Source organism: Sprattus sprattus (genome assembly GCF_963457725.1).
Source record: "Sprattus sprattus genome assembly, chromosome: 4".
Lineage (NCBI taxonomy): Eukaryota > Metazoa > Chordata > Actinopteri > Clupeiformes > Clupeidae > Sprattus > Sprattus sprattus.
The window spans coordinates 25,865,980-25,994,800 of record NC_137923.1 but is presented as its reverse complement, the minus strand read 5'-3'; the positions used below and the strand labels follow the sequence as shown (position 1 = coordinate 25,994,800).

General features: G+C 41.6%; 5 protein-coding genes across 5 annotated transcripts in view; 3 read left to right on the top strand and 2 right to left on the bottom strand.

The window, feature by feature from the left end:
* Nucleotides 1-12,277: 12,277 nt before the first annotated feature.
* Nucleotides 12,278-14,849, bottom strand: LOC308363770 (uncharacterized protein; the record flags this gene model as incomplete). Its single annotated transcript, XM_080836620.1, has 3 exons — nucleotides 12,278-13,713; nucleotides 13,885-14,018; nucleotides 14,690-14,849. The coding sequence occupies 3 exons, from the start codon at nucleotides 14,847-14,849 to the stop codon at nucleotides 12,301-12,303; spliced, it is 1,707 nt and encodes a 568-aa protein (XP_080692746.1). The 3' UTR covers nucleotides 12,278-12,300.
* Nucleotides 14,850-16,556: 1,707 nt separating this feature from the next.
* Nucleotides 16,557-23,417, top strand: LOC308363433 (uncharacterized protein). Its single transcript, XM_080836243.1, has 3 exons — nucleotides 16,557-16,865; nucleotides 19,584-19,723; nucleotides 19,931-23,417. Exons 1-3 carry the CDS (start codon nucleotides 16,634-16,636, stop codon nucleotides 22,190-22,192), a joined length of 2,634 nt encoding a protein of 877 aa, XP_080692369.1. The 5' UTR covers nucleotides 16,557-16,633; the 3' UTR covers nucleotides 22,193-23,417.
* A 12,338-nt stretch (nucleotides 23,418-35,755) lies between these two features.
* On the top strand, nucleotides 35,756-37,367 carry LOC308363432 (uncharacterized protein; the record flags this gene model as incomplete). The annotated part of the gene is made up of 2 exons (XM_080836242.1): nucleotides 35,756-35,941; nucleotides 36,053-37,367. The coding sequence occupies 2 exons, from the start codon at nucleotides 35,756-35,758 to the stop codon at nucleotides 37,292-37,294; spliced, it is 1,428 nt and encodes a 475-aa protein (XP_080692368.1). The 3' UTR covers nucleotides 37,295-37,367.
* A 3,298-nt stretch (nucleotides 37,368-40,665) lies between these two features.
* LOC308363431 (beta-1,4 N-acetylgalactosaminyltransferase 2-like) lies at nucleotides 40,666-93,488 on the bottom strand (the record flags this gene model as incomplete). The annotated part of the gene is made up of 11 exons (XM_080836241.1): nucleotides 40,666-40,877; nucleotides 49,553-49,781; nucleotides 50,229-50,372; nucleotides 50,656-50,837; nucleotides 54,863-54,949; nucleotides 55,273-55,453; nucleotides 57,375-57,412; nucleotides 57,620-57,726; nucleotides 57,919-58,047; nucleotides 67,738-67,925; nucleotides 93,330-93,488. The coding sequence occupies 11 exons, from the start codon at nucleotides 93,486-93,488 to the stop codon at nucleotides 40,666-40,668; spliced, it is 1,656 nt and encodes a 551-aa protein (XP_080692367.1).
* A 32,567-nt stretch (nucleotides 93,489-126,055) lies between these two features.
* LOC308364135 (ras-related protein Rab-18-B) overlaps nucleotides 126,056-128,821 on the top strand; it is a 7,168-nt gene continuing 4,402 nt past the window's right edge. The window contains exons 1-4 of the mRNA XM_080837150.1: nucleotides 126,056-126,235; nucleotides 127,057-127,112; nucleotides 127,326-127,387; nucleotides 127,876-127,948. Of these exons, the coding sequence (XP_080693276.1) occupies nucleotides 126,168-126,235; nucleotides 127,057-127,112; nucleotides 127,326-127,387; nucleotides 127,876-127,948 (259 nt within the window). The 5' untranslated portion in view covers nucleotides 126,056-126,167. The remainder of the gene's footprint in view (nucleotides 126,236-127,056; nucleotides 127,113-127,325; nucleotides 127,388-127,875; nucleotides 127,949-128,821) is intronic.

Genomic DNA, 128,821 nt, shown 5'->3' with positions numbered 1-128,821 from the left:
GCGCCTGCAGAAAAAAATTGGTAGGTATGCAGAGCCACCAAAAAAATATTCTCAACTTTTCAGCGCAAGGCGCGGAGGCGCATCGCTCATGGGTTATCCGAAATGTCTAAATGAGTGAGAGAAGGTTAGGGCTGAGTGGTGATACAGATGTTGGTGATGTACTGCACCCAAACATCTTTGCGTTAAAAATGTCACAGGGTCAAATGGATGTGAAGGGCTCAATAACAATTACTTCGGTTGGTCAGAAGGTTAGGCTGAACATGTCTGAATCAAACTCAAACACACTGATCCAAAAAAGGAGGACATGGACACAGCTGGCCTGGAGCCTCTTTCTGGTAAGTCTCACATGAGGGCTCTGTAAAGCATCTTGAGACAATTGAATTGCTTTGGCGCTATATAAATACAATTTGATTAAATCAGATTGGTTAAGACACTTTATTACATTATTGGGAGTTTATTAGCTTATTGGGTTGATTAGATTTTTAATAGACTTAAATGGCAAACATTATAGATAGATAGATAGATAGATAGATGGATACTTTATTGATCCCGAGGGAAATTAAGTGGGAGTTATTACAGTATCTGGAAATTATTACATTATTGGTTTCTACATAAGTCATGCCAATGAAACTACTGAAATAAATACAATTGAACTGAATTACATTAAAGCTAGTCAGATGCAGTGACTTGTGTAATGCCCTGTTTTGGTGTTGTTTTACAGATGATTTACCACGTCAGTTAGACCTGTGCTGCTTGGGACCGGGAGTGCTGGGAAAAGTTAATCAGGAAACACCATCCTGGGCCAGCAGGAATTTGACACTCGACAGAGAACTGCTGTGTGTGTGAAGAGACAGGGGACAGTGGCATGGAGGCAGGTCACTGTGGACGACAGTCCTGGATGGCCAACCAAAATCACCTTGGAGGAATCTCTAAAACAGACAAAAAGAGAGATTCAGTTCAGTCAGTGTGGACACATGTGTCCAATTTCCGATTTCAGTCCGATTTAAATTGGAGATTGGACACATGTGTCTCCCCAAATCTAGATTAATTGTGTCCGACTTGAGTCCGACTGGACTCCGATGTAAACCCCTGGAAACACGATTCGATTCCGCTGGGAATTGGACTGGGCGTGCATGTGTCTCTTGAATCTAGATTCAAATTGGACAACAACAACTTTTGCACGTGCTTGAGATCGTGCCCACAGACATATACACGCATCATATATGTCTATGATATGATAATCGCTGCTAGACGCTCAGTTCTTGTGCTCCCTCTCATTCACGTTGAAATACTGAAATCGAAACTGAAACTTTGAAACTGGAACGCAACTGTTTGGGACAGAACGTGCTAATTCAGTGAACAAATATTTTCATATTACTTTTCCACCAGTTGTTAGTCATGTAATCCATTCATATCGATGTGAATCAATCAATACTAATACAACTGTGGTGTGTTTTTGTTTCATTTCACAACGTATTTACTGTATAATCAACGGTAGCAGATGTAAACATTCCGCATTTGATTTGAACTGACGTGGCCATGATCTAGATTTGTCACTGCCATGTGCTTTGAGATAGAGCAGTTAACCCCCCATGGAGACCCCATGGAGAGAATCGGATGGGATCGGAGTGCTGCCATCATGTGCCCGCACTGAGTAGTGTATCTCTCCTCTGTCCAGGGCCCCACTGTTTCCTACTGGCTATTCCGGCACATGTGCCTTTTACAGATACACACAGAAATGCAGTTCAGCAACACCTGGAGCTTCTCAGCGCGAGTCTGTGAAGTCTAACTATAGTGCTGTTCACCTATGGGGATAGTTTATGGGGCACAGCCATCGAGCAGTACGTTGAGAGTTCCAGACCAGCCCTTCGGTGAATCATCGAGAGATGTGGGAACAGATATCATATTCTCAACAATACGAAAAAAGGATGATGGCTGTCAGGTTACAGAACTGTAAGAGAAAATCAAAGATATGGTGGCATTAAACAATGGGTGCCATTATGAATTGGACAGAGAGAGATTACAGGATATAGAGGAGGGGAAGAAGAAAATGGAGAAAAGAGCCGGGAAACGTCGGACGAGGGGGTATAAACAGCAGTTTACTCTAAAGCACATAATTGGAGAGTTTATGCTCTGCCTTCTCTCACATGTTTAAATACCATGATAAACTACTTTCGCTTTTAGTATAATTTAGTATAATTGTATAATTAGTGATACATTATGCATTTCAGTGTACTCCCATTGTAACACACATCTGTAGCTACCACTAGCCACCAAGGTAGAGAGCATTCAGGGAACAAAAGTAGGCTTTTTTTTAGGTTTTACAATTCAGGTGAAGTTCAACATCTCTTGGAGCTGAGGATTGTTCTTTTGGGGTACGAGAACAGCCCTGTGTGTGAAGAGACAGGGCACCGTAGCAGGGAGGCAGGTCACTGTGGTCGACACTCCTGGTTGGAGAAACTGGAACACCCTGGAGGTATCTCCCGAACTGACTAAACGTGAGATTTTGTATAGAGTGTCTCTGTGCTGTCTGGATGTGTCTTTCACAGAAAAATGCAGAAGATCAGTCAAGCAGCACCCGAAACATTTAAGTGAGAGTGTCTGGAAGCATACTATAGTGCTGTTCACCCATGGAGAGTATTTGGGAGACACAACCATTGAACAGCACATTGAGAGTGAAGGCAAGAGCCTCCAATAGCTGATATGTGCGGGAACAGATATTGTGTTTTTTAAATACAGTGTTAAAAACAGTGTTGTTGGTACACTACACATGTTTGTGGAGAGGATATAGAAAATGTTGGCTCAAAATGGGGGCTGCCATTATGAGATGGACAGAGAGAGAGTACGAGAGATTGAGGAGAGGAGAAGAGTGCAGGAAGAGAAGGCAAACAAGAGGATGATGAAGGTTCAGGAACAGAAAGACACACCCCGAAGGTGAGCTCAAACATATGACATGAGTGCTGATGAACATGCAGAGTTCAACCAGGACAGTATATAAACACATCATCATCACTCGGGCTAACAAGAAGCCATGGCTGACAGGAGCTGTCCATCAGCTGCTGAGGGCCAGGGACAAAGCCTTCAGAGCCAGGGATAGGATTGGCCTAAGAACAGCGAGAGCCAGCCTGTCCCGTGGCATCAGAACAGCAAAACAGGACTACACAAAAAAGATAACGAGCCACTTCAAGGACAGCAGAGACACGCGCAGCCTGTGGCAGGGCATCCAGACCATCACAGACTACAAGCCTGCATCACAGACCTGCGATGATAACATCTCTCTGCTCAACGACCTCAACAGCTTCTTTGCACGGTTCGAAGCAACCAACAACACAAGCCCACAGAAAACTCCACCGCCCCCCCATGACCAGGCTCTGTACCTGTCTGCAGAAAGTGTGAAGAGGGCACTCTCCACTATCAACCCCCGAAAAGCAACAGGCCCAGACAACATCCCAGGCCGTGTACTGAGGGACTGCGCAGAGGAGCTTAAGGATATCTTCACGGATATCTTCAACACTTCTCTGAGTCAAGCTGCTGTTCCATCACATTTCAAGACCTCCATCATCATACCTGTGCCAAAGAAACCGGCTCCATCCTGCTTCAATGACTATCGCCCTGTGGCACTGACCCCCATCATAATGAAGTGCTTTGAACGGCTAGTCATGTCACACATCAAGTCCATCCTCCCCCCCACCCTGGACCCCTTTCAGTTTGCATACCGGGCCAAACGTTCCACAGAGGACGCAATCTGCTCTGCTCTCCACCCAGCCCTCACCCACCTGGAAAAAGCAGACTCACATGTGAGAATGCTTTTCATAGACTTTAGTTCAGCTTTTAACACTATAATACCACAACATCTCATCTATAAACTGGACCAGCTGGGGCTCAACACCTCCCTTTGCAATTGGGTGTTAGACTTCCTCAGTGAGCGGCCACAAGCAGTACGGGTCGGCAACAACATCTCCAGCAGCATCACACTGAGCACAGGGGCCCCACAAGGCTGTGTGCTCAGTCCCCTGCTCTTCACCCTGTTGACACACGACTGCACATCAACCTACAGCACCAACCACATGGTGAAATTTGCGGACGACACAACTCTGGTGGGTCTCATCACCAAGAACGATGAGACCCACTACAGGAAGGAGGTCAACCTCTTGACCACGTGGTGCAAAGACAACAACCTCCTGCTGAATGTCAGCAAAACAAAGGAGATTGTGGTTGACTTCAGGAGAAGCCACACTGAACACCCACCACTGACCATCGATGGTGCTGCTGTGGAGCGAGTGAGCAGCACCAAATTCCTGGGGGTGCACATCAGTGAGGACCTCTCCTGGGCCACCAACTCTGCATCACTGGCGAAGAAATCCCAGCGGCGCCTCTACTTCCTCCGCAAGCTCAAGAGAGCGAAAGCACCGACACCAATCCTGAGAACTTTCTACCAGGGCACCATTGAGAGCCTCCTGTCCAGCTGCATCACTGTGTGGGGCAGCAGCGGCACTGTACACAGCAGAAAAGCACTGCAACGCATAATGAACACAGCTGCTAAGATCATTGGTGCCTCACTCCCTTCCCTGCAGGACACATACACCACCCGGCTCACACGAAAAGCCACCTCAATTGCGAGTGACACCAGCCACCCCGCACACAGCCTGTTTAGCCTACTACCCTCTGGAAGAAGATACAGGACCCTACGTTGCCGCACCACCAGACTCAGCAACAGCTTCATTCACCAAGCTGTCAGGACACTAAACTCTCTCCCCTCACTCCTCCCAGCCATATCCAAATTCCCCCACCCCCCCTAAAATCACTCAGGACTCTGTAACAATCTGCTTCTGCACTTTTATCACTTATGGTAACACCACTCACTGTACCAAATTGCCCTTTTTTTGCACTACATAACCTCACTTTATGTAACTTATGCTGCTATATGTTTATCTGTATGTTCTACTTGTATTATGTAATGTCTTGTCTGTATGTTTGTATGTCCTCTCTGTTGTGCCTGTGCACTTATATGTTTCACCGTAGGAGAGTGGGAAACGTTTTTTCGAATACTTTGTATGTCTTGACATTTGAAGTAATTGACAAATAAAGCTACTTTGACTTTTTGACTTTGACTTTGATATACAGTCATGGACAAAAATATTGGCACCCCTGCACTTCAGTCAGATAATCTACCAATTCTCCCAGAAAAAAATTCGCAATTACAAATATTTTGGTATTCACATGTTGATTTCTATTGTTTGCATTGGAACAACACAAAAAAGCAGAGAAGAAAAGCCAAATCTGACATTATTCCACAAAAATCTCGGACTGGACAAAATTATTGGCACCCTTTCAAAATTGTAAGAAATAATTGTATTTCAATCATGTTATGCTCCTTTAATCTTTATTTAAACCCACCTGTGGCAAGCTACAGATGCTGGTAATATAGAAATCACATTTGCAACCAGTTAAAATGGAGCAAAGTTGACTCAACCTTTGTGTTGTGTGTCTGTGTATACCGCACTGAGCATGGAGAAAAGAAAGAAGAGCAAAGAATTGACGGAGGATTTGAGAACCAAAATTGTAGGAAAGCATGAACAATCTCAAGGCTACAGGTCCATCTCCAGAGATTTGAATGCTCCCCACTGTGAGCAGTGTCATCAAGAAGTTTACAGCCCATGGCATTGTCACTAACCTCCCTGGATGTGGAAGGAAAAGAAAAATTACTGACAGAATGCAACAAAAGATTGCTTGAATGGTGGATAAAAAACCTAGAACTACTTCCAAATAAATTCAAGCTACCCTGCAGACACAGGGTACAACGGTGTCAGCTCGCACTATCCGTCGCCTTTTGAATGAAATGAGATGCTATGGTAGGAGATCCAGGAGGTCCCCACTGCTGACACAGAGACATAAAAAAGCCAGACTGGAGTTTGCCTAAACCTTCCTGGGGAAGCCAAAATCATTCTGGGAGAACGTCTTGTGGACAGATGAGACTAAGGTAGAGCTTTTTGGTAAAGCAGTTTACAAAAAATTAAACGAGGCCTTCAAAGAAAAGAACACAGTGACTGAGTGCATGGCATCAGGAAATCTGAGGACTACCAAATCATTTTTGGCCGTAATGCAGGGCCCAGTGTCAGAAAGCTGGGTCTCCGTCAGAGGACATGTGTCTTCCAGCAGGACAATGACCCATAGCACACTTCAAAAAGCGCCCAGAAATGGTTAAGACAAAGCACTGGAGAGTTCTGAAGTGTACGAGATGAGTCCAGATCTTAATCCCATGGCACAACTGTGGCATGATCTCAAATCAGTAGTTGGGAGAAGGCACCCTTCAAATGTGAGAGACCTGGAGCAGTTGGCAAAAGAAGAGTGGTCCAAAAATCCAGTAGAGAAGTGTAAGACACCTCATTCATGGTTACCGGAAGCAATTGATTTCAGATATTTGTATTTCTTTATTTTTAAGGGTGTTCTACCCATTATTAAGTTGAGGGTGCCAATAATTTTGTCCAGTCCATTTTTTTAGTTTTGTGTGAAATAAAGTCAGATTTGACATTATTTCTCAGATGTTTTGTGTTTTTCCAATGCAAGCTAAAAAAAATTGTGAATACAAAAGCATTTGAAATAGCAAGCATTTTCTGGGAGTAGTGGTTCATTATCTGACAGAAGTGCAGGGGTGCCAATATTTCTGTCCATGACTGTATGTATATCTATATTTCCACTTAAAATTATTAATTTGGTAGATGCAATTTACAAACAAGGCAGCCTTTAAACTAATCGTCAGTAGGTTACGAAGCTGTCATTGTCAATAGCTACTACTCTCAAATCCTTTCAGATCAACCTGATTGTTGCTTACTGAATGCATGTAGTGAGAGGAAAGGAGCATAAGCCTTAGTGATTACATTTGACTTCTTGAAAGTCTTTTTCCTAGATGAAAGTTAAGAAAAATAAAAATATCCCTCTCTGGTCCTCACCCCTCAGAAGAAATAGGGAAAGGTCTACGGTCTGTGTAAACACCATTATTTGGCAATGATGAGTGCGGCCATTTACAGTTCAAAGATTTGCATGATAATATCAGTGGCTACAAATGAAGAGGAAATTACTACATACAAATATGATTTTGTTCTAAAGGAGACACATTTCCCCAATCAGAGTTAAGGATTGTACTTCTGGGTGCCAAGTACGCTGGGAAAAGTTCATCAGGAAACAACATCCTCGGCAAGCAGGAGTTTGGTACTATAGGGAAAACAGGGATGTGCGCAGATGTGGAGCAGATTGATGCACTCATCTGGGAAAAAACCATAGTGCTCTTCACATGCAGGGGCTACCTTGGAGATGCCACCATTGAGCAGTACATTGAGAGTGGAAGCCTTACAGTGGTTAGTTGAGAAATGTGGGAACAGATATCATGGTCTTAACAATGACAACAGAGGTGCTCACCTGATCGAGCTTCTAAATAAGGTGGGAGAGACTTCAGAAGGTCACAGCAGTTGTCATTACAAAATAGAGAAAGACAGAATACACGATCAGAAAGAGAAAGATGGAATACATGATGAGGAAGGAGGAGAGGAACTTAAGTTGGCTTGAACTTGAAAATCAGAAGGATGAAGCAGGTATATTTCTGTGTTCTAGATAGGACCATCCCGCAAACATGTAAGTAAAGCTTTCCCAGCATGACATCGCCAACTATTTTACCAAAAGACACTAGTTAGCCTGCTAGCATGTTTTACCAGTGCCAACTGTGCTGTTGTTGGTGTTTGCAAGGTTTCTGCAGGCATTGTATAGTAAACAAAAGCTGACAATTTAACAGATTTCTTAAAATATTTTAAACAGAGGCTTAATGTGATGCCTGTGTGTTGAATAATATCCTACCACATCCTACCACACCCATACTTATGACCACAGGTCCAGGCTCACACCTCAGAGAACTGATATCAGATTTTGTCGATGGCCTCATCAGACTTGCATTAGATCCTTTTCGTGTCCCTGTACCATATCCAGAACTGTTCAATGAGTTAACATCATGTGTATCGTCCTCCATTACTGGAAAACAAACACATGCAGTTTTAAAAAAAAAAATTGTCAAAGCAGGTTAAACACTCCAACTGGGCACTGATGGAACCCTCACCCACTGATGTGGTTTGCGCTGGGTGTGTGCTGGTGAAGTCACTCTGCGGTATCACTTCAGCGACCCATATAAATTCAGAGCAGAGGTCGCCATGTTGCAGTACACACCGATTAGTTCTTTGATGGACATCAAAGTGCTCTTAGGTGAACTGCTGGAGGCCCACCTGCCCCATTTTGCCTGTCTGACTCCTCTCTCAGTGATGCTGTGAGAGTCCTGCGTTGGGTTGACAGCAATGTAATTCTGGAGCCCTACGAGCTGACCCGCTTCCATGCCAAGTTCCTCAAGCCCTCCTTCTCACTGACAGAAGTCCTGGTGAAATTCGGCATTCCGGTGAAAAGTCACCTTGACGTGTCAATCTACCGGACCAGAGTGACGCCCTTGACTCTCGTCACGTATGTCGTGCCACGAGGCAGTAGAAGAGTTTATAAGAGAGATCCAAGATGCCAAGAAGATTAAAAAACATCAACCGGACATGTCCATTTGGATGAAAACCAAGTTTCGCCTCACCTCTTCCTGTCCTGCTGGCATTTCCCCACCGGAGATCACCCTTAAATACATCAGACCTCCAGATCTATTTCAGGTGTTTATAGAAAATGCAGAACACTGTTTTGACTTGGAGCTGATCAGTGAGGGGCGATCCATATCGAAAGCGACAATACAAAGTGTCGAATATGGTGAGACTGGAGAAGTGGCACGCAGTCATAGAATGTCCGCAGCAGCATCCAGACATTCCAGAGAAGAGATCCACAGAGATGTGTCTTACACAAGCAGAGCTGCCAGGGCTGATGAGGAGGAAAGGAAAATGGCCACCAAGTCAATCAAAGGTACACAACCCATCACTGTACCATTTTTTTTACAACCTGAACGTGTACAGAATAAAAGCATTTCAAAAACGTTTTAACCAAGAAGTTTTTTGTTCTGTATTTAACACATGTTTTATATGACACATGTTGTTTTTAACAAGGTTTGTGCTTATTTGATTGATACATTAGAGGGAGCAATATCTCTAGGACAGAGCATAGCACAGGTGGGGGACAGGTATTGAAATTGGATCAAAATCCTAAACAAATTTGCTTTGATGATTTCTTCCTAGATTGACTGTTTATGATTCGGCCTGACCTCATCATCAAGAGAATATCTCTGAGATCTTATGGATGGACTCCGAGACCACCAGCCTCCTGTGTTGGGCGGTAGGGAGGCAGAAAAAAATCCTGCAGAGCAACCGTGTGCTGCGGGACCAGGTGACCTCCCTCATTGACATAGTGCACAAGAAGGGAGAAAAGGCATGTGGCATCATGCTCTCCATGCTTGAAGAAGTGGACAACTACCTTTATCGAGACCTTGTTCCGAAAACAACAGAAAGCCTTTCTGGTCAAAACAAGTGATCTGCTCTGATCTAGAGCAGTCATTGTCCCTTTGTTATACAACCACCTGCATGTTTGCTCAGTAATATGGTGGCTAATGGTACAGCTTCCCATACTGTGGGCTGTGATGACTGTGATTAAATTAGAAAAGAGCAAAATGGACATTTAAGCATCGTTATGTTCATGTGAATCAAGGAAGAGGACTAAATGAACCAGGAGGGTCACAGGATTCATATTAATAATCCAAGATCTGATCTATCGGAAGATGACGCAGTGTCGCCGTTGCCTTCTGCTCCTATGTGTGACAGTTTCTGTGAGCCATCACAAGAGTTGCCCTCCACCAGTGCCTGTCCAGACAATGTTCGTCTATCTCTTCCACCTCACCAGTCACCAGGTTACCCACACATGGAAGAGGCCTTTTCCCTGCAACTTCCGTGGCAAGCACTTTACATCCAAGTCAACCCTGGCCACTCACACATGCCTGCACAGAGGAGAAAAGCCTTCTGACTGCACTCAAGGCTGATTTATGCTCAGAGACGTAAGCGCAAGCGCAAGAGGCCGCGCAAGAGGCTGCACAAGCCCCTTTTCACGTCTTGCGTGCGTCGGCCGCTTTTTCTAGACTTGCGTAATTTTTTACGTAAGCTCTTACGCGAGCCTCGCAGCCTGCATTCTATCAACGAAAGTTACGAGATGAGGTTACTAAAATATTCTGGGAGCATGTACTGCTATGAGTAAATTTTGCGCAACAATTAACCCCAACGCAGAAGCAAGCAGCCGCCTTCAGTGTGTGTGGCAGGACGTTCACACACCGGATATCATTTAACACCCACATGCAGAGACACAGAGGAGAGAGGCATTAGGTTCGCTTGAACTGTTACAAATCATTTGTGGACCCCAACAACCTGTAAGCCCACAAGCCCATACACACCGAGGAGAGGCCATATCAGTGCAAGAGATTCAAACAGTCAGCACATCTCAAGAAACATGCCAAGACGCAACATAAGGGATTTATCATAGCACATGGAAATCAGGATCATTTTTGCATATTATTGTGATATGAATAAGGTTGAGAATAATGTTGTGTTAAACATAGAATGTTTATGAAGTTTGTGTCAATTATTGTATAAGACAAAGTGCCATTTTATTATAGGTACATTACATTTTTTTTTTCAGTGCCCTTATCATTTTTCTTTCTTTCTAAGCCCCATGAGTACATTCCAGTTTGTGTATGTATATCGTCCAACAACCTAAAGTTTAGTTATTAAAATAAAATTACAGTAAAATATATATATTCCTTATATTCCTAAATGTATGGATCTGATACTATAGCTGATTTAGCAAAACCATTCTGTAAGTATGTTTCCACTAGATGTGGTCACCATAAACTTCCAAATGGTAGTCTTATCATGGTGTGAAAGAAAAGGTCAACCTGACTTTGCACTGAAGCCTTGGCTCAAGTAACTGAGGTGGTAAGTGATAGCCACCAATTGTAGCATGGGAATAGGGTAGGCCATTGAGAACCATCTCAGGTGAAAGGTCAGATAAACTTTACCATACATAGCATCAAGTCCAACTGTTTTTCTCAGTCGCACCTTTAAAAGAGGTGCCCTTTGGTGGTGATGTCCTGCTTAAGACTGCAAGTAAGATAAATAAGAATTATATTTGGCACTATAATTTTTCTCAGGTTTGAGAGACAACTATTTGAAAACCACCACAGCCAAGGAGGTTGTCTAAGATGATCAAAACACAATGGCATCTGCCATTCAAAACATGATATACAGTACATGGACCAGAATTGTCATTAAAAACATCATAGCATGTATATTATTTTGAATCAGCTTGTGTGTGTGTTTACTATATGTGTCAATGTAGGTGTGTTGTATATCACAATCATTGTGTGTAAGTTAATGTTCCATATTTGAGCGTGTGTATATCCATGTGCATATGCACAAATGTCGGGTGAAAATCCCTTTCTAAAAGTCCTGAGAGGCAGCTTAGTGATTCTCTATTGGTCTGTTTTGTCTGTCGTCTATCGCATGTCTGATCCGAGAATGTTAGCACACTCAAGAACATGCAACCTTAACACCTGAAAGTTTGCAAGAGTTTCACATACAGCCCCCGCCCCCCATCAAAACCATTTGGAATTCTAATCCAATCATTCCATTTATCACCTGCTTTTGACTGAGCTATAGTCAGTATATTCAAATAGTGATTAGTCTGGGCGGGTGTGAATGGCTTCTTCTTTGGGTCTTTTGTCTTGCATCTCAAGACTATTGTTCTTGCAATGTGACCATCTTCTCCACTACAGTTTCTCACAATATGACAATCCCCTTAACATGCATAGCAAATGAGTTTGGGTCATTTCTTAAATCCTCATGTGGAGGGTTTAAGTCAACGTGCAAGAAAATAGATTCACACATGGGTGTAGGAACTGGTTCTGTTGCATGTGCCCCTCCACTGTTTGAACTAAACACATCCCCCAACATTGATGCATATGAAACTGGGTGTTCCCCGTGCTTTCATTCTCACCTCAACCTTTATTTTTTGATGACAAACACGATTACCCTATAACACAAGGACACAGTCAGAACTACAACAATCTGTTTTATCCACACTATAGAAAAAATTGTCTAATACAATGGGTGTAACCACACACAAATATTTATAAAAACACATTTTATACATCATAACACAGTTTATATGTAATATATGAGACTTCTCCTCTGTCATCCGTTGGATCAACGCATTGCAACGCAATCGTATGAGTGAAGCAGGAATTTGACAAAAAAGATTTATTGGATTAGAATCAAGGACCGCATCTGTGATAAATCCTCAGTGTGTCTTGGCATGTTTCTTGAGATGTGCTGACTGTTTGAATCTCTTGCCACACATCTTGCACTGATATGGCCTCTCCCCCGTGTGTGTGCGTGTGTGGGCTTTCAGGTTATTGGGGTCCACAAATCGTTTGTTACAGGTCAAGCAAACATAACGTCTCTCTCCGCTGTGTCTCTGCATGTGGGTGTTGAATGATATCCGGTGCATGAACGTCCTGCCACACTGAGTGCAGCCGAAAGGCTTTTCTCCTGTGTGCAGGCGTGTGTGAGTGGCCAGTGTTGCCTTGGAAGAAAAGTCCTTCCCACAGACGTTGCAGGGAAAAGGCCTCTGGCCTGTGTGGGTAAACTGGTGACTGGTGAGGTGGAAAAGATAGACAAACATTTTGCCACACTCCAAGCACTGATGACGCTTTCCTGCTGTGTGAATAAGAAGGTGACGTCTTAGGCCTTTCCCATCAGGAAAAGCCTTTCCACACACGTCACAGATGCACGGTCTCTCCCCTCTGTGGACTCTCTGGTGGTGCTCCAGAGAAGAGGCACTGCTCAGGATCCGCCCACACACCTCACACTGGTTCTTGTGTCTGTGGTTCTTGGCAGGTTGGTCTCTGTCAGTTTGGTCCTTGTCAAGCCGCTTGGAACTTTTCTTGCCTGTTTCCTTTTGGACATTATTCGGAACACTGGTGTGATTTGATGCCTGGATATCTTCTGCATTAGGGTGAGGTGCTTCCACACCTAACAGGCAGCGATACCTTGACTTTGACTGCCTGGTGCTTTTTCTCTTAGGCTGGTCATGGTGAGTCACTGGATGTGATCTCAAGCTTTGCGGATGTGTTAAAGTGACCACTGCTTGCCGTTTCTGGGCTGTGGAATCGTCATCATCATTTTCTGCCTGGGGGTGGGCCACCACACAACAGTATTTTGAATTTGATTTCCTGGGGCTTGTCCTTCTAGGCTGGTCGTGGTGAGTCACTGGATGTGATCTCAAGCTTTGCTGATCCATTTCACAGTCAACTTGCTCTGGTTTTGGGGTGGCAGGCTCGTTTGGCATTTCAGACATGCTTCCATCGGCTGCATCTGTTGAGATGGGTGTAGGTGGTTGCAGCAGCATGACAGGCTTTTCCTCCTGTATATCAGGCATCAGGTTGAGAGAGGCATGGAGACTGTCTAAAGCATTACATTCTTGTCTTTGTGATGTCTCAACGGATGCTGATGAAGCAGGTTCTTGTACAGATTGAGGTGGGGAGGGAGTGGGATTATGGGTGAACGAGGCTAAGGTTTTATCTGATGGACTAGGATCAGTTACTTGAGACAAAACTGGTGACTCAATCTGCTGCACCAGAAAGGGCTTTGACTCGTCCTCGGCAAGCTTCGGAAAGAGGCAGGAAGGCGTGTAGTCATACAGTTCTGCCTCCTTTAAAACAGGTGCACAACAAACAGGCAGACAGACACCCATCAGTTAATCAATGCTTTCAAATATGGGATAGTATACATGTTGTGAGAAGCACTCTAATGAATGATTGTATGAAATACAAGCTATGTATGAGAAAAGAAAAATCGTTCTGTGTGCATGAATACAACTCACCTCTTGTTTGATAAAAAGCAACGCAAACTGTTGGTTTCCATCTGGATCGGGGGGCAAAACCGAATTTCTGCCCTCGTTGTTCTCTCCAAGTTGCAAAAAAGGGCTGCAGGACCGTTCCACCGGGGCGAGTGTTACTGTCAGAGAGACAGATCGCCATTAAACACAACCACAGAGGTAGAAGTCACCAATACCTACATCGACCTGATCAGGAGTGTACATTTGATTAATTTAACTAACTAAGAATAAATACCAAACTTCAGCCTTGCGAAATCAGTTTCACTAGTCAGGATACGTGCGGACATATTTGCGTACAGTTATACAACTTTATACATGCTGACCGTTCGTAACGTTATTATTACAAAGGTATTGATCATCCTAAAACTGATTGTTCAAATCCTTGATTGTGATTGGCTAAAAGCCGTTGTAAAATCCAGCATAACCTTACAGTTTGTCCTCATAACAATAAGATCGTACGACAGTAGTAAATTAAGCAATAAGCCCCGCTTCGCGTCGTGTCTAACAACTCCCCTTACCTGTTCTAAAATCAGCGCAAACCACGGCCTCTTGGGGTTTATTGCTTAATTTAATGACAACAGAGCACTGTTGGCGAAACCATACGTTACATGGTACTAACCATACTTATCTAGTAGCCAGTCTATGGCATAACGTAAGCCCTTTTTTCTTGTTTAATATCCAGGACGGCCGCTAATATGTTTAAAATAACTTCTTCAACCACATACCACCGTACGTTTGCACGGATTTCCTTTACACGTGGGGATTGGATTCTCGTCTGAGTAAAGGTTACCTTTTAAGTTTTCGTTCTGTTTTCTTATCCGGACCACCTCTGCTTTCATTTCTTGCACTGCATTCTCAAAGAGTTTCGTCGTTTCGGAAACAGCTGAATGCAAAAGGTTTTCCATAATAGATGTGAACTGACGTTGAAAATCTTCTTGAGTTGCCATCATTGCGGTTTTTCAGGAGGGTTTCAATGACCACCTTCCTGATTTGAGATCTCGTGAATGTGGAAGTTGTGTTGATGTCCCCACACTTCCTGCTACTGTTCCATCATCAGCAGGGACATACTACTGTCGTACGATCTTATTCGCCCAGTGTGTACAACACTCCCCACAATGTTACGGGATCAGAAGTAGGACACTCCTCCTCCGCTTTCTGATTGGTTAACCACCACTTAGTTTGTTTTGGTTAATGGGAAATACAAATTATCGGTAAATGGTAAAATAACCAATATAAATATGAATGCGGAGCCCCTTAAGTCATGTATGGTGGTATTTAAGTATAATGAAGTTATTGACAGAGAACTGGAGGAAAATGAGTCAGCGACAGAGACTTGGAGAAAATCACTCAATTCACAAATAAAATCAGTTAAATCAGACAACTTTTCACTCCGTTGTTCAGTAGAAAAGAACACTAGAGATATGTTTTTGCCAGCACCATGCCTGGGTATGCTTTAGATATTGCTATTAACAAAATAGGACAGAAAGAACAGATGATAGGCATTTAGACAGTTCTGCAAGATTTGCTGGAACGAATAGGTACTTTCATATTCATTTTCCGCCACCTGTGAGTCATGGTGAAATAACTGTGTATTGCCAATTGCACTGTTCAAGGTTTCTTAATGCACATACTTGAAAAGGAATTAATTAAACTATGAAAAACACACTGACTGCCAGTTTCTCACTATTTGATGTATGCTCTTTCTCTTAATGATGGTCAATACTAGTAACTAAAGAAGCACTATTTCGATAGTTTATAGATCTTCTCAGTATTTTCAAAATGCACGAGTTTTGAAAGTAAAGTGAGCGTTTATCATAGACCCATGCACATGTATGACTGGCGATTTGACTAGCGAGATTCAAAGTAACGTAGAGGCAAATCTTTTCACGTAGAGCATAAACCTTTGAATACTCCATGAAATTGGTTGCGAAATGTAAAAGGTTATCGTGATTTTTATCCAGAAAAACTGCAGCTCCTGGCAACTTGCGCTTGTTTGACACGTCTGACAGACCTCTGACGGCAGAGAGCTCCTTTCCCAAAATGGCGGCGACGCGTTTCGCCGAGGCAACGGGCTGAAGCAGTGGAGGCGGTGTCTATCTATACATGTCTATGCTAAAAAAGACTGTATGCTATTAACCCGGAAACGTGAGACTCTTTGTGAAAGGCTGTGGTAGCCGGCCAATCACAGCCTTTGCGAGCTGTGTAGGGCCGTAGTGTTTAATAGCATTAAGGCTCAACGTCAACACATGGGGCTGGTCTTAACGCATAATACGGGTACATTTAATTTAACTTCGTTGTAAACGGTTAACAGGATAAGGCTCAACGTCAACATATGGGGCTATTTTGTATTAATGTTACTAGTAATGAATGCACTGCTTAACTTATAATTCAATAAACATGAAGCTTAACATCATAAACCTTGGTGGATTACCTGGCTCGTTGTAACAGTGTCGCAAAGTGAAGCAAGCGCGACTACGATCCGGTAACTACTACGCATGCGCGACTACGATCGGGTAACTACCATAGACATGTATAGGTAACTACTACCATAGACATGTATATGGTTCTAGGCGTGAGACTCAGAGAGACGGTAGCCTACTGTGTGTGAAGAGACGCTAGCCAGTGGCAATGGAGCAGTAACCGGGCGGAAGGGGAAGGTCTGATCCAACAGCACTATATGAATTCAGGCAGTTTGGTTTGGAAGGTGGTAATTGTAACCTGAAAAGTTGGCATAATGGGAAATATTGAAGATTTCCAACATCAGTTCACATCTGTTATGGAGAAGCTTTTGCATTTCGCTGTTGCTGAAACTACGAAACTTTTCGAGAGTGCAGTGCAGGAATTGAAAGGAGAGCACGCGTGGATACAAAAACAGAACGATAAAGATACTCTTTGTTCATACCAAAGAAGTATACCGGAATGGAGTGCAAATCCATGCACACGAGATATCGGAGTACAAGTTGGCGGTAAGTGAGAGATGAAAGTGAACTGTAGCCTGTTTTCGGCGCATCTAGTTCTGCATTAACAAGGGTAGGTAAAACACCAGATCCCCTTCCTTTCGCAATATCCGATCCACACCGCTACTTGCGTATTTGCAAGGTTACCGTGCGCATAGATATCTATAACAAAGGCTAGATATCCTGCCTGCGTTTCTGGCCGACGGAGCCGAATGTCCGCACATTTCGGCCATTTTGAGGACAGTATAGCTCACTCCCCCTTAACATTGTGTTGGTAGTGGTACTTTTTAAGTAACCAGAACTTGCTCAATTTTCAACCGATTTTCAAACGGGTTGGTTTGTTATAAACGTAAGATATTTCTTATGGCACTACATACTTATGAAGAATTACAAACATGGGTTTTCATATGAAAATAACATTGACAGGTCTCTGACAGGTCTCGTTTCAAGGGAGTGTTCAATAGAGCAGGTTGCACAAAATTCTGGCATCTTCATTGGCAATAAAGTCAGCAATTTCCTGTCGAAATCATAATGTAAGATGTTTAACAAACCAACCCGATTGGAAATCATGTGCAACTTCAGTTTTATTATGTGAAACTTAAGTTATATTGAAAAGAAAGAACAATTACTCGCCAATTGATGTAAAATGACTGATACACAATAGCCGTGATACACAATTAAGCTGCACATTTCAACATGTTCAAGCATCCAGAATTATTACCAAGGTAATGACGATTGTAAATCAAGTAATTTGTAAATCCGTCAAAAATGTTCGCGAGATACACGATTGTGAAGATCTGACGTTACCTAACGTACCACTGATCCCTACCGGAAGCATACTGTCCTCAAAATGGCATCCTGTGCGGACATTCAAGAGTCCGCCATAATCCATCTAGCCTTTATCTAAGATATCTATGACCGTGCGTATTCACGTATTATTTTGCGGCATGCCAGATATGTGTGATGCAGGGGCGTTTCTAGGATTCAAAGAAGGGGGGGGGGGGGGGGGGGCTTAGGCCCAAGGGGAGTTAGATATTTGCGAGCGTGGCGCGCGACATTTTTTGGGGGGCCCATTTGGGGCCGCAGATATCCATTGTTTCAGACAGTTCATAGATTGGTTGAATCAGAACATTTGTGATTTTGCTCTTTAGTTTTGCTTGCATTTAATATATGATAACACAAGAGACAGAATTTCAGGTTCACAGTGAAATTTGACAACACAAATATGAACTTTTCTCAAATAAAAAGAGAGAAATAATTGACCTGCTTGTAAAGGAAAGACGGATAAACTAGCTTTCATATCTGCTCCCAAATCTTAATTCTTAAAGGGAAAGTGTCAACTTTTGAGTTGAAGGGAATATGATTCGACCAACATTTACATCTTTTTAGTTGTCCGTGTAGTTTTAACATACCAGTAATATTTTTATTTATCTCATTTGGACACTATGGGTGGAGAATGGACCTGACAGTGTCAACTTTTTAGTTATTTACTTGTTTTATTTTGGGCAGAAGGGAATCAGATTTTCAGTGTCAAATCTACCATTCAATGGGGGGGGGGGGGGGGTCCAGTCAAACAAGGATTCACTAGCATTAACTGATTATAAACAACAACATTCTATAGGGACTGATATTATTGTTTAGAAATACTAGAGAGATATATTACGTAATGCAAAGAATGGAGAGGTGTCGATAGTTATTTCTTGTATTTCGAATTTGCTCGTTCACACTCACTGGGACAGTTTCTAACAAAATAGCTAGCAAGCTAGCTTAGTGTAAACATAGCCCACTCCAATTTTCTCTTTAATTTACCTCAAGGAAACCTTAATTTAAGCAGTTAACAATCGTTAACAACTACAGATAGCCACATTCTGTAACTACCTTTACTTACCATTTCACTCCATGCATCATTTAGAGCAGCCTACGCGAGATCCCCGATATCGTTAATGATCCGGATTGTAATTTTAAGGGGGAGAAAACCTACAAACCAGAACGCACACAAGCATATATGTAGCATTTGAGAGTTATAAAAAACGTGTCCATGTGAGAAGCAATCGTTTAATTTAATGTCATCACCACAAAACAGGCCTAACGACGCCCCTGGTGTGATGTTAGACTTAAGTAGGTGGCAGTTGGAAGCTAAACTATAAAGTGTTGTGGCTGATTACACCCTTTCTTACACTTAGAAGAACGGATGTAGAAATCTGGAGGTTTATTGTAATCAATAAGTCACAATTAGAGATGCCCATGGATCATCTCATTGTGTGAACGTTCTGCGCGACGTCTTAAGGCCTATATCTTGTGGGGTGTGTTCTGTCTGGTTGTTTGCTAAAACCAATCAGAATTAACTATTCCCTCTTCTCTAACTCCCCTGAGACCCCCCTATGTGTGTGTCGTGACTGGATGCCCTGAGACCCCCCTCCTCACCAGGGGTTTCTTGGAATGTGCCTGTGTCGTTACTTTAATGCTGACTTTAAACTTATTGAATCATGTCTGGCTAAGTTACTGCTTCCCGCCTAGTCTGCCTTTCCTAAAGTGAGACTTTCATACTGATGAGTTAAGGCTAAGCCATTTTCATCTAAACATAAAACATATCCCACAAAAGCTATGCTTGAGACGACATCAGCTCATTGTGTGAGGCCCCCTGAAAATGTGTATAAGGTAGCTTATATTGTTTTGCCCTGTGTGAGTAAAATGATTAAGTTAAATGGTGATTTTTCTCATTGGCAGTAACACCTATGGTGGTGGAGCGGTCCTGCAGTCCTGGTTCACAACATGAAGACACAGACAAAACCAGATTTTCGGATGTGTTCCCAGGTCTTTTACAGGACGAAAACCAACAGTTTACGTTGCTCTTTATCAAGCCAGAGGTCAGTGGTTCTGCTGAAACACACATAGCCTTTCTTTCCTTACACAGTACATAAGAATTAATGTCATCCAGTATAGACTACAATTCCATACAGTCATACATTAGAATACTTGGCTCAAAATACATTCTACCCCATATTATTCACTGAGAAGATCTCTGGATGTCTGTGTCTCTCTGTCTGACTGTTTTTTCTGTGTCCGTTTCAAAGGAGCCAGATATGTATGACTACACCCCTGCGTGCCTCTTGCCGAAGCTTTCAGAAGACTGCCCAAAACCCTTTCTGGTGCAGCACATTGAGGCATCAGTTATGTCTCAGGAAGCTGGTGTGTTACCAGTCAGACCATCTCCATACCAGGGTATGTCAGATAACGCCACAAGTCCGTTCACCCATAATCCCACTTCATCCATACATCCAGCTGTGCAAGAGTCTGCTCTCCCAGCACCTGTTGAAACAACTCAAAGTCAAGAATTAAATCCCTCAGACCATTTCCATGCCTCTTTAGAACTTATGACTGACACACAGAAGGAAAAGTATGTGAGGCTGTTGCAGCCACCCAAACCCACACCAACGAGTTCCCTGACAGATGCAGCCGATGGAGGCATATCTGCTACTAAGGATGTAGCTAAACTGAGCTTCCAAGGTCAGCCTAGAAGGTTAAGTGCTAGGAAGTCAAAGTCAGTATATCGTCACCTGGTGGATTTGGAAACACCTCCACACGATGCAGAAAATATCCAGCATGCATATGCCACCAGTGCCTCCACTTTCCATGTTCCCACAAAGGTAACAGGCAAGAAGAGTTACAATTGGCCTAGCAGGAACCAGCCTGACAAGAATGAACAGCTCAAGAGCCAACCTGGTAAGAGCCACAGAAACGAGTATAAGTGTGAGGTGTGTGAGCGTGTCCTCAGCAGTGCCTCTCATCTGAAGCGCCACTGGGAGGTCCACAGTGTGATGAGAGACAGTGTATGTTCCAAGTGTGGGAAGATTTTTCCCAGTGAGAGAAGCCTCAGGGGTCATATGCTTATTCACACATCGGGCAGCTGTGATCAGCGCTTGGAAGATGTCGCTACTGTGGAAACAGAGCAAGCTGACGATAAAATAAATCAGCAATGCTTGGGATCTCACCCAAAGATTAACCAAGATCAGCCTAGAAGGTTAAGTGCAAGGAAGTCAAAGTCAGTATATCGTCACCTGGTGGATTTGGAAACACCTCCACACGATGCAGAAAATATCCAGCATGCATATGCCACCAGTGCCTCCACTTTTCATGTTCCCACAAAGGTAACAGGCAAGAAGAGTTACAATTGGCCTAGCAGGAACCAGCCTGACAAGAATGAACAGCTCAAGAGCCAACCTGGTAAGAGCCACAGAAACGAGTACAAGTGTGAGGTGTGTGAGCGTGTCCTCAGCAGTGCCTCTCATCTGAAGCGCCACTGGGAGGTCCACAGTGTGATGAGAGACAGTGTATGTTCCAAGTGTGGGAAGATTTTTCCCAGTGAGAGAAGCCTCAGGGGTCATATGCTTATTCACACATCGGGCAGCTGTGATCAGCGCTTGGAGGATGTCGCTACTGTGGAAACAAAGCAAGCTGATGATGGAATAAATCAGCAAAGCTTGGGATCTCACCAAAAAATTCAGCAAGATCAGCCTAGAAGGTTAATGCCTAGGAAGTCAAAGTCAATATATAAGCGCCTGGTGGATCTGGACACACCTAAACCCAATGCAGAAACTATCCTGCAAGAAAATGACACCAATGCATCCACATGCTATGTTCCCACAAAGGCTTGCAAGGAAACAACCAATAAGAGTTCCAAGCAGCCTAGCATGAACCGACCTGGCAAGCATCAATGTGAGGTGTGTGGGCGGGTGCTGAGCAGTGCCTCTTCTCTGGAGCACCACCAGAGAGTCCACAGGGAGAGACCCTTCGTCTGTGACGTGTGTGGAAAGACTTTTCCTGATCGGAGAGGCCTCAGATGTCACCTTCGTATTCACACAGGAGCCCAGCATCATAAGTGCTTGGAGTGTGGAAAAACGTTCCATTTTTTCAGTTTGCTCACACGTCACAAGATCACGCACTCAGGGGAGGGGCCATTTTCCTGCAGCTTGTGTGGCAAACGTTTTGTGTCTGAAAGGTCGAAGGGCACTCACATGCGCACGCACGGTGTAGAAAAGCCTCACATCTGCACTCTGTGCGGCAAGGGATTTTCACTACCAGGGGCACTGTGGTGTCACAAGAGGACACACACTGGAGAGAAGCCTTACAGTTGCCTGACCTGTGGCAGTCGATTTAAGGACCGCAGCGGTCTAAGAGTACACAAGCGCATACACACTGGAGAGAAGCCATATCAGTGCAAGATCTGTGGCAAAAAGTTCAGACAGTCAAAAGGTCTTCGCTATCATGTCAAGAAGAGCCCATGTCAGGAAACACTAGGGTTAATCACAGGTTTGAGTCATAGCACAGGGAAATGAAGATCATTACATCATAAGTCAGTGGTATGTGTTAAGTGCCATGCTACAAGAAAATAAGGATCTATATCAGTGGTTCCTAAACTTTTCATGGCAGGCCCCCAGTGGACAATTAGGAAAAAACGTCTTATTCAATAAACATTTTATTGTAGGCTATGCAAGGAGTATAAAAAATGACCCTTTGTTCATTATGCATAAAAAGAGACTGTGTAACTGCGCCCAGCCTCCTGATTGTGATTTGGCCCCTTTGGACCAGTGCATATGTAATACAGTGGGTACGGAAAGTATTCAGACCCCTTTACATTTTTCACTCTTTGTTTCATTACAGCCATTTGCTAAAATCGAAAAGGTTCATTTTTTTCCGCATTAATGTACACTCAGCAACCCATCTTGACAGAAAAAAACAGAAATGTAGACATTTTTGCAAATTTATTAAAAAAGAAAAACTGAAATATCACATGGTCATAAGTATCAGTATTGAGTAGAAGCACCCTTTTGAGCTAGTACAGCCATGAGTCTTCTTGGAAATGATGCAACAAGTTTCTCACACCTGGATTTGGGGATCCTCTGCCATTCTTCCTTGCAGATCCTCTCCAGTTATGTCCGGTTGGATGGTGAACGTTGGTGGACAGCCATTTTCAGGTCTCCCCAGAGATGCTCAATTGGGTTTAGGTCAGGGCTCTTAATTTTCGGGCATCAGGGAGTCGTTATCAATATGCGGGAGACTCCCGGAACTTCCGGGAGAATTGGGATGTCTGGTATCAACTGTAGCCTACACATGTCTCACTCAGTCAGCCCTACAAACTAACTAGTAGCCTAACAAATGAAATAGTTAGGGTTTCCACCTCCCACGTCAAAGATATTGCTGGCTAAGTATGTTTGCTATAAAGCAAGTTAAACCTCCCTGTGGTCGTAAAGCTGTCCTCGTTTTTCAAGTTCATTAATTAATATAAAGTCATCAATTCTTGAACACTGCCAACTATCTTACTTGCTTTCTATCTACTTACACTGTCTACTTATATCTATCTTCTACACTGTCGTATCTTCAAACAGAAAAGTAACGTTAAAAATGTTAAATCTCCATAGTAGCCTAACAGCTCTGAGGGTTTGGGAAATAATCGGAGTAGGGCTTCCTTCATTATTCACAGCTAAATATATAATGATTTTCATTAGGCCTACATTTCATTTATTTATAACCATACTCTATGATAAAAGGCCCACGCAAACCTCGCGGAAAATAATAAAAATAGAAACCAGTCTATTTCTTAATTTTCCGCGCGGAAATGTCGGCGCGGTACATTCTGTTTCAGCGCCTGGTGTAGCCACTCTCATTGCTTTCAACGGTTTCGAACTCTGCTGCGTACACACCTTGAACACTACAACAATAAAGGCAGAGGACAACACTGCCACCTACCGGAGAGGGGGGGGGGGGGGGGGGGGGAGGCTTGTGCTTGTGCTTGTGAATCAGAAAGCAATGTCTCAAAACCGAAAAATTTGTCTCAAAATTACGTCATAGGAAGAAGGATTGCACGCGCGTATTGGGCGATCCACAAATGCAGATTCAACACTTCACACGCGAATTGTAGATTTACAAATGAGAGACCATGAGAAATGCACAGACGAAATGTTAAGTATTTTAAGAAATTACAAAAGATATATTTACGAATGGACATCTATGTGTACAAATCATAGCACATCTATGTAAATGCCAACTTACAAATCACAAGTAGGAATTTTGTTTGTGTGGATTGCAACTTTGTTTTTGTGGATTGCAAAACACATTCGTAAATCGTGAAACATTTGTGGATCATTGCACTTGCATTTACAAATACTTTTGAGACAAATCTAACTCCATATATGGAGGCCACTGTGCTCTTAGGAACCTTGAGTGCTGCAGAAATTCTTTTGTAACCTTGGCTAGATCTGTGCCTTGCCACAATTCTGTTTCTGAGCTCCTCGGGCAGTTCCTTCGACCTCATGATTCTCATTTGTTCTGACATGCACTGTGAGCTGTAAGACCTTATAACCTTATAACCTTATAAAGACAGGTGCGTGCCTTTCCTAAAGAAGTCCAATCAGTTTAATTATACACAGCTGGACTCAATTGAAGGAGAAGAATCATCTCAAGGAGTATCAGAAGAAATGGACAGCATGTGGGTTAAATATGAGTGTCACAGCAAAGGGTCTGAATACTTATGACCATGTGATATTTCAGTTTTTCTTTTTTTATAAATTTGCAAAAATGTTTACATTTCTGTTTTTTTCTGTCAAGATGGGTTGCTGAGTGTTCATTACAGTTTTTATCCATTGCTTTGGGCAATTTCACGAAACAGAAATTACATCTCAAAACAACACGTGCAAACCTCAAAACCACTGGGCATTTGTTCCAAACCGATTGGCATTTCTCATTCCTTTAATCAAAATGCAATTGTTTTAGAAACTTCTTGCAAATGACAAGTACAATTGCATACATCTTGCACACATTTCAAATGATTAAGCACATCTGTGCAAATGGTTAGGTACAATTGCCTTCAGTTAGCCCAATTACCAATTGAATACATCTTGCTGGTCTAAACTGACTGTTGCTTCTCAGTCAAGTGGTTGTTCGCTGCAAAACATGTTGGCATAGTTTCCTTCTGTACATCATCACCTGCAGAATAGTTCACTCCACTGTCACAATCGTTCAGGCACATAATACCATGAAAAACAACATGGTATATACTGTAATATGGATCTCTTGGATCATCGGCTTCATTTTTTCAGGTGCAACTAGAACTTTACTAATCAAGGGGGAGTTTCTCACATCCGATCACCAATCACTAAGTAATTTTAGTTAGCTGACAGGTGCTATCCAGGAGTATAAATGCTTCCATCAAACATCTAGGGCTTGACAAAGTTCAGTACAGTTGACAAGAATGAACATGGAAGCACCAAACGAGCAAGGGCAACTGTCCCAGGACAGCGCGGGGGCAACATCACAATGTGTGCTGCGATATCCGAAAACGGGGTAGTCACCCACATTCCAAGTATCGGCCCATACAACACTCAGAAGCTCCTGGTGTTCTTAGACCGCCTTTAGGTTGATCTTATCCCTCTACATGAGGGGTGTTTGGTAGGGCCTCACTTGCCGACATATGTGATTGTGTGGGACAATGTCAACTTTCACCGTGGCCCGCTCATGAGAGCGTGGTTCGCTGCCCATCAAAGGATGGTGATGGTGCTCCTAGCCCCTTACTCCCCATTTCTAAATCCTATTGAGGAGTTTTTTTCAGCTTGGAGGTGGAGGGTCCCTCCTCCAAGCAATGGATGCTGCTTGTGAGGATGTAACGGCTGATCATTGCAGGGGATGGTTGCGGCATGCACGCCGATTCTTCCCAAGTTGCATTGCAGGGGAGAACATAAGATGCAATGTAGATGAGAATCTGTGGCCAGACAGACGTGAGTGTGAGGCTGAGCAGGAGAGTGAGGACGAAGACTGAAGACTTCCTTTCCTTCTGTATGTTTACTACTGTAGGCTATACTTAATTTTAGTTTTGATGTTCTTTTTGTTTGACAGAGTTTTTTGCTGTACACATTTTCTTTGCCTGTTTTGCAATTACATACTGTAACAATTTCCATGGCATGAGTCCAATACAGTTCGTCATGTGAAACCTTGTTTGCTCCTCTTGAATTTGTTTCTGTTTGATACACATAGTATTCTGGAAAGAAAACATCTACTACAGTAACCATTCAGTGTCAAAGGACTAAGCCAAGATTGAAATGTGCACATGAGGGATATTTCTATGGTCCACTGACATACTGACAAAACATCTAAATATTTTGACCTGCAGTGCTTAAACAATGCCAAAGGGACTTTTCATTTTGGGGGCACTGACTATATGAGAAAAGGAATAAGTTTTAATTGAGGAGTTGTCTGTTTTGGGAGAGATATGACCTTTTGCAGGTGTGCCATAGTGTTTTGATAAACCATCTAGGTTATTTTGGCAAATATATTTAAAGCTTGGAGAATGTCCTTTTCTTTTCGGGAAGGAACTTTTCATTTTGGGGGCACTGACTATTTTTATGAGAAAATGATTTGGTTTTGAAGCTTGACTTAACTGTTTTGGGTGAGATATGACCTTTTGAAGGTGATCTATGTAGTTGTGCTGAACCATATAGGCTATTTTGCCAAATGCACTAAGAGCTTTGAGAATGTAATTTCGGTTTCGTGAAATTGCCCAAAGCAATGGATAAAAACTGTAATGCGGAAAAAAATGAACCTTTTCGATTTTAACAAATGGCTGTAATGAAACAAAGAGTGAAAAATGTAAAGGGGTCTGAATACTTTCCGTACCCACTGTATATAAGGCACTCAAGCGTTCAATGTCTGTTTGTTGTGTCTTAAAAAAGTGAACTATGTGGGTAATGTTTTGCTAAATGTGTTTTATAAAATTGAAAACTGAGAAAAAGGCTGAGAATTTGCTTACAGTTTTGCAGATTTAGCGGTTAAATTGTGTTCGGCAAATGGCAATTCATTTAATGTTTATGCATGTTAATTTGTCTTTCACATTCATTTGAGAATGTAACAGTCGAGCTATATATATATATTTCCAAAAATTATTTGGAAAAACGGCAAAATGTTGCTTAATATTTAAAGCCCACCTGGGAATAGAATGTATTCCTGATTTGCCATTTTGGTTGGAGTTTCTATAGCTGAGAATAATGTTTGTCATGGAAAACTCATTCTGTAAGTATTTCTATACTTTGTATTGTTGGTGTGCTTTAACACAAAACACAAACATGTAATGTGACACAACATCTTGATGTTGGCATTTGATCATTTCATGCAATGATGGAACCCTTCAGATATTCTGAGAATCTCAGGGATACTACATTCTCAGTTTGTTCTTCATGATCTCGTAGACGAACTTACCCATAGGCCTACTGGGTAGCTCTATTTAACAATTTTTTTCTTTTCTAATTGCGGACTTCACTCTGGATTCACTACAACCCGTCCACTGAAATGGTGATCATGTGATACAGGTTTAACAGTGGTCTTGCTAAGGAGCTGTTCTGCAATAGGAAAATAGGGTGCTGGAAGATTTACATTGGGAATGAAGCGTGCCCAAGTCATATCAAAGAAATTAAAAGATCAGACACTGCTGGATTCGTCTCTATGTAGCAAACACTGCATGGGTTGGGGTGCATGTCCATCATTTTAACATTAACTGACTTTTGTATTTTGAAATGAACGTAATAAACTGGTAATTTACGAGTCATTATTAAAACAGTGAAGGGGGGGCGTTTTCTATTTCAGTTGCCGTAGTCCTACTACCCATAGACGTGTCACGTACATGTGTAGACTTTTGTTTGTTTTGTTTTGTTTTGCAAGGGGAGGGGTTGGAGGGAGTGGAGAATTTGAGAACCTTTGTATTCTTTTTCAGTTGAATAAATTCAGTGAGTATATCTACGCTGCCACCTCGTGTTTCTCGAGGAGCATTATCGACTGAGCGAATGAGATCGTACGACAGAGGTTGTTATTGAGGTAAAAAGGACTGTATAATGATCTGGTAGGTTGCTAGATTGTGCTGCTCGGGCAGTGTCTGTAAGAACACCACAATCACGGCACTAGTCTTCTTGTTCTCTTTTAATAGGCTATCATCTGTTTTGTACATGACACTGCATGAGTTGTTACATGGGTGTGGTCTGCAATGAAAACAGAGACCAATCAGCACTGCACTGGGTCACATCAATGAATAATTCCTACACTACACATAACCAACTACAAAACTACTAAATATGATCGTGGACATTACTCTAATCAACATAGATCTTATCTGTATTACGTTTACATTATGAACAGTACAAATTCATCCCTATTGCATCAATTAATACAAGAAAGCATATAACAGAACATGCTAATAGCGAACTATTATGCTAACCGCGAACTGTTATGCTAAGCGCTAAACACTTGAATACAATACAATACAAGTCAATACAAACACTATAACGTCCTGAAACACACTTACTTGTAGCAGGAACGCACACAATGCCTCACATATGCAATTGAACAAAGATGATTCACTAATAATACATTTAACCCTTGACCACAACTGCCACAGGCTACGAGAGAAACTTATTGAAACTTATTCATAACTGTCAAAACTGACGCGTTGCTAGGCAACGCCATAATCAACGTAGTCTTTCGTACAGCCGCCCTCGAATTGCTGAGGCAATTTGCTCATGAGAAAGACTCATCAGCCGGATGTTCTGCTGACGGTGGCGGATCTCCGTTGTCTTCGGAGTCTGGGATGGCGGGGAGTTGAATGAGTCGGGTCACTGGCCGAGTATAAACTCGATCCCTCACTCGAACGTCTGCTGAGCGCACGTGACCATCTGCGCTCCGATGGACGTTGACGATCTTCCCAATGGGCCAACTTGCTCTTGGAAGCTGCGCGTCCACCAGCAAGACCACGGCATCCTCAGCGAGGTCTTCCGTGTCGGCGTGCCATTTCTGGCGAAGCTGTAGCGTGGGCAAGTAGTTCCGGATGAAGCTCGCCCAGAACTGGTCGGCCAGGATTTGGCAGTGCTTCCATCTCTTTCTGGTGAGTCCTTTGTCCATAGGGTACACCACTTGTGGTAGTGCGCCGTCAGGCCGCCCCATTAAAAGGACATTGGGTGTCACCGGGTCCTCATCAGCTACACTTGACGAGGTATAGCCTAAAGGTTTAGAGTTCAAGATAGCTTCCACTTCCAGCAGGACTGTGAGAAGCACTTCCTCAGCGACTGACTGAGCTCCTATCACTGTGTGCAAAGCAGTCTTTGCAGATCTAATTTCACGTTCCCAGACCCCACCGAAGTGTGGAGCTGCAGGAGGGTTGAAGTGAAAGGCAATTTTCTGCTTGGCTAGGAGTCTCTTGAGTTCCGGGTTCATGCTGGCGAACGCTTCGCGTAACTCCTTCTCACCGGCCTTGAAGTTGGTCCCTTGGTCAGAATAGACCTCCGCCGGGGCCCCCCTGCGAGCGATGAACCTTCTGAGCGCCATCAGGTAAGAGTCTACGTCTATGCTGGGTAAGAGGTCAAAGTGCACAGCCCGGGTTGTTAGGCATTTGAAGATAATGCCCCACCTCTTCTCTGTGCGCCGGCCTATCTTGATCTGGAACGGCCCGAAGCAATCGACACCAGTTGAGTAGAATGGCGGCTTGAAGAGCCGTAGCCGAGCTACAGGTAGGTCTGACATCTTCGGCACTGCAGGACGGGCCTTCCATCTACGACATTCCTTGCACTGGTGCTGTATGCGTCGGATGGCCTCTCTTCCGCGCAGGACCCAGATAGACCGCCTCATCTCTGCATACACACGCTCTGGTCCAGGATGACATAGGCGAGAGTCATAGTCCTGGATCAGGAGTTTAGTGGCTGGATGGCCGGGATCTAAGACGATCGGATGTATAGCACTGGAATCTAGTGCCTGTGCTCGCCGTAGTCTCCCACCCACCCGTAGGATCCCTGCATCAGGGTCCAGCTCTGGTGACAGGGTCAGCAGGCGGCTACTGCGCTGCACCGGCTTGCCTGCTTCGAGGAGGCGCAGCTCCTCCGGAAAACTGTCCCGTTGTGCCTGCTTGATGATCAGCATCTCTGCTTGCTGATAGTCTGAGGCAGTTGGAGCAACAGTTTCAGTGGCCGCCCCATGAAGCTCCCGTACAGTGGCCTCGACAAGATCTCTCCAGCAGGCATACTGTTCAGCTCGGGAGATTCTGGGCTGCTCAGCTGTGGAGGTCAGGCCACAGAATGTAAGCTTACGGAATTCTGCAGGATCTGGCTCGGCCATTGTGGACGGCCTCACAGGCCAATCTTCGGGTCCCTTGAGAAGGAAAGGTGGCCCATGACTCCAACGGTTTGGCTGTGCTAGCTCTTCCAGGGTCTTGCCCCGCGTAATGTCATCGGCAGGGTTCTGGGCAGAGTCTACATAGCGCCAGCAGCTGGAGTCCGTTAACTCCTGGATTTCAGACACACGTGTGCCTACAAACACCTTGAAACGGCACGATTCAGATTGGAGCCACGTCAACACAGTAGTGGAGTCTGTCCACAGTATGGTCTGGTCTATGTGCAATGTGAGCTCCTTTCCCAGCAGGCTATACAACTGCGCTCCGGTAAGGGCACCACAGAGCTCCAATCTTGGCATTGATGTTTGCCGCCGTGGGGCCACTCTTGATCTTGCCACAAGGAATGACAGGTGGACTCCACCCTGTGTGTCCTCGGTTCGAAGATACGCGGTAGAGCCATAGGCCCTCTCGGATGCGTCGCTGAATATATGCAGCTGTCTGGTGAGTACGTCAACCTGAGCTGGTACGTAAGGTCGGGGAAGTGATATACGTGGCAACACTTGAAGCTCTGTTTCCCAATCCTTCCATTCTCGCAGCACCTCTTGGGGGAGCAGTGGATCATCCCAGCTGTGATGCTTATCCCAAAGGCGCTGGACGAGGATCTTTGCACGGGTTGTGTATGGCAGAATGAACCCCAGCGGGTCGTACTGTCGAGCGAGGACCTTGTAGACATTCCGCATTGTTAATTCTCCATACTGTAGGGGTCGGTGCTTGTAGCCTAGCCTATCAGACTCCCAGTGCCAGGTAAGTCCGAGGGCAGATTCTGGATGGCTGGCATCACCCTTCGAAAGCCAGTGCTCAAGGCTGTTGGACCTGGCCTCGGTGGGTAGGTGACTGATTGCACTTGGGGCACTGCTTGCCCACTGGCGGAGTTCAAAGCCACCAGTGGCGAGAAGAACACGGAGCTTATCCACAAGCTGCTTAGCCTCCTCAACAGTTGACACGCTCTGTAGGCAATTGTCGACGTAGAAGCACTGTTCTACGGACCGCCTCACATCTTCATCGGCAGAACTATGCTCCTTGACGTGGCACTGAAGCGCGAACGTGGCGCAGCATGGGGAGCAGGTTGTGCCAAATGGTAAGACTTGCCACTCGTACACATCTGGGGGATCCTCTCGCCTCATGTCTCTCCAAACGAACCTGAGAAGTGGCCTGTCTTCTGGTTGGAGCCTGACTTGATGGAACATACTGCGTATGTCGCCGCTAATGGCCACTGCATCTTGTCTAAAGCGAAGTAGGACTCCGAGAAGAGAGGCGCTGAGAGTTGGTCCAGGCAGTAATGCCTCATTCAAGTTCAGGCCACGAAACTGGTATGAGCAGTTAAACACAATACGATTCTTTTCGTTGTGCCTAACTAAATGATGGGGGATGAACCATGATTCGCCCTCTGTTGAGACGTCAGGGCTGAGCTTCTTGGCTGATCCTGCCTTGACCAGTTTGTGGATCTCCTCACAGTACGCCTCGGCTAGCTTTGGGTCTCTTGCCAGCCTCTTCTCAGTGCTCCTCAGACTCGGCATTACCATCTCCTTGGTGGCTTTGAAGAAGGGCATTTGGCGTTTGCGTAGTAGGGGGGTAGCATACCGCAAGACACCCTCTACCTCCACACGTGTCGTCTTTGCCTCTAGCATATCCACAGCCTCTTGGTCCTCCTTGGACCGCATGACTACCTTGTCACTTTGGAATGGCAGCGTGTCCATCTGCCACAGTCTTTGCACATTTTCCATCAGTTCCGCGGTCTGCGGAGACACGGTGGTGAAAAGGCACTGCTGTTGTGTCAAAGTCTGCTGCACTAGCCTTGCAGGGCCTTGCAGGGTCCATCCCAGCCGAGTACGGAGAGCTGCGGGTCCTCCTGGTGGGCCCAATCTGACGGGCTCGACTGGGGTGAGTAAGTGAGGGTGGTCAGCGCCTATGAGGATGAGGGGCTGAACCTGGTTAAACTGCGTGAGGGGGAGACCGACAAGGTGTTTGTACTTCCTCTGAAGCGATGTGATGGGGTAAGACTGCTCTGCAAGGCTTAGACGCGGTGATGTGAAGGCTTGAGTAATTTTAAACCTGTTCTTCGGCTGGGCAGCTGGTGATAAGTGGAAGGACACACATGCTCCTCTGAGAACCTCGACGTCCTGTCTTATGGTGCGCAGGTTAAGTTCTTCGGGAGTGCCTTCTAGCCCTAGCTGCTTGGCAGCCTCTGGCAGGAGCATAGTGCGCTCCGAACCGTCGTCTAATACAGCGTATGTCTCCAGTTTGCGGTCGTGATGGATAAGCAGCACTTTAATTATCTTTAGAAGGACTCTAGATGAATCAGATGGGCGGTCCAGATAGAGGACCTCAGTCGCGGTGTTGACTAAACAGCTCTCCTCTCTGCGTGGCTCAGCCGAGTCTCTCTTATTGACCTCATGAAGGACCTTTAAATGTCTGCCTTGACACACGTCGCACAGCTTCTTCAGGTCACACTGCGCAGCTTGGTGGTTCCTTGCACAGCGCCAGCATCGTTTGTTGGCTTTGATCCACTCAATCACTTGCTCCTTGGTGAGACTTTGAATGGCTTGGCACTTATTAAGGAAATGCTCTGAGCTCTCGCAGTATGGGCAGTACGGCTTTACTTTGTCCCTCCTCTCAGACCATGCCGGGCGTTGTTGTTGTGGAACTATAGCCGTAGAGCCCTCCGCTCCATGTAGCACAGAGGCCCCATGTCTGTTGCTCGTCAGTTCGACCTCATAGCCTTGGCACCAGGACTCGTATCTTAGCCACTCTGCCAGGTCGATCAGGGTGTATGTGACCCCAGGTCGCTGAATCATCTGGCGGCGAAAGTCAGCTCTCATTTCAGGTGGGAGTTTGGTGAGGAGACGGGCGACGTGTGAGCCGCATCTCAATTCCACGTCTCCATCAGGCCCCAGGGTCTGAAGCATGCCCACCAGAGACTGTACATGCAGTGCAAACCTCTCGAAGGCCGCAGCATCTCCACGCTTCACCGCTGGTGACTCCATGACAGTGGCTAGTCTCTTCAGAGCCACGTGATGAGGCTGCCCAAACTTCTCATCTAAGGCTGACATGGTGTCACTGTAGGGAGTGGGTGAATTGAGGTAAGAATCAGCTACAAGACAGGCCTCTTCAAGTTTCAAGTGATCAGTGAGGACTTGATATTTAAAGAGCTCAGTGGTATCTGCAGGCAACAGATTCTCTAGGGCTATTTTTAGGCGGGCGAACTCCATTGGATCTCGGTGGATGAAGAGTGGGATCTTCGGCTTAGGCCCCCTGTACACCCTCTCTTCGGACCCAGATGAGTGGAATGGCTGCTGATTGCCTATATGTGAGTAACTATAGCCTCGGGGTCTAGGTAAATATCTAAAGCGGGAACCAGGGTCATACTGGGCTCTATGGCTTGGGGGGCTGAACAATGGGGAGTGTGTTGGAGTCCCTACAGCTGTAAATGGCTGGGATAGCATGGGCCTGCTAGGTTGCATGGGCCTTTGGAAATAGCCTGCCCTGGGGATGGAAGATAGGCTATTCGTTAGGTTAGATGCCGCACTCTGTTTCATAAGCTGTAGTTCAGCCATCATTCTGTCTATGGCTGAGACCATTTGCCCATCAAGATGTCCTGATGACACTGCTGGTGGCCATGGTGGGGGAGGTGGCCAGTTGCCTTCGTCTCCGTAGTCATGCTCTCTATCTGTGACGCGTGGCGTAGGAGGTGGAGGGGGAGGGGGGGGGGGAGGTAACTCTGGCCAGGCTGTTTGATGATGCTCCATATGACTTATTCTTGGGGCAGTCACCTTCTCTGTTAGCGACCTCATGTCTTTGTGGACATCTCTGAAGTCTCCAATGTTGTTTAACATATACTCGTGAGCTTGGCGTAGTTTCATGTTCTCCTTACGGAGCTCCTCTAGCTCGGCTTTATATGCAGTGGCAACATCTCTGCCGTCATCATGCTTAGAAGAGGAATGTGAGCACTCATCAGACTGCTTACTCCACTGGTCATACACTGTGCGAAGGCTGGGGGAAAGCACGTCCTCTTGTTCATCGAGGGCTGGGTCCCACTGTACTTGGCGCATGGGGTATGAGGCGCGTGGATGTGAGGAGGGTGTCATCTGGACTGCTCCCTCCATGCTGGGTCTCCATTCATTCTCTTGCATGTGCATTTGCATTCCCGCTGCTGAAGGATAGTGATGTTTGTAACTGGCTCCATCAAGCTCATAGTCGTCTAGGTAACGTGGCAGGCTTGTCTGCCGTTTTTGACGAACTGTTTCACTGCTTTCTTGCATCTTGATCCCGAATCAACACTGTATCCGGCTCGTAAGGACCAAATGTTATTGAGGTAAAAAGGACTGTATAATGATCTGGTAGGTTGCTAGATTGTGCTGCTCGGGCAGTGTCTGTAAGAACACCACAATCACGGCACTAGTCTTCTTGTTCTCTTTTAATAGGCTATCATCTGTTTTGTACATGACACTGCATGAGTTGTTACATGGGTGTGGTCTGCAATGAAAACAGAGACCAATCAGCACTGCACTGGGTCACATCAATGAATAATTCCTACACTACACATAACCAACTACAAAACTACTAAATATGATCGTGGACATTACTCTAATCAACATAGATCTTATCTGTATTACGTTTACATTATGAACAGTACAAATTCATCCCTATTGCATCAATTAATACAAGAAAGCATATAACAGAACATGCTAATAGCGAACTATTATGCTAACCGCGAACTGTTATGCTAAGCGCTAAACACTTGAATACAATACAATACAAGTCAATACAAACACTATAACGTCCTGAAACACACTTACTTGTAGCAGGAACGCACACAATGCCTCACATATGCAATTGAACAAAGATGATTCACTAATAATACATTTAACCCTTGACCACAACTGCCACAGGCTACGAGAGAAACTTATTGAAACTTATTCATAACTGTCAAAACTGACGCGTTGCTAGGCAACGCCATAATCAACGTAGTCTTTCGTACAGAGGTAGTTGGGCGGCGGGGATGACGGTGCACTAGCAGGAAGTGGGAATCAACATTTATTTAACACGCTTAAATCACGAAGGTGATCATTGAAGCCTTACTGACAAACTGCAATCATGAAAACTAATGAAGATTTTCAGCCTCAGTTCACATCTGTTATGGAAAACCTTTTGCATTCAGCTGTTTCTGAAATGACTAAACTCTTCGAGAATGCAGTGCAAGAAATGAAAGCAGAGTTGTTTCGGATGAAAAAACAGAACGTTTATTTAAAAGATGACCGTTATGTAGTCGACAATCATATCCCTCAATGTAAAGGAAATCAATTCAAACGCGATATCGGCATACAGTGTGGTGGTAAGTAATCGATGAACGTTAATTCAAGAATATAGCTTAGCCTAGCGGTGTTTCTGGATAGTAAACGGGAGGTAGACTACGTACATCATGGACTGGCTAGTCCGTACACATGGTGTTATGTAACTCTTGATACAGACTTACTTATACTTATTTTCCAGTTGCCACCTAACTTTGTAACGACGATGACATAACAAACGCAGTGTGTATAATTACAGCTTATTTTACTTTCCTTAAAACTGTCATACAGGCCAATAGGACTACACGTAATCAGACCAATTCAATTTGTTTCGCGAGGCTGAAGTTTTTTTGGATTTTTTATTTCCACAGTTTACCTAATTAAATCAGCACTAGGATGTTGTGAGTATTGGCGGTATGGTCTGCCACAGTGTTGGTTTAAAACAGTGTTCTGTATCACTGGCAGTAACACCTACACTGGCGGAGCAGTCCAGCAGTCCTTCCCAACATGGAGAATACGTTAAAGACATACTATCAAGTTTGCCTGAAGGCCTTTTGCAGGATGGAAACCAACAGATTGCATTGCTTCTTATCAAGCAAGAGGTGATTTGGATTCACAGAACGTTTCTCCTTGCTCATACATTGGACTTTATTTCATAAACCCATAACTTAACTGATGGGTGTCTTCCTGTGTGTTGTGCATATGTTTTACAGGACTACACCCCTAAGAATCTCTTCCCAAAGCTGGTGGTGGACCAGCCTAAGCCTTTTCTGGTGCAGCCGATTCAGGTACCAGTTATGTCTCAACAAGCTGATCCGAGTCAATCAGATAAAACCACAGCCCCAATCACCCATAATCCCACTCCCTCCCCACCTCAATACCTACAAGAACCTGCTCCATCAGCATCTGTTGAGACATCACAAATACAAGAATTTAATCCTTTAGACAGTCTCCATGCCTCTCTAGACCTGATGCCTGATATACAAAAGGAAAAGCCTGTCATACTGCTTCAACCACCCACACCCATCTCAACAGATGCAGCCGATGGAACGCCTAACGAGGCTGCCACCCCGAAAACAGAGCAAGTTGACTGTGAAATAGAGCAGCAAAGCTTGAGATCACATCCAGTTACTCACCATGACCAGCCTAGAAGGACAAGCCCCAGGAAGTCAAAGTCAAAATACTGTTGTGTTGAAGCTCTGGAATCAGACCAACCCAAGGCAAAAAATATCCTGCAGGAAAATGATGATGACGGTTCCACAGCCCAGAAGCTGCAAGCAGTGGTAACTTTAACCCACTGTGATACCTCTCAGAAGGCTAGCAAGACGATAGCCCACAGGAGATTACGTCACCCAGGCGATGGGTGCGTTGGTAGGAACCAGTGCGAGGTGTGCATGCGCACACTGTGCAGCGCATCATCCTTGCAGAACCACCGCATGCTGCACACAGGTGAGCGACCATACGCCTGCGACCGTTGCGACAAGTCCTTCCCCAGCGTGCGTAGCCTCAACCGGCACGCACAGGTCCACTCTGCCGGCAGGCCTCACCAGTGTGCCCAGTGCGGCAAAACCTATGTCTACCTATTCAACCTCACAGCGCACCAGCTCATCCACAGCAACAGGAAGCCGCACAGCTGTGACGTCTGCGGCAAGCGCTTCATGACCAAGCCTGAGCTGGCCTCGCACTCGCGGGTGCACACCAACGAAAAGCCGTACAGGTGCACACTGTGCGGGAAGAAGTTCAGGCACCTCATGACATACAACACGCACATGCGGGGACATAACAGAGACATGCGTTACAAATGCACAACCTGCGGCAAAGGCTTTGTGGACCCCAGTAACTTGAAGTCGCACCTGCGCATACACACTGGGGAGAAGCCATACGACTGTAGGGTGTGTGGGAAGAGGTTCACACAGTCAGGGCATCTCAAGAAACATGTTAGCACACAACACTAGGGATTTATCACAGTTTAAAGTCATGGCACAAAAGATAATTCTGGAATAAATCAGTGATATATAATTGGTAGGCCCAGGGGCGAATCTAGGTACCGACTTTTGGGGGGGCTAAGCCCCAAGAGAAATCCTATTATTTTTCCTGTAACCCAAATAGTGTCCTCTAGTGGGTTTTAGGTGAGAAATTAACAAATTTAGATTTAAAATATGGCACAACAACATATTGAAGACATCTGCTGAGAGGTGCTTATTATACTGTAGCATAATCATTTAATGAAAAGAGACAGATTAGTTGCAGTTGTAGCTCAGACTTACGATGGGGCAGCTGTAATGGGCGGGCCTTCTTGGGTGTGTGTATTTACGATGAAACGTACCTTGTGATAAAGGCAGTCCGAGTACTTTTCTCCGGCGCTTTCTCCTTCCAATCCTCAGTATAATTCAAACTATTAACATGGAGCGGCATCAACGGTTAACGTTGTAGGCTGGAATTCACTAGCTAGTTATATCTGGCTGAGCTACTGAGTAGGCTAGCATACCCACAGGATCAATGAACCGGCATGATCAAAAGAGCCACGACATCTATAATAAATCCGCAATGATTTAACCATTTCGTTTAGTTTACCATTTTAAACTTAATGCGCTATATATACCTTTGTATCGAGCAGCTGATTATGGCAACTTTCACAGCTTTTTTCCAGCTTGAGTCGGACAGTCGCTCCCAGTCTGTTTATTTGACGTTGTCTTGTCACCGTCTGTCTGCACGCTCTGTCTGTCTCACTCACTCACTCACGCAGGCACGCACGACCAAACAGAGCTGTGCGCTTGCCACACAACAGTCTCAAACAGGCAGGAGTCCTGTGCAACTCGAGACTATTTTATTTCTAACTCTAAAAATGAAACTTATTACGTTCACAACATCGGTTGATAGGTGTGAGTTTGACGATCTCAGAATAAAAAAAATTAAACCATTTTTGTTTGGGGGGGGCTAATGAAACTTTTGGGGGGGCTCCAGCCCCCCCCCCAAATGGGTCTAGATCCGCCCCTGGGTAGGCCTATGCCATGCAACAAGAAAAGGAGAATCAGTATGATTTGCCTGTGTGTTGTTCATTAGGGTTTCTCAAACCTACTCCTTGACTCAGATGTTAGGAGGTTCACACTTTATTTTTTAATGAGCCGCCTACTCACAAGGTTGTTACTCATTGAAATCACTGCTCCACACATGCAAAACCCCCAATCGTTTTCCATTCAGTATTTCATGACATGACTGACATGGTTAATAAAAGCCTAAGTGTTTGATTTCCGTTCCTCCTGACCTAGGATTCAGTAGTGCAGGTGTTCTATGCAGATTATTTATAACAAAACAGGAAAAAATATCTGACTGAAGTCATGTAGAGACATACCAAATTGTTGTCACAAGAGAGATTCAGTATCGATTGAGGATGCTGGGTGTGTGATCGAGGATCAGTGGAGGGAGGGACTCCTATTAGGCACAGCATTAACCTTACCTGGTAGCTACCACCAGGGGGAGCTGTGCATACAGAGTAAGTATCTTTGCCACAAAATTGCATTAGATAACACGTCAGTGGAACGATCACATTGATACACTGCAAAAAATGCTTTTCTAACCTAGTGTTATTACTCTTATATTGAGATGAAAAATCTAGTTGGTCTTGTTTCTAGCTAAATTGTACTTACCTAGTGCTTTCTTGGTAAGGTTATTTTTACCTATTTCAAGCAAATATTACTTATTTTAAGAAATCTTAACAAGCCAAATTTGCTTAACGCACTGGCAGCCAAATGTGCTTGTTTTAAGCAAAATCCTGCTTAAATATGTAATTATTTGTCTTAAATCTAGAGGGGCATTTTTTGCAGTGTAGAGAGCGTCTTACACATTTAAAAAAAAAAATTAATCACAGACAATTGTTACAAATGGGAGGTTTATTAACAGCTGACCCTTTCTCTATAAATTTAAACCTGGACCACATACACCCGGGGCAACATTAAGAAAAGATCTACCCAAAGAAGAGCAGGTTACGTTGAAACATCGAATCTTATCAATTAATACGAATTACTTTACAATGGGTTTTTGCCCTCATCCCACCTTTTTGCCCTCATCCCACCCACAACCCGAAGGTGACAAAGACTTTTACACCACCACAATGCACCTTTTGATCCTTACTGATAGCTGAACTGATTGGACTGCTGATTAGATCTTGATGGTAAGATCCAAAATCTGATGTCTCTTACTAAGGCTGAATTTATATGGAGCCTAGTTTCACTGAATCTGGTTCATTTTTCACACCTATCGAATCTTTTAATTTCGTAAAGACAGAGCCTTGTAACGAGAGATTTGTGTAAAAACGGAGTCACCAGATTGTGTTGAACGGGCTGTAGTACATACCCCCACGCCTGTGGGTGGCGCTTTAACGCTTTATTTACACAACTGAAAAAACGTGAAAAACCTAGAAGAAGAGACTAAACAGCACGAGGATAAACACATTACACAAGACATTCAAACTCCAATTAACAACATTACATTATGATGGTTAATAAAAATCAGTGGTCAGACTAAAGGATATGCGAAAACGAATTATTTTTTCTATTGATAATAAAGAGTTTGGAACAGTACAACATGACATGTCTGTCATCCCATTTCCCATGAGGCTTTGCTCCGTCCATTTTACATACATTTATGAATAAAAAAGCAAATTAAATCGCTGGCCAATTAATATTTGTGGTCATGAAAGTTATGTTACGTCTGAATAAGAAGAATTAGATCAAGACAAGAGGCTAATCAAAAATCAGAAGGCTGGGTTAATGTTAGTGAATTCGAGGCCCACCACCAGTGAGATTTTGAGGGAGAACAAGTTGTTTATATAGTGGTTGGAGATCGCGAAACGATCACGTGGGGCAATGACGTCATCAGGTTGCGTGAAACCGTGCAGACGAACACCAGCCCCCGTACCGATTCAAATCTACTCACTTTCTACCACAGACTTCGATCGTTGCGGATAGAGAGTGCTCGTCTAAATGATAGGGCTATCTGTATTAGCTATCTGTATCAGATTGACAATCTAGGGTCCATGTAAACGAGGCTTAAGTGAGCCATTCCATTCTTGTAATGCAAATGTACAATTCAAATTATTCCAAGCATGTGCTATGGCAGTCTAAGGCTAGTATGGTTGGACTGGTTGAGAATTGTAAAGAAATTCTAGTAGATTTAGAAAGTGAGAGCAACACTGAAGATGAACGGTCTGAAGATCCCAGTATGCTGTTATGAACAAAACAAACTAAATTGTATACAATCCACAATTAAACATGATTGAATTCCGATAACCTCAAGTCAGTCTACACATCCCTGGCTTAGATCCACTTCAGATATGACGGCCATCAAGGCTGTCCTTTGCATTTAGTTGAATGCAGCTGAAGTGGTTTTTAAAGTAGTACAGGAGACGGTTCACAGGGTTTTCAGTCTGCTTCCTGAAGGCGCGGTATTGATCGTTCCATGGCCCCCCTTTCTGATGGCCAGCGATGACGTGGTTGCATGACGCTATCAGTAGTTTCCCAACAGCATCCACAAAGAACTCTGTCAGTGAAGGAGACAGGGAAGGAACTGTTTAGTGCACTCATAGGCGGATATCCCGGGGGGGGACGTGTCTTTTTTTTTTTTATATAACGCACGACGACACCACCGGTGCTTATATAAACGTAAAACAGTGTGCTTTTTAAGTGTTGAAAAATCATGAACCCCCTATTCCTCAAAGTGGTTTGGTTCACATGCTGTTTCCAACGGGTGGGGCTACCGACGGCTCCATGTTTCAGTCAATCTGCCTAGTACACGATCAGGTTGTGAGATGGTTTCCTCCTCTCTCCCCTGTCACTCCCGCTATGATACAGGATATGTAAAGAGTTTTACCTCATTCTCGAACGAAGTAAGAACCAGCAGTCGAATACATTCCTTTAAAAACTGTTTGAACTTCCCACTATACATGTCCTTCTTATGTGGATGTGAATGACTAGTTCTGTAAGGTGCTGGTAGACAAAGTTGACTATAGTAGTGGTGCTAGTGGTCCTATATGGGCCATTCTACCGAATTGATGCAAAGTCATGTCGGATATATTTAGAATTTTTGTATGTTTTTTTCCCAAAACTTTGTCCGTATGTATATTGTACCATATCTAAAGTACACATATCTAGTAAAAGAACTGTCAAGTTTTATATTGTATTTTCAGAATGTGTTGGAATGTTTTTCGTCTTCCAAAAATTGTCACTACCGAAACATCACATTTACTATAGTAAAAAAGTATTATTATTGACCTGTTCAGATTGTGTTTCCTTCCCTTCTCTGAAGAGTATTTTTACAAATATTTCTTGAAGATTTTCACAATGAAATCCATAGAAATGAATTTTTTACCAAATTTTCAAGGTCAATTTATCTGTTTCGGTAGTGAATGCACTGTTTCGGTAGTGACTGCACTGTTGGATGGATGTTCATTTCTCTCCCAAAATCCTCCAAAAGGTGCTCTGGGCCTCCCTTTAGTCCACACAACACATTTATTTAAAAATTATGGGATTGAACTACTTGCCATTTCATTTTGTCACTACCAAAATCATCTGGTCACTACCATATGTTTCGGTAGTGACAATTCTAGCTAACTTTAAGCATAAATAAAGAATTCTAGCAAGCACACGGCTTGCAAACACATCTTTGAAGAGGTGTACACACATACAAACATAAGATTTTCCATGAAACCCCAAAAGGTTTACTTAATTGAAGAAAACATGCGTTTCGGTAGTGACAATTCTTAAGGTTACACGTCGATTTTCAGACTTTGGAACACATTTATATAAAAACTATGGGATTTAGCTACTTACCATTCAACCATGAGGGACAGAGATGCAGCCAATAGACTAAAACTCTTGTGTTTCGGTAGTGACATGAAAACTAGGGACATGATTTTTTGAGTATAGTAAATTGATTTAAAAATTAAACCCACAATAAATCTAAATATTCCAAGTTCTGTTTCAACCCAATCATAAAGATCTTTGAAATTAAATCATTGAAAAAAATCAAAAAAAAATGAAAAGTGTTATTTAAAGGCATTGAAATTTAGATGTCAGGGTTGGGGACAGCTACTTCCCAATATAAAGTACCCTATAAATGATGATTTTGTATATATTTAGCTTATCACTATCTCATGTAATGCATGGGGTTTATATAGACCATAACATTTTCTAATTTAATATCTATGCCTAAATACCTAATTGTTTTGTAAATAGATTTTATTGTTGAGGGACTGCATATTACACGAATTCTGTAGAATGGCCCATATAGATTATTTATTACAGTGCATGAAACGCTATTCCTAGGCTTCTTATTACAATGTATGAAATGCCTTGTATTGTTATTCCTACGTTTCTTATACCTCCGATTACAGTGCATGAAATGCCCTGTATTGTTATTCCTAGGTGGCTTCTTATTACAGTGCATGCAATGCCCTGTATTGTTATTCCTAGGCTTCTTTTACTTCTTCTTCTAATTATTATTACAGTGCATGAAATGCCCTGTATTGTTATTCCTACGTTTCTTATACTTCTTTTTCTTTTTACCAACTTTTGTGCTTAGTTCAGCTCGAACCGCTTAACGTAGAAACTTCATTCTAACTTTGTCGCGTAGGTGTTGTCAAATAAAATAAACTTCTGAACTTTATACCTTTTAAGATATAAAAGAAAAACAAATACAAATGTTACCATTGACTTACATTGGGCTATTGTGACATCATAATAGGGTCATTAAATTGGCTTGCACCTGTTCTTCACTGATGCCTGCGCCCATTTTACCTCTTCTCTCTCTGTCCTTTCTCAATTCAACTGTATAACTAGGAATATTAAGAGACACGCTCCATACTCTACTTTGTTTTTCACCATCTTTCTCGCTATCCCTCTCAGTCTAGTTTCTCTCACACTCCATCTCTCTGCTTCACTCAATTTTCTCTCCTTCTTTCAAATTGTTTCCTCTTCACTCTCTCTTTATCTTATTATCCATAGCCACTCCTGTTCACTCTTCTTTCCATTCTTCTTTCAATTACTATGTCCATCAATTCCTGCTATTTTTTCAACTTTTTTATCAGCCTTCTTTGTAAGTAAGTAAGTAAGTAAGACTTTATTTCGTACAAGAGTTGCAATTCAAAGTGCTTTACATAAAATCAATAAAAGCAAGCAGCAGGAGCAATAAAATAATGGTCAATATCATATCAGAACTTGATGTTCTGATAGGCTTCTTGAAATATCAAAATCATAATAAAAGTAATAAAACCCTTCTGCCTGGTATTCAGCTCAGTCGAAACCATAGTGCTGCTTCATAGATTCCGCCCTACCCTGTTAAATATTTTCCCTAGCTATGTTTTCCCGCCCAAAGGCCACCCTTCCTTCAGAGGCCTCCTCGTCTTCTTCCACCGAACACACTTCAGGGCTTCGGGAGAGACACTAGCTCTCTTTTACAGGCTTAAGGAAGGTGACTGCACCTAGGGGACTAGCACATTTGTTATGGAAATATCTCTGAGAATAATATGTGATATATTGAAGCCACAATATGGTTTCCGACAGTGCCATGGTACCCTCAAAACAGTTTTACAGAGAAATAGTAAAAGTAATAAAAGTCATAAAACCCTTAAAACAGTTTCAAAGAGAACTAGTAAAAATAGTGCAAGTTACAGAGAAATAAATAGTGCCAGATAAAATTAATAAAATGCTTTGGTAAAAAGATTTTTTAAAGGTGTCTATCGGGTAATGTGTTCCATAATTTTGGGGCGTAGTTGACAAAGGCTGCATCACCAATCTTCTTATGACTGCTTCTGGTGACCTGTAACAGACCTGTATCTGATGATCGCAGTGTTCTAGCTGGTGTGTAGTTAGTAAGAGAGTTAGCAATGTAGCTGGGTCCTTGTCCATTTAGAGCTTTGTATGTGAGGAGGAGGACCTTCAAGTAAATTCTAAAGGTAACAGGAAGCCAGTGTAAAGTAGCTAGGACAGGACTTATGTATTCTCTTCTTTTAGATTTGGTTAATAGTCTAGCTGCAGAGTTTTGAATGAGCTGGAGTCTTACAGTTGTTTTCTTGGGAAGACCAGTAAAAAGTGAATTACAGTAGTCTAGCCGGCTCGATATGAAAGCATGAATAAGCTTCTCTGCATTATTTTGGTTTATGAAAGGTCGTACCTTTGTTATGTTCCTGAGGTGAAAGAAATCTGTTTTGGTGACTGTTAATGTGTGAGTTGAAATTCAAATCTGAGTCCAGGATGACACCAAGATTTATCACCTCAGGTTTAATCCACCGGGATAAACCTTCAAGATTATTGGTGACCATCTCTCTTTTTAATTTGGGGCCGATAAGTAGGACTTCAGTTTTGTCCTCATTGAGTTTCTTTGACAGTCCTCCTTCACACTCCATCTCTCTTCTTCTCTCCATTTTCTCTCCTTCTTTCAGTATTTTACCTCTTCACTCTCTTGACTGTCTTTATCCATAGCCACTCTTCTTCACTCTTCTTTCCTTTCTTAACTTTTGCATTTCATGCACTGGTATTTCCTTCAGGAAATGCATAATCTAGTTATTATTTTTAGCGACTTATGCACTGAATTCAGCTCGAACTGCTTAATGTAGAAAAGGTTTTTTCATTTTTTCTAAATGTATACTTTTTAAGATATTAAAGAAAATCGATTACAAATGTTCCTATTGATAGCTTTCAGTCATGTGACTACAAGCTGGCGGGAAAAAAGAACAGTGAAACTGCGAAAATGGAGACAAACAGTCGAGCAGTTCGAGCAGCACCGCCTACTCAACTACGATCGCCATCAACCACGGACCAAACCGCTATAGCCAGAAAGAGATATTTTTTTTAGGAACTTGTGATACATTTACTGCACCTGCCCTGACATTTTGATTTCTTTAACCTCGACGAAGTCCCTTCCTGAGCGCCAGTGTGGAGATATTTACATCTATCTAATAGAAAATCCGTCCCCCTACACATCTCAAAAATTAAAAGCCTACAAAAGCACAGATAGCTATTTAATTTTCAGAAATGGATGGGTTCACAACGATGTCGTCTGGAAGGTGAAAACAAAAAACATCTTCATAATCAGAACAAAGATGAGTGCCATTTAATAGCTAGCTACCAGCTAGCAAGCTACCTGCTGTTAGCTAGCAGCCGTTAGCCTACACAACGCTGTTCTTTATCATTTGACACAATTTCCTGGTTGAAACAAGTACGAACACCTGGTCTGGCGAATGACAACTTAAATTATCTTCCCATATATTTTCTACTGGCATTGTAGTATTACCAGTTTGATGACAAAATACACTAGCCTTTAAAATACACTAGCCTTTAAGTTGTCATTCACCAGACCAGGGGTTCGTACTTGTTTAAACCAGGAAATTGTGTAAAATGATAAAGAACACTGCCCTATCATAGTATGCTGCCCTATCATAGTCGCGCATGCGTAGTAGTTACCGGATCGTAGTCGCACTTGCTTCACTTTGCGACACTGTTACAACGAGCCAGGTAATCCACCAAGGTTTATGATGTTAAGCTTCATGTTTATTGAATTATTAGTTAAGCAGTGCATTCATTACTAGTAACAGTAATACAAAATACCCCCAAATGTTGACGTTGAGCCTTATGCTGTTAACCGTTTACAACACAATTAAATATAACATTAAATGTACCCGTATTATGCGTTAAGACCAGCCAGATATGTTGATATTGAGCCTTCTGCCGTAAACCGTTTGTGTTTGAGCATGCGCGCGATGTGTGGGACTACGATAGGGCAGCCTACTACGATAGGGCAGCGACAGCGCTGGGTAGGCTAACGGCTGCTAGCTAACAGCAGGTAGCTCGCTATTAAAGTAGGATTCTAGATCAATTGCTAATTACTTACAATATGCTAGCGGCTAAAACTAGTGAAATGTGCTGACTTTGACATTATGACAAACCAGTTAGTCAACAACTGTCCTAACACAGTCAAACATCAAGCAAGTGCAACACAAGACGGCAAATAAGCTACTAACTAGTTCGGCAGGCAGTAAAAAGCCGGGCGGCTTCAGGCAATCCTACATTTAGCAGTAATATTCTATGGACCCTGGTATGGCAATGGCACGGTGGCGATTCTCCATATTAAAAGTCATTGTAGCGCCCCAAGGTAACACTGCTTATCCTAACCCTAATCCTGAAGTACAATTGTTGCATAATGCTTCTTTAAATAGCACTCTTCGTTGCTCTGATTATGAAGATGTGTTTTGAAAATTAAACCACTATCTGTGCTTTTGTAGGCTTTCAGTTTTTGAGATGTGTAGAGGGACAGATTTCCTATGAGATAGATGTAAATATCTCCACACTGGAGCTCAGGCAGGGACTTTGTCGAGGTTAAAGAAATAAAAATGTCAGAGGGTGCAGTAAATGGATCACAAGTTCCTAAATAAACTCCTCAAAAAAAGTTCGGAAACTTTTTTCCGGTCGATTATTCCTCCCCTTCATTAATACTAGTGCTGTCAGTTTAACGCGTTATTAACGGCGTTAACGCAAACCCATTTTAACGCCGTTCATTTTTTTATCGCGCGATTAACGCGATGTAAAGATCAACGTTATTTTGCCCTCCCAATCTTTGTAGTAGGCTAACGTCACGTTTGAGTGAATGATGAGCGCGATACAGCGAAATGGATGATAAAAAGCTTCTGAATAGAAAGTTTACCTTTAAAAGTTGTGTTGTGCAAAAGAAGCGAGCTTCACTGCAGGGTTTTTCCTGGGTCAAAATGGCTCTTCGGTGCACCCCCCAAAAAAGGCTATGCTTGAGGTTATCATTTTGCTTCCACTTTAAATCAAAATAGATAGAGGCTAATATATTGACAATAGTCCAAGCCCCATGGTGCTATCATGTATGGTTCAAAGATTATCAAGGTTTACCTCATATATATATGCAAACTACTGAAATCTATATCAATAGAATCTAGGACTAACCAGTGGTCAGTAATGGAGCGCCATGAATATTGAAACCGTCGACTGATGAAGACAGGTTGCATACGCAGGTTGAGTAATTAAGTGATTGGCACCTGGCCGCTCTGTCCATTCGCGCACCTCACAGTTGCGTTTAGATCAGACTTATCAACTCGATTACTATTTATCAAAACAGAACGAGGGCTTGGCTGTAACCTACTTGAAACCTACTATTCAGAACATATTCGCTGACATGCATTGCATACGTGATGATATGCTTACAAATCTGCTTAAAACAAAGTGAAGGTGTTTTAGAATAATATTTATGCCATATACAATAAGTGACTATGTAAACACCACTTATTAATGTTATAGTAAACAAACCTATTAACACCCAAGCTATTAAAAAGGTGACAAACAGTTATAAACCTTGATAGATAGAAAAATCTTTAATCAATCAATTTTACATATTTCAGTAGCGGTGGGTGTGTAGATTACGACAAGTAACTTGTTTGGATTTCAACTGAAACGTGTTTTCGGTTTTATCCCGGACCCGTTGTGTAGTAGACCAACACGCTAAATTAGCTGATACACGAGGTATTGTGTATCAAGATCCAATCGTGATGTACCTGTGGTACGTGTGGTGTATGGAGATTAGAAAAACATTACCGATATGACCAAGTATGATCTCTATCAGAATCCGTAATCTCTCGTAAAAATCTCCTAACTTGGAGAAGCCTCTGTTCAATGATTGGCTGAGGGGGTGGGAGGCGGGATCTGCTGCTGCTGTCTTGAATTCAACGTGAGTGCTCAAAACACCGTTAAACTGAATTGGATGACAGGTTTTTTTTTAATTGCAGACTCTTTTTTTTTTGCTTTAGGCGCTCGGGATTTTTCATAGGCGCTCGGGATTACGGTTTAGGCGCGCGCCGAAATTTTCTCTATGCAGGAAAAACCCTGCACTGTTGTCTGAAAATGTCAACAGGCAGCTGGCAGCAAAAAATATTAAGCCATGGTTTACCTGCACTATAGGCTGAGTCCATGTTTATCTTAAATGTGCACTTTATAATTGTATTTTGTACCGCCCTGTTCGGCAATGTTGTTTTTCAATAAAATAAAACATTGCTTAAAGCAAGCCAATCCACTTTTCCATGTTGATAACAGCATTAAAATAAAATAAAAATGATGGAAAAAAAATTATTGAAGGGGCATTTAGAATAGATAAAATTTGCGATTGCGATTAATTTTGATTAATTTAATCGCGATTAATTTTGAGTTAACTATGACAAAAATGCGATTAATCGCGATTAAATATTTTAATCGTTTGACAGCACTAATTAATACCAATTGGTATTGTATTGTATATATCGTTGGAAAGCCTGAGTAGCGTGTGGAAGATCAATACTCAGCCACAACAGCTTGGCACCTCCTAATGCTGCTCATCAGCCTGGTCACACACTGCTGTGGGATGGCATCCCATGACTGAACCAGAATTTGTCGCAAGTCAGCCAACATGGTTGCGTTGGTCACACCCACACGGTAAGCTGTGTTGCTCATTCCACGAATGCACAATCCTCACAAGTACCTGGTTGTAAAGGTGACTAATCAGGCTTTCCAACAATATACAATACCAATTGGTATTATTAAAGGGGAGGAATAATCGACCTAAAAAACGTTTCCAAACTTTTTGGAGGAGTTTATTCATTTTTGTCTAAATATCTCTATAGTGGTATGGTCTGTGGTTGATGGCGATCGTAGTTGAGTAGGCGGCACTGTTTGTCGCCATTTTCGCTGTTCTTTTTGCCCACCAGCTACCTATTGTAGTCACGTGACTGAAAACTATCAATTCCAAGGCACTTCTTCTCTCTGTCCCTCTCAATTCAACTGTATAACTAGGAATATTAAGACACACCTTCTATGACTCTACTTATGTTTCTCTCCATCCCTCTCAGTCTACTTTTTCTCACACTCTATCTCTCTGCTTCACTCCATTTTCTCTCATTCTTCCACAATTTTCCCTCTTCACTCTCTCTTTACTGTCTTTATCCATAGCCACTCTTGTTCACTCTTTTTCCTTTCTTCTTTCACTCTTCTTTCCTTTCTTCTTCCTTTCTTAACTTTTGGATTTCACACACTGGTATTTCCTTCAGGAAATGCATATTCAAGTTATTATTACTACTATTATTATTATTATTACGAATAATTAAAATTGAACCACACTGAATAACTGAAAGGAAGAATTTGAACTGCAACTAGTGGTCCTTCATAATCACTTACGTCCGTGGGCTGCCCTCTTGAGCCGGGGATCAAATATCACCTTCCGCACCGACTCCGTTCGTGCAAGGAAGAAGTTGATGCCCACGTTGGTGAGGAAACACTGAGGGAAACCAGGCACTGTCTCTTTGTAGGATGCTTGGAACCGGAGCAGGCAGCCCCCCTCATCATCCAGCCCTTCCGCGTATGTCATCCGGTGACCGTACCCACTGTCGCCTATTTTAGCACTCACCTAGGTACAGACACACTCTTGATTATTATTTTATCAGGTGTTGGACAATCAGAGGTACCCCCTAGCTGCAGATCCAATGTATTTATTTATTATGCATCATTGATGACGTGGATGGTTATTATTATTATTAGATGATGATTTCCTGTTGTTTACGTTTGCTATTTGCTCAGTTGCCGGAGTTGTTGCAACCCCATTTTACTGCTGTTGTAATATCATGCATGTGACAAATACATCTATTGAATCTTGTCAATGTAACTGTATATTATATGACTACAAAAGTAGTATTTTGACATTACTTTATGTGTATGTTCCCCTATGGCATTACAAAAACTTAATACCACCACCACCAGCAACAACAACAACAATTTAACCTCAAATATGAGTATGTAACGTCATAGCCATAAGAACATGTTGTCCTCTGTATCACTGATAACAGTAGGAACTTACCATGTCCAGCTCAGGCATGCTCTCCATGACCTCCACCAGCTTCTCTATCTGGGTTTGCTCTGTGAATTCAAAGTCATCGTCCACCCAGAGGAAGTACTTAGTGGTGACCTGAGACACAGCCAGTGTCCTTCCTGCAAACCATCCCTGATAAGAAAGCATACATAGAAAATATGATTATGAAGGAAAAACAGATGCTGTCCTCTAGGGGGTCCTCTAACATAAATTGTCCTCAATGGGGAATGCTTATAGAGAAATAGCATTAATGGTGCACTGCTTCTTCATAATACAAGTTACCTGAAATAAATAGCTTAGAATTTGGACAGTAACTATACAATAACTATACACATTGCATGTGAAACAGAGATATCTGACCTAAGTGTGACCATAGTACTCATGCACAATATGAATTGTTGAAATTAACTTCTACCTGTCCGGGAGGCATGAAGTACTGTTCAATGTCAGAGCCGTTGACTTTGATGGGGTCAAAGCTGTCATCAGCGATGATTATCTTCATGTTCTTATAGTACTGACGGATGCTGTCGATCAAGGTGTTCAGCTTTAAGTACCTAAGGAAGGTCTTGGTGGTGATGGTCACCTGTGAGTTTATATCTAGGATGAAGAAAGTAATTTTTTACTGTTGCTGCCTGCTACTTCTATTGTGGAATTTGTAATTATGTTAACACAGAATTAAAAAGCACAATGGGCCTCATTCTCGACAGCAGTTGGGAAGACTTTTCGAAGGATTTCAGAAGGAACTCCACTTCGGAAACATTTATGAAAACATTTGCATTCTCCATAGTTTTTTCTTCTGTGCTTTCTTCTGAACTTCAGACAACTTTCAGAACTCGAAATAGCAGTCGTAACTCTGCCGGAATCTTCTCAAATGCGATTCCACGGGCCATCTTGTGGTTATTTGAGGAATCGCGTTGAGGAATGACATTTGAAAAAACTCCGTATTACAGTAAAAGGGTTAACGGTTGAATTTGTGAGAACCCGTTGGTGATTGCGTTCACGTCAACTCTACAGACATCCTCGGATTAAAATAATTATGATAATAATAAATACGAGAATATTTGTATCATTAACAATTACGTTTCACATTTATAGTCATAATTCTACGAGATAGTATTTATTGTTACACTAGGTCTATATGGCTCGTAGCTTGACTGTTCTCTCCCTTGTAGGCTACGTCACTTTGGACAAAGGCCGCGTCTGCTAAGTGACTGAATGTGAATGACATGATCACTGCAAATGTAAGTGAATAAATAAATAAACACTAAACCCAATCTCTAAGAACTAAGGCATGAATTTATTGCATTTTATACTACTACTCGTGGCCAGTCTTCACCCCTATGGTGGCCATTTCGAACGAAAAAAAAATAAGTGACTACTTAAATGTGTTTTACGGACTTCGGACATTCAACGTAATACAATATCTCCACCTTATTAATGAACACCTGTTACGAGGTGGATTCGGGAGATTGCAACAGCACACGTTTCTAAAATTGCGTCTCCTAATAAGAAGCTGGCAGGGCGTGTACAGAGATGGGCAAAAATACATCAAAATGTATTTTGATACAAAATACCCCTCAAATAAATGTATCAAAATAAAATACTGTTGCCGGAAAATGTAACAAAATACAATACATGTATTTTGTATTTTTAAAATACAGGAAATACTTTTTCTGATTTTTCAGTTTTCTCACAATTTGGTATAGCAGAACATTCAGGTTTGGGCTAATCAGTGGCGTAACGTAGTAACCACGGGGCCAGGTGCAGGCTATTATGACGGGCCCATGTCAGTGGTTCCGTATCCTTTTTTTCATGTTTGTAACCACCGCCACAGGGCTCTCATTGAATCTCTATGGCTTCCGGGAGGGCTATCCCCACCGTGCTTTCGTCATACGTAATTGCCAGGTAAGGACTAGGACGCGATCTGGCACTCCGCGCTTGGGCGAGACTCTCCACTTTGTGAATGAGGCACGCCTCACCTAGGACGCGGGTCTGGCACTCCGTGCCTGGGCGAGACGCTCCACTTTGTGAATGAGGCGCGCCTCACCTAGGACGCGATCTGGCACTCCGCGCCTATGAGACTCTTTTTAAAGATCTTAGCCTACTATAAACGTTGTTGAGATTTTTATTAGGTTGAAAGTCTGTAACAAAACAGAGACAAATAGCTACACGTCAAGCAATGTCATTTATCTCCTAAAATACGTTTTACGATTCCAACTTACATAACCAGTGCACACTCACAACCTTACAGATAACGTATAGAAGTTGTACTAGCATTTGTATTCAAAGTTTACACTTTAATCTACCAAAGTACTCACCGTTTAACAATACAATTTCCACAAGTTACAGATTATCTTTGACAACATTGGCGCCCACATGTGATTGACAACACTGGCCCACACATGTGACATCACACAGATAAATGACCGTGTAGCTATTTGTTTTGTCTCTGTGAGAATGAGTAAGATCTTTAGTAAGAGTCTCAATAACGTTTATAGTAGGCTAAGATCTTTAATAAGAGTCTCATGTGCGCCCGCGCCCCTGCCTCTATGCAATGCGGCGCGGAGTGCCAGATCGCGTCCTAGGTGAGGCGCGCCTCATTCATAAAGTGGAGCGTCTCGCCCAGGTGTGGAGTGCCAGATCGCGTCCTAGGTGAGGTGCGCCTCATTCACAAAGTGGAGAGTCTCGCCCAGGCGCGGAGTGCCAGATCGCGTCCCGGACCTTAGCTCTAATTGCGTATAAGGACATCACACAGCTTTCATCAAGTCACATTGTGTCAAGATGGCTAAGGTTCAGTGCAAACACTTTGAAAGAACCTCCTTTAAGTCGGTGTACTAATGAAGATAAATTGACAAGGATCAAGACAGCTTTCTAAGTTTACGACCACAACCCTGTTTTGTGAAAAAAATTGATTTAACATGAGAGTCAATGAGAGAGATCTGGGGTGATTTCCTTTTCGCCCCAAAAAGGGGCGAGCCATAAGAAGCAACACTTTTGGCAAATTCACTGATTCGACAATGACATTCAGAGGCAGATCAGATGGTCTCGTGGTAGAATCTGACAGAAAAAAAATCTCCTTCTGCCTAAACACTGGAAAGTAATTTGAGTATTTTAAATACAAAATTACTCCACTCTAAAGTATTTTGATACAAATTACATTTGATTTTTTATCGGCCCTATCAAATACAAATTACAAAATACTCAAAAGCAAATTAACTAGTATTTAAAATACAAGTAATTGAAACACTGCCCATCTCTGGGCGTGTATGTATGCAAATCCACTTTCACAAGAACGCGCATCAATCTAAGAAACTAATCGGAAGGAACCCAGCTGAGAAGACTTCGGCTGCTTATGAACACATTTTCAAGCGTGCGGGAATGCAGCGGAAGCGTTTCTCTTATGTTGTAGAAAGAATTACAGAAAAAGGTCGAGAATGAGGCCCAATGTCTTTAATGTGCTGCATTTAATTACACATCATTCGGCTGTGTTGCCAACTAAACTCCTCAAAAAAAGTTCGGAAACATTTCTTCAGTCGATTATCCCTCCCCTTTAATAATACCAATTGGTATTGTATTGTATATCGTTGGAAAGCCTGATTAGTCACCTTTACAACGAGGTACAACTTGTAAGGATAGTGCATTCGTGGGATGAGCAACACAGCCAACCGTGTGGGTAGCGGCCCACATTTTTTTGCCAAAATCCCCTGCAATATTCTTCTGTTGGTATTCACTCTTGTTTTGTGTTGTTTGGTGGATTGGATGATTCTCCCACAGTATTAAGGAAAAGACAACACATATTGACCATTTTTACACTTTATTAATTTTACACAGTCAGGGACCTCAGTAGCATGTGGAAGATCCACAACAGCTTGGCACCTCCTGTGGGATGGCATCCTATTCCTGAACCAGAATTTGTAGCAAGTCAGCCAACATGGTTGCGTTGGTCACTCTGGCACGTACTGCACGCCCAAGCAGATCCCACAAGTATTCAATTTGGTTTAGGTCTGGACTCACGGCAGGCCTTTCCATCCTCTCCACTCCCAAGTTCTTGAGGTACTCTGTGATGATCCTGCCTCTGTGGGGGCGAGCGTTGTCATCCTGGAGGATGGAGTTAAGTCCCAGATTCTGGAGGTATGGGGTCGCCATTGGCTCCAGAATCTCATTCCGATATCTCACTAAATTCCAACAGAGGAATATTGCATGGTTAGCTGTGTTGCTCATTCCACGAATGCACGATCCACATGCTACTGAGGTCCCTGACAGTGTAAAATGAATAAAGTGTAAAAATGGTCAATATGTGTTGTTTTTTTCTTAATACTGTGGGAGAATCATCAAATCCACCAAGCAACTCAAAACAAGAGTGAATACCAACAGCAGAATATTGCAGGGGGTTTTGGCACATTTTTTGGGCCACTACCCACACGGTTAGCTGTGTTGCTCGTTCCACAATTGCACGATCCTTACAAGTTGTACCTCGTTGTAAAGGTTACTAATCAGGCTTTCCAACGTATACAATACAATACCAATTGGTATTATTAAAGGGGAGGGATAATCGACTGAAGAAATGTTTCCGAACTTTTTTGGAGGAGTTTATGTTATGTTGTGCGGAAGGTATGCCATACCTTCCCCTAGATCATACATGATGGGCACGGAGGGTTGCTGGATGACTACGGGAAAGGTGACATTGTGTTTCTCAAACAGGAAATGGACTGTAGAGAAGAAGAAAGGCACAGGATTAAGTATTAAGAATTCCTTATATTCTCTGAACTTCTGTTTAACACCTCATTTTAATATCTTCTCATATAAGGCAGTGCCTCATTTCTATACCTCCAATACAAAATCCCTTGTTACCAGAAACCAAGGAAATATAATTTTACTCTTAACCCTTAATACATATTTGTTCTTGTCTTGCCACAGTTGGCTGTGTTCTTTCCCTTGGTGGTTTCAACCATGCCACCTTAAGACAATGTTTATGGTTAGCGGTGCTATGTACATGAAATAAACTCGAGATTGAACTAAAAATGGCCCTTACCCAGGTCGCCCGTTCTGAGGCGGTACACCGTGCTGGTGTAGTGCACTCGGCCCAGAAGGGCATTGAGCCCAGAGGCGCTGAGGGCGGTGATGTTGAGCTGGTTGCCTCCGTCTCCCTCCACCAGCCCATCCGTGCCCGGCCCCTCCACAGACAGCAGGCCCCGGGAGGCCACTAGCGACACCTGTCAGAGATTGAGCATGATCATGACACAGCTTAGCCTGGGTCACCACTTTCTGACCTCCAGGCAGTCCTTTATGTGGTTCATGTTAGCTAGAACACCGTTCAGGCTACACAACGTCTTCAGAGGTGGACTGTGAAGTGCTGGTTGCAGGCAGATTGGATAAAATCGTGGTGTGCTCCTGTGAGAGTTTGTGTGGTTATCAGTTTTGTGAGATGGTCATTCATTCATTGACTGATTATTTTCTTAATGCAACGACCATGACGTGGTGGAACTCCAGTTTGGAATTTATAAAGGATAAGTTTGTGCTCTGACTGCCATGCCATCGAGCCTGGCTCTTTGGCGTTGCATGTTTGGCACCCTGTATACCCTGGTTGGAGTCTGGGTGGGGTGACCATGCTCTCCCTTCGCTACAAAGTGCATTGTATGAATAATGACCTCTTATGAATCATGTGCTTATGTAAGTAGGAACATGGCTTTTCTATGTTTCTGTGTTACTTAGATTACTAGGTGCTGACGCCACGTAGTCTGCATATGAGTATGAGCGATATGCCTAAGGAGAGGGAACTTCTGCATATGTTTGGTTGACCTCAGAGGTGATGAAAAGGGTTAAACTGTGCCTGTTCGACCCTGTGTAAAACTGACATCCGTGCATTTCAGAAAGCGCAGTTGGGATGACACAAAAGGACTTTAAGATTTACTGATTGACAACCCTTACAATGAGCTTATAGGGTACATTTTCAGTTGTCCTTTTGTGATGGTTAGGTGAAAATAGATGCTCCATTCAGACAAACATCCTTATAATTGTGCCATAGCTTAAAGGCACCCAGTGCAACTTTCGAGGCTTAAAAATAAACATACAATTTCTAGTCTTTTTTACACGTAGTAAGTTTCAATAACTCCATACCATTACATATCGACATTCAAGGAGCAAAGATGAGACGTCGTTGTGTGGTGAGAACTGATAGAAAATCGATAACAACAACAATCGCCGCCATTTTCTTTATTTTTTGTGACCCACAATAAATAAAGCAGGAGTCCAGTCAATGGAAAAATGGCCTCTCCCCACCGGGGATTGTTTTTGTTTACGATTTTCTATCAGTTCTCACCACACAACGACGTCTCATCTTTGCTTCTTAAATGTCGATATGTAATGGTATGGATTTATTGAAACTTACTACGTGTAAAAAAGACTAGAAATTGAATGTTTATTTTTCATTGAATGTTTATATAAAGTTGCACTGGGTGCCTTTAAAAAATGTCATGAGAAATTGTAAGTAAAGACACATACAGAACCTGTAAACAGTCAATTTCAAAGTTAAAAAAGTACCGGAAAATGAAAATGAATTTGTATTAAAAATATCATGAAAAAAGATGGTTAGTCTTCACCAGAAAGTTGAGAAAGTGCAAGTGGTGTTATGTGAAAGTGAAATGTGATCAGATATTGTGCAGTGTGTGTGTGTGTGTGTGTGTGTGTGTGTGTGTGTGTGTGTGTGTGTGAGAGAGAGTGTCTATGTTCTGTACAAATAATATGTATTACCTTGAGAAAGGCCCCTGACCTGTTTGTAAGATGGCTGACATGGCAGCTATAAATAAACAGGTAACCTAGGTAACCCGTATTGCCCATTGTGTCGTGCTGGACAGAAAGCAAGTGCAAAAACACCAGAAATGTCATATCCCAACAATTCACAGAAAGCGGCTGATGGTCATGGCATGAATCCACTCCAGAATCAGCCGCCATCTTAGAATGACACCCTCTTTGTTCCTGCCCCTCAGCCCCATAGATAATAACTGGCTGAGGATCTTGGCATCTGGCCTGGATCTGGATAATATGTGCCTAATCTGTGCCAGATCAGCTCAGTCATTTACCATCTAGGTTGCCACCCCCCAATTACAGTGCGGTACACTCATCTTGGTAACAAACCTTAAATATGTGCATGTGTGGGTCATAGACACCTAGACCTGAAACAATGCCACATAGTCAGTTATCACATGGATCGACACCATTAAGATAGTATTCCTTCATCACTACAGTCCAGATAATAGTTATGGTATAAAAGACAGGCACTCCTTCACAAAACCATATGTTATCCTTACTCTGAAGTTAGTTTGCAAATGTATACACACACACATGTAGACATACACGTTTAAACACACACACATCCCTACCAGGTATCAGAGTCCTCTGGAGAGGCACAACAGTGAATCCCTGTATGGGGTATTGAAGCGGCGAATTGGCAGGAGCCACAAGAAGCAGGTCAAGACTGGATGATGCTCTGCATGTCAGATATAAAGGAGATGGATATCAAAAGAGGGGCATCTTAATAAGAGAAAGTAACTAAATAAGCCCAAGGGTTAAAAGGGAAGACAAAGAAATAAATATGTTATCTAAATGAAAAAAATAAAATAAGTAAATACAAATACATTAAATCAATATCTGCTGTTTGTGCATTAATCCTGCATCCTACCTGGCCTTATGCTTTCTGTACTCTTCCTGTCGTCTCCTGACAGTAGCGCTGTCATCCTTGAAGAATTCCTTTAGTAAGCTCCCATTGCACGAGCAGTGTGTGGGGGGACGTCTGGAGATTTTTGTGGCACTAGGACATTGACATGAAGAAATATAAAGTCTGGTACGTTAAAAATAACACTGGATTCTGCAGAGTAGTCCTCAAATATTGACTGGCCTAAAACGCATCTTTTATGAATCTTCATTTTCTAACCATATTTATTCTGATCATGCTAACAATTTCCTGCTTCGCTGGGGAATATGTAGCTACTTGGAAACATCACCATCACCATCACATCCAACCAAACAAACCTGTGATATTATTTGTAAAGTTCTTTTTAAGTAAAGAAATCTCAGTGGCAAACGTTCTTTCACTCTGAAATGTATGGTTTTTGGTCAGAGGCCCTTGCGCATCTTTTCACGTCTTGCGTGCGTTGGCCCCTTTTTCTAGATTGCGCCATTTTACGGAAGCCTATTGTTCTGGCGGTGAATTGCTTGCGCTTACGCGTTGCGTCTGAAACTGAGCATATAGCGGCCTTAACCCTCGGAAGTCATCTGAACCGATTGGGTTCCAGGCCGCATCCTCAAGGGGTGTGGCGACCAGCTAGCGGAGGTATTCACCTCCATATCCATCTTTTCTAAGGACATAGGCTCAGGAGCGAATTTTTTGTATTCACCTTTCCACCTTTTCAACGGTGGCGGGACAAAAAGTCGGCCACGATGTTCTGCTTACCAGCCCTGTAATGCACTGTGAAGTGGTAGGGCTGCAGTGCCAAAAATTGCGTAACGTGTGTAGCTCCCTCAGTTAAGATTAACAGTTATATATCGATACATTTCATTCGTAGCCAATTCAGTGGCAGTAATAGTTAGCACATACTGAGTGCCTAGTTTTCCAATCATCATTGTTTCAATACGTATGTGAGGCATTGTGTTCGTACCTGATAAAAGTAAGTGTGTTTCATGATGTTATAGTGTTTGTAGTGGGCTTTACATTGCTATTAGCAGCGATTTGCGATTAGCATAATAAATAGCATAATAGTAGCCATTAGCATGTTCTCTTATAGGTTATCTTATATTAACTTATGTAATAAGGATGAGTTCATACTGTTCATACTGTAAATATAATACGAATGAGATCTATGTTGCTTAGTGTAATGTCCACTATGATATGTGTCTTAATAATATTGGTTATGTGTAATTGTTATAGTGTAACAATCATTCATGTTGATGTAATCCAGTGCAGTGCTGATTGGTCCCTATTCCCATTGCAGACCACACCCATATGTACCATCTCATGCAGTGTCATGTAGTGAAAGCAGAAATATACAGTCCTTTAACCTCAGTAACAAATATTCTACTCAAAACCTGTTTTCTTCTCATTGTGGAGTGCAATTTAAACCGCGCTTCCCAACTGCGCCCCCCCTAAAAAACAGCCGCCACTGCACGTCAGCATATGCTAATAGTTTTCAGGGGTGTCTTACTTGGTCGCTGTTACACGCTCCTCATGCGTTAGTTACACGCTAGTCATGCGTTAGTTACACGCTAGTCATGCGTTAAGGCGGCTGCTTGCTTCAGCGTTGGGGTTCATTGTTGCGCAAAATTTACTCAGTGCAGTTCATGCTCCCAAAGGTTGCGCGTGTTGTCATGAGCCTGCCATTTGCTTGGCAGATAGAAAGCTGTTTCCCTAACAGAAAGTCTGAAGCTTGAAGTTCTTTTCAAACCTTTGCTTGGGTAGCACTGTTAAACTGAGCAGACATGCAGACTACATTTTAGTAATCTCATCACGTAACATTCGTTTTCTAAACACAATCACATAGTATTGCATGTTTTACTGTGGTAGAAAATACGTTAGCTTAATGCTAACGTATATGGGGAATCCTATAGAGACCGCGCTAGGTATTAGCATCAATTAATTCACGTTAATGTTTTTGTATGAGCCTGAGATTTGCTCTGCAGATAGATAACAGGTTCCCTAACAGAAAGTCTGAAGCTTGAAGTTCTTTTCAAACCTTTACTTGGGAAAAAAACTGAGTAGACATGCAGAATATTTTAGTAACCTCATCTCGTAACATTCGTTGATAGAATGCAGGCTGCGAGACTCGCGTAAGACCTTACGTAAAAAATGACGCAAGTCTAGAAAAAGGGGGCGACGCACGCAAGACGTGAAAAGTCGCGCAAGGGGCTTGCGCGGCCTCTTGCGCTTACGCTTACGTCCCCGAGCATAAATCAGCCTTTAGTCACGCATCAGTTGTGTCCACCTAACCAGAACGTCATGGTGTGACCAGAACGTCATGGTGTGACGGGGCCTTAAGCTCAGGAGCCTGGGTCTTAAAACCTCCCTGTGCAACTGGATCCTGGACTTCCTGACAAGCAGACCCCAGGTGGTAAGTGGGCAACCACACCTCCTCCTCACTGACCCTGAGTATCAGGGCCCCTCAGGGCTATGTACTCAGTCCCCTCCTGTATTCCCTCTACACGCAGGACTGTGTGGCAACACACAGTTCCAACATCATCCTGAAGTTTGCGGATAACACTACCATCCTGGGTCTCATCTCTAACAACGATGAGGCCGCTTATTGAGATGAGGAAAGGGGCTTGGTAACATGGTGCCAAGATAACAACCCGTCTTTCAACGTCTTAAAGAGGGGGGGGTTTATCAAGGATTACCTTACCTGGTCCAGGCAAGCGGACTCGGCGGTCAAAACTGCCCAAAAGGGCCTATACTTCCTGAGGAGACTCAAAGTCTGCAAAAAAAAAAACTTTTACAGGTGCACCATTGAGAGCATCCTCTCAGGCTGTATAACTGCCTGGTATGGTAGCTGCTCCACTGCTGATTGCAAGGCCCTGCAGAGGGTGGTGAAGACAACGGAGCGTATCATTGGCTTCCATCTCCCTTCCGTGCAAGGCTCCTACAACACAAGATGCCTGAGAAAAGCACGGAACATCATACAGCCACCCAGGCTATGGAATACTCACACTGCTGCTGTCTGGTAGACATTACCAGAACATCCGAACGCGGACTACCAGACTTGCAAACAGCTTTTTCCCCCAGGCAGTAAGGCTTCTGAACCAAACACTGACCCACTGAACACTCGTCATCACCATGTACATTCTGCTCTCCCACTCATGCAGCTACAATTACTACTCACTTACTACATATGGATGCATATTCTTTAATGTAATATTCCTCACTCCTTCATCCTGTAAACTGCTGCTGCTGCTTGTTGTTACTTGTTATATGTTATAAGTTTTTTTTTAAATCTTGTATGCCGTCTACTGTGTAGATGTTGCCTGCCAGGTCATAAGAACTTCACTGCTCTGAAGCTATTTGGTGCATGTGACAATAAACACTTTGACTTTACTGTGACCTTTAACAGGCGCCTGGAGGACACTCAAACCATCAGAATCTCGATTTTCTGGTCTGACAAAATCAAAATGTCACTCACCCATCCAACCTGATGGACCTGAAGGATAAGAGGAATAGGAAGAAATGTCCAAGCTCGTAGCTTCTTTACCAATACGCTGTGAAGCTGTAATCGCTGCTAAAGGTGCAGCAACCAAGTATTATGCTTGGGTGTGTACAGATATATACTGAAACTGTTTTCACTTTGAAATTATTGCCTATTGTGTATAGATTTTTGAGGCAACTCAATCTATTGTATAAGTCTGCGAAAGGTGAAGGGGAAAGGGGTATGCACTAGTGCTGTCAGTTTAACGCGTTGTTGATGCATTCCTGCTCCTTATTGAAACAGTTTTTTTTTTTTTTTAGATTAACGTTCTTTTTGGCTTCGCAAACTGTGTAGTAGGCTAACGTTACGGTTTGAGTGAATGGTGAGCACGATACGGCGAAATGGATGATGAAAAGCTTCTGATTAGAAAGTTTACCTTTAAAAGTTGTGTTGTGCAAAAGAAGCGAGCGTCACTGTGGTCTGAAAATGTCAACAGGCAGCTGGCTGAAAGCACAGAAGTAGTAGGCTTACCTTTTATTGGTAAACTAGCTGTTACGGTTCATTGTCTTTGAAATAAGAGGCCTGACTTCTATGTTCACAGCAAACTTGAAAAAAAAGAAAATATTAAGCCATGGTTTTACTGCACTATAGGCTGTGTCCTTGTTTATCTGAAATGTGCACTTTATAATTTTATTTTGTACCGCCCTGTTTTGCAATGTTGTTTTTCATTAAAATAAAACATTGCATAAAGCAAGCCAATCCACTTTTCTATGATAAGAGCATTAAAATTCTTTTTAAAAAAATTGAAGGGACATTTAGAATAGATAAAAATGTGCGATTAATCGCGTTTCATTTTGAGTTAACTATGACATAAATGTGATTAGTCGTGATTAAATATTTTAATCGTTTGACAGCACTTGTTTGCACTTTACCGGCTTGACTGTATGTTCAGTTCTTAAGCCTGAATTAGACTGATCCGTACAACACGATTTTGGGCACATAGGAACGCCTTCAGGTAGCTGGAACGCTTTCTCAGGTAGCTGAAACGCCCTCTCCGTGCTCTCCAGAGCCCTCGGGCAGCTCTCCATGTCCCCGCAAAAAATTCTGTCGGTCCGTTCATGGCGACGGATACTACTTGGCCGTGATTGGCCTACTACATGCACTCGCTCACACAAATAAGCCCCATTAAAAGTACAACCGCGCACGAGAGGGAGAGAGGGAGATAAGCATATTTAAATTAAATTATTCACATTGCAAGAACGGAATGAAATAGCCTACACATTACACATGATAGGCATCTGCAATGCCCAAATAAAACTCACATTGTGTTTTCCTTTCATTTCACAACGTATGTATTGTATAGTTCACGATAGCAGTTGCCCCTTCGTAAACATTAGGCTACACATCGTATCGTCTCGTCACATGATCAAATAGAGATTTGACATTGATTTGACAACAACACAAAAATTACCCAGAAATCATCACTGAAAATCTGAATATGACGAAAATACCGGAGAAAATAAGAACGCTTTCATTTAATTGAATCGTTTTTTAATAGTTTCTATAGTGTAAGATAAGCATATCATTTTGTTGTCGATTGCTACTGTTTCTCTGACAAAAAATACCCACCATGATAGAGATAAGTTTGCCCTTTCAGGTGTATATATAACATTAGACTAAGTTCATTGAATATGTGTCTGCTGACACCTGCTGCATTTGAACAGTGACAGCATACCTAAGCGATAGTTATGGTGGAGAGGCAAGGCCAACTAATGATTTCCATCGTCATGAATTAGCATATATTCGGCAGGTAAACCGCTGTTGTGACAGTGAATTGTTTTCAGCACCCACGGCCGTCGGAGCACCATAACGGGACACAAATGCTAACTAGTACGTACTATCCGGCCGCCCACCCACCGCCCGACTATCCGACGGGACCGTTTGAGTACCCTAATGGCACCTCAAAGGAAAACCTGCAGCTATCCAGAGCACTTACATCCCCACTCAACTACATTCTCACCTGCCCCTAAACAATGCAACAACCATCCCCACTCGCCTACATTCTCACCTGCCCCTAAACAATGCAGCAACCATCCCCCAAAACATTAAGGAACATTCAGAAGCAGCTATTTGGAGAAACAAACAAGTCCCAGAAAAAAGCCCATCGCATGCATTTTTTTAAACTGCAGTTGTATATATTGTAACCAGAAATAATTTAAGTCTAACATTTTTAGAACTGAGTTATAATGAATCACCATAGACATAGTATGTCTATTAGTGTGTGGCAGTGCTGCCTAAGAGAAAGACTGCATCTCCCAGATCTCCTGCGTCGGAACCGCCCCTCTCAGCTGTGAAGCGCACCTGACGTGAACCTTTTAATATTGCACCTGCGGGGGTCACCGGCATTCGCCTTGCTGAGGGAATTGTTTGGGTGTTCATGTTGCTGCTCGCGTTCACCCTGTGATTGTTAGCTTTCGCAAGCAGCTTGTTTGTTTCCTTCAAGGAGTTTTCTTGTGCTGTCACGTCGACCTGGGCCCTGTTCAGCGTACAACTGAAGCTAAGATAATTAATTTAGCTCGCGACATGAGATAATCTAGCTCGCTAAATGAGAACAGGCCAAGCCGGTCTGGCGACTGGCGCTAATTTAGTTTAACCTCAAGTTAAATTGTCCCACGCTAAACTCTTCAGCTAAATTGTGCGTTCACATCCTGCTTCCTGCTTCCGTTTCAATAGTCTAAACTCAAAGAAAAAGACTAATTTTTTTCTTCGCTAAGGCAGGATATGACAATGAACGCGTTATGAAGAATTCAAGACCATAATCATGTCAAAATTCAACACTGCCGCGGCTGCGACAGCAATATAAGAAACTGTCTATAGGCTGTCTAAGAGGTGATATCTTTTCTGATGTTGAATATGTAACTTTGGTGCAGCGGTTAGAGCTCATGGATTGCATGCAACAGATGGCTGGTTCGACCCCCTTCGCCTCCGTACTAATTGTAGTTTGACATCTCCTTGTAAATCGCTTTGAATAAAAGGGTCTGCGAAATGACTAAACGTAAATGTATTAATAAGAAATTCAATAAATTGAAGCAATGAAAATATATTGTTTGTATTTCTCTCTTATCATGCATCCACCTTGGCTACAAAAATTGATATGCTGTGAAGTAGAAAAAGGTAGACTTTATTCAGTACTGCAGAAAAAATTGACATGTTTGCAAAACTATACGTTTGCAATGATGTAAGTTGCATTTGTTGATGACGTATGGTTAATAACATCGTGATTATAGAAGGGACATAAAATTAAGATCTTAAACAACTTTCGCCAATATCTCCGTAAGGGAGATGGGTTACTGTCAATATAACACTGTCATAATTATGAGTGCTTTGTTCTCCACATCGCCGACATTACAAAAACGTAGGCTACCACTCACAAAAAAGGGAAAATGGATCTTGGCGGATCGCAAAGAACTCAGTCCCTACGCTAATCAAACTATCTAATATGACTCCTTTTAGTCCTTGGTCAATGGGATCCCTCCTTTTGCCAGGGGTGTGGCAAGTTTAGCCAGCTAAACTTAGTATAGCCTGGCCTGGAGCAGGTTAGTACTAAGTGATATGTTACTATGGTAATTTATCAGAAGTTGCTTGCCGAACCCGATAAAGGGGCGTTTTCTTTTTTTTGCCTGGAATTTAGCTCGCTAAACCGCTAAGCGAGCGTCGCCGAACAGTACCCTGGTATGTGGTTTCATTTTCAACAATACCGCTGGTTATTTATGTTAGGGAAGCGTTTATTGCGCAATATCAACAGCAGTGCGGGGAGGGAATTGTAGATGGGTTAAGGGATGATAAAGACGTTGATTTGGTTGTTTTGCCATTTTGATCACAGCGCAACTGCAGGTGCAACTGTCCAGCCTTTATCTTCCACTGCCACACTGGACTGGGGAACCTTTTTCTGGTATGAATCTTTTAAATTCTCATGTTGGCTAAAGATGCAGCCAGCTTGTATGTACAGTGTATATTTATCAGGTGTGTGGTTATTTATATGGCGTGTGTTATACTGTATTATACTGCATTGCAATGTACTATGTATATGTACTATTGTGAAAATATATATATTGTGCTGGTTTGTTTTAGGCCTGGCTTCAGTCCGTTCTGGTGCAGCGCAGTCAATCACTGTTTTCCCCGACCATAGAAAAACAACTGAATCTGTCACAGCGTACCCTAGTTTGTTATGTGCCAACTGTGTATCCCCTGATATCGTAAGGCCAGCTTTTCCTCTCCCATTCTCTCTGTGACTCTCTTAGCGTATTGCCCTGGCCCTTCCTGAACCCCTCTCTCTTTTTATGCTCAGCTTCAGAGTGCCCAGTGTGGGGTGTATCACCAGTAGGCCTATGTGCTAAGACATCTTACTTCTTTCATTAGTGTGCCCTATAGTGGGTTGTATCACCACAGCGTGCTAAGACAATTTGCCCGTTCTTTTAGTGTGCCTTCGCGGGGTTTATCACCATCGCATGCTAAGGCATCTCACTTGTTTGTCCGTTAGGTGGCTGACCCCTCTTCCCAGCCCCTTCCCCTTTGGCCAGTCCCAGTATTACATCTCCAGCCACAGAGCCCTGATAGTGGACTTATCCTTTTTTTGTTTGTTTGTTTGGTTTATTGATTTCCTGTGCGTTTCATTGTACGGGGTGCCTGTGTGTGACTTTGTGCGTGTTTGTTTTAACCTGCTGCCTAGAGCTGAGAAAATAGTATTTATTAATGAACCTATTCTTATATTTTGGTACATCAGCCTCTGTCTAGTCTTTCAATTGACTCATTTGGGGGGGAATCCGTTTATGGAAATCCACAAGTAGTGGAAGGGTAAACCTCATACTGGTTAGTATATAAGTGTTTTTCTCCTTATGTGAACAACTGAGAAGTGTATTGTCCCCATGTAATGGACAAGGTGCACATGCTGTTTTGACTACCAACCTCATCTCTGTTGAAACACAGACATAACAAGCTCAACATCTTATTAAATGTATTCCAGAGTAACTAAGTATCTACATGTTCTAGACATTGTTACAATCACAAAAAAAATATTGAAAGCATTTTACTTGAATCTTGATATATCCAGTCCAATCAAACAAAGAGATGAGCCTCAAGGAATGTTTGCAGGTTGTGTGACTTCATGGACAGATGGCCATGACTATATACACCATTGACATTGTGGTATTTAAAAAAAACTAAAACATTTACAGATTTCCTTTTAAGATAGCTAAAAGTGATTGTTCGGCATTTCTTTGGTAAACAAATAAGCTATGACTGGAGAGTGTTGGACCTATTCCAGTTTCAGTTTGTGAAAATGTTAATGTGCGCTACGCTTGGTTCATGTGTTGAATAGATTTGGTAGGTTCATAATACTAAATGTGCCCCTCTAGTAGCCTACGATTTATGTAATGTAGGAATAGTTTAAATGAGTAAGAAGTAATGTAAGATCATTCATTTCAGAGGTGAGTCACCCGCACACACAATACGATGTCAAAAAGGGGGTTTTACCTAGAAAATGGGCGTGGTATAAGTGCCAGGGACATCTTTTGATTGTTTGAGGTCAGATTAGGAGGTCATGGTTAATTGGCTGGCTGGGTCATCTTAAAAATAAGCAATACCATGTACCAAGTACTGAACATTACACCCTTAAAAATTAACGATATTAATAGGCATCAACAGCCATGAGCATGTAATGTTTAGTACTGATAGAATCAGGACTCCTATTATGAAATTATCTGAGAACAGGAAACCAGTTGAATGTCGTGGTACCATGACAGTTAAAGAATAAAGAAAAGCAATGTTAATATAACTGACTTTCGGAAACGGGAGACGTTGGAGTGGAAGGTTCTGAGGCTCGCGCACAGCCACAGTAGTCTGTGCGTGTGTGAGAGAGATCGGAACCCTTCCTCTGTTTGAATTTGAATAGTTGATTGTTGACTGTCGCAGATTTTTTTTTTTTAATACTTGGAACGTTGGATGGCGAGCAACCCCAGATGACCTGACACAGAGGATCTGGACTGCTGGACATATGTGAACCTCACAAGGTTAAAGGCATATTATGGTAAACGGTTGTTGATATTTGAGCTCAACACCCAATCAAATCACACCCCTCTGGTGATGCGACGTGTCGATTGGCTGAAATTGTTTATGGCTTGCCCGAGTCACTGTTGCTCATTTACAGGGCCAGGCCTGTGTAAGAACACCAGAGTGTTTGAGTGCGCACACAAAAGGGACAGCTAGATGAAAGAGAAGCAATTGACTGAATTAAATAAAAATGTATTTGATAAGAATCATTTAACCAATCTCACCTAGACAGCGCAGAAGGAAGAGTCTGACAGTCCTTAATCCCAACCAGGTGTTTGTGAAGGGAAAGTGCGAACAGCACAAGGCAGAGGGACATGCCAGAGATGAGCAGAATCCTCACCCATGTATTTCTGAAATGACTCATATCCGATCTGAGAAATAACCCGTCAGGCTGCTTTCCCCCTGTCTTTTCCTAAGGCACCTGGTTAATGAGTCAGAGAAGAGATTTTGTTGACAAAAGTAGAGACCTACACACACACACATACACACAAAAACAACACATTTTAATTTGTCTTTGTATGATTTATAAAGCTTTAAAGCATTAATACAGGAAAGAAGCAAAAAACTATTTACATCAATTATTATACGGCTCTTCAGAACGTTCCAAAAAGTACCGTTGATTTGAATGGGCCATCCCAACGTTCTACCCTACATTTAATTCCTGATAACAGACCGCTGCAAAAAGATAATGGCCGCTGTCCTTGGCAACGGGTTTTGTGCTTCTCATTCACCTCTTTCATATCATTCCGCAAGAAGTCCGGTAATTTTAACGTTACAGACTCATGGTAATTTGAAGTCAGCAAGTAATGGGTTGCTACGCAACACCTGAAACTTCAAAGTTCTATTTGCTTGAAGAACTATTTATTTCTAAACGGGACTCATGAAACGGCAACTAAATCATTAAAAAGAGGCATGTTGGAGGAATGTCTTCTATCTTTTTTGGCAAGTTACCGTATAATAAGCGGGATAATTTATTGTCCGTCGGTCATTTTTCGCTGCGTGTCGGGTTGTTGTTCGCCCCGTCGGGATTTATTTTTGGATAATGATCTCCGGACAATACATTATCCCTTAACAGGGGCGCCTGCAGATAAAAATTGTGAGGTACGCGCAGATCCACCAAAATAAAGGCACGCCCGTGTAACAGAGTTAAAAATGTACTTTATGGTTTTATATGATTTTTGCCCAAATTAAACTGTGAATGGGAGCCACCTTTGGACATATGGTGTACTGCATCTGTTGCGTGTAGTCCAGTGCTGCTTCCCTTCCCGATCAGAGAAGTCTATGATTCAGGGCCTCGTTTCCCGAACGCGCACTTAGCCTAAAAAGCACTTGAAATCGCTCGTAAGAGGATTCCTACGTTGCAGACGGGTTTCCCAACGCCACACTTAGCTTAAGTGTATCTTTCACTGAGAGGAATTCTACGTGTGGTCAGGACCAGTAGTAACTTCACACTTAGCGATGTAATCCACCAGGGGCGTCGTTCGACCGTCGTTCGGAAGAAAGGGGAATTAAAAAAAAAAAACATGGCTACTTGAAGCGAGGAATATTTTACATGAATAAAGCTATCTACAGAACTTTTTATATGTTTATAATGACTCGGTTTGATCGGAAATGTGCTACGCGACCAATGCAGAGTATTTAGGTCTTGACTGAAGCTTTCAAACAGTAGTTTGATGGCACATTTAGCGCTTATGCCACCACTCCATTGGCTTATATGGTAGCTTCTAGCTAGATGGTTGTATATTATGTAGAAGAAATCCAAACGATGTTTCTGTGTATAGCACATCATGAGAATGTCATTGTTTCACCTGCCTATTCCCATCAAAATGGAAATAAAGAATATTGAGTATTTGAAAATAAAGATTAGGCTATACAAAACTAGTGCATTGCCCGTAGGAATTATGCATTCTGTAGTGTTAGCAGACGTAGGGCTGTTGGGTAGTGTAATGGCAAGACATATTTGCACTCCACATAGGTACAGGTTACACTGAAGTATTATTGTGATGCATGTTTCCTTTTCATTAAGAAATGTGTTAATGGTAGCCTTTTTGGAGAGTTACCAACAAATAAAGTTTGAGATTATGTAGTGGATGCAGTTGAATATACTGTAGATGTCACGATGCTGTCTAAACTATAAACTAAATGTCATAAAGAAAGACATTATTTAAAATGAAGTTATGGTTGAAATAGGATCACTTCTTTATTGTAAGGGTAAGTGTAGGGCAAGAATGGTCATGCAGTTGGACTCAAATGTAGGTTAATTTTATTGAATGTATGTAGCCTACTGTACTGTATGACTTTGATGATGCTAGCTTTGACAGCCCACTCTCAGACAGATCGTAATAAATGTCCTTACAATGGGAACACAGTTTAAATAGGCTTCTCTGCTGGAGATGGCGTTACTATCCCCGCCCCGAATTTAGTGCACATTGCACGTTCGATGCACGCATAGGCTAGCTAATTTCACAGCAATTAACGTAAACAGGTTAACCTGACGTAAACAGCTCCTAAGAGCTACTTAAGAACTCGTGCACGTTGCGCTCGTGCACCTGACTTTAAGTTGATGGTTGGGAAACGCACGTAAATACAAAGTGCTACTTAGTGTACGATGTCGCGAAAATCCACGTAGGCCGTTAAGATACATCGTTATCGGGAAACGAGGCCCTGATCGGGTAGGTTGACTGTACAAAGCACTGTACCGAGTATGTTCCCGACAAGCCGTAAACTCCGCTAGCCACCGTTGTACTGTTGCATTGTAATGTACTGTTCAATAGAGCATGCATGGATTTAGTTGTTTAGTTTAAAATGCATTGAAAGTTTTATTACGTATTAAGTATGAAGTAATATTATTATTATTATTATTATTATTACGACAGCGAATGTTAGCGAGTTATCCCGTCGTTCCATGTGCTCAGCCATTCTGTCTGATGCCTTGCTGGCTAGCAAGCTGATAGTGTACAATGGATTATTGACGTAGATGTTTATATGTTACGCTATGCATTCTTTTATTATGCTTGTGCAGATGATGCAGATTTACACCGTAGCCTGAAGGCAATATTTGTGTGTTATTTTCTAAAGGTATGTGGCCCCATATTGTAAATAGGTTTAATGAAGTGCTCTAACTCTGTGCACTTAGGCATAAGTTATATGTTCTGTAACTGAAGTAACGATCAGAGAAGTCTATGATTCTGATCGGATGATGCAGATTTACACCGTAGCCTGAAGGCAATATTCGTGTGTTATTTTCTAAAGGAAAATAAATGAAAGATCAACAGTTTTGCCTCCGTCTCCCCGTTATTTGACCACTGTTACACCCGTTCACACACACACGCGCAAATAATGGGTTACAGCCAAAACGCATTGCCCTTCTTATTACAGTGCATGAAATGCCCTGTATTGTTATTCCTAGGCTTCTTCTTCTTCTTCTTCTTCTTCTTCTTCTTCTTCTTCTTCTTCTTATTCTTGTTACCTTTTTCTGCGATTAATTCAGCCCAAACCACTTAACGTAGAAACTTCATTCAAACTTTGTCGCGTAGGTCTTGTAAACGACACTTATGCTATGTATTTTTCACTTTTCTAAACTTTATACTTTTTAAGATATTAAAGAAAAACGAATATAAATTTCTCCCATTGACTTACATTGGGCCATTATGACATCATAATAGGGTCTTTAAACTGGCTTGCACCTGTGCTTTACTCTGCCGTGCTAAGGCAAAAGACCGTAACTTCAAGTTTGGTCAAAAATGAGTTTTTGACGTATTTGTAAAATATCAGCAGTAATTACACAAATGTACTGATATTAAATGTACTACTAACATGCCATTATCAAATTAAAGCCAGTGACATCAGTATTTTGGTTGAATTCACGATGTATAGGCTACCGACAGTTAGCATACCAAGCTAGGTAGCATTACCATTAGAATTGCATGGCAGATATGCTAAGCTATCGGGCTATTCCCCCACCCAGTGCCTGTGGCTAGACCGAAAAAGGTGCATCTAAATCGGGTAACTTCGCTTGGCGAGCGGGGGCATGTGGAGGGGGAAAATGGGCCTCATTCTCTATCGTTCTCTCTCTCTCTCTCTCTCTCTCTCTCACACACACACACACACACACACACACACACACACACACACACACACACCCAATGGACTGACATAGATGTTTTATGTGTTTCATGTGACAATTCAAGTTCATTGTTTTATGTGCTTAATGTGATAATTCAATGGTGTGTGTGTGTGTGTGTGTGTGTGTGTGTGTGATAATCATTGTATTGGTAATTGTGATAAATGAAATAGTATTACTACTGATTAATTAATAGGGTCATTATTCCATTGTTATCATACCACTGAGCTTTAACATAGAAGTTACTGCCTTCTGCCTTAGTATGCTTCACTGACACCTGTGCCAAATCCAAAGAACCTCTTCTCTCTCTGTCCCTCTCAATTTAACTGTAACTAGGAACATTAAGACACCATCCATTCTCTATTTTTTTTCTCTCCATCTCTCCATCTTTCTCTCTGTCAACTTTCTCTCACACTCAATCTCTCTTCTTCACTCCATTTTTATCTCCTTTTTTCAATATTTTCACTCTCTCTTTATCTCTTCATCCAGAGCCACTCTTGTTCACTCTTCTTTCCTTCTTCCACTCTTCTTTCCTTTCTTATTTTCTTCTTCCATTTTTCTTTCCTTCTTCCACTCTTCTTGCCTTTCTTTTTTCCTTCATCCACTCTTCTTTCCTTCTTCCACTTTTCTTTCCTTTCTTCACTCTTCTTTCCTTCTTACACTCTTCTTTCCTTTCTTCTTTCCTTCTTTCACTCTTCTTTCTTTCCTTATTTCCTTCTTCCACTCTTCTTTCCTTCCTTCACTCTTCTTTCCTTTCTTCTTTCATTATTTCACTCTTCTTTCTTTTCTTCTTTCCTTCTTCCACTCTTCTTTCCTTTCTTCACTCTTCTTTCTTTTCTTCTTTCCTTCTTTCACTCTTCTTTCCTTTCTTCTTTCCCTCTTCCACTCTTCTCTCCTTTCTTCACTCTTCTTTCCTTTTGTCTTTCCTTCTTCCACTCTTCTTGCCTTTCTTTTTTCCTTCATCCACTCTTCTTTCCTTCTTCCACTTTTCTTTCCTTTCATCACTCTTCTTTCCTTCTTACACTCTTCTTTCCTTTCTTCTTTCCTTCTTTCACTCTTCTTTCTTTTCTTCTTCCTTTCTTAACCTTTGCATTTCATGCACTGGTATTTCCTTCAGGAAATGCATTTTCTAGTTATTATTACAGTGCATGAAATGCCCTGTATTGTTATTCCTAGGCTTCTTCTTCTTCTTCTTCTTCTTCTTCTTCTTCTTCTTCTTATTCTTGTTACCTTTTTCTGCGATTAATTCAGCCCGAACCACTTAACGTAGAAACTTCATTCAAACTTTGTCGCGTAGGTCTTGTAAACGACACTTATGCTATGTATTTTTCACTTTTCTAAACTTTATACTTTTTAAGATATTAAAGAAAAACTAATATAAATTTCTCCCACTGACTTACATTGGGCCATTATGACATCATAATAGGGTCTTTAAACTGGCTTGCACCTGTGCTTTACTCTGCCGTGCTAAGGCAAAAGACCGTAACTTCAAGTTTGGTCAAAAATGAGTTTTTGACGTATTTGTAAAATATCAGCAGTAATTAAACAAATGTACTGATATTAAATGTACTACTAACATGCCATTATCAATTAAAGCCAGTGACATCAGTATTTTGGTTGATTTCACGATGTATAGGCTACCGACAGTTAGCATACCAAGCTAGGTAGCATTACCATTAGAATTGCATGGCAGATATGCTAAGCTATCGGGCTATTCCCCCACCCAGTGCCTGTGGCTAGTCCGAAAAAGGTGCATCTAAATCGGGTAACTTCGCTTGGCGAGCGGGGGCATGTGGAGGGGGAAAATGGGCCTCATTCTCTATCGTTCTCTCTCTCTCTCTCTCTCTCTCTCTCTCTCTCTCTCTCACACACACACACACACACACACACACACACACACACACACACACACACACACCCCAATGGACTGACATAGATGTTTTATGTGTTTCATGTGACAATTCAAGTTCATTGTTTTATGTGCTTAATGTGATAATTCAATGGTGTGTGTGTGTGTGTGTGTGTGTGTGTGTGTGTGTGTGTGTGATAATCATTGTATTGGTAATTGTGATAAATGAAATAGTATTACTACTGATTAATTAATAGGGTCATTATTCCATTGTTATCATACCACTGAGCTTTAACATAGAAGTTACTGCCTTCTGCCTTAGTATGCTTCACTGACACCTGTGCCAAATCCAAAGAACCTCTTCTCTCTCTGTCCCTCTCAATTTAACTGTAACTAGGAACATTAAGACACCATCCATTCTCTATTTTTTTTCTCTCTATCTCTCCATCTTTCTCTCTGTCAACTTTCTCTCACACTCAATCTCTCTTCTTCACTCCATTTTTATCTCCTTTTTTCAATATTTTCACTCTCTCTTTATCTCTTCATCCAGAGCCACTCTTGTTCACTCTTCTTTCCTTCTTCCACTCTTCTTTCCTTTCTTATTTTCTTCTTCCATTTTTCTTTCCTTCTTCCACTCTTCTTGCCTTTCTTTTTTCCTTCATCCACTCTTCTTTCCTTCTTCCACTTTTCTTTCCTTTCTTCACTCTTCTTTCCTTCTTACACTCTTCTTTCCTTTCTTCTTTCCTTCTTCCACTCTTCTTTCTTTCCTTATTTCCTTCTTCCACTCTTCTTTCCTTCCTTCACTCTTCTTTCCTTTCTTCTTTCATTATTTCACTCTTCTTTCTTTTCTTCTTTCCTTCTTCCACTCTTCTTTCCTTTCTTCACTCTTCTTTCTTTTCTTCTTTCCTTTCTTCTTTCCCTCTTCCACTCTTCTCTCCTTTCTTCACTCTTCTTTCCTTTTGTCTTTCCTTCTTCCACTCTTCTTGCCTTTCTTTTTTCCTTCATCCACTCTTCTTTCCTTCTTCCACTTTTCTTTCCTTTCTTCACTCTTCTTTCCTTCTTACACTCTTCTTTCCTTTCTTCTTTCCTTCTTTCACTCTTCTTTCTTTTCTTCTTCCTTTCTTAACCTTTGCATTTCATGCACTGGTATTTCCTTCAGGAAATGCATTTTCTAGTTATTATTACAGTGCATGAAATGCCCTGTATTGTTATTCCTAGGCTTCTTCTTCTTCTTCTTCTTCTTATTCTTGTTACCTTTTTCTGCGATTAATTCAGCCCGAACCGCTTAACGTAGAAACTTCATTCAAACTTTGTCGCGTAGGTCTTGTAAAGGACACTTATGCTATGTATTTTTCACTTTTCTAAACTTTATACTTTTTAAGTTATTAAAGAAAAACGAATCTAAATTTTCCCATTGACTTACATTGGGCCATTATGACATCATAATAGGGTAATTAAACTGGCTTGCACCTGTGCTTCACTGACACCTGCGGCAAGCCTCCAAGGGTCCTCTTCTCTCTGTACCTCTCCATGCAACTGTATAACTAGGAATATTAATAGACACCTTCCATACTGTACTTTGTTTCTCTCTCTCCTTCTTTCTCTCTATCACTCTCACTCTACTTTCTCTCACACTCCATCTCTCTGTTTCACTCTTTTTTTCTCCTTCTTTCAATATTTTCACTCTCTCTTTACTGTCTTTATCCAGAGCCACTCTTGTTCACTCTTCTTTCCTTACTTTGTTTCTTCCTCTCTTCTTTCCTTTCTTCTTTCCTTCTTTCTACTCTTCTTTACTTTCTTCTTTCCTTCTTCCACTCTTCTTTCCTTTCTTCTTCCCTTCTTCCACTCTTCTTACCTTTTTCTTTTCTTCTTTCCTTCTTCCACTCTTCTTTCCTTTCTTCTTCCCTTCTTCCACTCTTCTTACCTTTTTCTTTTCTTCTTTCCTTCTTTCACTCTTCTTTCTTTTCTTCTTATCTTCTTTGGCTCTTCTTCCCTTCTTCCACTCTTCTTCTCTTTCTTCACTCTTCTTTCCTTTCTTCTTTCCTTCTTCCACTCTAATTTCCTTTCTTCACTCTTCTTTCCTTTCTTCTTCCATTCTTCTTTCTTTCTTCCACTCTTCTTTCCTTTCTTCACTCTTCTTTCCTTTCTTCTTTCCTTCTTCCACTCTTCTTTCCTTCTTTTACTGTTCTTTCCTTTCTTCCTTCCTTCTTTCACTTTTCTTTTCTTTTATTCGTTCTTTCTTAACTTTTGCATTTCATGCACTGGTATTTCCTTCAGGAAATGCATTTTCTAGTTTAAGTTGATTCTCCTTCTGCCAGTGGCATCAAATTGTTTTAGTACTTCTTCGCTGTCTATTTCTAAATCTGTGTGAATATTCATGAGAGCAAGTGTAACAGGTTAGAAAGGCAGTTAGAATAATTGCACAAGATACCCGTGTTTTAGTTTCTTTATTATTACTTTCATTTTGATATCAAGTGCACACTATTGGGGTCTCTGGTAGCCCCCCCCCCCTGTTTTGTTGTTCTCTCCCCCCTTCCTCTTTCCTGTTTTACATATGCTGGAATGAGGTAGGTGGTGGAGTCAGAATGGGATAGTGAAATCTGATAAATATTATCTTTAAAATTAGCCATCTATGTCATTATATATCATTTTAGCACTGGTTATCATTATTTGTATTGTATATCTTAACAATTTGTTGGCAGTGACCTTTTAACGTATTGTTTTTATGGTTTTCCTTTTTGCAACATGTGGGGGCTAGCTTGCAGAATAAGAAGATAGCAAGCTGACCAAGTTATGCTCTACTGGTGTGCTTTACAGGTGTGATACCGTTTTGATTTGTCTTTCTTTATGTATATATTACATGTCTGACTGTATTTTCCCTGTTTTATATATGCTGGAATGAGCTTGCAGTATAAGAAGATAGCAAGCTGACCAAGTTATGCTCTATTGGTGTGCTTTACAGGAGAATAAATACCCATCTAACAACAGTTGTCCCTCAATTAAATAAACTGCACAACGCAGAGGTTTAAACCGGTTACACAAGTCCGGTCAGTCTTTTGTCATCCATTGTACTTCGTAAATGTGTTAAGATGCCTCAGGGCTGAGTCTGCGCCTTTAAACCGCCGCCCGTCGCATCTTTCCAGCATTTCTTAGGTGCGCTTAAAAGAAATGAAAAGAAGAAATATTCTCAACGTTTCAGTGCACCGCTCAGTGTGAGAGGGATAGAGAGAAAAAAAGTAGAGTATGGAAGGTGTCTTTTACTATTTCTCTGTAAAACTGTTTTGAGGGTACCATAGCACTGTCGGAAACCATATTGTGGCTTCAATATATCACATATTATTCTCAGAGATATTACCATAACAAATGTTCTAGTCCCCTAGGTGCAGTCACCTTCCTTAAGCCTGTAAAAGAGAGCTAGTATCTCTCCCGAAGCCCTGAAGTGCGTTCGGTGGAAGAAGACGAAGAGGCCTCTGAAGGAAGGGTGGCCTTTGGGCGGGGAAACATAGCTAGGGAAAATATTTAACAGGGTAGGGCGGAATCTATGAGGCAACACTATGGTTTCGACCGAGCTAAATACCAGGCAGAAGGGTTTTATTACTTTTAATATGATCTTAATATTTTAAGCCTATCAGAACATCAGGTTCTGATTCGATGTTGACCATTATTTTATTGCTCCTGCTGCTTGCTTTTATTGATTTTATGTAAAGCACTTTGAATTGCAAATCTTGTACGAAATGTGCTATATAAATAAAGTCTTACTTACTTACTTTACTTACTTAATATTCCTAGTTGTACAGTTGAATGGAGAGGGACAGAGAGAAGAGGAGCCTTGGAACCTTGGTGCAGGTGTCAGTGAAGCACAGGTGCAAGCCAGTTTAAAGACCCTATTATGATGTCATAATGGCCCAATGTAAGTCAATGGGAGAAATGTATGTTCGTTTTTCTTTAATATCTTAAAAAGTATAAAGTTTAGAAAAGTGAAATATATAGCATAAGTGTCGTTTTCAAGACCTACGCGATAAAGTTTGAATGAAGTTTCTACGTTAAGCGGTTCGGGCTGAATTAATCACAGAAAAAGGTAACAAGAATAACTAGAAAATGCATTTCCTGAAGGAAATACCAGTGCATGAAATGCAAAGTTTAAGAAAGGAAGAAGAAAAGAAAGAAGATTGAAAGAAGGAAAGAAGAAAGGAAAGAAGAGTGGAAGAAGGAAAGACAAAAGGAAAGAAGAGTGAAGAAAGGAGAGAAGAGTGGAAGAAGGAAAGAAGAAAGGAAAGAAGAGTGAAAGAAGGAAAGAAGAAAAGAAAGAAGAGTGAAGAAAGGAAAGAAGAGTGGAAGAAGGAAAGAAGAAAAGAAAGAAGAGTGAAATAATGAAAGAAGAAAGGAAAGAAGAGTGAAGGAAGGAAAGAATAGTGGAAGAAGGAAATAAGAAAAGAAAGAAGAGTGAAAGAAGGAAAGAATAAAGGAAAGAAGAGTGTAAGAAGGAAAGAAGAGTGAAGAAAGGAAAGAAAAGTGGAAGAAGGAAAGAAGAGTGGATGAAGGAAAAAAGAAAGGCAAGAAGAGTGGAAGAAGGAAAGAAAAATGGAAGAAGAAAATAAGAAAGGAAAGAAGAGTGGAAGAAGGAAAGAAGAGTGAACAAGAGTGGCTCTGGATGAAGAGATAAAGAGAGAGTGAAAATATTGAAAAAAGGAGATAAAAATGGAGTGAAGAAGAGAGATTGAGTGTGAGAGAAAGTTGACTGAGAGAGAAAGATGGAGAGATGGAGAAAAAAAAAATAGAGAATGGATGGTGTCTTAATGTTCCTAGTTACAGTTAAATTGAGAGGGACAGAGAGAGAAGAGGGTCCTTTGATTTGGCACAGGTGTCAGTAAAGCACAGGTGCAAGCCAGTTTAAAGACCCTATTATGATGTCATAATGGCCCAATGTAAGTCAATGGGAGAAATTTATATTCGTTTTTCTTTAATATCTTAAAAAGTATAAAGTTTAGAAAAGTGAAAAATACATAGCATAAGTGTCCTTTACAAGACCTACGCGACAAAGTTTGAATGAAGTTTCTACATTAAGCGGTTCGGGCTGAATTAATCGCAGAAAAAGGTAACAAGAATAAGAAGAAGAAGAAGCCTAGGAATAACAATACAGGGCATTTCATGCACTGTAACTAGAAAATGCATTTCCTGAAGGAAATACCAGTGCATGAAATGCAAAAGTTAAGAAAGAACGAATAAAAGAGAAGAAAAGTAAAAGAAGGAAGGAAGAAAGGAAAGAAGAGTGGAAGAAGGAAAGAAGAGTGGAAGAAGGAAAGAAGAAAGAAAAGAAGAGTGAAGAAAGGAAAGAAGAGTGGAAGAAAGAAAGAAGAGTGGAAGAAGAAAGGAAAGAAGAGTGAAGAAAGGAAATTAGAGTGGAAGAAGGAAAGAAGAGTGGAAGAAGGAAAGAAAAGTGGAAGAAGGAAAGAAGAGTGAAGAAAGAAGAAGAGTGGAAGAAGAGCTGAAGAAGGAAAGAAGAGTGAAAGAAGGAAAGAAGAAAAGAAAAAGGTAAGAAGAGTGGAAGAAGGGAAGAAGAAAGGAAAGAAGAGTGGAAGGTGGGAAAGAAGAAAGTAAAGAAGAGTACACGCAACCGTTTGCATCAATCTTTTTTGAGTTATGACAACTTCTAATGAAATTAAGTTCAACCAAAGATCTAAATTGAGTTGGAGGAATTAGCTTTTCCTCTACAACCAAGGGAATTTTTAAGTACCACTAACTTAATAATTGTTAGCATAAACAAAAGTTTTTAAGTTGATAACTCAAAAAAATTAAGTTGTTCCAACAAGTTTTTCCACATTATTTAAAAGGAGTTTTTAAGCGTTATGTACTTAATTACCATAATCAGGAACACAAGTTTTTAAGTTGGCAACTGTTTAAAAAATTAAGCTGCTCCAATTAGATTTTTTTTCAGTATTTTGTTTTTCGCTTTTTCATGTTTTTGTTCATGTAGCTTTTAAGAAATTATTTAATTCAAGAACAAAATTGTTAGGCAATTAACTTTTTCTATATTAAATTGCAGTTGAGTACTTGAACACTCAATATATAAATCTTGAAAAAACAACAACACAAATGTAAATTGCCCAACAAATTATAAATACATACATTTGCAATATTGCCTTAAGTAAAGTAGTAAGCATACTCAGTTATGCCATCACAGCAAAGTTATAGGCCTTTATGTATTTAAAACCACAGTGCCAAACGTGTAAAATGTGTGTTGTTAACTCCAGTTTAAAAATTATTTTGTAAAACATTTGTTAACATTTAGCAAACTTTTACAACTCTCATTAGTGAAGGACCCACTTGCAGACATTACAGCTCAAGTTTCAAAGATTTTAATCAAACTCATAGGCAACGATGCAAAGGGAAAAGGCAGTCTCGTGGTCAACAGGCAGGCATAGGTCAAAAATCCAAGAATCAAAACAGAGTTCATGGCAGAAGTATCCAAAAAAGGAATCCAACAGGCTCAGGTCAAGGAACAGGCAAACGTCAAAAACATATACAGCCAGGATGAACATGAACACATAACATGAATACAAAAACAAGACTCAAACAGCACAGTTACTAACAGAAAAAGGTGCAATTTTCAAATAATGCTAAAATACATAGTCAACGATGCAAATGGAAAAGACATGGCAGAGGTTGCCCATGACCATGGCGTAACCTGTAATGTTTTAGCAACCCTGTTTTTGTAGAGGTTTCATACACATTTTGCAGCCCCAGACCATTTTGCCCAAGATATGGGCCAACGTATGCTAAACTAATGTGTGTAGCCTTTTAGACCATGAAAAATGCAAACTTTAGGTTGTATCACAATAGTAACCAAAATCGAAAATCATTTACAATGCAAAAAAAAGAAACCCTCTTCCTCTACTACTTTAATCTCTATCACAGAAATATCAACAATCCAAAGGCTAGGCTACACTTGCTAACAGTTGATGGAATGTTGTAGCTAAACAAAGCTAATGCTAGTCATATTTAGCAGTGAATTTCGGCCATCAAACCCTTTAGTTTAGCATAGCAGTGGATAAGAATGATTAAGTAGAGTTTAATTGTAAATTAAATGAAACTTGCCTTGAAAATGTCCTTTATATTATACCACTTTGTAATAGAACTTTGTTCTGCCTACAGGTCTTCTAACACAGTCTTAACTGTCTGAAGTTGTCCAGGAATTTAAACTGGGTAGAGGAGGAGCCTAGAACTCCTGAACTCAAGGTGGAGAAAAATTAAGTTGTCAAGCCAATTACATTAAGTTACTACAACTTCAATTTAGTTTTAATTCAATGAATGCAGATATTTGAGTTTGAATTACAAATATATTAAGTTGATGTAATTACCAACATTATTAAGTCAACACAACTCATTTAAATAATGTTTGCAACTTAAAAGGTTGAGCTAAATCGATAAATTAGAATTTTTACCTTGAAACCATGCATTTAATTAAGTAGTGGTAAAAGGTCCCCTGAATTACTTTTTAGAGTGTAGAAAGGACAGAAGAAAGGAAAGAAGAGAGGAAGAAACAAAGTAAGGAAAGAAGAGTGAACAAGAGTGGCTCTGGATAAAGACAGTAAAGAGAGAGTGAAAATATTGAAAGAAGGAGAAAAAAAGAGTGAAACAGAGAGATGGAGTGTGAGAGAAAGCAGAGTGAGAGTGATAGAGAGAAAGAAGGAGAGAGAGAAAAAAAGTAGAGTATGGAAGGTGTCTATTAATATTCCTAGTTATACAGTTGAATGGAGAGGTACAGAGAGAAGAGGACCTTTGGAGGCTTGCCGCAGGTGTCAGTGAAGCACAGGTGCAAGCCAGTTTAATGATGTCATTAATCAGGAAATCAGGAAAGAATAAAAGAAAGAAGAGTGAAAGAAGGAAAGAAGAGTGGAAGAAGGAAAGAAGGGTGAAAGAAGGAAAGAAGAGTGGAAGAAGGAAAGAAGAGGGAAGAAGAGTGGAAGAAAAGAAAGAAGAAAGGAAAGAAGAGTAAAAGAAGGAAAGAGTGGAAGAAGGAAAGAAGAGTGGAAGAAGGGAAAAAGAAAGGAAAGGAGAGTGGAAGAAGAGTGAAAGAAAGGAAGGAAGAGTGGAATTAAGAAAGAAGAGAGGAGAGAAGAGAGAACAAGCGTGGCTCTTGATAAAGACAGTAAAGAGAGAGTGAAGAGGGAAAATATTGAGAGAAAGAGATTGAGTGTGAGAGAAAAAAAAGTAGAGTATGGAAGGTGTCTCTTAATATTCCTAGTTATACAGTTGAATGGAGAGGGACAGAGAGAAGAGGAGCCTTGGAACCTTGGCGCAGGTGTAAGTGAAGCACAGGTGCAAGCCAGTTTAATGACCCTATTATGATGTCATAATGGCCCAATGTAAGTCAATGGGAAAATTTGTATTCGTTTTTCTTTAATATCTTAAAAAGTATAAAGTTTTAAAAAAGTACAAAATATATAAGTGTCCTTTACAAGACCTACGCGACAAAGTTTGAACGAAGTTTCTAAGTTAAGCGGTTCGAGCTGAATTAATCGCAGAAAAAGGTGAGAAGAATAATAATAAGAAGAAAAAGAAGCCTAGGAATAACAATACAGGGCATTTCATGCACTGTAATAATAATAATAAGAAGCCCAGGAATAACAATACAGGGCATTTCATGCACTGTAAAAAGAAACGAATGAATAACAATACAGGGCATTTCATGCACTGTAATTACCTCCAGCAAGGAGGTTATGCGATCGGCTCCGTTAATTTATTTTTACCTCCAGCAAGGAGGTTATGTGATCGGCTCCGTTAATTTATTTATTTGTCCGTTTGTCTGTCTGTGGACAAGATTTCTCAGAAACTACTGGGCGGATCTTTCTGAAATTTTCACAAGAGGTGGATCTTGCTCCTGGGACATCCCCATTACAATTTCAGATTTCAGGATGATCCGTATCTGGAGCAATCCGAGATTTCTGACCTCCAGCCAGGGTTGACGTTGATAGTAAAGCAAGATCTATCTATCGGGGCGAATGATTCACATTGTAGTAGGCTATGGGTGAGGATTTTGGTTTGTGGAAAATCCCAATGAGGTTATTTGTCAAAACAAGGAATGATGTTTAGACTAATAGCCTACACGATCTTTCTCTCAATGTCCCAATACGATATTGAAAGGAATGATGTTTAGACTAGTAATACACGATCTTTCTCTCAATGTCCCAATACGATATGCCTATTGATCCTAACATTGCTTCGCGTGACTAACTAAACGTATGTGATACGTTGTCACTGTAATCGAAAACTGTGCATTGGGATCGGGCAAGTGCTTGATACAAGATTTACATGATGATCCGGATCTGGAGCATTCCGAGATTTCTGACCTCCAGCCAGGGTTGACGTTGATAGTAAAGCAAGATCTATCTATCGGGGCGAATGATTCACATGGGTGAGGATTTTGGTTTGTGAAAAATCCCAATGAGGTTATTTGTCAAAACAAGGAATGATGTTTAGACTAATACACGATATTTCTCTCAATGTCCCAATACGATATTGAAAGGAATGATGTTTAGACTAGTAGCCTAATACACGATCTTTCTCTCAATGTCCCAATACGTTATTGATCCTAACATTGCTTCGCGTGACTAACTAAACGTATGTGATACGTTGTCACTGTAATCGAAAATTGTGCATTGGGATCGAGCAAGTGCTTGATACAAGATTTACACTGAGTTTTGGGTGTGTACAACGTCACTTTGTGAATACAACGTCGTTGAAACGCAGTACTGCAATCAACGGACCCTTGCTGGAGGTCAGAAATCTCGGATTGCTCTTGTTATGTATTAAATTGACACTTACCTGCAAGGTGTCAAGGCGCAGGTAAACTATAATTCTGATCCAGGGACCGACGTGACAAATGCAATGAAGCAATATTCAATGACGATCCTTCATCGGGCATGTGATAGGCTATGTCGGGATACCACTGCCAAAAGGGAGGACTAGATCTACTATGTCTTTCTGAACGAATTTGCATTTTTGCTCAGCATTCGTTTGAACTAGGCCGTTGTCAAATGTCGATGCTGCTGATTGGCTGCTTGATATATTAGGCTACATGCCCGATGGACAAGCTCATGGCAATGAATTGTGGTGTTTATGAGCTTTAACTTCTTCACTCTTTTTTCCTTTCTTCCACACTTGTTTCCTTCTTTTACTCTTCTTTCCTTTTACACTCTTCTTTCTTTTATTCTTCCTTTCTTAACTTTTGCATTTCATGCACTGGTATTTCCTTCAGGAAATGCATTTTCTAGTTTTACTTGTAGCCTACCTAAGTACAATTTTATCAAAGTAATTGTACTTTTACTTGGGAACAACATTTCAGGTCCGTGTATGATTCGTTCATTTTCATTTCAATTAAGAACTAAAAAAACAAACATGAAAAAACGACTTGTTATCTCTTCATTTGTTTTTTTAACGGTGAACAAAAAACGAATAACGACTTGTTTTTTCATTTTTCATTTCATACTCGTTTTAAAAATATATATATAGCCTATTTGAAAAACGGTCTTGGCGCATTTTGTTTTGCTTGCTTTTCTTTTTGTTTTTTAAATAACGTGCCATTCACGACCCGGAAGCAGGTTGCAAAGAGATTCCATGTGACGCAATACGTATGTCTTGAGGCGTGGGAGTAAAAAAAATCATCGTGAAAGAGGAAAACATGTGGGTCAATAAAGTAGCCAGAATCTTTCAGGTGATGTGATCATATAGGCCTACGATGTGTGTACATTCGTGATGTGAAATGTCTAAGTCTGTAGATGTGGTCTGGAGGTATGGTGGCCTGCTACGATTGTGCTTGTGTCCTGACAGCTTCTCCTGCATGTAAAGGGTTAGGTAGAATTCCCTGCCATGGTCAACCCTGACTTGATCCCACATTCCATTGTTTGCCACGGCAGATCTGGATGTAAACAGTAAACACATGGAAGGTTAATAGGCTATACAATGTGGGCGTATGCTAGGCCTAATACCCTGTGTGGGTGTGTGTGTTCAGATGGTCTTACTTGTAAACTTCCTCGTATATAACAAGGTTGTTTTTGATTGGCATGCTGCAGTGAGCGACAACTTTACTGCTGAAGCCATCCACGGCCGGAACGTGCGTCACGCCAAACATAACCAACTTTTCGTTCTGGTCCATATGCAATTTATGGCCCATGTATGCGGCGTGGTATGGGACTGGATTTATATTTCGAGCACCCTACAAAAATATAAACTTTTGTCAACATGCAAGCTTACAAACATTAATACTAAAACGGGTGACAACCCCATCTGATCAGGCCTAATTGGCCTACCTGTTGCCGTAATTCATGGTACGGCCGGTGAGCTTCCCTCAACACATTTCCGACTCGACACTCAGCTGCACGCACTCCCTGTGTAGCCAGGTACCCGGTCATAAATGTACGACCATACGATGGGCCCGTCTGATAATAATAATAATAAAAAAATACATTAGGTCTATCATTTCTGAAAGACAGGCAGATGACATGTAACATGGTAAAGGTAGTATACGTAACGTATAAATAAACATAAGGCCTATACCTCCAATATAGAGCCCGTTACAGCTCTCTCCAACTCCATGTCAGTAACGTGCCTTTTACGCTTGAGGTTGTGATTGGTGCAAAACCGTCGGACACTCATTTCAGAGCATCTTTCAGCACCTATTTGTTGCAGCGCGTTTGAAATCTCAGCGTGAGTCTTGCCTGATTCAAACAATTCTTTTATCAAGTCTGCGTGGGTCTCTACAGCAGCCATGGTGCATACCCGACTGTCTTGCCGCGTACGTGTGCAGAAATAACATCCGGTGCATATAAAACAGACATATTAAATAATAGAAATCAAAACCAGTGTTGATCGTTTTGAACAGGTTTAATTTTTTGACCTCAGCATGACATTGAATGTTCAAAAAATAAGTCGTTAGCCTATTCATTTTTTGTTTGCTTTTGAGAAACAAACAATCAAATAACAAGACGTTTTTCGTTTTTTTGTCATTTGGTTCTGAATCGAAATACAAATGAACGAATCATACACGGACCATTTCAGTACTTTTAACACCTCTTAGGCTATTAAAATGCAGTGGAAAAAAAAGAGAAAACACAGCGTGTTCCTCAATGAGATCTTTATTACAAGATTGACAACTCTTGTGGCAGTTAAACCGGATCCGTTTAATGGTTACACTACACAAATATGCGCTGCAGTGCAACTTTATATAAACATTCAATGAAAAATAAACATTGAATTTCTAGTCTTTTTTACACGTAGTAAGTTTCAATAACTCCATACCATTATGGTCCGTGTAACGCTTTGCAGTGCATTGCTCCGCTTGCTCCACCCTCTGACACAAATCGATAATTGAGTTGACATTTCTATTTTTCATTTTTCCTGGTGTACTCTGCAAGTGATTAGTTGAATTTTTTTAATGTTTGTAAATTTATAGTCGTACTTCTTCTGAAGGAAAATGCCTTCATAAGACATTGGTAAATTGTATTTTTTGAATTTTAAATGTGTGCCTGGACTAGTCCATTGCCAATGAAGGGTAGGCTTGTATTAAGCCGCCCGCCGCAGACAGGCCGAGACCCGCCGCGACGGAGTTGGTACTCGGTCTGCTCACACAGAACGGAGTCTGTGAAGCTTTGAGTGTTTCCCGGAGGTGTTGATTTGCTCCCCCGGAGAGGAGAAAAAAACAAAGCACAGAGAGGGACGGGTCCGGCAGGTCTGGCAGGAATGTCCCACCCAGTGCCTATAGGCCTACACAATGTATGATATAAATAACAATAAATAGATTGTAACAAATAAACTGTGCAAAGTGCAGTGCAATAAATAACAAGAGCAATCCGAGATTTCTGACCTCTAGCAAGGGTCGACGTTGATAGTAAAGCAAGATCTATCTCTCGGGACGAATGATTCACATTGTAGTATGGGTGAGGATTTTGGTTTTCGAGAAATGTCACTTTAGGTGTGAAAACAAAGATCCGGATCCAGATCCGGATCATCCTGAAATTTAAGAGGTCGTTTACATGGAGCCTAGTTTGTCAATCTGATACGGATAGCTAATACAGATAGCCCTATCATATATACGAACACTCTCTATCCGCACCTTGTTTCCGCAACGATCGCAGTCCGGGGTAGAAAGTGAGTAGATTTGAATCGGTACGGGGGCTGGTGTTCGTCTGCACGGTTTCACGCAACCTGATGACGTCACTGCCCCACGTGATCTTTTCGCCATCTCCAACCAATATTTATATAACTTGTTCTCCCTCAAAATCTCACTCGTGGTGGGCCTCGAATTCACTAACATTAACCCAGTCTTCTGATTTTTGATTAGCCCCCTATCTTGATCTAATTCTTCTTATTCAGACGTAACATAACTTTCATGACCACAAATATAAATTGGCCAGCGATTTAATTTGCTTTTTTATTCATAAATGTATGTAAAATGCTCGGAGCAATGCATCATGGGAAATGGGATGACAGACATGTCATGTTACTGTTCCAAACTCTTTATTATCAATAGAAAAAAGAATTCATTTTCGCATATCCTTTAGTCTGACCACTGATATTAACTATCATACTGTAATGTTGATAATTGGAGCTTGAATGTCTTGTGTAATGTGTTTATCCTCGTGCTGTGAAGTACCTTCTTCTAGGTTTTTCACGTTTTTTCAGTTGTGTAAATAAAGCGCTAAAGTGCCACCCACAGGCGTGAGGTATGTACTACAGTCGGTTCACCACAATCTGCTGCCTCCGTGTTTACGCAAATCTCTCGTTGCCAGCCTCCGTATTTACGAAATTAAAAGATTCGATTGGTGTGAAAAGTAAATCCGATTCGGAGGCCCTAGACTTCGTGTGCATAGCACCTTAATGGGGATGTCCCAGGACCAAGATCCACCTCTTGTGAAAATTTCAGAAAGATCCGCCCAGTAGTTTCTGAGAAATCTTGTCCACAGACAGACGGACAAATAAATAAATGAACGGACCCGATCGCATAACCTCCTTGCTGGAGGTAACAATATTAGATAACAAATCCGACCTCTTATTTGGGTGTACCCTTATATAACTAAATTTAACATGTTATACCATAACACCATTCATTCATAAAAAATCTATTTCGAATTCGATTAAAACCCTTCAGCATTAACAGTAAATTCAAAGTGACATTTCTCGAAAACCAAAATCCTCACCCATAGGCTACTGAATCATTCGTGAGTGTGAATCATTCGTCCCGAGAGATAGATCTTGCTTTACTATCAACGTCGACCCTTGCTAGAGGTCAGAAATCTCGGATTGCTCTTGTTATTTATTGCACTGCACTTTGCGCAGTTTATTTGTTACAATCTATTTATTTTATTTATTGTTATTTATATCATACATTGTGTAGGCCTATATACACAGGCACTGGGTGGGACATTCCTGCCAGACCTGCCGGACCCGTCCCTCTCTGTGCTTTGTTTTTTCTCCTCTCCGGGGGAGAAAATCAACATCTCCGGGAAACACTCAGAGCTTCACAGACTCCGTTCTGTGTGAGCAGACCGAGTAGGCTACCAACCAATCATAAAGGAATAAAAACGAATTCTTAAAGCGAACTTTACTCACCATAAAACCACGTTGGCTGAGCCTACAACATTTCCATCCAAGCACAAAATGTCGAACTTCTGTTCTTGTTCTTCTTATTTTTTGTGGCTGTTGGCGGCGGTTGGCTCAGCATAAAGAAAATCAAAGGAATTCACGCGGGGTATATCTGCGCATGCGTGCGAAAGGTGACGCAGAGCCAGAGGCAAGTGAACTATTGACGGTTGTTGAACCAACATTTGTATCAACTCATTGCAATTGTGTCATTAGTTTACACGACAAAAACACAGATTATTAAGTTATCTGAACACCACTGGTGAATACAGGTCAATTTGACGAAAAAGTTTAAGTTAAGATAACAAAAAGGCCAAATCATTTTTTACAGTGCTGTTAAATAAAAGTAACCTTTAAATATCCTAACTTTTTATTGTGATCGTCTTTATGTGGCTCATCTGAGACTAAAAAGAAATAGCCTACATTTGGTAAATGGCTCAAAACAAAAAAGTCTTGCGGTCCCTTTTGGCAGTTATTTTCCTGACTCGCGCTGCCAGGCTGACTGCTTTTCAAACGGTATTTTGACTGCTTTTCAAACGGTATATTTTAGCCTACTACATACTAGTATTTATAATGGAGAACCGAATGGCCAGCCTACAATGTTTACTGGTAATATGTCAGCTGATCACAGCTATCATAGTGTTGCGGCGAAGGATGAGGGCAAGAAGGGTGGAACTGCTGAGCCTGGTCGAGGCCTGCCTGGCGTTACCTCTGCGCCCATCGCCGCAGGTGTGGCAGCGACATCGCTCAAGTGTCTGGTGGGAGGTAGATGTTTTGGGGCATTTTACTGAGCACCAGTGGATAACATACTTCAGAATGTCCAGGGAGACTTTTATGTTTTGCCCTGGAGCCACATCTTCGGCCGAATACACCAAGCCGAAGGCCAGCTGTACCAACCCGCAAGCGAGTAGCAATCACGTTATACAAGTTAGCAAGTTGCTGCGAGTACAGAGTAGTTGCCGGCAAGTTCGGTGTGAGCATCACCACAGTCCACCGATGTGTGTACTCTGTGTGCCGTACAATCCGCTGCCATCTGCTCCGGCATTACATCAACATGCCGTCAGCTGAAGAGGCCCAGCAGATCGCCTACAAGAATGCAATGAAGCATCACATCCCCCAGGTATGGAATCAGATCAATGCCATAAATATTTTGTAATCTGTAATATAGATTTTGTATCTGTAATATAGATTTAGTATCTGTGAAACCATCTACACTTTCAAAACCTATCTACAGATACGGATTTCAAATACGAAATGTATCTACACTTTCAAAAACTATCTTCATTTCAAAATCTATCTAAAGATACGGATTTCAAATGCGAAATGTATCTACACTGTCAAAAACTATCTTCACTTTCAAAATCTATTTACAGATACGAATTTCAAATACGAAATGTATCTACACTTTCAAAATCTATCTGCAGGATTTCAGTTACGCATTACGGATTTCTGTTACGAATTACAAAATCTTTTTGGCACTGTCTTTACTTCCTTTCTAAAGAGCCAATCAGCGCTTTTGGCAGATTTTCTAAATCGCCAATCAACACATTGTATCCTGTACTGACTAGCCAATCAGCGCTAGCTTGCTGGTAACTGGGAAAGTTGAGTGAAACGGTGTATGCAGGCAGCAGTCATGGATCAGAGACCGAGAAATGGCACAAGTAAGAAGTCCTATATTTGGAGTTGTTAATAAAGCTATTGTAAAACGCACAATCAAAGTCAGTGGTTTTCACTCCACACTTCGTTCCACCTGTTTCAAAGATCCTTGTCGTTGTATGGAAGATATTAGGATCTGCTTTGGTAGCTAACGAAAGCTAACGTTAGCATTTTCGTGACAGATCTCCTATTCACAGCATTCATATGACCCATTATCACGATGAGAACATTTAGCAGACAGACTGCTATTGTCTTGTTCTCCAGACACATGCTAAGTTATGGTGGGGTATACCGTTAAGTGCATATGCATCCTCAACAACTGGATAATGACCAGCCTGATTTCAAAACCACCTTGCAATGTCATTTTCGTTTCTTTTCATGGCACTTTGGGGTAGCCTAGTTGTAACCATTTTCTGAAGTCCTTGAAAACGCTTTATTGTGTATTTTTTGTGGAAGCGAGTTTTCTAGCGTCTCAGTGGAAGAGATATATGAGGCAGCAAGCTGGAGTTCTCGTCACACTTTCATTAGATTATATTTGTTATGTGTTGAGACCAATTTCTTAGTTACAATGCGTTCTGCAGCCAAGCGATCTCTGAATCGCCAGAGCCTAAGATTAACTTAATAGTACAGGTGTTCATCAGCCCTTTGGGCCAGACATAAGGCATGCTTGTTTAACTTCCCCCACGGCGTTCGTACACCGAATTGTATTCAAACCATGCGGGGGAAACCCCAGATCTCTCCCTAGGCAGAGCGGTGGCAGATTTAGCTTATAATTATTGAATAATGAGCGGGCCAGCAGTTGCCAGCAAGCTAGCGCTGATTGGCTAGTCAGTAAAGGATACAATGTGTTGATTGGCGCTTAAGAAAATCTGCCAAAAGCGCTGATTGGCTCTTTAGAAAGGCTGTAAAAACAGTGCCAAAAAGATTTTGTAATTCGTAACAGAAATCCGTAATGCGTAACTGAAATCCGTATCTGCAGATAGATTTTGAAAGTGTAGATAGTTTTTGAAAGTGTACATTTCGTATTTGAAATCTGTATCTTTAGATAGATTTTGAAAGTGAAGATAGTTTTTGAAAGTGTAGATACATTTCGTATTTGAAATCCGTATCTGTAGATAGGTTTTGAAAGTGTAGATGGTTTCACAGATACTAAATCTATATTACAGATACAAAATCTATATTACAGATTACAAAATATTTATGGCATTGATCTGATTCCATACCAGGTGAGTGTAGGCTATGAGAGGACTTCCTCACCTGCTGTCATGTTGTCCGTATAAACATTCGGTTCTGTGCTTGCTCTTTTTAAACTGGCAAGCGATAACGTATAGGATCAGTGGCGGTGCGTCAATACAAGGCGCTGGGGCGCCGCCCACCCTACAATTTTGAGATGGAAAAAAAAAAAAAAATGAAATGTCAAAAAACATTATACATCAAATAATTGAATAAGAAATGTACGGTTTTAAAGCGTTAAATGTGACCAAATATAATATATTGCCATTCGTTATCACTGAGAGAGAAGCCACTCCTCCCTGTGGGCGCCGGCCAAGTGGGAGTCTATGGAAGCCAAAAAAAGGGGCAGGAACATTTGAGCAAGGACAGCTTCTCATTGGCGGATGACAGTTCGAGCCCGGGGCGCACATTACTTGCGCCCCCAGCCAATGACAGGGCTTCTTTTATATCATCCTGACAGGACTCTCCAATCAGAGACCTTTTGTTATTCCCTCACATCTCATTTAAATATCACATATCTACCGGAGTACCATAGCTAGCAGAGAATTGGAATCTGAGAGTATGGCGACTGAAAACTCCTTAGTATCTATTCGTGGAACACCTTTTAATCGACGATCAGATGTCGATAAGAAGAGACTAAAGGACATGGGACCAGAATGTATGGACTTAAGCACTGACCGCGGGAGGACGTACCTCGACCGGAGCTGGTTAGCGGGCTGTTCAGTGAGTAATGCTTGTAGCGACACTACTAGCTTACATTTGACAGTAGCTTGGCAGTAGCGTTGCTATTTACAAAACCAAGTAACTTTTCAGTAGCTAAGCTCTTTTATTGATCAAGTAGCGCAGTAGTGTCCTCGAAAGAATGTATCCTGGACCTTTCTAATGTTCATACATTCCCTGTATCCATCAAACAGACAAATTAAGCAGTACGTCACTTTAGTGGAGACTAGTTAAAAGCTAGGTATTGTAATTTCAAGTACAACAGACGCTGCTCATAAATTTAGAATTAATTAATTTTAAATGGGTAGTTTGCATGCACATTCTAGACAACCGGATAACTAGAATGCTGTGGATATTCAGATACAGCTAGAGATGATGAAAGTTAAAATAAAATAAAGTACAAATAAAGGAAGTCCGTGCTGTCTGCTCAGGGAGTCGAATTGCGAAAATGCCAAAGAAAAAGTTCCTGTCAACATAATGACATCCAACACAAACATACGAACACATGTACAGGTGAATTTCATTTACCATTTTGATCTGACTGACAGTTGTGTTGATCACTACAATTGCATTGACTTGGCATGCAGTTTGTTTAACTGAAAGTAGCTACTAAGTTATCAAACTACTTTTGACAGGTTTTTGTAACTTAGCTTGCTACTTCTTTATGAGGTGTAGCTTCTGTGTAGTGAAGCTGAATGTATTGTAGAGTAGCTGATACTACACTACAAATATCAAGAAGCTTGCCCATCACTGCAAATATTCTACTCAAAACCTGTTTTCTTCTCACTGTGGAGAGCTATTTAAACCGCGCCGCCAAACTGCGCCACCCCTCAAAAAAATGTCACCAGCCGCCACTGCGTAGGATAGTCCTGCCACGCCTTCACAGCAGACTGACAAACGTGTAGCCCATATTCATATCTACGGTGTAGTAGCCTTTGCGTTGTCTGGGAAGTCCCGCCCCTCTACTTCCGGCCAATTGGATTTTGCCTGCTGATAGCCAGAATAGCCTTTGCCCCCACTTCCCAATGAAAATCAACTGTTCAATCAATTGAATGTTAACATTGAACATTTTTGGATGCACTACCTGCTGTTTCAGCTCAAGTAATGTCTATCATTGGAAATGTGCTTCGAAGCCATTTCATTATATTGAAATATATTAGCCTACAAAACTATGCACAGATCATGGAATGGAGGAAGTTGGGATGTCTCAATGCATAAATCACACCTCAAATAACGCGATGATATGCTAGAGCATATTTCTTTATTTTTGATTAAATAGCCTAAATAACAATTGTGTCCATGTGTTCTTTTTATAGCCTATTATGTATTAGTTATGAAGGTGAATGCCACTTACGAGAGTTAGCAAATATTTAATATTAATATGTAATTTTTCTCTGTAGGTCTATGGCGCAATTGATGGGTCGCATATCCCAATTCTTCCACCCCAGGAAGGATACAGAGATTATATTAATCGAAAGTGCTGGGCCTCTGTCGTCCTACAAGCTGTGGTGGATGACAGAGGCTTGTTCCGAAACATTTTTGTCGGAATCCCAGGGAGCACACACGACGCAGCTGTATTTAGACAGTCCAGCCTGTACTGCAATCCGGCGCTGCATCCCCAAGCCAGTTTGAATGTAGAGGGTGTAGACATCCCATTGGTAATTGCAGGTGACCCCGCGTACCCCCTCCTTCCCTGGCTGATGAAAGCCTGCCCTGGCCCACACCTTACACCAGCACAGGAAGCGTTTAACCAACATCTTAATTCAATTCGTGTTGCTGTGGAGCACAGCTTTGGCCGCCTGAAAGGTAGATGGAGAGTCTTGGCAAAAAGAAGTGACATACACCACAGTTTCATCCCTACCGTTGTTTCAGCATGTTGTGTACTTCACAATATATGTGAAATACACGCTCGAGATGTAGGCCTACCTCCAGTCCCAGATATACAACCAACAGCACAGCCGTGTCAGGAAATGCCCACAGCAGAGGCATCCGTGGTGCGGAGTATGCTGTTACAGCATATACAAAATAAATTAAATCTTTGATTGTACTTGTAATGTACTGCGTACCTACTTTTTTCCCTACATTTGTTGAAGGTGTGGATAATGCAATATATTATATCATATAAATCAACACATTATGACATATATTATATCACCTTACCTATTATATACTTCTTTTTTTTTTCAGAAAAAAAGAACAGCTATTTTAGAAGGATAAAAAAAGCAGTTAATTTATTGTATACAAAAGTAATGGAAAGAACAAAGTTGAATTAATAAATAGATACGGTACATGTAATAAATAAATAGATGTATAAATATGAAAAGAACACATTAGATAAGTAAATATTGCAATATGTTAAATAACTGTGAAATCAAACATTTTAAAACATTTTTTTTTAAACTACAGCTGTGTGTAGTGTGGCTCATCAGGTGAGAGGGAGTTGGAGGGATAGCTGCTGCTGCTGCTGCTGCTGCATGTAGAGAACTGACTGGTGCTAGGTGCTGGGACCTGGATGGGAATAAGGAAATGGTGCTGGCATCCTTGAGGCTGCTCTCTGATCGGTTTCCATGCAGTCAACCAGTCGGTAGACTGAGGACACGAGCGACTGGAGCATCTCTCCATCACTCGTGTCCTGTCTTTGGTGCCTCTTCAGCAACTCAGACAGCTTGTTGTGGATCTGCTGTGAGGGAGTCACCTTCCGCTTTAGTGGTCTCCTAAAAAGACCACTCCCTCCCACTGCAGCTGGGGTGACTGGGGTCTCTTGTGTGTCCATTTGGGTGTCCATTTGAGGGACATCCTCCTCAACAGTTGTAGAATCTTTAAAATGCAAAAAAAGGGATATAAACAGTCCAAGAAAGATAAGATCAAACATTTCAACAATGTAGAATTGCAGTGGAATTCATTTAACTCCCTCAAATGAGTTCAAAATAATTAGTATTATTTCAGAACAAAAAATCAAAACCAGTACAATTTGTCCTTGAGCCAGACCCCCACATTTGGTTCTAAGGTACCAAGGACGCAAACAAGTTTATTTGTCACATGCATATAGTTACTGGGTTGTAATAAATTAAATGAAATTGTGTCAGTTGTCAGGCTTTTCCTGTGCATAAATGAGAGAGAAGGGGGGTAGATAAAGTGCAGATATTACAGTAGGAGATCACTTTATGCCTTAATCGCTGTCCTCGGATGGTACCGACCAACCCCCTGGCCAATGTAATTTACCAGGCCTTTTTCTAGGCCTACTGTAAATGTGTTAAATAAGACTGTGTAGAAATCTTAGATGCATGGCAGATTTAATCGACTTACCATCATCATTGTCCTCCACTCCGTCAGAGAGTTCGAGGTCGAGGTCTTCATCTGGGGAGACTGAAAGATATTAAGATTCAGTTAATCTTAACATTTTCCCGTTCATTTTCATACTTATTTGAACACCATATTCACATATTCACTCAACACTACCACAGCAACACGAGACACATTTCACTGAAATTGAATATAAAAGCCTACATCAGGGGTGCCATCAAAGGGAACCTTTTTTGAGACAAAATCTACTTTTTAAGTTGATAGTGTATCATCAAGATCTACCAAGCCTTATTGAAAGCCGTTGTGTATAGTGTCGTGTCTTATTCTAAGAGTTCTCAAGAAACTTCTCAAGGCAAATAGGTATGAATATACTGAACAGTTTAATTCAGAGGAGATAACTACTGCTGAGCTGGTCCATGGAGCATCTCAAAGACTCTAAGCATATTGCAAGAGCAATCCAGTAGAAAACCTAACCAACAAGTCCCCGTGCCCACTTTTATATTGATCAAATCACCCTTTGCTCTGGTTTCATTTGCGTCTTATTTGCGTCATTGGACTCGACCGCACCTAGAGATGGAAAACAACAGGTACCTTACTTGCGTCATTGGACCTGACCGCACCGAGATGGAGAACAATCGGTCCAACTATCTTAACAATGTTGCCTATCAACCAGTTTGCTTTGTCTCTGTCTACAGAATTAACCACCTTGAGATACATGGTGTACAGCTTCCTGTGATACCAGGTATCTCGGGGCTTTCAGACACAGTTCTTCATATTGTCTGCCTTGTGGCTTTTGCAGAGGCGTCTGTCACCTTGCCCTGACCCCCCTTTGTCCCTGAAGCATCTAGGTAGTCTATGCAGAGGAGGCATGTTTGCCACGTGATTTATCATAAAAGGTGTCTTTGCAATTGGGGTTATAATAACAGGCCTGTCTGCCTCATGATTTCTCAGAAATGCTATCTGCTCACTTGGGTTTATAAGAAAAGGCCTGTCTGCCATAGGATGTCTCTGAAAAGGGGCCTTTTCTGCCTCTGGCAGCCTCTTCATAAGTTATAAAGAGCTATCTCTATTTGTTGAGATGTCCATGTTCCAGTACCAGCCATACACATTATTCAACAGTACAGTAATAAAGAAGATAAAAATACGACAATAGCCACAATGTATTGTGCACATACAGTAGGCATAGGACTGGCTTGTAACAACCCAACAAACAACCCAAATAATGCTAGTAAATAACGCTTCTTTCACAATCTCACCATCCTTGAAATATTTCTTCCCTTTTGCAAGAACATGACTGACACGATCAGATGCTATGGTTGCAGCCTTTCTCTTGGTGTTGGGCCTCGTAAAACTATTGACTATTGTGCCGCTAGCTGACTTTTAAATTCCTTTAATTTTTCGGGCACTGAGGTGATTTAGCAGGGAGGTTTGTGTAGCTCCTGTGGACCGTCTTGAAATGCAGCTCTAAATTACCTTTCTTTGGCCACGTTTGCATTGCAGATCAGACATAGACTTTGAATTTGAATAAACGAAAAAGTAATCCTCCTCCCACTTTGAATGAAAATGATACGTTTTAGCTTTTTAAGCTTCCACCATGATAGTAGCCTATCCACTCACCCTAGTCTAGCTTCTCCCGCCCTTTCGAGTCCTTAGTTACAACTTAGCAACCACCATACCCTGCATGGCAGATACAAAGACGCCCATAATATTTTTTTTTCATAATGCCTGATAGCTACTATTGTAACGTCAGAGATGGGCAAAAATACATCAAAATGTATTTTGATACAAAATACCCTTCAAATAAATGTATCAAAATAAAATACAAAATACTGTTGCCAGAAAATGTAACAAAATACAATACATGTATTTTGTATTTTTAAAATACAGGAAATACTTTTTCTGAATTTTCAGTTCTCTCTCAATTTGGTATAGCAGAACATTCAGGTTTGAGCTATTCAGTGGCGTAACGTAGTTATCACGGGCCCAGGTGAAGGTTATTATGACGCCCCTTGTCAGTGTTGTAAGGCAATGGTTCCCAAACATTGGATTGATTTTGTATATATATTTTTTTGCAGGCAGCAGCTGTGTGACTTTCATGTTTTCTCAAAACAGGGCTCTCATTGCAATCTCTATGACTTCCGGGAGGGCTATCCCCACCATGCTTTCGTCATACGTAATTGCGTATAAGGACATCATACGGCTTTGATCAAGTCACATTCTGTCAAGATGGCTAACGTTCAGTGCAACAACTCGATTCGCCCTTTGAAAGAACCTCCTTTTAGTCGGTGTACTAATGAAGATAAATTGACAAGGATCAAGACAGCTATCTAAGTTTTCGACCTGAGCCCTGTTTTGTGAAAAAAAATATGGATTTAACATGAGGGTCAATGAGAGAGATCTGGGGTAATTTCCTTTTCGCCCCAAAAAGGGGCGGGCCATAAGAAGCACCACTTTTGGCAAATTGACTGATGCCTGATTAGACAATAACATTCAGAGGCAGATCAGATGGTCTAGTGGTAGAATCCGACAGAAAAAAATCTCCTTCTGCCTAAACACTGGAGAAAGTATTTTGAGTATTTTAAATACAAAATTACTCCACTCTAAAGTATTTTGTTACAAATTACATTTAATTTTTTTTTATCTGCCCTATCAAATACAAATTACAAAATACTCAAAAGTAAATAAACTAGTATTTAAAATACAAGTAATTGAAATACTGCCCATCTCTGTGTAACGTACACGTCTACACACTGCTTCACCCGATCGGCAATTCATTGTGCGTATTTAAGATGTTCGAAGTTGAATGTTCTAATGTAGTTTTACTCAACGTTAGAAGTAGGCTACACACAACACATGAGTGACAAGATTTCTCGCGATCGACTACAACTCACTCAGCCCGCAAACGACCAGTTGGGCCTACATTACATTACCGCTTAACAGCTACTTAGCCATGTTGGTCAATCATTTCCTGGGGTGAACCAAGTCACTTAAACTCTGACACATGTAAATGAATTTAATAGCTTACATCACCGCTTATTTGACAGCTGACCTAGCCATGTTAGTCAATCATTTCCTTAGGTAAACCAAATCATTACTTCAGTCAATACAACACTCCAGTAGTGGCAACACACAAACACACACACGAATAGCAACAAACTTAACTTACCAGCGCTGCTGTCAATGCTGGTGGTGATGGCGGTGACCACAGGCCGACTGCCCAAAATCAAGTCCATCTCCTCCCAAAACTCAAATTTCTTTCCCCCCCCAGCTCCACTCCTCCCGCTGTCCCTCTTTTCCGCCAGGTACCTCGCCTTCATTGACTTCCACTTATTTCTAAGTGCCTCTCTAGTTTTGTGTACCCCTCTAATTGGGAGCACCTCTGACAGGCGCTGAAAGATGGTGGCATTTCTCTGCCTTTTCCCATCGAGGGTAGAAACCACGTCCATCTCCTCCAACGCCTTCAGAAACACGTCACATTGGCGATCTCAATGCACGTCTATGGGTTACAGAGTAAGTCCTGAACTAAAGCGAACGCACCATCAACCAGGCGAGCGAGCATTTCATTGGTCAACACTACATCTGGCATTCTATTGGTTGCCCACGAAAAAAAAATCACAAAAAATCTGCAAGGAGACTTTTCGCAAGCATTCGGAAAATATGAGTGCGAGCAGGAAATGTGTGCGCGCAACGGTGTATCTGAGTGCATGCACACAGTTTGAGCGTAAGCACAGCACATTTTGCTCGCAAAGACTAGGTTTTTGAGTGCGAGCGCACAGTTTGAGCGTAAGCAGAGCACATTTTGCGTGCAAAGACTGGTGCTATGTTCCGTTTCCATACGTCCATGAGTATACTTATACGCAGTACACAGTACACACTTACTAGGTACGCATATTCTCAGCAGGTGAGTGTTGTTCCAAATCTAATACTCCGTGGTGCACTTACCGGAAATTAACTACAGTCCCGGGTGGGGGGATAGCCAGCTGCTTAGCATAACTGCCATTCAGAACCAATGGTAATGCTATCAAGCTAGGCTAGCTAGGTATGCTAACTGTCGGTATACATCGTTAAAAACCACCAAAACACTCATGTCACTGGCTTTAATTTGAGAATGGCATGTTAGTAGTACATTTAATATCAGTACAGTTGTTTAATTACTGCTGATATTGACATTTACGGTCTGTAGCCTTGTGGTCTACTGACTCTGCTATCGTAGCCACCATAGCCATTATGTCCGCCATTGATTTCGAAATAAAACGCAAAGCTCTGCCTGGCTCCGTCTCTTCCGCTACGTAGACAAGATGGCGGCCGTTGAGAATGGAACGTGTACCCTGGTTCCACACTCAAAGTTTTGTCCGTTATGAGTACACATACGGGTCCTTTGGGTATACTTCTTTTCGCCGCGATCGAAAACGGAACACCCTACATACTCAAACTAAGGATGGTAGGTACGGAGGGTATGGATAACGGAACAGAGCGTGGGTTTTTGAGTGCGAGGGCAGGGTTTCATGCTTGCAAACTGAAAGAACACGCTTACGAATAAAGATAGGAATAAAGCTCCATAATATAACCCTTTTTCCATCACATATGTCGCACTAACTTTTCATGCGCATCATTTTAAAGCGCATTATCTTTTTGATGGAAAAAGGACTATAGTCAGTCAGTCACGTCCTACCACTGTGGAGTGATGGGGTAAACGGAAAAGTTGAAGGGTTCCGATCCAGGTTATCTCGGGAAGCTCGCCATCAATTTCAACCTCAGTAAAAAAAACCTGACTTGTAAATGTACGGGCCAGAAACAACATATATTTCATGAAAATCAACAAATTAATAAAACAAACAAGTACCTTTATGATTTGTTAAACTAGCTTAGCTTACTAACGGTCAAACTAACTCACCGAAGCCAGCATTCCAATTTGGTTAAATTGCCGTTGAGTTGAATGTACAGATTAGCTCTGATAAATAATTTCGATGTTCCCGTTATCTATGGTCATAATAAGATCCGCATTAGTGTTTAATTATTTATTTTTGTATCTTATTGTCTTATACAGTTTGTGCTTTTGCTAATTACCTTAAATTCATTAGATCCGATTAATTCTCCGGTCAGGTTTTTTAGGTCTTCTTTTAAGCACTATATTAAATCAATAATGAAACTTCTTATGTCTAACGTTAACGTAACTCAAACATTCAAACAAAAATGGTTCATAACAATAATTTACCTGTTTTCTTCTTATTTAAATTTCGCTAGCGTTTCCTCTGCTGGTTTCCAAATTTGAATCTGAATTATCAACTGTCTGTTTAGTTTAAACAGGTTGCTACAGCAACGGACCGAGCACAGCTCTGATTGGTGGTCACTCTAATCTAAAATATGGTGTGGTTAACCTGGGTTACATTTAGAAAAGTGAAAAATACATAGCATAAGTGTCCTTTGAAAGACCTAGTTTCTAAGTTAAGCAGTTCGAGCTGAATTAACCGCAAAAAAGGTAAAAAGAATAAGAAAAACAAGAAAATATATTCCTGAAGGAAATACCAGTGCATGAAATGCAAAAGTTAACCCTGTAAGCAAAATGACATCCCCTCGACGTCCTGTAATGGTCTCTCTGAACGTTCTAAAAACGTAAATGTGTATGGTTCCCTTGACAACTTTAGGACGTTTTGCACGACGTTCCAAGACCGTCCCGAGGACGTTGCGGTGACAATTGGGAAACGTTTTCTATAGGTCCTGGGGACGTTCTGCAGGACGTTGCAAGAACGTCCCTAGGACATTGCGGTGACGTCTGGAAAACGTGTTTCTATAGGTCCTGGGGACGTTCTGCAGGAAGTTGCAAGAACATCCTGAGGGCATTGTGGTGACTTCTGGAAACCTTGTTTTAGACGTCCTGGGGACGTTATTCAAGGACGCACCGCGGACGTAGCAGGCACGGTGTTTTTGCTGAGCTAAATGAAAAAAATAAAATAATAATAGATCGCGGAGCCGTCATTTCGCTTACATGGCTCACACACACACAAGTTCAAGTTTATTTATATAGCACATTTCATATTATATACATAGACACACACAGAGATACAAACGCGCTTTCAAACTTGATTGCGAGGCATGGGAATTGAACCGTATACCTTCCTATTACTAAACCACTTCGCTACCACTTCACTACCATTGTCTGATTCTTATTTTGTCACTTTAACACCTTTATCACAGTGTGAGACAGCCAACAAACTTAGTCATTTTTTCCGAGGGTTTGAGAAAAAGCATATTGTAGCGATCTCAGTCACTACGCATTGAGGGTTTTCCGTAATGATTCCTTTTTTAATTAACATCCATGGCACGGACGTGCGGGCAGGGAGGCAGAATAACTAGCCAAACTAAGAATGATGAAATAAAATAAATATGAATGCTTCTCTACTGATCTGTGTTATAAATGTAATGTCTGCATGATTCCAATACAATGCATAGCCTACATAGGAAGGTCTATCAAGTCTAGCGTTAACATTGAGCTTTCCACAGGCCTTCAAAGATGCTGCAACAGAAAGCTCACCGGTCAAATTGTCTGGTTGGAATTTCTTAAACATCCCGTCTCGCAAACACAATCTGGATTTGACAACAATCCAAATATTTAGGCCTATTAAGCAAACGTGCACTGCCCTTATTATGTTTTAAAGGAACAGGCTAATCTGCCGTTAGAAAGTTATTTAACAACACGCATATGTTGCATTATACTGTCTATGCCCGTACGTGAGCGCGCCGGAGCCGCCAGAGCTCGCACTCGCAACATATTGAAAATTGGAGCTGTGAACTTAGTTAAAATTTTTGAATTATGAACAATGAACTGAACTAGTTCATGTAGAAATTGAACTTTCCAAAAACTGAATACCTGAAGCCCTAGATGTTCGAACAGCTTCACCAGAGAAAAGTCCGAAATGTCGGGCGTTTATGTCGTTATGGAGTGACAAGTTCTAAGGTGCGAGGTAATTGATAGTCACAGTAAAATGTTCTGTTAGCACTGTGAAAAGGCTACGCAAAGGTTTCACAAGAGGGTCGAATAATTTTAGAATCTCTGCTCTCATTGAACAGAGCAATGACCATGTTGCGGCGCTCATTTTAACGCCACAGCAGGTTGCGATTAAAGGCCACTTATTGACGCGCATCAGACATTAATGTTTTAGTTTCCCATTGTAAACTTAGGAAAATAAACATGTTGCATTCTAAACTACCTGATTATGTTATTATTTAAGCTATGCAGGCCGTCAGTTTTCTTCAATAGGCTAATTTAGAAGCAGAAATAGATATTTGGCCGGCTTATCATTAAAATGTCTTGCAAATGAAAAAAAATTTTCTCTAGCGGAACCTCTGGTTCAGAGAGGACCATCAGAGGACGTCAAGGGGACGTTTTGGAAGGACCGAATGCGAACGTCCCGCAGAGGACCACAGGTAAAGGTTACGGGTACGTTTTTAAAGGATGTCCTGGGGACGTATGCTGAGAGACCAAATAAGAACGTTCCCTAATAGTCCGTTTTAAGGCTCATGCGAACGTCACGCAGAGGACCTGCAGGTAAAGGTAACGGGGACGTTTTTAAAGGATGTCCTGGGGACGTATGCTGAGAGACCAAATAAGAACGTTCCCTAATAGTCCGTTTTAAGGCTCATGCGAACGTCACGCAGACGACCTGCAGGATAAGGTAACAGGGACGTTTTTAAAGGATGTCCTGGGGACATATGCTGAGAGACCAAATAAGAACGTTCCCTAATAGTACGTTTTAAGGCTCATGCGAACGTCACAGAAGGACCAAACGTAGACTTGCTACGAACGTCAAAAACGTTCTGGTAACGTCCTTTAGCGAACGTTGTGCTGGGGACCAATTGGGGACCTTGCGAATGTCCTGTTAACGTCCTGGGGACGTTCCCTGTTTGCGGGGAAGAAAGAAGAAAGGAAAGAAGAGTAAAATAAGGAAATAAGAGTGGAAGAAAGGAAAGAAGAGTGGAAGAATGGAAGAAGAGTGAAAGAAGGAAAGAAGAAAAGAAAAGAGTTAAAGAAGAAAGGAAAGAAGAGTTAAGGAAGAAAGGAAAGAAGAGTAAAAGAAGGGTGGAAGAAGGGAAGAAGAAAGGAAAGAAGAGTGAAAGAAGGAAAAAATAGTGGAAGAAGAAAGGAAGAAAGAGTGAAAGAAGGAAAGAAGAGTGGAAGAAGGGAAGAAGAAAGGAAAGAAGAGTGGAAGAAGGAAAGAAGAGTAGAAGAATGAAAAAGGTAAGAAGAGTGAAAAAGAGTGCCTTTGGATAAAGAGATAGAGAGTGAAGAGGGAAAATATTAAAAGAAGGAGAGAAAAAGGGACTGAAGCAGAGAGAAGCAGTGTGAGAGAAAGTAGAGTGAGAGGGATGGAGAGAAAAAATTTGAAGTATGGAAGTTGTCCCTTAATATTCCTAGTTATACAGTTGAATGGAGAGGGACAGAGAGAAGAGGAGCCTTGGAACCTTGGCGCAGGTGTCAGTGAAGCACAGGTGTAAGCCAGTTTAATGACCCTATTATGATGTCATAATGGCCCAATCAATGGGAACATTTATATTCGTTTTTCTTTAATATCTTAAAAAGTATAAAGTTTAGAAAAGTGAAAAATACATAGCATAAGTGTCCTTTACTTGACCTACGCGACAAAGTTTGAACAAAGTTTCTAAGTAAAGCGGTTCGAGCTGAATTAATCGCAGAAAAAGGTAAGCGGAATAAGAAGAAGAAGAAGAAGAAGCCTAGGAATAACAATACAGGGCATTTCATGCACTGTAATAAGAAACGAAGGAATAACAATACAGGGCATTTCATGCACTTTAATTACCCATCAAAAAATCTACTCAAGTAAAAGTAAAAAGTAGTTAATTACAGTGCATGAAATGTCTAGCTTAAATGCACGTATCGTAGTCCTTTAACGTTTTAGTTAGCTAGGCTACTTTTTACAAAGAGGTCATAAAGCAGGACACTAAGGCACCAAGGCGAAAATTCGATATACAATTCAAAGAGAAGGTTTTGAAGCTCGCAGAAGAACATTCGGGAGAAAATGCAGCAAAACATTTTGATATAGACCCTAAACAAATTTGCTATTGGAAGAAGCAGAAGAAGGAATTCATTGCGGCCAAAAAGACCAGAGCCTGACTATCAGGTGGAGGTAGAAAAAAAGTCAGCCTTGATATGGAGACCAGTCTGGTCGAATGGATTTTTTCAGTCCGCGATAGGCACAGTAGAGTAACTCGAAAAATGATTCAAAATAAAGCGTGGGATGACTGTGGGTGACAGTGGAGAGCATAACTTCGTGGAAAGCAGGGGCTGGCTCCAGAGATTTCTTGAGAGCAATGGGTACAACGGTGTCTCAGAAAGTCCCAGACCAAGTGGTCGAGAAGCTGGTTTCCTATGTTGACTACGTTGGAAAAACTCTGCCTCAAAAAACATTATGGCTAGAGACATAATTGCCATGGACGAGACAGCAGTCTGGTTTGATATGCTGTCATCCACAACGGTGGATAATCGAGGGGCCAAGAGCGTGGCTTTAAAAACTACAGGGCATGAGAAGAGCCATCTCACAGTGATCCTGGCTGCCAAGGCCGATGGTACCAAACTGAAGCCGTACATTGTTTTAAAAGGGGCTTTGCGTGAAGTGGCTCGAATGCAACAACAGCAAGTCAGCGCTGTGATTGCAACTTCAGCGAATGGCTGGATGAACGACAGCCTGACAGCAGACTGGCTAATCAGTCGTCGGGAAGTTCAGCTTCACCCCACGGCTCCTGGCCTGGGATGCATATCGATGCCACATCAGCGCTGCCACTTAGGCTGAACTCAAACGTGGCTATAATGTCACGACTGCAGTTATCCCTGGCGGCTGCACTAAGTACATCCAAGCCCCTGATGTTATGTGGAACCAGCCGTTTAAGCAGAATCTACATGAGGCGTATGATTTATGGATGGCCGGGGACTCCGAATAAAGAATATACTGCTGGAGGTAACATGAGAGCCCCTGCCCACCACCTGCTTGTGAACTGGGTAGTCGCTGCCTGGGATAAGCTGGACAAGGACATGATCCGCAAGTCCTTCAAAGTTTGTGGACTGACACTGAAGGATGACGGGAGTGAAGATGATCTCATTCATTGCTTGACAGTGGGACAGCCATGCGCCGCTGGTAGGGACGCGCTGGCGCAGCTCCGGCAGCGGAGGAGAACCACACGCTAGTAGCCCAGGATGAGGAGAACGACGAGGAGGAGCTGCTTAATAATGAACTTGTTGTTCTCGATGATGAGGATGGGGAAGAGGGTGTTGAGGGGGACGCCGAATAGCTGTAAAAATGCTGCCCCATTATTGGAGAGCTTTGGAAGTAGACCTAAGTATAGGTGTATTTTAGTTCGGCGTTTGTTTGCTCCATTTGACCGTAGCGTAATGTCTATGCCCATTCAGATGTTGCTGATTAATTTGATAGTTGCGTAATATGATAGGGCTAGCCCTAGTCCTTTGAGTTTTTTTGGTTTGATTGTCTCCCGTCGTTCTGCAATTGCTCTCCTTACGTTGACACTGCAAATAAAGCGCTACACGACTAGCTTGATTGTAATTGAGAACACTGGAAAATATCTGCAATTAACGATGTATCCTAATACTGACACTATGGTTTATTACTGATTCATTTTTAAATGGTTAGTCTACAGAAAGTTGATTAGCCCATAGCCATAGGTCTACCGGTTTCATTCTACCGGAAGCCTATCGGTAAATGGTTGCAGGTGTTGAACGCATATGCAATGATGATATTAGCCTACTGTAATTATGCCCATTATTAAGGTAATTATGCCCCGAAATAAAGGCCTGCCCCTAATACAAGCCTGCCCCAAATAAAGGCCGGTGCGCTGCGCAGCCTAAGTAAATACAAGCCCCGGCCACTATTTGAGGATTTACGGTATACTCAAAGACAGCGTATTTATTATGTATTCTGTAGTCTTCAGCATATAAATACACAACAACTGTATTTATTAACAAAAATGAATGTATGTATTATTATGTATGTATGTACAATGAATGTATTCACAATCACATATTTATCATTATAACAACTAATTATTGCAATGACTTACTATTTATTCATGACATTTTTTATTACAACAAACTCATTCATATGAACATCACAGAAACAGTTAATGTAAGCCTTGCACAGGTCAGGATATGCATTATCATTTTAAACAATGGCCAGTAGTGTGTGTATGTGTGTGAGGCATTGCAATGAAGAATGCAAAGTAGCCAAGTGCCATTTTCTCACACTGAAATGTCACACTGACACTGCCTGGGGGGAGCTCCCTGGTGTGGAGTTTGAACTGGTTTTAATTCAAGTTCTTCTAACATAGCCTCTGCCTTCTCAAACAACTCTTGGAACTTTTCATCACTTATTTTTTCCTGTAGACTTGAGGTGAGATATGCAACAGCAGCCTGCATACCTCCAACCGTTTCTGACTGCTTTTGCATTGACCTGTTAAGAAACTCCAGCTCTCCCAACACCTCAGAGGCTATTTGCCGCAAACATTTTGCATGCTCTGTAGACCGCTCTGCGGGAATAACTGTGCATTTCTCCGTAGGGTGAGGCACCACATGCCAAGATGAGAGGTTTGTTTCGATCATAATGAACTAACACACTACAGGATTTCAGCTCTTTTTTTTTTTTTTTCTTCTTCTTCTTTCTTTAACAGGGTGTGTAGCGTGGAGAGTTTTGGTAAGAATCGGTGGTAATGATTAAACAACCCCAGGTAAGCTTCACATTTGTGGTTTAGGGGCTCCGGCGATAGCCTCCATCTTTTCTGTCAGTGGATGCAACCCGCTGGCATTTATTTTGTGTCCTAAAAACGCCACCTCTTTACCCATGAACTCACACTTGCTTCTTTTTAACCTTAGTCTGCTCTTCTCCAATCTACAGAGCACTTCCTCCAGGTTTTCCTGGTGCTTTTGGTTCATTGATCATAATGTCATCTTATTATATGGCAACTTTGGGGACGCCACCCAGGATGCCCTTTATGGTTCTTTGGAAAAATTCCTACCCCAAATAAAAAGCAGGTATAGGTAAACAGGCCTTTGTGTGTGAATTTTTCCTCCAGAACCACCTGCTGATAGGCATGTCTCATGTCACTCAAGTATTGCCCCCATTCAGCTGTGCAAACAGGTCCTTAACCCTCGGGATTGGATACTGATCAACCCGCGATGCTCGGTTTACTGTGAGTTTATAATCCCCATCCCCGTCCGGCTTCCTGATACTGCATTGGCTCTATGATCTTATCATCCTGCAGCCTCTGTAGCTCTTTCTTTATGAGTGGTTTTACAGGTTTGAAGAATCTTTGTTTAACCTCCCTGCCCACATTTATCTTTGCTTTGACATCTTTAAGTTGTCCCAGCCCTTCCTTAAACATTTCAGCATGTCTGCTGAGTATCTCTTCTAGCTGCAATGGAGGTGCTGAATCTACCTGCAGTCTACCAACTGATCTGCCACGGCCAGTTCCTGTAGCCAGCTTAGCCCCAGTAGGTTATGTCCATTACCCTCCACTACCACCATGGGGAATGTCTTTTCTGTGTTTTCATTTTTGCACCTGCACTTGTGCCATGCCCAACACTTTGAGCCTCTCTCCCACATAGGTTTTCAATTTTAGCAAGCAAGGTTTCATTTCAGATATGGCTGTTTTCTTCCACAGCTGCAAATATTGTTGCTTGCTCACTATGGCTACTCCACAGCCATTTCAAACTTTATCTTCGTTCCATTGATTTTCACTGTGTGATGGGAGCCACCTCGGCTAATTCTTGTGACACACTGTAGATGGTGTGAGTGCTACTTTCCTCTGTGTCACTTTCTCCTTCCCTTCTTAGCAGATGCATCTGCAGCTCGTTGCCAAAGCCTCTGCTTTCACCTTTTTTGACCCTTGTGTGTTGCTTTATGTGGATAAGGAGCCGCCACCTTGGATCTGCAGGGCTTTCTAATATGTCCCCTCTTACCACAGTTGTGGCAGAGCTCTGGAGCTAATTTGCAATCATCTGCTGTATGCTTGTCAAGCTTCTCTCAGTGATAGAACATTGTTAAGGGTCGAGTAGATGAGGGGTTGAGCTTGATGGAAAAACTCTCGGGATGACTCGGAGAAGGAGATTGTTATGATTGGAAAATTGTATTCTTCCAAAAAGAAGGCCTGTCAGAGCTGAAATAATAATATTAAACAAAAAAGCGAAAAATAAATACTTTGTAACAAGACAAATAATTGGGTATAGCCAAAACAATTAATTGCAAAACAAATACAACTTTACCACGTTAGCTGGTTTTAGAAACAATTTCTATCGAGAGCTATATGACTTACGTCACTTCCTCAGCAGTTATCCTGACTGAATGAAAAGACAGGCTTAAATCGGGCCTAAGCACGCCCCTACAATTGGCCCAAACCACAATATTACCATATACAGGGGTGTCTCAGGCACTTGAAACCGAGAAGCTTAAACAGCTAATAAACGTAATTCCATATAGCTGGAAAAATGCACGATAATTATAAACACATTTGCTACTTGAAGGCATACCCAACATCTTATAAAACAGCCTAAATAATATTAACAGAATTCGGGTTCACTTCCGGTTAACCCGTTTCTGCGCTGAACATTTTCAATCAAAACAAACAGAAGACGAGACACTGAACAACGGTAAGACAAGCGATATGCAATATGAAATTGATGTGAGACTTTAAACTAAATAAACAGAACATTTAACACAAGACATTGTATGTTGTGGTTATTTATACGATGGGTACAAATTAGGGATGCACCGATACCACTTTTTTACAAACCGATACGAGTATGAGTATTTTTATTTGTGTACTTGCCGATACCGATACTTCCAAGATTTGGTTTCCATGAAAGATTTTATTTTATCCTCTGCAGGTTATGTCAAGCCTATAGTACAACATTAACAGAAGGCTATCCCAAGCCAAAAATAAACAGAGCTTTCTGGTTTTAACAAAAAAAAAGAATCAATATCATCACATTAGACAAAATGTAAATATAGACAGATGGCAATTCAATTTGCTATATAGTTAACAACACAGTCTGCTTAACAAAAAGTGAACAGAACTATTCCTGGATAAGAACATGAGCACAGTTCAGTTACAAAAGGATCAACAACTCTCTTCCTCCCCTTCTCTCAAATTCAAATTCAAATTCAAATGAGCTTTATTGGCATGACAAATATAGTTTGCATTGCCAAAGCATAGCACAGACATAAATCTACACATATCAACAGACAAAAGTGTGTGTGTGTGTGTGTGTGTGTGTGTGCGTGTGTGTGACCGTGTGTGTGTGTGATTGTGTGTGTGTGTGTGTGACTGTGGGGGTGTGTGTGTGCTTGTGTGTGTGTGTGTGTGTGTGTGTGTGTGTGTAGAGCTTCACAGACCACAATCACCGTCCCTTGCCCTATGGCATTCACAGACAAATTTGGCAGCAAGACCCGCTGTCTGTCCCTGCTGTCCAAGCAAGACTGACATCTTTTCCCGTTCCTCTAGATTTTGGAAGCCTGGGATTAGGCTCGTAAACCTGTCAAAGTATGACTTCCTTATATTATTGAATTTCTCACAGTGAAGAAGAAAGTGCACCTCTGTCTCGACCTCACCTGTTACGCAGTGACCACATATTCGTTGCTCTCTTGGCAGCCAGGATTTTCTTTGTCTGCCTTTTTCTATGGCAAGATAGTGGTCACTTAGTCTGTATTTGGTCAGGATCTGTCTCTGCTTTATATCTCTAACAGTAAAGAGATATTCTTCCAATTGGTATTCTGATTTTATGGACCGGTAACATTCTAATTTGCTTTGTTTTTTTTGTCTCCTTTTGCCAATGTTCAAGATATTTTTCTTTAGATTCTTGAATGATCGTATTGGTGTTCAGTTTGAAAGCAGCGCTTGTCTGAGAGAAGTTATTAATGGCTGTTAGGGGGAGATTAGTTAGTCTCAGTACAAGCTGACTTAGAGGACTCTTTTCAGGGTTCAGATCTTGAGTTTTTACTGCATTAAAGTGCAGTGTGTCAGTGGGACTTGTTTGTAAATGTATCCAGAATTTGAGGGCTCTTTTTTGCATGTTGATGGCCAATGGGAATCTGCCTAGTTCTGCTCTGCATGCATTTGTTGGTGTTTTCTTTTGGATTTTTAAGATCAATCGGCAGAACTCTGCATGTAAGCTTTCTATAGGATGTTTGTCCCATCTAGTGTAGCTATGCTCACTGAGTGGACCCCATACCTCACTTCCATACAGCGCAATGGGCTGGATTACACAATCAAAGATTTTGCACCAAACTTGAATTGGTATGTTTATGTTCCAGAAGTTTCTTTTTATTGCATATAGTGCTCTGCGAGCCTTTTCTTTTAGTGCATTCACTGCCATGCTGAAACTCCCTGATGCAGTTATAATCAAGCCAAGGTAAGTGTACTGCATCGTGTGATCTAGGGCGGTGCTGCCTAGATTAAAATGGTATCTGTGTTCCTGACATCTGGGCTTCTTTTGGAATACCATAATGTTTGTCTTTTTTAGGTTTACTGTCAGGGCCCATTGCTGACAGTATTTCTCTAGCAGGTCTAGGTGCTGTTGTAGTCCCTGTGCAGTGGGAGACATCAGCACCAGGTCATCTGCATAGAGGAGGAATTTAATTTCTTTGTCTTTTAGGGTAAGGCCAGGAGCTGTAGACTGTTCCAACTGTACCGCTAACTCATTGATGTAAATATTGAACAGAGTTGGACTGAGGCTACAGCCCTGCCTCACCCCTCTTTTTTGGGTGAAGTATTCTGTAATTTTGTCACCAATTTTCACACCATTTCTGTTTTCAGAGTACATTTCCTTAACTAGTTGGTAAACTTTACCCCCTACACCGCTTTGTAGAAGTTTATAAAATAGTCCTTCATGCCAGATTGAATCAAATGCTTTTTTGAAATCAACAAAACAAGCAAATATTTTTCCTTTTTGTGTTTGGTTTACATGTTTAGTTACTAGGGTGTGTAGAGTGTAAATGTGGTCCGTAGTGCGGTAACTTGGAAGAAATCCAATTTGACCTTTGCTGAGGACATTGTGCTCCTTAAGGACATTGTGCTCCTTCTCTCTCTCTCTCTCTCTCTGTCTGTCTGTGTGCGTGCACGTTTTTTTCTTTTGAAAGACGTCAGTAAAGATTGGTTGCTTTGGTCTCTTGAGCCACTGGCATGAGTGAACTTAGTGTGCTTAGCACTATTGGGCGTCTTTAGATGTTTAATCAAATTGCTTGTGTCAAACAAAGTACTTTCCTTTCCGCCCCTCGACACTGTAACAGTGCAGATCTTACACTGTGCCTTACTCCTGTCATCATTTATCTTAAAATGAGTCCAAATCGCCGTTAAGGCAGCACAACGGTATAGCGATTTCTTACTAGAGTTTAATGTTGACAATGAACTGGGCGGCTACGTTCTTGCAGCCAAATTGACATTTACCTGAAGTTTGACTGTGTTAGGGAAGTTGTTTGCAACCTAGCCAACATAGCTATCACAATAACATTGCAAAGAAGTTAACGCAAAAGCCCTTAATATTAGCATCAGGCGGAAAAACGGAGAAAAAAACCGTAATACTAGCATCAATGTCCAAGAGTGTTAAAACAACCTTGCTAACATCGCTAACGGGATGTCTTGCTAGCGGCTACTTGCTAGCGGGTGTTTATGACAAACTAGCAAGTCAACAAGCTCCTGAAACACAAGACAAGACAGACGTCCTCTTTTACCCTCACATGTCCTCCTTTCGAGACCAAAATGCGTCCGGGGAAAAGAGGAGAAAACAAATACATTCCCGTCCCCGTCAATCAACCGTAGCAAATGGCAATAATATGTTATAGGCGCAGCGTCGCTGAAGACAGTAGGCTAGCCCCTACACTATGTAACAGCAGTTCTAAGTTAAGGCGAGACACTACAGGTGAATAGGGTAAAAATCTTAAATAATAGGTATCACCATGAAACTTTCTCAGTTGATTTCTCATGTTTAGATTAGAAAAAAATGTATTACAAGTTTTTTGTTTTCTGATGTTTGAATATGCAAATTAGGTATTATCTTGTTAAATATGCGCTAATTTGCATAATGTTTAAAAGAAAAAATCTGATCATGGGATAAAGCCAGGTTAAAAATTCCTTTCCCCTTTTTTTGGCATATTAGATGGGAAGAAAATTACAGAGGGGTTTATGAATATCTACTTTAGTTTTCCTGTAAATCAGAAAATACTGTCGATACCCTTAAAAAAACGATTTTCGCCATGTTTTTGGGGATATAAAGGCTAGGAATAATATATTTACAAATCCCTCAGTAAATGTCTTCATAATATAGTTGGGTACAAGACTGGAAAGTTTGGTGTATATAGGGTGAACTGAAGTGGAGATTTTTTCCTTGGAGTATGACAAAAAAAATAATTTTGAGAAAATCGCATTTAAAGAGTCAAGGAAGTGTCAAGCCATACCACGTGATGCGTCTGAACGAATCACGTTGTCAGAAACCACCGCAAACCAATGAAATTGCGTCCTTAGGTTTAAACCCACGTATTTACTAACATCATTGGTTACTGCTGGAAAGGAAATGTCCTTATTTGGATAACATAGCCTTGTGTGTGAGATACAGGGCTTTCCAACGATACCAAAGATGACAAGCATTAGAAAGCCGATATACTGCACGTTACGTTGGAATGCTAACTTTCCTGGAAACCTATGAGAATACTGACGCCGCGAACAGACAAAATGTGAATAAATATACACATTAATGTATAATTAGGATATTTTATTTATGCTAGTATGAAAGATTACATGTTTAGGGAGTGAACTAGCTCAAAATCTCAAAATTGACCACTGCTGAAAAAAAAGATGTTTTTGCCTGCCGTGTCTCGCCTTAACTGCAAAACATAAAATAGCCGAAGATAGCACTTAGCTTTACTGGAGGTCGTACGTGTTAAGTTTAAAATCTCTAGCGAAACCGTTAGCTTACGCAAGCCACCTCCACACATCGTATCCAAGCTGTTATTGAATTGATTTAAACTGCAAGTTCAACCTCAACTTAGCTGTCTGCAATACCGCTCTCGGCCTCTATGCAACTCGCCGCTCTCACACCTGGCGGCATAGACAGTAGAGGAGAAGAAAACACACGCCTTAAGACGCAACACTGGGTATCGGTTTTTTGTATCGGTAATTTAAAACGAGTACGAGTACGAGTATTTTAACGAAGTATCGACCTGATACCCGATACTGGTATCGGTGCATCCCTAGTTTGAATGATATCTGGAGTCTCACTAACTCTGTTTATTTTTAGGTTGGAGTGCTGCCAATTCTGACTATGAGGTAATAATTCTTCACATGTATTTTATCATAGAAACAGTTTTCAAATGAGAGTGCTGTCAAAATGAATGTGTTTTTTTGATGAATTCAAATGTTTTAACGAATTTGAAAAAAATGTATGCATGTGCCGTTTTTTTGTTCTTTATTTAATGTATTTATTATTTACTTAATTTATGTTAATGCATAATCAATGTAATGGTTAAATATCTGGGGGCATTCAACGTACATGTGACAAGGAGCCGAGTTGAGACCCCGTTTACATGGTGGGAAAACGCAGATATTTTCATGCGGTTTGGCTTTTCATTTACACAAAAACGGAGGTTTTATCACGGAAAACGATAATTTCTAAAAACTCCGGCCAAAGTGGAGATTTCTGAAAACTCCGTTTTTGTGTTTGCTTGTGTACTGGGTCAAACGGAGTTTTAATTTCTGAAACGTCACAGTATGCGACTAAAAATGTGATGGTCCTATGTTTACAGTTAGTTTGCTTACAGATCATGGATGCTGTTAAGGTAGTGCTCATTTATGTTAAGGCTGATTGCATTCTTTCAACCCTATAGCCTATCGGAATCTCAACCGTTTCCCAGTTTGTGGCTTTAACAATGGTATCCCCCGCACTTCCACCAGTGGACAACGAGTTTTCCATTCCATTTTGTCTACCTATTGTAGTAGCCCAGATTAAATACACTTAAATATCTAGGACTCATAGCCAATGTAATGGATTAGCCTACTTATGCAAACCTACAGGTTTGGCATAGTTATGATGGCGCTTGGGGGCGTATATGCGGGTTCATGTAAACAGAAACTTTTTTGAAAACGACCTTGTGTGTACGGCGTTATTTTTGAAAACGGAGGGGCAGAAATATTCGTTTCTGAAAATACCCGGCTATGTGTAAATGTGGTCTGAATTTACAAACCTGTAAGTTTGTTGAGCACTCAACAGGGAATCTGTTATTTTTAATTAATTGACTATTTGATTGCATCATTACATAGCAGGAGCAGCAAGGGAAACACCAACCTCTGGGGTGGGCACTGAATTGAGTAAATTATAATATAAAGGCGGCGGAGATTTCCAAAGGACTGCCTTCCCTTTATAAAACCTGTTTGATCACGGTGGATGATTTTGTGTAAGACAGTCTCCAATCGTCGAGCTAGGACTTAAGCAAGAATTTTGTTGTCACAACAAACCAGACTTACCGGCCTGTATGAGTCACATAGTTTAGGATCTTTGCCTTTCTTTAGGAGGACTGATATAACTGCCTGTGACATGGTGGGGGGTAATGAACCTAACTGAAGCGCCTCTGCATTGACTTTGCACAGCAAAGGTGAAAGTTGTACAGAGAATTTTTTTATAAAATTCTAATGGGAAGCCGTCCGGGCCACTGGCCTTGCCACTGTTCATCAGTGTGATTGCCTGAATAATTTCAATCTCAGATATGTTACCATCGAGAGATGAGGCATCCTCTGAGCTAAGTGCTAGAAGCTGGAGAGACTGAAAAAAATCTGATGTACCGGAGCTATTAGGTGTGTCAGAAGAGTATAGGTTTTCGTAAAAATTCCTAAATTGGTTGTTAATAGCCATCTGATAAGAAGTTGAGTTCCCAGTAGATGTGGTGAATTTGTTATTAGGCCATCTACTGTGGACTGTCTCAGCTGATGGCAGAGTAATTTACTGGCTCGTTTGCCTTGCTCATAGTGGGTCATCCTTGACCTCAGATAGAGACCCTGAATGTGGGCAGATGCCAAAGAGTCATATTCTGTCTGCAGTGCAATGCGTTCCTCATACAGGTCAGCAGATGACGCTTCTGCATGTCTTTGATCGATATCTTTAATAAAATGTAACAGGTCATTCATGCGTTTTGTCCTATCCCTGGTAGGACTAGCAGTGTAAGATATAATTAGGCCACGGAGGTATGCTTTTAAAGCCTCCCATATGGTCCCTATGCTCGTCCAAGACTCCATGTTTGTTTCTAGAAAAACATCAATATTCACAGATACAAATTTTATAAAATCTTCTGATCTGATAAAAGGCCTGTGTTAAGCCGCCATGCTCGGTGCTGGGGTACAAATTCAGGAAAGCAAAGTTGCATTACCACTGGGCTGTGGTCTGAAATGACTATGCTCTCATATTCAATAGAGTTAAGAATAGAAGGCAGTTTTTTGTCTAGGAGGAAATAATCTATTCTAGAGTATGACTGGTGAGCAGGGGGAAAAAAAGAAAATGTTTTTGCTGTTGGATTTTTTAAATCGCCAAGGATCCACAACCCAATAACTATCAATGAAGGAATTAATAACTTTAGCAGGATTCGATAACGGTTTTAAGTTGACAGCTGAGCGGTCGAGGGAGCTATGGATAACACAGTTCCAGTCCCCAGATAAGATTAACTGATGAGAGTTTAAGTCTGGTAGTACAGAAAAGAAATGCTTAAAAAAAGTCAGCATTGTCCCAGTTAGGGGCATAAACACAAGCAAGCACAACTGGTGTATTGTACAAGTGACCCTGAACAATGACATATCTCCCATTCTTATCGGTTATAATGTTAGACTGGACAAACTGTACCTGTCTGCGGATTAATATTGCAGCCCCTCTACATTTAGCCTGAAATTTAGAATGAAAAACCATCTCGCTGAAGTCTAGCATGATCTTTCTGGCAGAGGTGTGTCTCTTGCAAATATACAATGTCAGCCTTTAGTTTTTTTTAAGTGAGCGAACACTTTACTGCGTTTGACTGGGTGGTTAAGGCCCCTGACATTCCAGCTTACAAGGGTAGTTGCAGCGCTACTAAACTGGTATGGCTTTGTCATGGTGGATGGTGGCACACAATAAGCCTTACTGGGGCAAAGGAGCTTGCGAGGCTGAGCTGCACCAGAATCGTATTAAACTTTATCTTAATAGAACATGTATATTAGCTATATTATTCAGAATTGCAATGTTAATTATTTCTAAATATCTTCACTACTATAAAATGATAAAATAACAAGAGAACGTCAGATAAACAGTGCCCACTGCCAGGCGTAACGTCAGGAAACTTGACGTGAGGGAGAATACAAATAAAAAAACACATCACGTTTACTGCTAGTAGCTAGCTAGCCTTACTGGCTAAGCTATATAGGCGGGAGCTAATGTCAGCACCAAGGCAGGCTAACAACATTCCTCTAATATCAATCATTGGCGATATAAGGTTACATTACGTAAATAAACACAGTTCAATAACCTGTCTGATAAAACAGAGAATAAACAAATGAGTTCATGCTTCTGGACAAGATGATGGCCGCTTGTAAATACAGCTAGCTTAGCGCAATAGCATACAGACACCCAGCTAGCCAACCAACCCAGAAAGCATTTCCTTAACAGCTAGTTCAGCTAGCACCCGGGAGAGTCAGAGCAAAGTTCCTCGCCTTGATCGGATCTGTGAAGCTGTGTCACTGGCCGTTAGACTGGGTGGTGATAATAAGCAACACTGCTGGGTACCTCAGCCTGTACTCCACACCGTCACAGTCCCTGAGGATCTTATTGACATCTCTGAAAGTAGCACGTTGCTTTACCACAGCCTGTGTGTAGTCCGGGTGTATACCGATTTTATCTCCGTCTGGTGTTGTCAGTCCTTTAGCCTTGGCTGCTTTACGTAGGATAGCCTCCTTTTCCTGAAAGTAGTGGCACTTAATCACAAAGGCACAGGGTGGCTCCTCATCTCCGGGGCGTTCGCGTAGGGTTCGGTGTGACCTGTCCAGTGTTGGCAGGCTGTCCAGCCCCAGTGTGATCTTTAGCAAGCCTGCAATAAAAGCTACAGGTGCTTTCATCGCCTCCTGTCCCTCTTTCACTCCAGTGATACGGAGATTGCACCTCCTTGATCTGGCCTCAAGACCTTCATTTTTATGTGACACTGCTTAAACGTCCCTTGTCAGCTGCTTAACTTGTTCCCCCAGAGATCCCTCAGGCATCGGATCGCATCTAGAATGGTATCAGATGGTTCGCCTCTGGTCTCCTGGTCTTGAGCCTTGTTAGCATTAGCACTGGATTTAACATTAGCAGAGGCATTAGCAGTGGCGTGTTTTTGTTGAGTTGCCATGTCGTAGTTGTAGTGCTTCCAAAATACGCAGAATTAATTAAAGTGAGAATATCAAAGAAATGTACAATTAAAAATAAGGCCAATATATACAAAATGAACGATTCTGATGAGGAGCTCAAAGGAATGTGACCTCACTCTGCACCGCTCATACCGGAAGTCCTGGGTGACCCAGAGGTTGTTGTTTCCCTTGATGCTCATAAAGCATTTGACCGTATTGAGTTTAATTACCTTTTTACAGCACTTCGTAAATTTGGTATCAGCTCTGGCTTTAGCCGAATCTCGATTCTTCCCCTTGCCCCTTTTGCTTTGTCTTTGTCTTTGTCTTAACCCTAGCACTTGCAAGTGTAAGGGCCAAGGGCTGAAAACTTTCCCCTATGAAATGAGACGCCACTCCGTTTTGGGTACGTCACTTGGCGTCCCTGGATAATACAGGATGGTACATAAAGCACAGGTCGATGTCTTCAAACAAGTGCTGTCATTCACAGATATCAAACGGAATTCGCGGATAAGAGATCTGTAGACATGCGTGACTGTATGAGCTATGAAACTAGCGATTTAAAAAAAAGTTTGGTTGCAAATATATATACGACTGCATAGAGCACAAAACTAGACTGTCGTAATTGTTTTGTGGACGGTACATGTAAATCACGGATCGATGTCTCCAAAGCAAGTGCTGTCATTCACAGATATCAAACGGAATTCGTGGATAATAAAGTTATCTGTACACATGCATGGAGTCAGGCTAGTTACCATATAATCCAATGAAGTGGTGGCATACACGCTAACTGTAACCTAAAACTACTGTTTGAAATCTTCAGTTAAGACCTACAATAGTCTGCATCGTTCGTGTAGCACATTTCAGATCAAACCGAGTCATTATAAACATATAAAAAGTTGTGTAGATAGCTTAATTCATGTAAAATATTCCTCGCTTTAAGCAGCCATGTTTTTTTGAAAATTCCCGAGCTGGTTTCGCTGTGTGCTCTGGGATAGCCCTTGGAGGAGCAAGTAAACTCTCGGATCATCTTAATTCCAAGGGGTATGTATCCCTTAATCTTGATCAAATTGGGTATTGAGACACCACTAGCTCTCACATGAACGCGCAACTTCAAGGGTAAGGGGGAAGATAAGGGGCAAGGGGAAGTATTGAGATTGGGCCTTAGTGTCCTGGATAAAAATCTTATACTCTGCACCACTAGCTGCAGTTGGTACAAACGGAATTATTTCCAAGTATTTCCCTCTGCAGAGAGGTACAAGACAAGGGTGCCCTCTATCGCCCCTTTTGTTTGACGTAGCAATTTACGAGGTGGCTCTCCGGGAGCGGGATGACTTTATTGGCATTGAGCGAGGAGGTGTTACGCACAAACTGTCTCTGTATGCTAACGGTCTGCTCTTGTGCTGCTCTAATCCTCTCCATTTGGTACCTGTTGCTCTGGACATCATACATTCTTTTGGCATGGTGTCAGGCTATAAAATTAATTTAACTAAAAGTATTCTTTTCCCAGTCAATGCCAGTGCCTCCAAACTCCCTCTCACGCAACTGCCGTTCAGCGTGGCGACTGAATCTTTTACATATCTTGGTGTGTGTGTAACAAAAAAATATGAGGAATTGTTTAATAAGAATCTGAAACCGGCCCTTACTAAGGCAAAAGAGGATTTCATGCGCTGGGAGTCTCTCTCCATATCATTGGCAGAATGAATTCGGTGAAAACGGTCATTATGCCAAGACTACTTTATTACTTCAATACAGTCCCTACTTTTATCCCCAAATCTCTCTTTAAAGAACTGGATAAGCATATTTCAACATTTTTCTGGAATAAGAAAATCCCACGTAACCGCAGGTCATTTTTGGAGAAGTCCAAGTCGGATGGAGGTCTTGCATTACCTAATTTTCTGCATTACTACTGGGCTGCTAATGTTCATAAAGTTGCATTCTGGATCCTGCTTCACTACTCTGCTCTCCTTTGCCACTCAGTAGGAGATGCCACCCCAACAACCCCATTGTTAGTGGTTCCCTTCGTATATGGTCACAATTTAGGACTCATTTTGGGTTCAAACACACAGTTCCATTCATCCCTATAGTTGCAACCCTCACTTTAAACTTGCCCTTCTTGATTCTGCATTTGATCTCTGGTCCCGGAAAGGCCTGAAAAGCATCACTGACCTGTACCACAAAACGATTTTTGCATCTTTTGACTCCCTGGTTAAAGAACATGACATACCACGGTCACACTTTTTTAGATATTTACAAGTCTGAGATTTTGCAAAGAAACATTTTCCATCCTTCCCATCAGCTCCACTCAGCAGCCCTAAACACGTTTGCATCTCCTTTGATCCCTTTCAGCCAGGGTGTGTCTCCAAATTATACAACACAATTCAAGGTATTTCTAGCCCCTCCCTCAGTCATGTTAAAAGTTAAAAGTATGTGGGAGGAAGAATTACAGTTGGTTATTTCGGATAACATGTGGCAGGCGGCCATTGAGAGGGTGCGTAAACCTTCTCTCTGTGTGAGACATGGACTACTTCAATTTAAAGTCCTACATCGCCTGCATCTCTGCAGAAGCAAACTGGCCAAAATGTATCCCGAGACAGACCCCACCTGTGAGAGATGTCTCAGTGCCCCGGCCACTTTATCTCATATGTTTTTTTCATGCCGATCAATAGCCCCCTTCTGGTCCTCAGTCTTTGATACAGTTTCTCAAATGTGTGGCCATGCCATTACCCCAAACCCGTTGACTGCAATCTTTAGTGTTATGCCAGAGGTTATACCAATTTCAAATAGTCAATCACAGACCAATGCCTTTGCATTTCTCTTAGCCCGTAGATGCATCCTCCTCAAGTGGAAGGACAGGCTCCCACCTACACATGGCCAGTGGGTAAAGGATGTTATGGCACACCTTAAACTAGAGGACCTGAGGTTCAGCATTGGAGGCTCTTGTAGGAAATACCACAAGGTTTGGCAGCCATTTTTAAACTACTTCAATAACTGCTCTTCGGACAGTCTCATGAGTTAAAGCCTTACACCCCTCCACCCCAACCCAGTTCCTCCCCCTACCCATTTGCTGTCTCTTATGGTTTTATTATTTAATATATGTATTTACTTTATTACATTTTATTTTGTGTATTTTATTAGAGTTCATTTTGTAGATTTCTATGTTCATTTTATCTGTATGAATTATCACTTGACCAGCTTGAATGTAAAATTGTCAGTTATTATTGTGTCAATGTATACATTTATGTGAAATCCAATAAAAATAATTGAATATTACATAGGAGGAGGGTTTTTAGACGAGAGACAATCTGTGTCCTTTCAGGTTAAATCAGTTCATTCTAATTCATTCTAATTGAAATGAATTCTCCTTCTGCCAGTTGCATCAAATTGTTTAAGAATTTCTTCGGTGTCGATTTCCAAATCAGTATGTATATTCATGAGAGCAAGCCCAGTCAGTCTTTTGTCAGTCATTGTGCTTCGTAAATATGTTTTAAGACGCCGCATTATGCTGAATGACCGCTCAGCAGACGCTGTGGAAACGGGCATTGTCAACAAGACTTTCAGGACGCAATGAATATTTGGATAGAAATTTGCCGAACTTTCCAGGGCCTGACAAAGCTCACTGCGCTTTGGCTGCAACTCATTGAGCTGTTTCCACAGCTCCAGCTCTGTGTCTGCATCGTCAACGTTGGGCATTAGTTGTCCGTACTCCGATTTCATTTCTAGCCAAACATTGTCTGATAAGGACGACATTTTATCTGGTAGCAAATATTGGCCTTTCAATCGCGGCAGTGGTAAACAGACACGGTCTCTCACTTCTGATGTGAGATGGTCTATAAATGGAATAAAAAGATTCAGCCGCCAGTACTCTGCTGGGGTTGAAGCAGGTGTGTTTGACCGCTTCGTCTGCATTGCCACAATGCGAGGCAGAGAAGGATCGATATCCAGCTTGGCTGCCAAGGCACTGCCCTGCTCCCATAACCTATCAAACCCGGTCTCTCTCTTTCCTTCCAGCAGCCTTAGGGCTCAGATACACATACGCGTTTTTGTAAAAACGCGACGCTAGGAAATACATTGAGTCCTATGGTACGGCGCGCTTTCACGCAAAGCGCCCCGTACCATAGGAATCAATGCATTTCCTAGCGTCGCGTTTTTACAAAAACGCGTATGTGTATCTGAGCCCTTACCAAGGCGGTTGCATTGGTTGCAGCAGTTGGCAAGTCACAGTCCGGGCTTTGAAAACTGTTGCTGAGAGGCGTGAGGTACTGAAGCAACCCCTGATCCGTGATGCTGATTATTAAGTCAAATGACTCCATTGATTTGGACAGGGAGTTCGCAGTACCGCAACTCTTTGCGTCCCCCTCTGTCTGCAGTTTCCCCATCGTAATAAATATGCGTTCGTAATTTTTTATTACGGTGGAAATGCATGCATCGTGCTGGGACCAGCGTGTGTCAGAGAATTTTTGTAGGCGTTGGTTTGTGCTTTCGTCATTCAAGAATATCTGTAGCCGTTTAGGGGAAGCTGATATGAAACTGACGATATCTTGGGGATTCGGGTGGAGTGCACTATGGCCAGGTTCAGCGCGTGATTTCGGCAATGCACATACACTGCAAAAATGCTTTTCTAACCTAGTGTTATTACTCTTATATTGAGATGAAAAAATCTAGTTGGTCTTGTTTCTAGCTAAATTGTACTTACCTAGTGCTTTCTTGGTAAGGTTATTTTTGCCTATTTCAAGCAAATATTACTTATTTTAAGAAATCTTAACAAGCCAAATTTGCTTAACGCACTGGCAGCCAAATTTGCTTGTTTTAAGCTAAATCTGCACGGTACTTTAAAAACGCATTGAAATTACTCCGCACATCTGTGTGACCTCGCAGAGCAACGTTTTGCTGGCCACACGTATGAATCAAATCGATAATAGCTTTAATGCCATGCCTATTTCGTTCGTTTGAGTCTTGGAGAGAGCGATCAAGAACTGCACTAATGGAAAGCTTTTTCCCTGTACAGACTTGCACAAATTCAGAGGCACGTAATTGAGCAGTCTGGTGTGCTTGTGTTGACAAATGTTTAGCCACATTTTTTTTAGCATTGCTCCAATCCCGAAGTGGCTTTGCCCTAAGAATGATATCCCCGGAGGACATAGCAGGCTATCCTGACACACGCTATAGCGCAAGGTTGGGTAGTTAACATCATTGAAAAACTCCTCTGGCACTCTTCTCTGTTTTCCGAAAATCATAGTGGAAGGAGCTACCCATCCTCTGTGAGGTTTAAAACGATTTTGTAATAGATGGAGCTTAACAGAGTCTGAAGCAGTTTTAAGGGCATTTGCCTCAAATTTGCCTATGTCCGATAAGTCCGAAGCTAGCGATAATGTTGGTGGGCGACCAGCTATCTGGAAATCACTCACACCAGAGCTAGCTGCCAGCTCTACTGGCTGAGGGGTGGGTGAACAGGGGGTGTCTTCTGTAGGTGTAGAGAGAAGACAGGGAGAAGGTGAACTGATTGTGGAGGTTAAATCAGGGGAATCAATAGGTCGAGGGATTTCAGTGACAACTTCTGCATCAACTGCCTCATGCGAGGGGTCTCTACGGCAGCTAGCACTGATCGGGGGAGTGGAGTTTGCCTGGTCGCCAGCCACCTCGGATGGTATTTGAGGTGGCTGCTGGAAAGCAGAGGACGGCGGAGCGTCATTGCTTTTGGGCTTTTTTTGCAGGGTCTGAAATAAACTCAGCTGTTTAAGGCTTCGCTTCATTTTTGAAGTTGTTAGGTATTCTGAATTTCTGAGTAGAACTGTGTGTAGTTTGCTGCTTTCTCTATTGAGTCTAGCTGTTGAAGAAAACATTTGGAGGGAACTGAATAACGCAGCAGGCGCAGCTCAAGCAAAAAGATACAATGTATTTTTTTTGCCTCACCCCTAACCAATCAGTTTTCTCGGTCTCGCACACCCCGCGAAAGACTGTTTTCGCACTGTTTGTCCCTCACCCAAGCGTGCGCGCTCTTTCTCTCTTTTCTCATTTTTCCTTCTCGTGCAGCAGAAGGTACGCACAGTGCGTACAGCCGTACGGCTGCAGGCGCCACTGATGGGATGCATCAGGCCTCCCCTCAGCCTAGGCCTTTTATTCTCTCCTGCGGCTGTAAACTAAAGACTGCCCTCTCATGGTAGTGTCTCGCCATTACATAAGGCCCTTCTTTTGTCAAAGGCAAATTACAATGAATATTTTGTTTCTGTGCTTAAACAAAATTTGGTAATTTTGTATTATTGTTACCATTTGAGGATAAGTCAAGTAAGATGACCACACACTCAGCCACAGAATTCCTTGGGCAGGAAAGGAGGTAAGGATGAAGGGGTCCAGAAGCCAAAAAGTTTTGTAGAAGCACCAGAAAGCCTTGTAGTTGGTGGAGTGGCAGTGAGCATTACTAGCTATAACTTTGCTTTTCCACTCAACCTAGTATGTTATCAATCATATGTCTGCATTGTAGTTGTGAACAAGTGTTGTTTGAGGGAATGGGACGTTCAATAAATGTGGTGATTTAGGTTATTTGTGTGTTTTTATAGTCGTGAAAATGAGACATGTGAATGAGACATTGAGGTAGTTGGATTCAGTTCGCGATGACAACGATTAATTGTGGCCCTCTCCCCATGGCTCTCTATCGTGGACTCATCCCCCAGCACTGCGCGTTCATGTCTTTTGGAGGAGTTAATTAAAACGGTTGTCAGCCCGCAAAGACTGGTCAATCATTATTTTAGTGGATAACTAAGTTGCTGGTTAGTTAACCACTACAACCACCCTGTGGTCTAGCAACCACCCTGACTACCTAGCAACCACCATGTCTACCTAGCAACCACTATGACTACCTAGCAGCCACCAGACTACCTAGCAACCACCCTGACTACCTAGAAATGCCCCAGGAACCACTTTGACTACCTAGCAACCACCCTAACTACCTAGCAATCCCCAGCAACCACGATGACTACCTAGCAACGCCATAGCAACCACTTTGACTTCCTAGCAACCACTATATTTCTTCCTACCTATGCCAGAGCCATCCACCTTGACACACACCACCTTGTCTTGTTTTGTCCCTTTTCCCCAGCCAGGATTGCAAATGCCCACTGACAGACACATTCTCGCGTTTTGACATTTAATGCTCTAAAAACACATGTAGGCCTAACACATCGCCCAATTGCACCAATGTTGTTAGCATAGGTTGAATTTCTATGCTTTAGTGTGGTCTATCAGACTACACCAATTTCACAATTGTTCAGAGAAATGTTACCTTAAAATAAAAACATAGCGTACCTCCTTTCTTTTTGCACATTGCACATTGAGGATTTTCATTCCCAATAGCATGGAATAATAATTACAAGTCCCATAGACTGATGCTGCAAAAGTTGTTAGGCTGCAAAAACTACAAAGTGTACCCCCTCAATATAGGGGTCAAATCTGATAATTGGAAGGTGTAGAACATGATTCTGAAATAAAAAATGGGGAATTGTTGCCCAGGTGGCATATGCAGGCGCTCAGGGGGTAGGCCTACAATTTGTAGTTTACCCAGACAAACAACTTTTGCAGAATCAGTGTAGGCCTATGTCAATTACGCATAAAGAATTCAATAGGCCACACGTTTGAAAGGCTGTATACGCCGCATGGACCACTTTCCTGCTTGAGACCAATGATTATGACGGGTGATGAATATTATATATAAGACATTTAATGAATTTGCATATTAAGCCTTATAGTAATTTCAAGTTTTCATAAACCTTGTTATATAGCTTGTGTAGTGTTTGCTTGATATATATCAATATTTTCAAATATTGAAACTTGTTCCTCTACCGTATTTTATAAGTGTTGATGATTAGAAGGCTTAATATGCAAATTAATTAAATATCTTATATATAATATTCATCGCCAGTCATAATCATTGGTCTCAAGCAGGAAAGTGGTCCCTACAAAATGGCTGCCACGATTTTTCGTATGGCCTCACTTTGAAACTGTCAGAAACCATGGGATGCGCTATAAAGTTTCTTTTTGAGATCAGTGGTGCTTGTTTCTTTTTGAGATCAGTGGTCGCTGCCGACACCTGTCGCTGCCCTATCAGAGTAGGCTGCCCTATCTGAGTCGCGCATGCGTAGTAGTTACCGGATCGTAGTCGCTTGCTTCACTTTGCGACACTGTTACAACGAGCCAGGTAATCCACCAAGGTTTATGATGTTAAGCTTCATGTTTATTGAATTATTAGTTAAGCAGTTCATTCATTACTAGTAAAAAGTAATACAAAATAGCCCCATATGTTGACGTTGAGCCTTATGCTGTTAACCGTTTACAACACAATTAAATATAACATTAAATGTACCCGTATTATGTGTTAAGACCAGCCCCATATGTTGACGTTGAGCCTTATGCTGTTAACCGTTTACAAAATTATAAAACATTACGTTAAATAAACCTACATTATGCGTTAAGACAAGCCAGATATGTTGATATTGAGCCTTCTGCCGTAAACCGTTTGTGTTTGAGCATGCGCGATGTGTGGTACTCAGATAGGGCAGCCTACTCTGATAGGGCAGCGACAGTTGTGCTCACGGTTCCTTGGATTCCGATGAACATCAACATCCACTGTTATGCAACGCATCTGGTAGTGACAACGGGCTTTGGCTTCGACGTCACATTTGTGGTCGGAAGGTCCCAGCGTCTAACCTCTTAACCAGACATCTGTAAACAGACGAGAGAATATGGATGACGACGTGTTGACAACTTTGAAAATATTAATTATCGGAGAAAGCGGTGTTGGGAAGTCGAGGTAACAAGTTAAATATTTTATTATGAAGAGCTTTTGACATGCCAAACATTGCCAGAACAACGGAGCTATCTGCTAGCTGGTTAGCTAGCTAGCTTGACTACTGTCCTGGTAGCTGATACCAATCGTTGGCTAGGAAATTCCATAGTCCTTAGACGAGTGGCTTCACGCATGCCGTAGGCTAAATAGCCTGACAGTCAGTTCAACAGTTACATACGTGTCTCATTTCCACCGACATTCCATCAGATAAGTCCTCGAATTACTTGATAGGGTTATGCAACAGTTTATACGAGAGTTAGCTAGCTGTTCTGGCTTGACTTAGCTTAGCTACCTTGCAAGCGTACTCGGGCTCTGCTCCTTTTGTCCTCCGGGCATCAGAACCAAGGGCTAACTTGTTTAGAAAGTTCGCTGTCTGTTATTGGCCTCGTTTTGCGAAGTCATAAACTGTATGATGTATGTAATTGGAATGTTTACCTTGACATTGGCGGAAGTTAAAGTTTTTGTAGCCCAATGATAAACTTAGCTGGAAATTATGTGGCAACAACCCAAGACAGAATAAACTATCTGTGTTCCAATTATGATATTTTGTAACCAACCAGGTATCAATAAGTTACCTAGCCAATTCGATACTTCTTAGAGATCTGATTAAATTGATTAAAAACTGACATCAAAACAAATAGTGGACGTTTAAGCTAATTTTGTTCCAAAACAATGAAGGGGTCCTTTATAATAAAACAAAAAAAAAAACATTTCTTGACAGTTGCTCAGCAATTGGTATAGTCATTCACTTCGCTAAACCTCGCTGCCCGTCTTCTTTTCAACAGTCTTCTTCTAAGATTTACTGATGACACCTTTGACGAAGAGTTAGCTGCAACTATTGGTAAGTTCAGAATTAATGTACACACAGCCTTTTTAAATCAGATCACAGGAAAGAACAACGTGGCCTTAATATGGTTGTAAATGAAGTCATTCCCAGGGAAAGATATGAGGTAATACTTGTTAATGTGGCTCATGACATAGGGCTGAAACCGGACCAGGTGTGGACAGAGATAAGAAGAATTCAATTCAAATGCAATATTTGTCGTTTGTACAGGTGTGGACTTCAAAGTGAAAACAATCGCGATAGATGGGAACAGGGCAAAACTGGCAATATGGGTAAGTATTTCATATCTTCCAGAACTAACGAGGCACTTAGCTGTCTGTCAATCGGATGATATCAACCATGTGCTGTGTGTTGAGCAATAGGTACCACATTCCATACACCTTCCTTTACTGGCATTAGAGGGCGCCAAAACACAGTGTTTCACTCTTCATGGCTCATTCTTTGGGCGGATAAGGTCCATAGTAGATCGTTTCTGACACACTAGATTTCACATCTGACAGCTTCTCTAATTTTACAAATCAGCTTCTGTATTGCTTTACATTTAATAACAACTGTCATGGCAAAGTGGTAAGTGGATTCAGGGTCTGTTCAGACACTGTTCCTGGGTTTTTTTTGGGGGGGATTGTCAACAATACAATTTCTACAGTACAATTTTACAGCATTGTCAAAAGATTACTTTTGCTTATTTAGATGCACATTTATATGCATTATCATTTTAGAACTAATTCTCCATCTGTTGCGTAACATGGCTGATTTGCAGGACACAGCAGGACAGGAGAGGTTTAGGACTTTGACTCCAAGCTACTATCGGGGCGCACAAGGAGTCATTTTGGGTGAGCTCAGTTCTGACATGGTCCACTCAATCACAGTCTGTTTGGAAATATAATTTAAACCTGTCAGACACATACACCCGTGGAAAAAATTAAGAGACCACTTCAAAATGATCAGTTTCTCTGGTTTTACAATGTATTGGTATGTGTTAAAGTAAAATGAACATTTCAGTTTTATTCTATAAACTACTGACAACATTCCTACCAAATTTCAAATAAAAATATTGTCATTTAGAGCATTTATTTGCAGAAAAATGACAATTGGTCAAAATAGCAAAAAAGATGCATTGTTTTCAGATCTCGAATAATGCAAAGAAAACAAGTTCTTATTCATTTTTAAACAACACAATACTATTGTTTTAATTTAGGAAGAGTTCAGAAATCAATATCTGGTGGAGTAACCTTGATTTATAATCACAGCTTTCATGTGTCTTGGCATGCTCTCCACTAGTCTTTCACTTTACTGTTGGGTGACTTTATAATAATAATAATAATAATAATTCATTTTATTTTTAAAGCACTTTTCATTCAAAGGAATCTCAGAGTGCCTGAGATAGTATAGTGCCTATACTACTCCTCGCGTGAAAAGCAGCTCGGCTTTGTTTGATGGCTTGTGACCTTCCATTTTCCTCTTGATCACATTCCACAGGTTTTTAATGGTATTCAGGTCTGGAGATTGGGCTAGCCATGACAGGGTCCTAATGTGGTGGTCCTTCATCCACACCTTCACTGACATGGTTATGTGGCATGGAGCATTATCTTTCTGGAAAAAACACTCCTCAGAGTTGGGGAACATTGTCAGAGCAAAAGGAAGCAAGTTTTCTTCCAGGACAACTTTGTACTTGGCTTAATTCATGTGTCCTTCACAAAGACAAA

Bases quoted from the DNA above. Each gene is read 5' to 3' on its own strand.
- LOC308363433 (XM_080836243.1), top strand. From the start codon at position 16,634: ATGGGAAATATTGAAGATTTCCAACATCAGTTCACATCTGTTATGGAG. The intron at 16,866-19,583 runs GTAAGTGAGAGA...TCTCATTGGCAG, and splicing joins TATCGGAGTACAAGTTGGCG to TAACACCTATGGTGGTGGAG. The intron at 19,724-19,930 runs GTCAGTGGTTCT...TCCGTTTCAAAG, and splicing joins TGCTCTTTATCAAGCCAGAG to GAGCCAGATATGTATGACTA.